Here is a 143143-nt window from a genome sequence, read left to right as displayed (position 1 = left end):
ATACCAGACCATCTTATTTGTCTCTTGAGAAACCTATATGTGGGCCAAGAAGCAACAGTGAGAACTGGACACGGAACCACTGATTGGTTCAAAATTGGGAAAGGAGTCCGGCAAGGCTGTATACTGTCGCCTTGCCTATTTAACTTATATGCAGAGCACATCATGAGAAAGGCAGGGCTAGATGAATCAAAAGTTGGAATTAAGATTGCCAGAAGAAACATCAACAACCTAAGATATGCAGATGATACCACTCTAATGGCAGAAAGTGAAGAGGAACTAAAGAGCCTCTTGTTGCGAGTGAAGAAGGAGAGTGCAAAACTTGGGTTGAAACTAAACATTAAGAAAACCAAGATCATGGCATCTGGCCCTCTCAATTCCTGGCAAATAGATGGGGAAGAAATGGAGGTAGTGACAGATTTTATTTTCCTGGGCTCCAAGATCACTGCAGATGGGGACTGTAGCCAAGAAATTAAAAGACGTTTGCTCCTGGGGAGGAAAGCCATGGCAAATCTAGACAGCACACTAAAAAGCAGAGACATCACCCTGTCAACAAAAGTGCGTATAGTCAAGGCTATGGTCTTCCCAGTTGCAATGTATGGCAGTGAAAGCTGGACCATACGAAAGGCTGAGCGCCAAAGAATTGATGCCTTTGAACTATGGTGCTGGAGAAGACTCCTGCGAGTCCCTTGGACTGCAAGGCGATCAAACCGGTCCGTCCTAGAGGAGATCAACCCTGACTGCTCTTTAGAAGGCCAGATCCTGAAGCTAAAACTCAAATACTTTGGCCACCTAATGAGAAGGAAGGACTCACTGGAGAAGAGCCTAATGCTGGGAAAGATTGAGGGCAATAGAAGAAGGGGACGACAGAGAATGAGGTGGCTGGATGGAGTCACTGAAGCATTAGGCGTGAGCTTAAATGGACTCCAGAAGATGGTAGAGGACAGGAAGGCCTGGAGGAACATTGTCCATAGGGTCGCGATGGGTCGGACACGACTTCGCAACTAACAACAACAACAACAACACCTTTATAAATGGTCCTGAAACTTCAGTTGGTCTAAAGCAATATTCCTTACTGGTATCAGGACCTCTAACCATATTATGCTTACCTTGCTTCCAGTAGATTTGGGGGCTTTTTAAGTTTCAAAAGCAGTACAGGTAAATCCATGACTTATGATGGTAATGGAGCCTGCCCATTACAAATATAAGTTGTGGCAGTCATAAAGCAGGTCGTCACATGACCGGCCCAATTTTACAATAGTTTTTTTGCAGTGGTCACTAAGCAAATCACCACTGTCATTAAGTGAATCCTTGGTCATCACCGTGCTTGTCAAGTGGAGCCTTTGTTATGGAGCATTTTCCCCCCCCAAAAAACTGGACGCAAATGCCTGTTTTCTGCAAAACCATTGGAAATTGTGGTCATGTGACCATGGGAAGCTGCAAACAGCAGTAAATACAGACTAGTTGCTGAGCAAAGTCCGTTCACATGACCACGAGGAATAGGCAGCCATTGGAGCTTTGGAACCCGATCATAAGTACTTTTTGTGTGTCCTTTGTAACTTTGAACTGCCCCTAAGTGAGGGGTTATAAACTCAATAACGGCCTGCAAGTGTTTGTAAGCTAATTATCTTTTCCCATATGTATGTATCTATATATTAAGATCCACTTCAGAATTCCCTCATGGGAGCCCACTTATTAGCTGCCATCTTTGTTTCATATGCAGTCTAGGGCGATTCTCAATCACCCAGGTCATGGTTGTCCCAAAGGCGCTTTTTCAGGAGGCAACTGGACTTTCTTGTTTTTCTTTGAAGACATTTCACTTCTCATCCAAGATGCTTCTTCTTGCAGACAGCTGGTCATCTGCATTAAAGAATACAAATAGATAGTCACGGGGGCCATTTGGAGGTTTACCTGTGTCCTCAGGGTCACCTGGGCAGTGCCAATGTGTGTGGAGACTTCTTGGCTGCAGGATGTTTTCTGCCCTGTGGCCCTTCACTGTTGAAGACAGGCACAGGCTGTCTGCATCTCAAACTGAAGCGCAAATGGTTCCTGTAGTCTGCAATGTTTTCTGGAAATCCATTCATACTCCTGCACCATTCAAAGGATCTTCATCCCAAAGTGCATAGCTAAATGTCTATGGAGATTCTCAGTCATCCAGGTCATGGTTGTCCCAAAGGTGCTTTTTCAGGAGGCAACTGGACTTTCTAGTTTTTCTTCTATGAAAAACAAGAAAGTCCAGTTGCCTCCTGAAAAAGCACCTTTGGGAGTTTCACCTGCAGTATTTTCAAATAACTGTGTAAAACAATAGTCAGTGCTTTAACATACTTAACTTTCAGGGTAATCTCTAGAATAACGCTCTCCGAATTCCTAATGGCCAGCTCTGGTTACTGGGGTCCTGCATTCCCCTAAAGTCCGAGACGGCTTTTGCATGTGGCAAAAGATATACTATTCTGTCTTTGTATTACAAATAGCCCTCAACTTGCAACCTTTTGTTTAGCGACTCTTCAAATTTACCAGGGCCCTGAAAAAAGCGCCAATGTGTGCTAATCCGTTCCACTTATAAATGTTGTAATATCCTTGAGGTTTCATGGTGAAAATCTGGGCTCTTAGCAACTGGCATTGATTTACCACAGTTGCTGCATCCCAGGGTCATGTGATCGCCATTGGCAACCTTCACAGCTGGCTTCCAACAATAGGACAAGTGGTTTGCCTAACAACCGTGTCAAAAAAGATCGTAAAATTGGGGGCAAAATCACTGCCTTGCTTAGCAATGGACATTCTGTGTTTGTAAGTTGAGGTCTACCTGCAAGGTCAATTCAACTAACTTTTCAGCTTGTTTCTATTTGTGGAGTGTGGGGAAACTATATTAATTCTTGCATTCAACAATTAGGCCTCTTAGTCCAAAACTAAAAGTACCTTAAGGTAGAGCTGATATTTTGCAGACAAATTAAATGTTACGTTGGCTACCCTGATAGCTTAACTTTCCTCCAGGAGCTCAAAGTGACATAAAGAGAACCTCGTCTTCCAATTTTTCCTCCAACAATAGACCTGTGGTTGGATTGAAAGATAGTGGGTGGCCCAAATTTGCCCCATGAGCTTCCAGTGGTGAAATTGAACTAAGGACTTTCAAATCTAACACTTTAACCACTATAGCACATTATAGTTGGATGGTCTGAGGGGGTCAGTTATCTGCAAGGGTTGTATAAGGATTTGATCTCTTTGGAATGTGCAGAAGCATGAACAACATGTAAAATGTCATCTTATGTTGCCATGTTATCATGTTAACATCTTAAAGCAGCCTCATCTTTTTCTGAGATTGTATAATTGCAATTTGCAGTTGCTGTAATATCCTAGGAAAAGCTTTATGTGCTTCAGCTTGTGGAATGTAAGTCTTATTTGTATAATCCCAGATATTCTGAATCATATTTTGGAGATTGACTTGGAAATACTGCATGGTCCGGGATTTAGGCTGAGCCTGTTCTGAAGACCTGTGGTCCTTTTGAAAGCAAAGAGGTGTTTGCAACTTGAGACACTTTGAAGCCAATATTTTCCCTAGATGTTTAGCGAGAATGGCAGGTTGGAGTGCCTTTTGACACAATCCTGCATAATTTAACTTACAGAGAACAAAAGGAAAGTAAGGAGGGCATGATAGTGTTGTATACTGTACTGAAGCATATGTGGTGAAGTAATGGAGAAACTCTTAATGATATGAATGTCTACCATTAATCGTGAATCTCAATAGTGCAAAATCCAGCATATGCAAAGGAGCTATTACTTCACAAACAATATTTTCCATGCATTTGCTTCCAGACATTGTAATGAGGGCCTTCAACATGGGTGCAGAGAAAAGAGTATTGGTAATTACTAGCAATACATTCAGTACCAGAGGCGGTTTTCCTTTCAATCTCAGCTATTCTGGAACATTGACCAAGAGGTTGAAATTGTATTCTTGGTCTGTCTATAGCCCTCCCTTACTTATCAGTCTAGTAGTTTTGGAAGAGAAGGCTGGGGCAGGTAAAGGGGGGGGGGAAGAGATAAGATGTTGATCTGATGTAGCTCATGTTGATGGTCTTAGGTATATCCAGAAATTCAAGTAAGAGATTGAATGGGCTAGAGACATTCTGGAGAGCTGGAGGAAAAGAAAATGAATGGATGGTTTCTCACCTACAGTACAACTGCTGTGGCATAAGACTGTTATTTATTTAGTCATTTACTTATTAGATTTTTATTCCGACTTTCTTACTTTATAAGTAAATCCTAATACTTCTTCCTCCTCCTATTTTTCCCACAACAGCAACCCTGTGAGGTAGCTTGGGCTGAGAGAGTGACTAACCCAAAGTCACTCAGCTGGCTTTTATGCCTAAGGTGGAAGTGGAACTCACCATCTCTTGGTTTCTAGCACCTTAACCACTGCACCAAACATTTTATCTATATTGGTTTGCAAGAAACCTTGTTGAAAAGGCTGCCTATCTTTACCTATTCCCTACAATTGTACATGATTCAGAAAGGGATATTCCTTTAAAATGTTGTTTATTCAATTGTATATTATTTGTCCTTTACTGCTGTATAGAGAAAGCCTAACTGGCACTCTGTCTCCGGGCTTATGTTCAATGCTGGCTCTGCATTCAAAGCTGTATCACTGAAATGCTGACAGTTTATTCATATGTACATCTTTATTAAAATTCTAGTATTGAAAGTGGGCTTAAAAAAACGGAATGGTTAAGAGGCCGAAGAAAGAAAAACAAAAGATGGGATGATCTAAGGTGGGGTTTCAGCTATCAGAGGTTCTAAAAGAAGCAAAGATAGTTAGATTCTGAGCAAGGAGAGAAAAACAATAATAAGCAGAAATACCTTTGGGAAGCAGTAAGTGGGAGGAATAGAGAGAGTTAATGTCCCTCCCACTTTTTGATGAGAATCCTAGGTCATACGGAATAAATACAGGCCTGATTTAAGAGGAGGTTTAGAACACTCCAGTAGGTGGAATAATGAGACATTTCCTTTTCCTTGCAAAGATGATTCGCTTCTTATTCACCTCACGATATCTGGGAGAAATAGACAATGCTGTCTTGTTCTCTACACAGATGGTTACTTGTTAGAACACACACACACGCCCGCACACACACACACACACACACACGCCCGCACACACACACAGGTTATACATACGTATGTATAACATGTAATTTTATATAATCTCATAAATGTGACAAATGTATGAAGAGTCTTGCTTGGCTATTTCATTTATATTTTGGATAGCTCTGTAGCCTCTGAAGAAAAAACTGGGTTAATTCAAAGCAATGTCAGATTAAGACACGAGACCTTAACACGTAATGGATAAAGGGTTGCTGAGGGATTTTCTTGGTAAATCTTACAGGTAGCCCCAATGTTTTTTTTCCCCCCTCATAATTTCACAGGCCAATATTTAAGAATCTCTTTTCGAGGCACATTGTCAGTGAAGTATGTGTGAAGAATTGAATGTGAAACTTTATGATGCAATTTATGAGCTGCATTTGAAAGACATGGCCTTTTCTCCTGAAATGCCGAATAAAACCCAGTTGCCTTAAGGTAGCTGTGCACAGCAAGTTGATTTTCTATTCTGAAGCTTCCAGATGCAGGAATATACTGGTATTCTGTCTTCAGAGTTATAGTTTGAAGCTGTTCTTGATGAACAAAGAATGCTAGCTGAAAACAATTACAAATCCTGCCTTTAAAAAAAAAGACTAATATCATCAAATGCTGGTTTCCTGGGTTACTAAGCTACAAAGGATAAAATGGTATTTGTATGATGCCTTTATAAAATTAAAGTAAGTTTAAGCCTAATTATATAATACAGAAGGGATTGCCACATTATTGTATTGTGGCAATCAGTTATAATTTGGTTCTTATTTCTGCATAAATGTGCTTTTTAAAAACCTTTCTGTCCTGGTACATCCCTTTCTTTGCCATTTCTGAACTGACATTTTATATCACAAACTACTCAAAATGCATCCCAGTAATAATTATCAGAAAAGGTCACTCTTCTGCTGTTATCTATAATAGTTTTGTTGACTGTCATCCATTACAGCCAGGTACAAGTCTATTCAATTTCATTCCTAAGAGGGAAGGGAGGAAATATTAGAAAAAGATAGAGTCAATGGGAGTTGGGTGGCATATTGTTGTTGTTGTTGTTGTTGTTGTTGTTGTTATTATTATTATTATTATTATTATTATTATTATTATTATTATTATTATTATTATTATTATTATTATTATTATTATTATTCAGCCAGATATTCAGACTGGATTTGGCATTTTTGTCTATCTATTGAGTCCTTACCATGGACCTGGGATAGGCAGATGTGGATGTTTGATGATATTTCAGATATCGTTGCAGGATGGAAGCAGTTCCTAGTTAGGCTGCCTTTTGCAATTGACTAATGGTGAATTTGTCAATGCCAATGGTGTTCAAGTGGTGCTCCAGTTGTTTTGGGATTGCACCCAAGGCGCCTATTACTATTGGTACTACCCTTGCTTGCCTTTGCCACAGTCTTTCTATTTCTATTTGTAGGTCTTTGTATTTTGTTATCTTCTCCAGTTCTTTCTCGTCTATTCTGCTGTCTCCAGGCACTGCCACATCCACTATCCAGACTTTTTCTGTCTTTCTTATCGACAATTTTTAAGTCCAGGGTGTTATGTTGCAGGTGCTTGTCTGTTTGAATTCTGAAGTCCCAAAGCAGTTTAACTTTATCATTTTCTATGACTTTCTCTATTTTATGATCCCACCAGTTCTTGTTTACAGGGAAATGATATTTCTTGCAGATCTTCCAGTGCACCATTGTTGCTACTTTGTTATGCCGCTGCTTGTAGTCAGTCTGTGTGATCTTCTTGCAGCAGCTTACCAGGTGGTCCACTGTTTCTTCAGCTTCTTTGCATAGGTGGCACTTACTGTCTGTTGCTGTCTTCTCAATATTGACTTTGTATGCATTTGTCCTCAAATAACTCTGCGTGAGAAGTAGGTGTAACTTTTCAATAGTTCTTTATTTAATCCTCCAAGAAAAAGAGCTGGAATAATCAAAAAGAGTCAGCTGACTGGGTTTAGGTGTTTCCACAGGTCTGATTACCTGTGGTTAATTTAACCTGGTGAATGACTGAAATAAATTTACTCTACTGGAATATACAGGCAGTCCTCGACTTACAACAATTCCTTTAGTGACCATTCAAAGTTACTATGCCACTGAAAAGTGACTTATGACTGTTTTTCATATGACCATTGCAGCATTCCCATGGTCACGTGATCAAAATTTGGATGCTTGGCAACCGGTACATATTTATGATGGTTGCAGTGTCCTGAGGTCATGTGATCACCTTTTGTGACCTTCTGACAAGCAAAAATCAATGGTGGAAGCCAGATTCACTTAACAACCGTGTTACTAACTTAACTGGATCAAGTCACTTAACCACTATGGCAAAATTGATTTAGTAATTGTCTCAGGTTGCAACAGAAATTTTGGGGTCAGTCATAGTAATAAATCGAGGACTATCTGTAGTTGACTGGGTCAGTTTAACCTTTTTATTATAGATTGTCCTCATTTAGCAGCTGCCTCAGATAGTAATCATTCACAGTTACGATGGTAATGAAAAAATGACTTTGCAACCAATGCTCACACCTATGACTTTCACAACAACTGTCAGTCATGTATTTCCTATTACAGTTAGCCAGTACACATTGACTTGTTCCAGACTCATTTTCTCTTCTTCCCCCCACCCTCCTCACAGAATGGAGAGAACACTACTTTAAACAAGGTATCTCTTCCTGAGCTACTTTTCTGGTGGCACAGTGGATCCCTTAAAAAGTGCTAACTAAGTTAACAAGCTCAGCTCTGTGACCTTAATTACTTAATTAGCCAGCTCCTGCTGCTGCCTGAGATTGACAAGAGCCTAATCAATTTCACACTGAAGGCCTTTTTGTCTTCTAAGTAAGTGGCTCCTGGCTTGCAGCTGTGAGCACCCTTGGCAAACAGCTGGTGCTAGCATGTTTCTTTGTTGGGTATTTCCCCCCCCCCATGTGTCTGCTTACTTTCTTGTAATCCCCTCCTCTCCAATGAATATAATGCAAACCTTAATTCTGTTCTTGTTAATTATCCTGTGCTGGACTGTGCTTTTGAAGAGGTAGGGGAGTGGAGAAAAGAGCTATAAGATTTGCCTCTTTACCCATCTTCCTTATGAATCAAGTTCCAGAAATCTTTCCTGCTGTTTGGGCTCACCTGGCTGCTGAGGCTCAGGCAACGGGGATGTAAATTAAAGGAAAACTGGAGTAAAATCATAAGGATCATTGTGGTTATGTTATTTTTCATTTAACAATTGTGGAAATTCACTCCCAATTGAGGTTGTTGAAAGAGGACTATCAAAACACATGAATCACCCATTATCTCAGTTCTTAGAACTGATTCACTAAGAGTTTAATTAGCCTGATTGTGTGAATGACTCAACTGGCAGCATTAAGTCTTCTATGTACAAATCAAACATTATATTTGCTATTATTATAATTCTGCCTCTTTATATAAGTGTGTATAGCTCAATATTTATTTTAGTATAGCTCAATATTTATTTCCTATATACAAAAAGATAACCCCCAAACGTGAATTTAATACACATGTTTCTTATCACATAAGATTACAAATAATTCTTGCTTAGGAACTGCCCTGTTTGTAGAGCAACTGTTTGTAGTTACGATGGTGTTGAAAAAAAAATTTTTTTTGCAAATTCTTGCATTTACAATTTTCACAGGTTTGTAAAGCAAAGGAAAGCTGAAGTAAGATCAGCCCAGCTGTGATTTCATTTAACAATCTCTTCCCTTAACAAGTGAGTTCCTGGGTCCCAATTGTGGTTGCTTATAGGAGGACTACCTATATATTTAGGGGGTACCTAGAAGTTACCAAGTATGGATATAGAAGGCTTGCTCCCCTTTCATCTACAAAAGCTACTGCTTTCAGTACATTTTCTAAAACAGAAGGATTTAATTTATGATATAAATCTAACTTGGGAATGAAGCATATTCCATGTTTTTTACAGCTACACTTGTGTTATAATTAACTTGCCAAGATACCTTTATATGCTGACTACCAATGTGGTTAATAAGCTTAACTTTGTGAAGAGGTTAATGAAAACCAGCAATTTTAAATGAGATTCCTTCAATGGCAAGGAAGATTAAATCCCAGCCCAATTATACATAAACAGAGGTATTTCAGTGAATTACTAACTGTTAACATGTTGGCAAAGTCAATGTGAAGAAAGTGATTTATTATAGATAATTTGGTTACTTGCTGAAAAAATGCTTTGGGGGTGAAGAATATGTATTATGGCTATGAAATCAGGCTAGATTCTAAAATAAAGGCTACTTTAAGCTCAGTTTTAAAAACTATTCAATTTGCATTTATGATGTTGAGAAGCAAGGATCTAATAAAAATCTTAAAAAGCATTATTGGGGTCAAAATATGCTAATGAGATGGTCAGAAAATACTGAAAAGATACGAAATATTTAATAAATCCTGTTGTTCCTATTGAGGTATTAACTAGGAATTTTAAAAAATGTTCTTTAAACTGACAGTTCTGTCTACAACACCAGGTGTATTTTGTACTATGCCAAAATTCAGTAGAATTTACTAGGTCATCATTCTCCAAATATTATTCAAGCTATCAAAACACAAGTGCTGGGAAAAAAGCAGCAGTTAAGTTTTAAACTATGTCTTTGAATGCACAAGCTGAGTAATTGAGTGGAGATTTGAACACTGTTTTTCCACATCTTCCCGAAGATATTTTCAATACTGTCTGTTGCTACTACTACCAGTAAGAAAGATTTATAGAAATTTCTTATGATTTGATTACACTAAATGGAAATTGTAAGAGATTGTAGTGTTTTATCCTTAGCCCCCATTCCTAGATCCTGGTACATTAATAATTCTTGAGGATCTCAGAATTATTCTTTCAAATTTCAGAGATTTCATGAACATGTTTACTGGCCTTGCACGAAGAGACTAGTTACAAAACAATCAGACTGAATTTTTGTTAGAACAACTTGAAAAAGTTTCCCATGTGATTAAACTAGCCAACATAATAATTTCTGTGTCCTTATTAATTTATTTCTCTCTCTTTCACACACACATATTCTTTTTCTTTTCTTTATTTTTTTAGGCACAGGAGAAGAATCATACAAATCATGCCACAGCACAAAACTCAAAATATAATGTAGGTGGTTTACCAAAGATAGAAGGCACCATAAAGAGATTAAAAATAACAAATATTTGCAAATTCTACCTCAGTTTAGTGATTTTCCTTTTTTTATTTAGTAACAATTTTATTAAAGCTTAGTGTTTTTTTAAAATTAAAAATAGCTTCTCAAAATCAGTATTTTAATGTTTTGATCTTACTACTTCAGTGTAGTGCATTATAAACGAATGGTGTTGTAGCATCCAAGAGCAATTACAGGTTTGCAATATGATCATTTGAAAAGGTTAACATGCAGATGATATTTAAAACCATAGGTAAACCACGAGCAAGTCACATAACAGAATTATCATCCAAAAGCCCAGCCATGTGATTGTTCCAAATATGTTCTATCTTGGGTTATACATACAACCAAGAGATGTCTTTTTAGTAAAACACAATACTTCACAAAGATGTTGTTGTTGTTGTTATTATTATTATTATTGTTGTTGTTATTATTATTATTATTATTATTATTATTATTATTATTATTATTATTATTATTATTATTTATATACCGCCCCTCTCCCGAAGGACTCGGGGCGGTGTACAGGGCAATTAAAACACAAACAGGGCGGCCAGGTGATTATCTGCAGATGTGATGAGGGCAGCGAAGTAATTAGACTTCGCTGCCTCCATCGCTGCAAGATAAGACCTCGTGAAGGTTCTTAACTGCAATCGATCAGACTCAGACCGGCTGGACCTCCAACAGCTCTCTAGGCTCTGTCTCCGACGCTTCATCTCCCGGAGCTCCACGGAGAACCATGGTGCCCGCCGGGATCTGCGCCGGGTCAGGGGCCGCATGGGAACAACGCGGTCGAGTGCCTCCGTGGCTGCCCTTTGTTATTATGGAACATCTATTCCAAAATGATAAATATATGCCAAGCAAATCAGATCCAGTCAATTTCCCGCTAATTCCTGCACAATAGAAACATGATGACTTCTTACAAGCAACTCCTTTAAGGGAAATGGCACTTTGGAAGTTCAATTACTTCTTTGTTTTGCTTTTAACATATCCAGATTCTGACTTATTTTTTCACAAGGTCCTTTTGTTAATTGTTGGACAATAGGAGTGCTTTATTTTAATAGGTAATTCATAATTGTCCCCATGCTGTTTCTTTTCTGACTGGAGTGTTTGAAGAGCTAAAAAAAAACAGGTGCAGGCAGGAAGGAGCAGAATATGTCCCTAAAACATAAATCAAGTAATCACAACTTTTCCTGCTTATGTACAGAATAGCTGGGCTTGTCACCAACACAACTGGATATGCTATACCACCAATTATGTAGCTGACTGCAGACTTATGATGTTCCTGCACAGCAATCAAGCAGATTGTCAAGGAACCCCGGGTATAAGGTGTATGGGCAAGCATGAGACTTATTTAAACTAATATCTATGGAAGCTTATAGTCCTTCATCAGCCGTTAAATGCTGTTGTGATGTTACATACAATGTAGCTGTAGGAGTGGAATGAAATGGCTTTATGACCAGGCAAATCCAGTCAAGATTAAGCACATTTTAATCCTATTTATTTAAGTATACTAATCTCTCTCTCCTACTACTTTCAATATGTCTTAAAGTATTTAGGTCTGACTGAACATGCACATTATTTGTTATCCTTCTTCTATCTACACAGAGAAGGCAAATGTTTTAATTTCAAAAATTTAATTCCAGGACAAAATTCTGATGTGTGTGTGGCATGTATGTAAAGGATTGGAGGAGAGTTCTGCAATCATCTAAAAAAACAACAACACCCAAGATTCATTGTAAAGGAAGTTAATGTAGTTGTAAATAATGCTATGTAATAATTTATTTGAAAGCAAGTCCCATTTAATAGATTGTAAGGATGCACAAAATTTCAGTGTTGGGTTGCCTCATTTACTGTTTTCAGTTTTCATTTATGAATGAAGATATGATATTTTCAGTGAATTATTTTCTGTTACATTCCTTATTCATTTTCATGCCATGTTCCCTAATCTCTCAGAGCACATTGTGAAGACTTATCAGAATTTAACGTTCTGTTTTTTAGGGTAGTGTCTTGATAAAACCTAGTCTGAAATAAATCCATGATGGCAAAGGTCCTCAAATCTTGCAAAAAATAGTACGTAAAAGGTGTCCTGTTGTTGCATTTTCAGTATAGATTACAATCAGAGCAGGTTATATGCCTGCTGAGTTTATATTATCTACACACCACAATTTATCACTTGTCAGGGAAAACTGGATAAAATAAACAAAAACACTTGGAGTACTTGGCAATACTGTTAAGTTTTGCAGCAAATGATTCTTTTTCCCCCAACCATAATAACTGTAAATTTATCCAGAACAAAACCATGCAATATACTGTATATCACACTTGTTTTTTGTTTTGTTTTTTTTTTAAAAACCTGTGACACATTTTGCTGTATCTCCTACTTAATGGACAATAAAAATCTGAGCAAATAACATTTTTTTTATTGAAAAGTTTTTCAATACATTTTATCTTTAACAAAACAACCCCTCCCCACCCACCCCACCCCCTTCCCAACCCAACCCAACCCTCCCCCCCTCCCCTTCCCCCCTCCCCGACTTCCCAGAGCTAAATACAAGGTATAAAAGTAAAAACCAATCATAAACTACCATATGCTAACAACAATAAACTATTAGGTCTATCGCACTTTAGCTCTTATAAAATGACTACAAGCAATATAAATATCACATCAATACTTATTCAAATGCTAAATGAAATTTTTTAGTCCCATATTTATTCTGGATGTAATCAATCCATTTTTTTCCACTCCACAATATATCGTTGTTGCAAATGGTCTTTCAAATACGCCGAGATCTTTGCCATTTCCGCCAGGTTAGAAACTTTTAAAGTCCATTCTTCTACAGTTGGCAGTTCTTCCTTCTTCCAGTATTGCCCTACTAAAAGTCTTGCTGCAAATAACATTTTTGACATAGTACATGAATACGCTTTAGATTGCTACCAAAGTACATTTCAAAACACCTATCAATGAACATTATCACTTTCCAGAATCTCCATTTTCTGGGAAGCCAGCAGAGTATCTCAGAGAATGCTCTGGATTTTAATTCTAAAACCCACATTCTTCCAGTGAACGTGAGTAAAATCTCCAGTATTCCTTCCTCTTCTATCTTTCCTGAATGTTTTTACTTGAGAAAGGGATGAGGTGTAGGTGATCTTTATAGGCCTCTTACAGAGACTGCATTTTTTTTGGCATAAATGGGCCAACTGCAAAATAATTAAAAGGATTGATAGTCATCCCATGCTATGGTGTTTTTTTGTTAAATAGCAATCAAGGGCAAAGATATCTGCTCAGCTGTGCCTGCTGACACATTTTAAAAAAAGGAATAGTCTTAAGAGCAGGGGTGTCAAACTGCCAGCCCGCGGGCTGGATGTGTCATGGCGAAACCATGCCAACCCCATTGCTGGCAATGGGGGAAAAAGTCGCAATACATCGCGACACGTCACATGACGTTGCGAGTTTGACACTCCTGCCTAAGAGCCTCTTCCTTTGAAACTTATAACTTTGAAAGCTATGTTACAAGCATTGCCAGACATGGCTTCATATGCCAGTGAAGAGGACACAGTTGTATAATGTTGGGTCTTTTTTAAAATGGATTTCTCTGTTAAAATAAAAACAGAAGGATTACTTTACTTCTGTAAAAACTCTGTCTCCCTTAAAGTTGCCTAAAGTTCACCTGAATATCACCAGTCGTTCTCAATCTCTGGGAAGAAACTGATAGAAGCAGAGGGTGAGAATAGCAGGGCACATACATGTCATTTTGTAGGAAACAGAGACTAAGAATTGTATATTTTTTTCTGAACAAACTTTCTCAGAACACTTTTCTAAAGAACAAATTGATGTTACTCAATGCGTTTACCCTCACATCAAGTTGACATTTCCTCTGTGACATTTACCATGCAGTCTTATAATTTAACATCACCTCCGTAGAAAGATGTCTGTAGTTGTTTCTGCAGCTGGGGAACGATACCTATTTAAACTTCTTGTCCTTTCCTTTGGAAGCAGCTCCTATTTGTAAAGTTGCTGGAGACTGAACTACAGACTCTCAATTTCCAGTCCAATCCAATCCAACCCCCAGTCCAGACATAGAGTAATAGTAATACAGTATATACTTTTCCTTCAACCCAGACTTCTCCTTCGAGGCACAAATGACCAGGTTTAAATTATCCTTCTTTTGTCACATTATGCAAAGGCCAAGCTCTCAGGAGAAGGCTGGGAATGCTGGGAAAGGTAGAAGGAAAGAGAAGAAGAGGATGACCAATAACAAGGCTGTTAGGCTTAGGAAGATCTGAAGAACCAGACTAGCGACAGATGAGTATTGAGAAAATCTATGGGGCCACCAAGAATTGCTAATGATTTGATGGCATATAATTAATTAATGTTTTTCCCAGGTTTTTTTGTTCTTGTGAAAATGGAAAACCTGACTTGACTAATGCCATCTGAGGAGATGTGACATGACAAATAGGCCATGTGTTTTTCTATTGCCTTCGGATCTGAGCATTGACTGCATCAGCTGTCCCAATGATGTAGTTGCAGCAACCCTGTTTTCCCACAGTAATCTGACTACAGGGCTGGCTGTTGGATGATGTATGGGAACTACTTTGAACTTTTCATAGGGCAGCATAACTGCCAAATATTATAACATAAAATATGTCCATGGCAATGAGTGACCTGACCTTCACTGGCCAAGAGGTAGCTGCAGAAGGTTATCCCCTGTGAGTAAACTCATATATTCTAAGAATGAAGTGTGTGTGAAGGGCATTTTTTCACCCATAATTTACTCCTTCTAAAAATTGGCATTTTTGCTGTTCATTTTTCAGTTCCAAAACAATAGCTCTAGCCCAATACGTTTCAGCAAAATAATAATAATAATAATAAAATGGATTGTGATATCTGCTTCATCAGGTAAGGATGAAAATCAGGAAGGACTTCTTATGACAGTATTTTCATCCACCGAAATTGACTTTATCAGATATATAAGTTGGTAGGGATGGCTGTTGGATTTATTGCACACATCATAATCCTACATCTTCCATAATGATTATTTCCAGAATTGCAAAAAGAAAAAAAATACATGGGAGTAAATCCCAGTTGAATGGAGGGGGGTGAAACCTTTTCAGTTAAATTATTATTGTGAGGTGACAAAGTAACATAAGCCTGTATCTTAAAAAAACAAGGTTGTCAGAACTAGGTTACAAAATTCTGGAGGATCATTAAGACCTCAAGCATTCTGTATCACTTGTCTGCTACTGTATGTAGTGGTTGTCCTGAATTCTGCAATTCAAATCCAATAGCCCCATTAGAGATACTTCTTGCCTTATGTGCCTGCTCATAATCAGTAAACCTATATTGCTTTTTTCAGCCTTGAAAGTCCCAGAGAAACTCCTTTTACTAGAGACAGAGCTCTGCTTTTCTATTCCCCCTTGTACTAAGCAAGATCACCCTTCCTACAGCCTTCCTTCCCCATGATCTTGCAGAGGTCGGTAATGCTGATATTTGCATGTTTTCAAAGGAAACACACTTTTTGGAGCCAGTTTTTTTGCATCTCAGATATTATGCACCATCCTGTCCAGCTGACACAAGGAGCCAGCTTGGCCATATCAGTACAAAACAGCTGTGGGCAGCAAACACCAGAAAAGGAATAGCGAACATCATTCACAGAATGCTTCTGGGAAAATCTTTATCACTTAAAGTAGCCCTTACCCTAATCAAAATTCATAGCAACCCTTTAATGGCCATTGTAAACCAAATCCATTCACAGCGAGTTATTGTCAGCGCTGAAAGGAGAAGGCAAAAGAGTGGCGCTTGATGAATATTTTTAACCACGCTATAGGAAGAAATCAAAGTACACGGAACTTCTAATCTCCTGAAAGCTTGTGAAGACATGAAAGTCAAAAACCCTGAATGACTGTGAAGGAACAGCTGCCAGAAGCAGGTATTTCTATTTGCAAGAATGCAACAGAGTCTCCTAAGCATAATTTCTGTTCATGGGTTATACCTACCTATGCCTTTGCATAGTGATTACTTCCATATATAAAAATAAATACTGATTCTAAAATGTAAGTGAATTGTATGCAGCCTGTAAAGCACATGTGGCCCTTGGCCTAAAATATGTGGCCTGTGTATTTTCATCTAAAGTTTTGCTAGCTAGTGTGTGCATTTCCTCCATCTAGCCATTAAGTTGAAAATGTTAATGTTAAAAAGGTTAGGTTAAGCAGGCCTGCCTGCCTCCCTCCCTCCCTCTTCCTCCTCTATAAAAATGGAAATATCTGAAACCATGACAAATATGGAGGGTCAAAGAGCTGCAAACAATATCGTTTCCAGATTCTGTGGGAAAGGAACCTCTGTAATTAGAAACTATTTCTTACTGAGGCATTTTGTCTCCCTTTTATTCCTTGTGTTACAGGAAGACTGTTGAGACAGTTATTAAATGGAAGTGAAAAAGCTTTGATATCTACAGAAGTAAAGCTTGATAATAGTATAACCAAACTTAGAATAGTAGACTTGTATGCAATTGCTCCTCTCACCATTTGCTTAGATTGCATTTTGGGGGGGGGGAAAGTATTGAATAAAATAAGGAAAAAGGTCACTACTAAAAGCTGCCACACCTCTGCTTTACAGTTGTGTGTATATTCTAAAACAGATGAAAAACGTGAACCTTTTTTTTTTGAAGAGACATATAGCTGTTAAATGGATGAGACCAAATAACATTTGTAGACAGTTGGGATTCTAAGAGGAATTATGGATTATTTCCTTAGGTTCAGAATAAAAGAAAACAATCATATGGTTGTTTTACATGATCATGGGTTTCCTATCTGTTGATGGCATGAAACCCTGCTGTCAGTTTTCAGTTTTGTCATGTTCAGAGGGACCAAGGGTCACAAACAGGAAGGCTGGTAGCCATGGTTGACCCAATTCTATTTTATAGCATAGGCTGCTTCAATCATGACCTAGGTTCAGTTATATGATATGTAGGAATTTCCTTTAAGGTACATTTCATAACAGTTTTGTTAGGGGAAATTAAAATGGGTCCCGGTGCAAGCTTCTAGGAATATACAATATAATTGTGTTTGCGTGTGGGCTAGGTATTTTGAATGACTGCACTTCTGTTTTCAACTGGTTTTCCTGCTCTACCAATCTTGGAAACTACATACAAGGAGTAGAACATTAATCTGGAGTACTTAAACTTTCTCCTAAATAACCAGGCCGTTGACAAAATGAAAACAATAAGGCATTAATTAAGAATATTTTAAACCAGGTTCCTGTTTTAATGTGAAGGCTTAAACATGTCTGCTTCTCTTTAGATGCAGAAATTCTTCAACTTGATTTAAATCTTTCTTTCATTATCTATGCCAAAGATCAATGTATAGTGATCGACTGTCATGATTCATGACTTTTTTTTGCAACTGATGTATTATTAGTGAAAGAAAATAAATGAGAGGAATAGACATCCAAGTGAATTAAAGACGTATATTTCTCCATTCTCTATTTGAAAACAGATAGTGAAGTAACCATCATTTTTAATGATTAGAATAACTAGAACAAAGGGCAAAAGGAGTGTTTCCCAAGCTGATCTGGGAGTTATGTTTCATAAGAGGTGCAAAGAATAGAAATAGTTGATTTGGAACTTTAGAAATTTAACTTTAGAAATGTAATGCTTTAGTTTAATAAATATAAAACTGAAAGAATCAATAGAACATGATAAAGTTTTAAGTATTTTTTGGCAAACAGATATTCTATGTCATGGTCAATTTTTTAAAATTATATACTCCCCAATATCTTCCCATCCTCATATTTTGTTCATTATTGTTACTGAAGTTGTTATAATTAGCTATTTATTTTTGTACTATTTTAGAATTTTTAAATTATGTAGACTGTATGAGGATTGAGGTGATTAATTAACCATCTAGTAAATGAAAATAACTCAAAATAACCTCTGAAAATCCAGAGTTTGCTTCCGAGAATATGGAACAATAACTATAGAAGTGTAGTTATCAAGCTATAGGATTAGAGTAGTGCTTTCATGGAACACACACGCACGCAAAAGCATAGGTCTTTAATATATTCGATGACATATATCTTCACACATTTAATTGTTTGATTTACATAACCATTTATTCAGGCCAGGACTCAATGTCTACATTTCATCAATTCAAAAATAAATGTTAAAAGCAACAAATAAAACCAGTGGTCCAATTAGAGCTCTATTGCATTTGAATATCAAAGCTAAGAAGAGCTGCAGTACCTAACATGGCCATATGCAGTAGTGGTGCTACAGCATAATAAACAGAGTCGTTCAGAGAAGTAGAATCTGGCTTCCCAGTCCATAATTTCCAAATACTTGTGAGTTTGCAGAAACTTGCTTTAACTTAGGAAATCACCTGGCTCAATCTATTTATCGGTAGCATCAATCTCTGCATCAATAAACACCCACTTGTGAATGCTAATGTTGAAAATTCATTAATACGACAGCATATAGCCTTGGGAAAGTTAGGAGTGGCAGACGAGCATCAGAAGAAAGAAGGACAAGTTTGATTGTTAGACATTCTGGGGTATTCCTATTCATCCTTCCTATTTAAGACTTAACTGGATGTCACTTGCAACTCCCCAGTGAAGCCTTTCTCCTCTGAGCCAGGAGGATATCAATAATGAAACATGGCAGTTCTGCTTTAATTAGACTGTTTGGTAACAGTGTTAAGACCAAGAAATACTCTATGTTGTCACTACTGGTTTCTGTACTTGCCAGCTCCCTTATGTCTCAGTCATCATATCCTGTAGTTGCAGTCTAGCCAGAGGGAAAGTTCGCTGTGGAAATTCAGAAATCATTATTGCACTAACTGCAATAATAGATTATTTTGGAGACAGGACTTAATAAGAAAAAGCTTAAATCCAAGCCACATTATCTTTTCACCACCTGTTTCTACAAGGTTGTTTTCACTTTTTAAATAGTGTCGAGGCTTTGTGAGAAATCAGTGCTGTCTCCCCAGAGCCTTGCTTCATTTTAGGCTTTTCTTTTTAAAAATCAGTCCTGCCATGTTTTTCATGGGACACGGTGGCTCAGTGGGTTAGGATGCTGAGCTTTTCAATCAGAAGGTCGGCAGTTTGGCGGGTCGAATCCTGAGTGCCGCGTAACAGAGTGAGCGCCTGTTACTCGTCCCAGCTTCTGCCAACCTAGCAGTTCGAAAGCACGTAAAAATGCAAGTAGAAAAATAGGGACCACTACGGTGGGAAGGTAACAGCGTTCCGTGCGCCTTTGGCGTCTAGTCATGCCGGCCACATGACCACGGAGACGTCCTTGGACAAGCGCTGCCTCTTCAGCTTTGAAACGGAGATGAGCACCGGCCCCTAGAGTTGGAAACGACTAGCACGCATGTGCGGGGGGACCTTTACCTTTACCTATGTTTTTCATTCTCATGCCTTAGCACTGCTTCCTGGTTCTTGCTATGCTACAATTAAGACCTTTTCATCTCAGGATTCCAAGCTGAATTGTACCTTTGTTATTATACCTTCTGGCTACTAAGTAGCTGAGTAGTATAAGACGGCAAATACCACATTATGTTCAAATATGCCTCCAGTTTCTCCAGGCAGATTTCACAAGGCCACTATATTTATATTATTATTTTTCCCGCCTCAAAAAATTAGTATGTGTGATTTCCTATTGTATTCTTAATTACATGAAATTATACAGTATCTTATACAATAACAGGATTATTTTTTCAAAATGATGCGCTTTTGAGCTTCTTTTTTTCCATTTTTTTTCTTTTGGTTACTTTTTGAGAACATGTATTTATTACGTATGGATTGTTCTCACTGATCATATCATCACACGGCCAAATCATATTTGGCTATGTAATTTTCTGATGGTGCCCCTGTTCTGGTATCACTTGTGCAAATAATTCAGAAAAAAAGCAACAATTGAAATGAAAAAGATTCTAAGGAAGATAAATGTTTTCCTTGACTCTGCACTCCTCTCTTGTGCTGAAACAAAAATGAGTTTATGTTATTTTATTTTAATTCCATTTATATCCCGCCCTTCTCTGAAGACTCAGGGCGGCTTACAAGCTTAGCAGTAGCCTTCATTCTATGTATATGCGTGCTTATTAGGGCTTTCATACACCCCCCAAGCGGCATTATTACAAAGTCAGCTTATTGCCCCCAACAATCTGGGTCCTCATTTTACCTACCTCAGAAGGATGGAAGGCTGAGTCAACCTTGAGCCTGGTGGGATGCGAACCTGCACTGATTGCAGGCAGCTGGTGTTACTTAAGGAGGCATTAGCCCACTGCTCCACCAAGGCTTAATATGTAGTATAGTCCAGCGAAGCATCCTCTCATTTGACATTTGACGTTTCTGCTGTAATTCATTGGCTTTAGATCATTAAGTAGGATCATTAAGTCACCATGAATTTCCATGTAGGAAATTGAGTGTTCAGCAGGAATTCCTGTTCCTTCAGAAGTATATAACTTTCACTGATTTGAAGTCCAATGCTTGTTGAAGGCTGCACTCAAAGGAAGAGGAGGAGGAGGTGGAGGAGGAGGAGGAGGAGGAGGAGGACAGAAATAATTCTAACCCAATGTAGACTTGGTGGTTCAAAGAGTTAATAAGGTTTCTTCAACCTCCCAAACTCCAAAAGAAATTTCTTAAAAGTAAAAGTTTTGCTAATATCCTTTATTACAGCGGCTCCCAACCTTTTCTATATCTCACATTCCTAGAATGCTTCTGATATATTCTCGCACCCCTTACAAAAGTTCAAAAATAATGAATTATGCATATATACTATAATTTTGAAACTTCTAAACCCAAGTTTTTGCACCCCCTGGAATATCGTCACACACCCCCAGGGGGCTTGAGCACCCCTGGTTGGGAACCCCTGCTTTACTAAGAGCCAAAAGAAATCTGGAGGTTTTGTCTGTGTTGACAAATGATAGCAAATGTTTTCATTCCTTGTGTTTGATGTGGCATTTGAAGATCTGACTACTAATGTCCAATACTTTCCATTACTCCTATTTTGACTGTATGCTTTGATATGCCATGGTTCCGATAGATGAGACCAGTAAAAGCAGAACTCTAAGGCTTCAGCCAAGATCATTGCAGTGTTGACATGATCAATATATTAGAAAGTTTAGTCATTAATCACATTCTCCTAAATATATGTGCTCAGATCTCTATTGCTGATGATTTCTTTGCATGGTCTTTTCTGTAGCAAAATAAGACAATGTGATTGGTTCTCATGAGATCCAATTGGTTCTCATGAGATCCCTTTTTTTCCCCTGTGGAAGAGAGATCCTAGTAAGGACCTTTATAAAACAGATAAAGAGAAAAAGTCTAAGACTGTAACAGGAATGGTTACAACTTTCTAAATATTTAATGTTTAATTTTATAATTTTCTAAATGAAAATTAAAGGTAATGTTGAAATAAAAAGTGACTGTGGTATAGAATTCATTTTTTAAAGTGTTTGTCCAGTGTTGAGGCTATGTTACTGAGTTTTAGCAAACCCTGAAGATACAAAACTCCTTTTTTGCATTGAAAGATGCACAGTAAGGTTTGTGCTCTTTTTTACAGTGGGGATTATATATTTTATATTTCCTATAAAGCTGATTTTTTAAAAAATGTATTTTCCACTCCATGTTTACATTATAGCCTTTTTTTTACAGCTGCTAGAGAAAGATGACCTTCCAAGAATTTGGATGCTGTTCTTCTAAAAAATTTAAGATGGAAATGTTACCTATTGAATTACACTATACAATATTTGCAATAATTTTTATAGGACAGCTAATAAATTGTGCACAAATGCTGCTATTTCTTACTCACAAACATTATTAAATACAGTTGTCTTATCTACAGTTCACAAGTATTCCCTGTATTAGCTCTTCCTCAAATTTGGACTTCAGCCCCCATAAATACAAGCAGAATAGAAAAAGGAGGACAGTCAAGACCAAGGTCTTTAAACTTGGCCCTTTTATGACTTGTGGACTTCAACTCCCAGAATTCCTCAGCCAGGCATATTGGCTGAGGAATTCTGGGAGTTGAAGTCCACAAGTCATAAAAGGCCCAAGTTTGAAGACCCCTGGTCAAGACCAAAGTTCAGATTGCAGCTCAGCTGAGTAGGTCTTTTGATTTCTCATCCCTAACCCACTTTGAAGATACAGTACACTTAGTTTATTGTAGGAAAGATAAATGTAACATAAATGCAATGATAAAGAACAAACCATAGACAGCCCTTATATAAGGAAGAAAGAGAAGACTGAATTCAAGTTCCTTTAAAATATTTTAGAATTTTTTTTGGGTGTGGGGGGGAAAGAGATTTTAAATACAATGTTAAACACAATCCTATTTACTGTTAAACAAAGTTCACAATAGTAATTTCTTCTCTGGACTCATATTCAGTCATGTGTGTTCCCGTTTGGACCCATAACAGTAATGTTATATATTTAGCTCCATTTTATTGAATTTCATATTATTCAGGATCATGGATATTCTCCAGGCCATTTCAGTGATGAGGTTGTATTTTCAAATATTCACATACTTATTTTTTAAAAAATCAGACAAGAGATTTTAGCTTGCTCAACTTCACATCTCAGAGGAAAAGTTACCAAGAAAAAAAATTAAATATTTCTTGCAAAGATTTTTAATAACCCTTACAGTAATAAACTAAAGAGAATAATCCTATTTTTTTCCCTAAGAAAGCATTCCCCCCAATAAGGACGTTTAAATTAGTTTTTATTCTGATGCCTGTAAACTGAAAGAAAAATTGCCATGATCTGAAATGATAAATTATCCTGAAATAAATCATGCTTATGAGCTAGTTTGGAAATTCAATATTATTTGTGACTGAGTCTCTGTATGTTTAAACTTTCAAAACTCTGATTTGTTATGGAGAGTAGTATATACAATTTAGATGGGTTTTAAATATATGTTAAATACTTATTTGTGGCAATTATTCTGAGGTTGGACAACTTGTTCTAAATCATGTATTGTGAATGTAGATAGGAAATAATTTATGATAATTGGTTTTGTGGGAATAATATTTATTCATCTATGTATTAATATAAGGCTTTAAAAAGATGGGGCAACCTTAGAAATACTTTAATGTCCTGGATTACAGCTGATGAGATTTTTTTTATAGTTTTGTCTATACATACTTCAGGAACACTTCTGAATTAATATAAAATCTCTTATTGTTTAAATTTGTTTCCTCTAGAGAATTCTGTGCAGGTTTGCACTTACTGGCTTTTCAGATAGCACAAACATGAACTGCCAGTTTCAAGAAACCTGTAATTTTGTTACCAGCCATCAATTTATCTTGTTTCTCCAGATGAATTATAGTTGCAGGGTGATTGGAAGAAGCTAATAAAAGGAAAAAAAAAGATGAAGAAAGACTGTGAGAGTCAACAAAACTGAGTGAGTCACTGCACTACAGCCTAAGAGTTTGGCTGGATATAAATGTGATAAATATATAAACAAGCCAATAAGATGGTGGTTTAATCTTGGCTTAATAAGATAAAGTACCCTTATGTCTAAATATGCAACTTTCCCCTTCCCCTTCTTACTGGGCTGTGGCCTGTTCGAAAGCGGAAGAAATGGGCAAGCATGCGTGCATGAAGCTCCACTTGCACGAACGGAGGGTGCGTGCGCCACTGACACAAATGGAGCTTTACGCACAGTGGTGGGATTCAAATATGTGAACAACTGGTTCTCTGTGTGGATGCTCCTTCTGGAAGTCCATTCTGGGCCTGGGCAACAAAAAATTAGCTACTGGTTTTGCCGAAGTGGTGCGAACCAGCTGAATCCCACCGCTGTGTACATGTGTGTGTGCTCCTGCCACTCACACACCGGCCTTCCAACTGCCCTTCTGGGCCAGGCCACCAAGCTGGAAAGGTTGGGGACTGCTGGTTTAGAACAAACCAAAATCATATGCAAACTTCAAGCTCTGGTTTAAGATCTTGGATTATAAGAACAGTTCTGGTGAATCAGGCTACAATTCATTTTAAATATGCTGTTGTCAGAGTAATTAGTCAGATGGCTTTGGGTGCTGATGCACAGGTAAACAGGACACCTTGTTATTGCTTTGCAATTGGTATTTGGAGTATGATACTTCCAACTTGGAGGTAATGTTAAATCTTCAAGAGTCTTGAACCAAGGACATTTTAAGGTGCTGGTGGCACTTATAAAGACCTTATGTGGCTTGGGCTAAGCTTATCTGAGGGACTATTTTCTCTGTTTAATCTACTTGGGAGGGAATGCTGTAGGTTCCCTTTCACTGAAGTGACAAACCTAGTACACAAATGCATGCCACAGCTGCTGGCAGTTAATGTGCTAGAATGTACATCTGGAGGAGAAGAAGTGGATACTTCTGGCAATACAGAGCTGTCCCTGAGAAAAGCTCAGATTAAGAGCACCAAACTGAATGGGAGAAGCAGGGAGAGGTTCAGGGTAGCATCTGCCATACACCTCCCCCCCACCCACGACTTAACTGTTGATAAGAAAAACAAAAAATCTGAATAAGGGACACTGCAATATTTGGAGGTAGCAGAATAGAAAAGAAGGAGCTGGAGAAAAATCACAAAATACCAACAAAACCACCATCACTGAATTGAAAAAGGAAGCTTTACTTACATCCTGTGACAATACCTTTAATACTATCAGCAACAACATCTGCCTATCCCAAGCTCTTGAATAAAGAATAAAAATGCCAAATCCAGTTGGCTGACTGTGCAACCATCCACAGTAATGTATTAAATTTATAGGATGCCTAACTCCTAATGACTCTGAGTAGTTTATAATTGTTAAAGCATTTAAAAAGCGGAAAAGTCCAAAATGGCACAAAACAGAGATGTAACAATGGCAGAAACACAATTTGAAAATCTCAGCCGAGTATGATGATTGGTGGAGGTCAATATTTATGGTCCCATTTCTTGATAACCATGGCATAGGAAGAATGTATGGCAGCCAGAATTAATTAAATGAAAGATTTTTTTGTTTGTTTCTATGAAACTTAACAGGATTAGTTATAAATAAAAGGATTAAAATAGTGGTTCACCTGTATGAATTATTGCTATCTAGATTAATTGTAAGCACATACTTTATGAAAAGAGGAATTCATAACTTGTGTTTTCCAGTGAACAATTATAATGAAAGGACCAGGTATTGATGTGTGGAAAAATGTGTAATATTCTGAATGAATGCAATTCTATTAATTATTTTAATAAGTAGTCTATATGTGACATGAGTAGATGGGTGGGAACGAGATAAGTGCATATAGAAAAAGTGATAGGGCCATTGGAGACCCAAGAGTGTAAATGCCAGAGCTGATGGTTTTGTAAGCATTTTGTTTAGAAAAAAAGTCTATTTCAAACACATCATTTAAGCATCTCTGATTATGCACACATTTGACAGTCTAATGAATGTAAAAGCATGACTAATTTACTTATCTATAATGAAAGATTAAGGGAATTAGTCAAGGATGCAAAGGTGATCAGAGATTCTGAATGCATGACAGACATACTATGATTTGATAGTGTAAAGCAGAGGTGTCAAACTCGCAATGTCATGTGACGTGTCACGACATATCACAACTTTTTTTCCATTGCCGGCAATGGGGTGGGCATGGTTTCGGCATGATGCATCCAGCCCGTGGACCGCAGTTTGACACCCCTGGTGTAAAGGGTGAATCTTGGGGATAGAAACACAAGGGAAAAAAGGGAAAAGAATACGTAGAGGTTTAGGAAGGAAAAATATACAGTAGGTCAAATAGTAAGATATATTAGAAGAATATCAGATGTTCCAAACTTGGACCTCCCATGCGCCAGTCAGGATCTCAATACTAAAGATTATTAAATGGTTTTATGTATTTTGGAATATATAAATAATTCTAAAATTAATAATGAATAATTGCAATTTCTTACATTACATTTGAGTCTAATACTACACATGACAGTGAAATCATTCAAAGTTGAAAGTTCATGGGAAATTTAGCAGAAAAATATAGAAAGGTAACGAGATGCAAAACAACCAAATAAGAAATCAAATGAGAAATGAAAAGCTGATAGGCTATGTAAAATTGTGTCGGAGGGTTTGAGAAAGACATATCACTATATATCTCCAGTGTTCCAAATTGGATTCCTTTTTCCAATTTAACTTATTGGATATATTTCTTCTTGCACATCATGGCAAAAGAATACATGGGACCCATTTTGATTTCTAAATGTATTTGCTGCAGGTTTGACAACTTTCAGTAAAAAGCAATATAAAGGTAAAGGTTCTCCCGCACATGCGTGCTAGTCGTTTCCAACTCTAGGGGCTGGTGCTCATCTCTGTTTCAAAGCCGAAGAGCCAGCGCTTGTCCGAGGACGTCTCCGTGGTCATGTGGCCGGCATGACTAGATGCCAAAGGCACACGGAACGCTGTTACCTTCCCACCGCAATGGTCCCTATTTTTCTACTTGCATTTTTACGTGCTTTCGAACTGCTAGGTTGGCAGAAGCTGGGGCTAGTAACAGGTGCTCACTCTGTTATGCGGCACTCAGGATTCTACCTGCCAAACTGCCGACCTTCTGATCGATAAGCTCAGCATCCTAACCCACTGAGCCACCGCGTCCCTAAAAAGCAATATACATTACTATAAATTAAAGCTTAAAATTAAAATTTAAAATGTAGAATGATTGTAAAAGTTTTCCCTTATATGTCACTAAATTTCACTATTGATACACAAATTAACATCCCAATATCAATTAAGAAATTATATTTTGTTGTATTAAAATTGCATAGCAAGTTATTTAATTTTATACTTAGCAATAGCACTTAGAATTATATACTGCTTCATAATGTTTTACAGCACTCTCTGAATGCTTTACAGCACTTTCTTTACAGCAGGGGTGTCAAACTCGCAATGTCACATGACGTGTCACGATGTATCACGATTTTTTTGCTATTGCCGGCAATGGGGTGGGAGCTGTTTTGCTATGATGCATCCAGCCTGCAGGCTGGCAGTTTGACATTCCTGGTTTACAGAGAGTCAGCATATTGTCTCCAACAATCTAGGTCCTCATTTTATCAACCATGGAAGAATGGAAGGCTGACTCAACCTTGAGCCCCATCAGGATTGAACTCCAGACTGTGGGCAGAATTAGTCTGTAGTATTGCATTCTGATCACTGTACCACCAAGGCTCCTTGGTCTATACTTGATCTTATGCTATCAATTTTCCACTTAATCTTTCAGAAAACTAAATAAGGATCAAACTATATAAAATATCCACAAATATCTTAACTAACCCCCAACCTCCTCATGTTGGTTTTTGATCATAATAAAGACTTGATTGATATTTTAAATACTATTATCAAAGCTCATATGCTTGCCACATTTATTTGTAATGTAAAAGTGCAGTAACAGAGAAAATTCTCAAGTACAAAAATAGCTAACTATATGCAAGAAAAACACCCCTGCACAAAGCTTATGTGTAATGTGTTCTAACCAAATGTACATAGAATTCAATACAATAATTATTTGTTATAACTAGTAAGGACTTTAATTTTAGGTGAAGGAAAACAAAATTATGTGATACAACATCACTTTTTTAGGTTAGGAAGCATGCAATGTTTATTTCAGAAATGAATTATTCAATCCTTTTTTTTAAAAAAATTGTTAGCCAGTGGTTTTAAATTGCCAAGGTTGGACAGCCATGCTTTAAAATCTCACTTGTTTCTGACTTGTTAAAAATTAAAAAACAAAAATGTTCTTTCCTCACAAAAGATGTTTATTAACTGGCTTTAATCTGTGATAAAATGCTTAAATAATGAAATTCAGAAGTCTCTGTCTCTCTCTGTGTACTAATGTAATAGAAAAGACAATTTGCCATATATATGTGGCAAATTGCCTTTCCTATTGCATTTGTGTGCATTAATAATTTAATATATGCTTGAAGATATCCTAGCTTAGCTGAAGTTATAAATATGGTTTTGGACCCTGCTGACACATAAAACTTCTGGCAGTTTTACTTATTAAAGAAACACAACATATGTCACAGACCAAAAAACAGAAAATTATCGGCAGATGAGATGCAAATCTTTTTCAGGTTATTTTTTCTCAATCCACACACCCACAAACACACAAGCTCACATACTGTTAACTGCAGTAGAAGCTTCAGGCCTATGTGTGTCTCTTGGCTCATAATGAGGAAAAAATGCAGAGGCAAAGAATGTCAGAAGCTTTTGAAGAAACCGTAATCTTGTAAATCACCAAGTCCAGGGGGCACTATTGAAGAACACCATTCAAGTGAGTCTCGAAGAACCAGGTTGTTCTTCTAACTCAGTGGTCTTCAAACTTGGCAACTTTAAGACTTATGGACTTCAACTCCCAGAATTCCTTAGCCAGCCCTGCCAAGTTTGGAGACCCCTGTTCTAACTGGTCCAGATCAGTGCCATGTTTCAATTCTTGGAGTGTATTTTTTTTAATGCAGAATCAGCCTGAAGAACTTTTTTTTGCTAACTCTTGAGCCCAATCTCTCCCATTATTCTTCACTTGAATAGTCACATCAACTGGCAGCCCAGCGAAAGGGCTAATGTTAATTAAAGGTCTCACTAGTAGGAATTATTATTATTATTATTATTTAAACTTATATACCGCCCTTCTCCCGTAGGACCCAGGGCGGTTCACAAGGCAATTAAGACAATATAACAATACAAAAGTTAATAACAAATTAAAATAAAATAAATTATCCTTGATTAAATCTAAAACCCTTAACTCTAATTAAAAACCCCAATTACAATAGGTTAAAAATTAAAAGTTCTCAGTCCTGGCCGGAAAGCTCAAAGAGCCAGGTCTTCAGGTCCCGGGGGAACAAATGAAAATCTGGGGCAGTCCTGAGCTCTACGGGTAATTGGTTCTAATGGGCAGGCGCGCCCACAGAGAAGGCCTTCCCCCTGGGTCTCGCCCTCCGGCAATCCTTGACCGGCGGTACCCTGAGGAGGCCCTCCCTGTGGGAGCGCACAGGACGAAGGGAACTTGATGCCGGCAGCATGTGTTCCCTCAGATATCCCGGACCCAAGCCATTTAGGGCTTTATAGGTCATCACCAGCACCTTGAATCTCACCTAGAGGGCAACCGGAAGCCAATGCAGCTCGCGGAGCAGAGGAGTTATGTGGGAGTATCGGGGAGCCCCCATCACAACTCGCGCGGCTGCATTCTGCACCAGCTGAAGCCTCCGGGTGGTCCCCAAGGGCAGCCCCATGTAGAGAGCGTTGCAGTAGTCCAATCGGGAGGTCACGAGCGCATGAGTGACTGTGCGCAGGGCATCTCGGTCCAGAAAGGGGCGCAACTGGCACACCAGGCGAACCTGGGCAAAGGCAATGCAGTCATGGATTCTTTGGCTGATTCTGGATGTGACATCAAATGAGACCATGATTTCGTCCTCATCTATAGTCACATCCCTGATTGCTTGAAGACACTGTAGTGGACAGTTAATAGAATGTTGGCTCCCTCTTGTGAGATGCCTGAGCTTTTTTGTTAGTGCTTTTGCAATGTTATATGTAGGGATCCCTGGTAGAGATATGTCTGGACAGAGGGGTATGCCAGGTTTGTGTAGAAGCGTGTGAGGATAGATCCACTGCTTCTCATCCATGACTGCATTGATTCAGAATACACCTGACTTAATTGAATACATGATCAAAACACCCAGGATTATGGATCTCATAAACCTCTGCTTAACTACCTACTTTTAATTTGATGGCCTCATTTACCAACAAATTAAAGGAACACCTATGGGATTACCGCTTTCAGAAATTAGAGCAGAGGTCATCATGCAATGTCTATAAACGATAGCACTTCCACAAATAGAACCGAAAATTTGGATCAGATCTGTAGACGACACCTTCACCATAATAAAAAAAGACAAATTAGAGAACATCCGCAGAACTATCAGTAACATTTTTAAAGGAATCCAGTTTCCTAGAGAAGAAGCAAAAAACAACTTGCTACCCTTCGTGGACATCCTGATCAGCAGAGAATGCAATGGCAAACTAAAATTGCAAGTCTACAGAAAAACCACCCATACTAACCAGGTGCTCCACTATCAAAGCGACAACCCAACTGCCACAAGAGAAGCTGTGTAACGACTTTATTTAATTGAGCCCAAATACAATGCAGCAACCCAGAACAGTAGAGAAAGGAAATAGAGCATCTATACAACACATTACGGTCAGAGAATGCCGGCTGGTGGCCCCCAAGGGGAGGGCCTTCTTTGTGGGTGCCCCGGCTTTATGGAATCAACTGCCGGTTGAGCTTCGGATGGCACCGGATCTTCGCTCCTTCCGGCGCGGGTTAAAGACCCATTTATTCGAACAAGCTGGCCTGGCCTGATGGGGGAAATGTTAGGGTTTTAATGTTTTTTTTTATATTTTGATTGTTTTAATTCGGGCAACAATTTAATCCTTTTTAACTTTTGTACTTCTATTTATATGCCCTGTTCACCGCCCTGAGTCCTTCGGGAGAAGGGCGGTATAAAAATTTAATTAAAAAAAAAATGGATACCCACGCAATTTCATCAAAAAGTCCCTGACCATTAAACCAATACAGCAAAACCAACACAAACTCTAAAGAGAATTACAGTGCCATACATCAAGAATATCCCAGAAATTGCTAATGGACTACTACAACCACATGGAATCAGTATAGCACACAAGCCAACTAAAGCCCTTCAGAACATCCTAAGCAAACCAGAAGATCCAGCAACCCCAGAAATAAAAACAGGAGCCATCTACAACATACAATGTAAGAACTGCAACAATCATATGTAGCAGAGCTCCCCAACGTTTCCGGGTTGGCGGTCCAGTGGGAAAGGGAGGAGCAGGGAAATGTGTTTGCGTGTGCATGCACAAATGGGCGTACACATGGTGGCAGCACTAGCACCCACCCACATGCGCAAGTGGGCCATGCACACCTATGGCGGTGCTGGCACCTGCCCTCATGTGTAAGTGGGCCACTAGCGCCTTCCTGTATGTGCAAGTGGGCCACTAGTGCCCACTGGCATGCGCAAATAGGTCGCTATTAACTGTGTGATGCTGGTGGTGGCACTAGCACTCCCACACATGCACAAACAGGGCCACTAGTGCCTGCGAGGTGGTGCTAGTGCAAGTGAGGGGGTGCATGCACATGTGCGCACACTCGCCAGCCATTCCTGTGGCCTGGTAGCCAACAGGCCGCAGCCCGGTACTGGGCTGCGGACCACAGGTTGGATAAGTAGGACAAACAGGCAGAAGACTGGCAGAATGCATCCATGAAGAACAACTGGCGGTCAAAAGGCATGATGAAAATTCTTTAATTTCACAACATATAGACAGATTTAACCATAGTTTCAAATGGGAAAATGTGACAATCCCAAATCCAAAAATGCCAGGGAATTTCTAGAAGCCTGGCACTCTGACAAATCAGCCATCAATAGGTACATACAGTAGATATTTACAACATCTATAGACTATGCAAAAGAGACAATCAAGCAGCCCAAAAGAGAAATAGATTTGCCATCATGTTTGCTATCATGTACATTAAATGATATGTAAAATGATGTTTGATTTATTTATATTCATTATAAAATGTATATGCAGCCTGATTCCTAACAAATTAGACTTAATCCAATTAATATTATTACCAGTATATTCTGCTATATAACTGCAAAATGCTTGGTAGTGACCTTGCATAATTATCAAGTATTATAATATCATTGCATATAAGAACAACTTATATTCAGTATCAAGATTCGTAGACATAATTGTGCTAGATTAGTCTATTTAATACAAACCAGAATAAAGCCATGCATGCACATATACCAATGGTTTTCTTCTTGTATGACCCAAAAGCTTATATACTATAGGTCTAATACTTCAGCATTTAAATTTTAAGCTTTTTCCTTCTAATTTTCTGAGTCAGTGAAGACATGGCCTTTCTCTTGGAGGCTTGGGAAAGGACCTGATCTACTCTGACTTAATGGTTCCCTCTAGTTTGGCCTCATTAGCTTTAATCTTTAGATCTTCACACTGTTCAAGGTTATTTTCTTCCCTCTATATTTCTGTATTTCCAAAAGTGCCATGTTAAATTATTATGAGAGAATAAGGAAGATATATTTTACGGAACATTTTCAGTCAGAATGTAAAGTAATCAGTATTCTCTATTTACTGCCAAGCTTGTATTTCTTAATCATCTACTGAATATGTGTTTCGGCTTACAACTCTAATATCAAATGCTTTTGACTGCATAACTGCAGGAAAGCAAGTCAGAAGATGGTGCCACTTTTGAGCCATTGTGTCATTCAGAAGTGCATTGTTCTTTCAGGATAGTAAAAGGAAAAGAGGAGAAAAATACTTCAATTCTTTCAAGATTTGGTTAATGCAACCTTACAATAAAGATGGATTTAGCAATCATAGTTGTGCTTCTACCTTAAAGGGCGAACAGGAAGTCTGTTACAAGATGTCTACCAGTTATTAAAAACACTTGCAGATTATCTACCATTTACTGCAGAAGGGTGATGTACTATGACTTGTTAAATTAATTTACTGTACTTGGAATTTACTCCCCTCCCAAATCCTGAAAAATGATCCCAGCAACACAATGCTGGAAGGTATAAATGAGGTGAAAACTCATGCTTGCTGTACAGCAGGGGTCTTCAAACTTGGCCCTTTTATGACTTGTGGACTTCAACTCCCAAAATTCCTCAGCCAGCATGCCTGGCTGAGGAATTCTGGTGGTTAAAGTCCACAAGTCATAAAAGGGCCAAGTTTAAAGACCCCTGCTTTATAGGCTGTGGGTTGCCATCAGAGGAATGGTCAAAAGAACTAGAGATTAGAGATCTAAGTGCTGTTTTTAAGGTCTTCATGATGAACATTGCGTACAATTGTTCAGATGTCTTCCAGAAGGCACTTAAATGAATAAGAAATACTGCAGATTTTGGTTGGACACCAGGAAAAAATTCTTAACAGTATGAGTTGTTCAACAGTGAATCAGAGTTCCTTAGATGATAGTGAACTCTCCTTTGCTGGAGACATTTAAACAGATTGGATGAGATTGTATAGTTGTGGATTACTCTACAGGGCAGGGACTAAATCAGGTTTATTAAGGTTGCCCAGGTTAAGAAATGTGGACTTCAGCTCCAAAAATCCTGGAGCACTGGGGAACTACCAGAAGACTAGAAAAGAACTGATGTGGTTCCTCTCTTCAAAAAAACAGACCCAAGAAACTACAGACCAATCAGCCTAACAGCAATACCTGGGAAAATACTGGAAAAGATAATAAAAAAACAGATCAGTGAACATCTAATAACAAGTAAAGTAATAACTAAGAGTCATGCCAAACTAATCTTATTTCATTCTTTGACAAAGTGACTAAATTAGTAGAACAGCGAAATGCTGTGGACATAGTATACTTAGACTTCAGCAAGGTATTTGACAAAGTAGATCACAACCTACTTCTTAAAAGGTAAATGTAAAGGTTCCCCCGCACATGCGTGCTAGTCGTTTCCGACTCTAGGGGCCGGTGCTCATCTCTGTTTCAAAGCTGAAGAGCCAGCGCTTGTCCGAGGACGTCTCCGTGGTCATGTGGCCGGCATGACTAGACGCCAAAGGCGCACGGAACACTGTTACCTTCCCACCGTAGTGGTCCCTATTTTTCTACTTGCATTTTTACGTGCTTTCAAACTGCTAGGTTGGCAGAAGCTGGGACGAGTAACAGGCACTCACTCTGTTACGCGGCACTTGGGATTTGACCTGCCAAATTGCCGACCATCTGATCAACAAGCTCAGCGTCCTAACCCACTGAGCCACTGTGTCCTACTTCTTAGTAAGCTAGAAAAAAGTGGGATAGATAGCATCACCATCAGATGAATTTGTAACTGGCTGACAAACCATAGTCAATGAGTAGTCCTTAATGGTACTATGTCTACATGCAATAAAATACCACAGAGGCCCCAGTACATGCAATAAAATACCACAGAGGCCCCAGTACTCTTCAATATCTTCAATATCTTCATAAATGACTTAGATGAGGAAATAAAGGGGAAACTTATCAAATTTGCAGATGATATTAAGCTGGCAGGAGTAGCCAACATACTAAATGATAGGCTCAAGACCCAGATGGATCTTGACAGACTTGAACACTGGGCCCCATCTAACAAAATGAAATTCAATGTGGAGAAAAGTAAAGTCTTACACTTAGGCAAACCAAACCAAAAGTACATATACAGATTGGGTGAAACCAGGCTTAATAGCAGTAGCTGTAAGAGAGATCTTGGAGTCTTAGTGCACAATCAGTTAAATATGAACTAACAGCATGCCGCAGCAGCCCCAAAAGCCAATGCAATCCTAAATTGCATTAACAGAGGGATTCAATCAAGATCACGTGAGGTACTAATACCACTCTATAAAGCCTGAGGAAGACCACAGTTAGAATACTGAAACCAGTTTTGGTCACCAGACTCTAAAAAAGTGCAGAGAAAAAGAGCAACAAAGATGATTACGGGACTGGAAGATAAAACATACGAAGAATGGTTACAGGAACTGGGCATGGTTAGCCTAGTGAAGAGAAGGACCAGGGAAGACATGATACCAATGTTCCAATATTTGAGGGGCTGTCACAGAGAGGAGGGGAGCAACCTATTTTCCAAAGCACCTGAGGCCAAACAAGGAATAATGGATGAAAACTGATCAAGGAGAGATTCAACATAGAAATAAGGAGAAATTTTCTGACAGTGAGAGCAATCAATCAATGGAACAGATTGCCCTCAGAAGTTGTGGGACCTTCATCACTGGAAGCTTTCAAGAAGAGACTGGACTGCCATCTGTCAGAAATGGTGTAGTGTCTCCTGCTTGGGTAGGGGGTTGTTATTCTGTTATTTAACTCGCAGAATTTCCAGCTGGCTGGAAAATTCTGGGAATTGAAGTCCTCACATCCTAAAATTGGCAAGGTTGAGAAACAATGGACAAAATGATTGCAGGCTTGTCAAACTTGCAACGTCACGTGACATTGTGTGATGTTTTGCGACTTTTTCCCCATTGCCGGCAATGGGGTGGGCACAGTTTCGGCGTGATGCATCTGGCCTGCGGGCCGGCAGTTTGACATGCCTGGATTAAGGTCTCTTCCAACACTTAAATTCTATGATTATCTTATATATCATTCATGACCCATCTTTATTCTGTTTGCTGTATTGATTTTACCCACAAGATATCTTTTCATTCGCTATAAACAATTTTTCCCACTTTAAACATTAGAAACTGAGAAGAAAAGATACAGATTGCCAAGGTTAGCCTTGAAAATGAAGAGGATTCCATCCACCTCTAAATATTCTATTCATTTCTCTGTATATTGATTGTAATTACCTTTCTTAATATGCAGCCACCAAACAGCAGCTTGAAAGAAAATGGCATCATTTTAAGGGAAAATTGGTTTTAAGGAATGGATCCAAGTAAAAATTTGTTATAATTAAACCCAACTGTCATTTTACAATAAAACTTTATTTTCTGATGGATTGTAGAAAGCTTCAGATTAGATATCACTAAAGAAATATGACACAAAGGATATTGATCCAAAAGAGCCTTCAAAATCTCAGTCTATCCTGGAATGTTTAAATTCTATTTCAAGAGAATACATATATGAAACTAAATCATGCCAAAACATATAAAAAAGGGAGGATATTGCAGCTTCCTCTAAATTTTAAAATCCATTCTAGCTCTAAATATTTTGGCAAATTTCTTTTTTTTGCACAGTAGTATTATTGTATTTTGGGGGATCTATAAATATTATGCTTTCTACATCTTTCTTTGCATTACATGTAAGCTTAAAGGAAAATATATACTATAGGGTTAAAATTGTCATTTTTAAGTGTTAACTACAACATTATTTGAAGGCTTAATGAATCCTGCAAAGTTTAATTAAGATTTTGTGAATTTTTTTCATCATGCTTAAAACATAAAACCTTGTTGTTGTTGTTAGCTCCGAAGTCGTGTCCGACCCATCGCGACCCTATGGACAACGTTCCTCCAGGCCTTCCTGTCCTCTACCATCTTCTGGAGACCATTTAAGCTCATGCCTACTGCTTCAGTGACTCCATCCAGCCACCTCATTCTCTGTCGTCCCCTTCTTCTATTGCCCTCAATCTTTCCCAGCATTAGGCTCTTCTCCAGTGAGTCCTTCCTTCTCATTAGGTGGCCAAAGTATTTGAGTTTTAGTTTCAGGATCTGGCCTTCTAAAGAGCAGTCAGGGTTGATCTCCTCTAGGACTGACCGGTTTGATCGCCTGCAGTCCAAGGGACTCGCAGGAGTCTTCTCCAGCACCACAGTTCAAAGGCCTCAATTCTTTGGCGCTCAGCCTTTTTTATGGTCCAGCTTTCAGTGCCATACATTGCAACTGGGAAGACCATAGCCTTGACTATACGCACTTTTGTTGACAGGGTGATGTCTCTGCTTTTTAATGTGCTGTCTAGATTTGCCATGGCTTTCCTCCCCAGGAGCAAGCGTCTTTTAATTTCTTGGCTACAGTCCCCATCTGCAGTGATCTTGGAGCCCAGGAAAATAAAATCTGTCACTACCTCCATTTCCTCCCCATCTATTTGCCAGGAATTGAGAGGGCCGGATGCCATGATCTTGGTTTTCTTAATGTTAAGTTTGAACCCAATTTTTGCACTCTCCTTCTTCATCCGTAACAAGAGGCTCTTTAGTTCTTCTTCACTTTCTGCCATTAGAGTGGTATCATCTGCATATCTTAGGTTGTTGATATTTCTCCCGGCAATCTTAATTCCAACTTTTGATTCATCTAGCCCTGCCTTTCTCATGATGTGCTCTGCATATAAGTTAAATAGACAGGGCGACAGTATACAGCCTTGCCAGACTCCTTTCCCAATTTTGAACCAATCAGTGGTTCCATGTCCAGTTCTCACTGTTGCTTCTTGGCCCACATATAGGTTTCTCAAGAGACAAATAAGATGTTCTGGTACTCCCATCTCTTTAAGAACTTGCCACAGTTTGTTATGATCCACACAATCAAAGGCTTTAGCATAGTCAATGAAGCAGAAGTAGATGTTTTTCTGGAACTCCCTAGCTTTCTCCATGATCCAGCGTATGTTGGCAATTTGATCTCTAGTTCCTCTGCCTCTTCGAAATCCTGCCTGCACTTCTGGTAGTTCTCGATCCACATACTGCTGAAGTCTAGCTTGTAGGATTTTAAGCATGACTTTACTAGCATGAGAAATGAGTGCAAAGGTGCGATAGTTTGAACATTCTTTGGCACTGCCTTTCTTTGGAATTGGAATGTAAACTGATCTTTTCCAATCCTGTGGCCATTGTTGAGTTTTCCAAATTTGCTGGCAAATTGAGTGTAGCACTTTTACTGCATTATCTTTTAAGATTTTGAATAGCTCAGCTGGAATACTGTCACTTCCACTAGCTTTGTTGTTGCTCAGCTTTTCTAAGGCCCACTTCACTTCACATTCTAGGATGTATGGCTCGAGGTCAGTGACCACCTCATTGTGATGATCAGGGACGTTAAGCTCATTCTTGTATAGTTCTTCTGTGTAATTTTGCCACCTCTTCTTAATCTCTTCTGCCTCTGTTAGGTCCCTGCCATTTTGGTCCTTTATCATGCCCATTTTTGCATTAAATGTTCCCTTCATCTCTCCAATTTTCTTGAAAAGATCTCTGGTCCTCCCTATTCTATTGTTTTCTTCTATTTCTTTGCACTGTTCATTTAAAAAGGCATTCTTATCTCTTCTAGCTATTCTCTGGAATTCTGCGTTCAATTGGGCGTATCTTTTTTTTTCTCCCTTGCCTTTCGCTTCCCTCCTTTCCTCAGCTATTTGCAAAGCTTCCTCAGACAGCCATTTTGCTTTCTTGCATTTCTTTTTCTTTGGGATGGTTTTAGTTGCTACCTCTTGTACAATGTTGCGAACCTCTGTCCATAGTTCTTCAGGCACTCTGTCTATCAGATCTAATTCCTTAAATCTATTTGTCACCTCTACTGTATATTCAACAGGGATATAATTTAATTCATACCTGAGTGGCCTAGTGCTTTTCCCTACTTTCTTCAGTTTAAGCCTAAACTTTGCAACGAGAAGCTCATGGTCTGAGCCACAGTCAGCTCCTGGTCTTGTTTTTACTGACTGTATAGAGCTTCTCCATCTTTGGCTGCAGAGCATATAGTCAATCTGATTTCTGTGTTGACCGTCTGGTGATGTCCATGTGTAAAGCCGTCTCTTGGGTTGTTGGAAAAGAGTGTTTGCTATGACCATCGTATTCTCTTGACAAAATTCTATCAGCCTGTGCCCTGCTTCATTTTGTACTCCAAGGCCAAACTTGCCTGTTATTCCGCTTATCTTTTGGCTTCCTACTTTAGCATTCCAATCCCCCATGATGATAAGGACATCATTTTTTGGTGTTAATTCTATAAGGTGCTGTAGGGCTTCATAGAACTGGTGAATTTCATCCTCTTCAGCACTGGTGGTTGGGGCATAGACTTGGACTACTGTGATCATTCTGTCATTTTGAGGATTGTATCCCAGTATTGCTTTTCCTACTCTTTTATTGACTATGAAGGCTACTCCATTTCTTCTGAGGGATTCTTGCCCGCAGTAGTATACCTGATGGTCATCTGAATTAAATTCACCCATTCCTGTCCATTTTAGTTCGCTGATACCTAAGATGTCGATGTTCAGTCTTGTCATCTCTTGTTTGACCACGTCCAGCTTTCCTTGATTCATGGATCTTACATTCCAGGTTCCTATGGAGAGAAAATCTTTACAGCATTGGACTTTCCTTTCACCACCAGATACATCCACAGCTGAGCGTCCTTTCGGCTTTGGCCCAGTCGCTTCATTCTTTCTGGCGCTACTAGTACTAGCCCTCTTTTCTTCCCCAGTAGCATATTGGACGCCTTCCGACCTGAGGGGCTCATCTTCCAGCGTCATATCGTTTTGCCTTTTGGTACTGTCCATAGGGTTTTTATGGCAAAGATACTGGAGTGGGTTGCCATTTCCTTCTCCAGTGGATCACGTTTTGTCAGAACTCTCTGCTATGACCTTTCTGTCTTGGGTGTCCCTGCATGGCATAGCTCATAGCTTCATTGAATTACGCAAGCACCTTCGCCACGACAAGGCAGTAATCCATGAAGGGGATAAAACCTTATGAGTTTGCTATTATGAACAGTGAGAAAAGTTACCTGTGCAATATATAGATATTTATATATTGCAAGTTTTATTTAAGAATAATAAATATTGCAAGCACGTACATCTTTTTAAAGGGAAATATACTGAGATAAGTAAGTACACAACTGCTAAACTCAATATTTATATAGGGAAACTAATTTTTTAAAGGTTGATGTTTGGATTTGTGGAAGGCCAACTGCCCTGAAATAACACAAATAAAGTGTCACTGACGTCTGAGAAAGCCAAACCAACCTGGTATGTACACCTTCTCTAAGAGCCATGGTAGTACAGTGGTTAGAAAGCAGTATTGCAGGCTAATTCTACTGACTGCCAACTGCCAGCAGTTCAGCAGTTCGATTCTCACTGGCTCAAGGTAGACTCAGCCTTCCATCCTTCCGAGGTTGGTAAAATGAGAACCCAGTTTGTTGGGGGAAATATGCTGACTAAACTGCTTAGAGATGGATGTAAAGCACTGTGAAGTGTTATATAAGCCTAAGTGATATTGCTATGTAGTCTAATGAAGATAACCAGCAATCTTACAGCACTTGCATGTAAAACTATTGGTGACCAAGCTAGCTGCTGACCACACAATCTTGCTCATATGTCTTCCATTCCTTTTTCTCCTGACTCACAATCTCAAGGCTGCTAACAAAGGAAAATGGATATTTATGCTAGTGGTCACCATCTGCACTTCCTCTACTTGTACCAAAGCTACCTGGGGAATTCTGGGATATGAAGTCCACACATGTTAAAGTTGCTAAGTTTGAAAAGCACTGTGCTAGAAGTACAGCTCTTCTCCAGCCCTAAATCTCATTCATAACCCATCAGATGTTGCTTCTACTTCTGCACCTTAGAAAATTCTAGCCTTAATTTAAATTTAAAGATCTCTATTTAATATCTGTTTGTGTGGCATAGCTAGCAGCATTGCTATTAGTCTAATAAGCAAATATATAAATATGGAACTGATCCCTGCCCCTGTATGGGCTATGCTGAAAATAATTTGGAAAGAGACACAACACAACACAACACAATAATCCATGTGAAAAAAGGAAAGCAATCAGAACACAGAGAACACTCTTCCCAACACTTCCACAAATCAGCTCTCTGTTATTCCAAGGATGGGATAAACCTGTGTACTCCCTCTCAAGACAGGAAAAAGATGTTTCATGTTTGATATGTTTTTTTATGTCCTTTTTTTGGAGTAAGGGTGGTGAAGAAGTCCAACCTCACTATTCTGTGCCAATTGTGCTTATGTTCACAGCCTAGTAAAGAGAGAGAATAGAATAGAATAGAATAGAATAGAATAGAATAGAATAGAATAGAATAGAATAGAATAGAATAGAATAGAATAGAATAGAATAAGTTGGAAGAGACTTTGGAGGTCTTCTAGTCCAACCCCCTGCTCAGGCAGGAAACCCTATACCATTTCAGGCAAATGGCTGTCCAGTCTCTTCTTAAAAACCTCCAGTGTTGGAGCATTCACAGCTTCTGTAGGCAGGTTGTTTCACGGGTTAATTGTTCTGTCAGGAAGTTTCTCCTTAGTTCTAGGTTGCTTCTCTCCTTGACTAGTTTCCATCCGTTGCTTCTTGCCCTGCCTTCAGGTATTTTGGAGAATAGCTTGACTCCCTCTTCTTTGGGGCAGCCCCTGAGATATTGGAACACTGCTATCATGTCACCCCTAGTCCTTCTTTTTATTAAACTAGACATACCCAATTCCAGCAACCTTATGTTTTAGCATCCAGTTCCCTGATCACCTTTGCTCTTCCCTGCACACTTTCTAGAGTCTCAACATCTTTTTTGGTGGTATTTTTTTAATATTATCCTGCAAATAAAAAGAAACTACTTATTTGTCATGGCATTAAACATAGACACGGAAGAAATGAAGTCTAAAATGAGTGGTTGTAAGCTGTTCACTTCTATGGAGGCACATCTACTTTGAGGCTATTAAAGCCCAAAATATAGTCTGCTGGATATCAGGCTTTTACAATTATTGTTTAAAGGTCTTCTGCAAATGCTTTTGTTTGCCAATATAAATATACTGGCTAGTTTGCACTGATCTATACTATGTCAGAGGAAGAAAATGGAACACTTATTCCTTAATACTACGTCTTACAAGGTTTTTAAAAAATATTCTGGGGAAGAGAAGTTTAGACTCAAACAACGTTTCATATTTGATATGAAGGAAGTATAAGTAAGCTATTATTGGTTATTCTTATATATGTGTTTGTATGCAGGTCACAAATTACAATCCAGAATTGCAGTTTGAGAATGGTTAATTCTCCACTCAGTTAGTTTTAGAATTTCCTTACTGCATGTAGGGAAAAATAAAATTACTTCCATGAAGCAAGTGCAGAATTTCCTTTCCTTTTTCTCTCTCAATCACACATACAGCTACTGTATATCTTCTCATTAAAAAGGTAAAGGTAAAGGTAAAGGTAAAGGTTCCCCCGCACATGCGTGCTAGTCGTTTCCGACTCTAGGGGCCGGTGCTCATCTCCGTTTCAAAGCCGAAGAGCCAGCGCTTGTCCGAAGACGTCTCTGTGGCCATGTGGCCGGCATGACTAGACGCCAAAGGCGCACGGAACGCTGTTACCTTCCCACCGTAGTGGTCCCTATTTTTCTACTTGCATTTTTACATGCTTTCGAACTGCTAGGTTGGCAGAAGCTGGGACGAGTAACAGGCGCTCACTCTGTTACGCAGCACTCGGGATTTGACCCGCCAAACTGCCGACCTTCTGATCGACAAGCTCAGCGTCCTAACCCACTGAGCCACCGCGTCCCTTATCTCATTAAATAAATAGTAAATGTTTTTTTTCCCATTGAAATTTTATCTTCTTTCCTAACTACTACTACAGCAGGGGTGTCAAACTGCCGGTCCACGGGCCGGTTTCATCATACCAAAGCCACACCCACCCCCTTGCTGGCAATGCAAAAAGAGTCATGATACATTGTGACACGTCACGTGACGTGGCGAGTTTGACACCCATGTACGACAGTATTTTAAGGTCATTTTCTTCACCTGAACATGCAAGGGCTTTAATGTTTAAGTTAAAAAGGTGTGAACAGCTCTTACATAATCTTATCCTGTCTGGAGTAATGCTGATGAGAAGTTCAGCCACGAAACTGTAATCAACAAACTTGCATTTTGTATGATTTCAAAGCCAGCACATCCTAGTTTATGATCTTGGTCTCAGTAAAACCATGTGATGCAACCCATTATGTTAATTTAGATGCACCAATCATATTAAAGAATTGCCTTAAGTCTTAAACAAAGTCAGTGTCTGCCGAAAAGAGCCTCATGGAACACTTTTCAGCTTAAATTTTGAGCTAGGATTTTTTTTTTCTTTTCTAGCAGCTTTGCAACATGAATTTAAATGAAACCAATAATTGGGGGGAAGTATTGGGGAATTAATCTCTGGTCTGGTTTTGTTTTCTAAACAATCAATTTTAAGTGTGATCCAGTCTTTTCTGTTACAAAAAAATTACCAGTGACTTCAGTCAATAGCCAGGATGTGCAGTGAATGCAAAATGCTGTGCTATCTGCATATCACTCACCGTTGAACAGCATTAATCCAGTGTGACCAAGATTTAAATGATATGAAGATACGGTGGCACATATTTCTACATAAAATGTTTTGATACCACAAATATTTTGCTCCCCTCTTTGGCCAGGCATCTGATTAAAGAACTGCCAATAAACTCTGCTCATTTTTGCTTTGTTGCTTTTTTTTTTTAAAACGCAGCTGTCATTTTTTGTAAAATTTAGGCAATATTACTGCAAAGGTTGTGAACACAGAATAAATCTATGTTCCCCCAGGAAAAAATTAAACTGAAATATTCTGAATGAAAAACATCAATGCTGGGTGTTAATGGGTACCTCTAATACGATTTAAACCCCACCCCCCAATCTATTAACTACTGAAACATCTGCTCTGAGAAAAGTTTTTTAAAAGACCAAATTCTATGCTTAATTACTAATATACAATAGAAAATAGTGCCTTTTTGACTATGAGCCAACAATGGCATATTTGTTCTTTCCTTATATATTTCCAGAGCTTTCTATTTATAAATCAATTTATCACAGCTATCTTCACTTTTAGTGTTTATTGTTTGGCTTTTTTCCCCAGATCCTAAAGATAACTCACAAAAACAAGAAAAGGCAACAGTAATTACTTTGCTAAATATGGACTATTTGACACAGTTCAGAGGTTTTATTGACATAATACTACATAAGCTTGATCTTTATTGATTTCAGCAAAACTGTGGGGTATAACGTGCTGCTACAGCCTTTATGCATAATGCCAATAGGAGATTAGAGTGAATGGCAGAAAAAAAAGAGTTAAATTATAATTTTCAAGTTACCTCTTGATGTTTCCTTATGTATTTCATAATTTCTACCTGCCAAAGCAAAAATTATGACTTTACCTCTTAGTATTTCCTAACCCCTATAACTTCTGAAGCAATCTTTGTGGTTCTGTTCACTATTCCACAGGACTGAAAATGAATTGGGCTTATTCCTCTCCCACCCTCCTGCCCTCAAACAATGTAAGTAGAGAGAATTTTGTGGATCGGTGAACTTTAAGATGAGTGGGCTTCAACTCCCAGAATTCCTCAGCTGGCATGTTGATTACTGCAATGTGTTCACAATGGAGATGATCTTGAAGATCACTCAGATGCTGCAGCTTTTCCAAAATGCAGCTGTACACATATTAAACAGCATACCACAACATCCCATGTACCAACATTGCTTCAGGAAATGCAATTCTTGCCAGTTAGCTTCTGAATGCAATTTAGGGTGCTACTTACAACCTATACAGTCTTACATGACAGAAAATCTGGCTATCTGATAGAATGCCTGATAATTTCTGCCCATAATCAAGTAGGGTGGGCATGCTCCAAATCTGATAAACAGTCTTATCTGATGGGACCTAGGTCGCTATCAAAACCCTGCCTTCCCAAACAGTATCGTCTTCAGACATTATGTTTAAAAAGTATTTGAAAACCTCCTTTTTTCCAGACCTTTTTTTGTGTGGGTGGCAAGCCTTTTTAAGAATTTTATATTTTATATCCTTTTCTGATCACATATGGTTCTTTTTTATTGTCTTGTTCCTTTTGTTGTTAATGTTGTATGCCAGTCTTTACAGAGTTGGGTGCTGTCTAAATTTGATGAATACATAAATAAAGACCAGAAATTGTGGAAGAATTTGGTTGCAATAACATAAATGACATCACTGTTGTCACATTACTAAGTTTAATATGTCTGAATCAAGGTCATCCTGTCCCATTATGGTTGTAGTGAAAATTGTATTACTTCTGTATCAGGTTAATGCTATTGATAATACAATGTTAGGGGTAAAATCCATTTTACCTTTATGTGTGATAAAAGCATAATAGAATATAATATTTCTGCTATATCATTCTGGCCATTATAACAATCTTTTCACAGGATATGCTAATGAAAATAATTCTTACTTCTCTGCATTTTATTGTTAACAGGTTATAGATTTGATAGTAGATTATACAAACTGATCATTTCCACAACTGCTGGTCTTGGAATAAATACACTTATGGCTATTAGTCTTGCTATATATTTTATTGTTTTATTTGATGAACCTTCATTTTCTTATCTTTTCTTTTCCTGTGAGCAATAATACAGACAAGAAATGACTACTTAGCACTTTTTCCTACCCTCAGTTCTGGACTAAAAGTTGTTATGTTTTTAAACTTAAATTTCATTCAGTCTGATTTGCTAAAAGCTACATTTAATTACATAAATACCATGCACCACTGTACAAAATCTGGTAGTGTATCTTTGTAGAATAGAATTAGACAACTGGTGAACAGTTGTTTATTTCAGAGATATTTTCTTACTGGAGAAACCTTCCTTCCTTCCTTCCTTCCTTCCTTCCTTCCTTCCTTCCTTCCTTCCTTCCTTCCTTCCTTCCACCGTGCACAAGTTCTGCTGGGTTGTGAGTGCAGAGAGGCTAGGGAAGGGAAGACTTACCCAAGCAACTTGCAGTCTTCCCTGGTGGTTTTTCCATTGCCATTTCTCCCTGCAAGCTTCCCATACAAGCAAAGTTTTTGTTTTAGGGAAACTAGCAGGGAATGCCGGAGATCATGATTAAGTTTACACTTGTGGGAAGCTGTCAGAGAACATTAAAAATGACAATCATGTGACCACATCTGACCATGGCAGTGTAGTAGCATTGCAGCATTGAATTGTCCATAAGTATGTCAAATTTAAGTACCATGAGATTCACGGATTTTTGGATGCATTCTCTAAGTTAGCCAATTTGAAGTATGTTAATTTAAAAATTGTTGTCTTATGGTACATTGTTTTGCCCAACTGATGGTTATAAACAGACATGAGCTGTTTAATAGTATATAGATAAATTTATCATGAAGTGATTTCATTCAAAAGGAAGCAAATTGACAATGAATTCTTTCATGGCCTTAGAAGTATTAAACTTCTTTTTCCATCCAAGAAAGAAATATTTGATGGTGACTATAAGTGAGTAACAGCGAAATATTGAAAATGTACTCTTCTCATCAGAAAGGCAATACTTGTAAAGCATCCTGAAGAGTGAAAGGACATCTGTGTGGAAGGTAACAACCCAGGTTAAAGAGGTTGTAGGGAAGATCAAGATGACAAAGTTCAGGACATATCCTTAGCTTTGCACAATAATATGAAAAAAGCTATTTACAGGTTTCTCTCTCTCTCTCTCTCTCTCTGTGTGTGTAGGGGACCTAATGGCTTGTGAGAGAAGAGTTAGTACATCAGTGGTACATCAATGTAACTAAGTTACAACAAAATATCGAACTATTTATTGAAAACATCTTGTTTTGTGTTCGGTCTAGGGTTGGCATTTGTTAGGTTAATAAATAGTAGATAAGTGAAGTAAAGACACAACAATAAATATTGTGATGAAGCGAGGAAGATAAAAGAACAAACTCTGGCCTGCAGTGTTACTGAAAATAACAAGAAAGCCATATGAAAAAAAAAATAGAAAGAGATAAGGCTTCAGCCAGAAATGGAGCCACTTTGTTATGAAAAATAATATAAGTATGTTTGTGCAGCGAGGTAAAGCATCAGGAGAATGACCTTTCTTTTTTGAAGGCTTTTAAGAGAGGCCATAGCTGGTTTAATAAAAGGAAATCTGCTACTAATAGGAAAAGAACCCCACTTCTGAACTTCTGTTTCTTTATAGTAGAAAAAGCAAGATCTGCTTAATGATCAGATTTTCAGCTCAAATAATTTCTGTAAGAGCAAAAAAAGCTCCAGCACAGAGTAATCAATATTACTCTACTAGCCGCCAAAATTTAGTTCTTAAAACTGTGAATATTTCTCCTATGCTTTCTTGAACAATATTGCCCCAAATTTCATATATACATATACATAATTAAATTAAATAATAAATTAAAAAGAAAAAACACACAAATAAACTCAAAGGGCAAGACATGATGCACCACAAGGTCTTTTTCTGCCATCAATTTTCTATGTTTCTAGAAACATTTTCTTTATGCACCCATGTGAACAGGATGGGAAGAGCAGTAAAAAAAATAATTTAGATCTTGATCTATAATTTTTCTAGCTGGGTAATGTAACATTGCAAAGCCTGTATCTTACAACATATATATATATATATCCTGACCACTAAAGGGGCAATATAGAATATATATCTCGTGACTTTTAAGATGCATAGAGATCATTTGCCCAAATTGTAACATGCTATTAATTTTCTTATGCTTTTTTTTGCTTGAGAAGCTATGTGTAGCTAGTATACGTCTACACTTTAATTAGTCTGGATACAGTTTTTAAAAAAATAATGCATTACTGTTCTTGTTTATTCTTTCCAAAATATCTTGACACTTATTATTCAGTAGCTGGAAGCTGTGTTGTGGTGGTAAAACCTAATATAGTAGCAGAACTTAGCACCAAAAATTTGGGTCTGGTGAAATTATGACAACCTGGAATTTCCCCCCCCAAAAAAAGTATAAACATTTATCTTATAAAAACACTGGTGGGAGGCAATATCCAATATGCAGATCTATTGAAAGTTGAATACCCAGAGATGTTGGATTTTTACCGGCCAGTTCAATATGTATTCATCAGTTTTGGAATATACAACAATAATTAAATTATTGATCTGGCTGTGACACATGGAAATTTGCATGTATTCTAAATTACTTCCAAAAAGTAGAATCAAAAACATGAGTCAACCATTGTTCAAAAGTTTGTTCTTTAAAAAAAACCTCTTAAAAGCAGAGTCTGAATCAAGAAGTTATTTACTCAAATTTCAGTATTGCCACAAACTTTTAGATATTTACAAAAACTATAAACATGTCCAATCCATTTGATTGCTGACCGAGACCACCTCTAAATGTTATGCAAAAAGTTGAAGTGTGAGTTTCTAGTATTTTTGCAGAGAATGTAAAGCCAATTAGAACCTGCCCTTCCTGGCCAATAAATGAGCAGAATTTCTCAACCAATCTGGGCTCAGGGATTGATCAGCAACTGAAAGTCTTGTATTGCCCCTTTAAACAATTGCACAAAAAAAGAAGCCCTTTTCCCTCCAAAAACCAAAGCAAACCAACCATTAGTATAAGATAGAAGCTCAAAATTTCTGCACACTGCTCAGTGCAATAGCATAGTCTCTAAGAGGCTATTTCTATATTTGGACTTTTTTTTTCAGGATCCAGTCTGGGTCAGTCACTGGGAGCAGAAGTTTTGTCTTCTGAGCTTTCAGATTCATGCTGGAGCCCATCTTCAGGGAACATCTCTCTAGCAGAGTGTGTGCAGTTCTCTGTGTGATATTTATATGCTGCCTGTGGTATGTGGCTTTGTAGATGTTGATTGGGGTTTGTTGATGGCTGGCTATTAAATTGTTAGCTGTCGTTTGCTTGTGCTGCCCAGCCCTTGCCTTCTAAGTACTTGAGAGGCTGGTGGTAAATCAGCACTCCTGTTGACTCACAAGAGGCTTCAATCATTTCCGTGGCTGTTTTTGTGCCTGCTCGTCCAACAATCTTAGTAGCTGTAAAATTGAATGTATGTCCTTGTTTATTGCAGTGTGAGGCTACCAATGAGCTCAGGTCTCCCTGTGTGACCGCTTGCTTATGTTAGTTTCCTCCCTGTATGTTCTACGACTTACACAGTCATAGGGGAAAACTTAGGCATTGTAAAGATTGCTTGTAAGTGGGAGATACTTCCAATGTAATCTACTGAAGCCCCTGCATAGATTGGTAGTCTCTGGGCAGTGTGTGATGTCCACTTGCAGATCTTGGAAACTGCATTCTATAGCTTCTGAAGTGTTTTTGATGTATGGCAGAGTGTGCTATGTGGTTGGTCTTGTACCTTGTTTCTTCCTTTCTTTCCCTATCATGTTGCGCAGACATCTTGTAACAAGTGATTGTGGGTACCCATTCTGGGTTTTTTTTGTTTTTTTGACATTTGTCATTCTGCCATCTTGCCAGAAGTCTTGAGAGCTGGAAGAAGGGGCATACTAGGTAACTTCTGCACTGGACTGCCATTCTAAAGACAACATGGCTGCTATTTCTGCAGCATCAATAACTGTTTACAAACAAATTTTCATTGTTTCCGCAAAACCTTAAAATTATTGCAGGAGGGTTCCTAGTCCAACTGCAAGGGTGAATGATCACCGATTGCATCAATGAATTGGCACGTTGCTCCATTCATTATGTAGACAGATTGGTAAAAATATCTGGAAGTGTCTTCTGACTGGTTTTAGAAGATGTCTAGGGAGCATGGTTCTTAGACAGTCTGGCCAATGTTTTATTTAGGTCAGAAATATTCTTTTAAAGACCACTTAGCCCAAGGGGATTAATTGTGAAATGATTATAGATAAAAGGGGGCAGAAAGAAAGGAGTCCCTGCAGATTTTACTCCGCTTAGTCATTCCTGACTATAAGGAGCAGTGCTCATCTCCAGAACTGAAAGAAAAATAAGATTTTCAGTTGCTAAAAAAGTTATGGGAAATATATTGACACTTATTATTCAGTAGCTAGAAGCTATGCTGTACTGGCAAAGCTTAAAGTATTATCAGAACTTAGCACCAAAAATTTGGGTCTGGTGAAATTATAATAAAGAAAACTGGAAATTGATTTTTTTTCCTGGAAGTGAAACGAAAAAGGGCGAAAGCAGAGAAAGATGTTGAACACCTACTCTTCTTTTGTGAACTGATTTAAGGAAAACTGATCTGAAGCAAAAGTTATCAGGATCTTAGGAAAAACAATTCATACTCATGATTTTGTTTCACAAAAAACTGTCACCCGTTTTCAGTTCCCTGTATTTGGTGTAGACACAATTTAGGAGATGAAGCTATTGCTACTCATAGTAAACTAAACTAGCCACCAATATCTCTATTGATATATTCTTTCTTTATGTAGTACACATTTAAGAAATAAAGTTCTTTACATGGTAAGCTAGTGAACTGTCTATGTAGTCAGATCACATGCCATATTGCATTTTGTGTCAGGACCCACCCCAAACCACGTCTTAGGAAGACAAAATTCTTGGAGTCAAATCTATTCCAAAAAGAATCTTTACTATGACATGCTTGGTTGTAGGAAACGAGACAGGACTTAATATTATTCCACGAAGTAAACCCTTATAAAGAGTTCCCAGTTTAACCCCCCTTAACCCCATTTGGTCAGTCCCCCATCCTTTATCTCGTATCATCCCTCTCGTAGGAAAAAGGAACTTAGGACCCTTTATGTTTATTGCTCTCTTCCGTGACAAAAGCCAGATGCTAGCCCCCCCTTTTGTTTCCCCAGTTCAAAAGGCTTCTCCTTTCCTTTGAAATGCCTAATGCCGGTTCAATACACATCTATTCTCTTCTCTTTGGGAGATGGCAGAATCCATGGAATAATGTTTGAAACATTCCATTTATGAATATGATATAAATGGATTCTGACATTTTGCCTCATTAAGAGAGAAGAAAGAAATATGGAGCTATGGGCTTTCTTTTAACATGTATTTTAACAGATACTGAGATAGTAATGGGTGCAAGTTGAAAAATGTAGGAACAAAAAGTTACATTAATACTGTTCTTTATTTAAAGGTGTATGGAGTAGTAAGACAACATTAAAGGTTTTGTTTTGTAATCCAGCCTTCAACAGTATGTGGAACAGGAACTGCCAGGTATTGAATGTGGATTCAGAAAAGGGAGATCTCGTTGCCAAAGTGTATTGGAAAATGGAAAAAAGATGTCTGTTTTTGCTTTACTGATTATACAAATGCTTGCACAACCTGTAGCAAATTGAAGACTGTCTTTAAAACACATAACAATCCTCTTCTGGTTATTTAACTGATAAGCAGGAAGCAAAAATTGAAATGGAGTAAGAAACAAATTACTGGTGAGAAATGTTGGACTACAAAAAATAGCAGGTGGAATTAAAATTGCTGGATGAAACAGCATCAGATATGCTGACGATAGCTGGAAGCAAGGAAGACGTAAGTAAGGAATCTCTTATTGATGGTGAAAGAAGAGAGTGCAAAAACCAATCTGTTGCTTAATGTATTTAAAAAGAAGCGTTTATGTCAGCCGGTAATAGCAATCCAGTGCAGATAAGCAGAGAAGAAGCTGAAATACCTTATCTTTCTAGGCTTAGAGTAATAATGACACTAGCCATGAAATAGAGACATCTGCTACTTGGGAGAACAACTGTGACAAATCTAGACATCACATTAACGACAAAGCTATATCTTCTCAAAGCTATAATTTTTGAAATTGTAGCAGACGGCGTAAAAAGCTGAGCCATCAGAAATGCTGAAGAAAAATCAATGCCTTTTGATTGGGTACTGGAGAAAATTGTTGGGAATACTTGAAAAAAATGTTATTAGAAGAAATAAAACTAGACTGCTCCCTGGAAATACTAAATCATGGAGCTAAAGCTTAAAAATGTTGGACATATAAAGGCAAAGCAAGAGTCAATATATATATACAGTGGTGGGATTCAGCCAGTTTGCACCACTTTGGCAAAACTGGTAGCTAATTTTTTGTTGCCCAGACCCAGAGTGGACTTCCGGAAGTGGCATCCACACAGCACACAGAGAACTGGTTGTTCACATATTGGAATCCCACCACTCTCTCTCTCTCTCTCTCTCTCTCTCTCTCTCTCTCTCTCTCTCTCTCTCTCTCTCTCTCTCTCTCTCTCTCTCTCTCTCTCTCTCTCTCTGTGTGTGTGTGTGTGTGTGTATTACATTCATTATTTCATTTTACTTTCATTTTCATTCTACTTTGAGAGATGTAAGCTGCTTAGAATCATGGGGAGTGCCCTCTAAATCTAATAAAATAAATCATACTAACATGAGTTTTCAAGAATTCAGAGGCACTTACTGATGAAATGAAGTCCGCTGGATCAGAAGATCTGGAAACAATACAATGACTGAAACCAGCAACAGCATCAAGCTCTTCAAGAATATGTCATTCCCCCTCTTGAAAGATTTCTCTAAATCTAAAGTAGAATTGATCAACCATTTGATCTTTCTTGTTTAAGGAAAGGTTATAACATTTAAAGGCGTATAAATATTTGCATTTTAAAATCTAAATAAATAATGGTCTAAAAATAGAATCAAATCACAACTTGTAATTATGGCGATTTTTATGCAGACATGTCCTTGATTGCATTTGATACTTGCTCAGATGCTGCATTGTACTGTCTTTATAAAATGGATCTTCTGAATGATGTTGTAGATGCCAAAATTTTCCATCAGGTTCCTAAAGATGAATAGAGTACATGGAACAAAGTGTTGGAATTTCATGGAATTTCAATTGTTCTTCATTGTGTATTTCACTAAAATATTTGGGATAAGAAATGTGAATTTCATCCATATAAATAATATAGGAAGCACATAAATGAGAAGAATAATAGCAATGGGCTATAAAAGCAATCCAAGATCCTTCAAGACATTTAGCAGGAGTTAAGGAGTTCTCCCCAGGCGTCATGGTAACATGGATGAAAGAAACTGGAGCTCCGGTTTCCCAGTCCGATTTCACTTTGTCTGGAAACACAAAGAGGTCAGAAAGTCGCCCTGGAGAGGCAACGAGGAGGAAGAAAAACCTTGGGAGTTTGGGGCCAATGGCGGTTGACCTAAACAGACAGAGGAAACTCTGTCGGGAGAAGGGTTGTCAGCAAGTACACAGACAGCCCAAGCCACAGACAGCCAGGGAAGAAGTGAAGAGCCGAAGCAGCGCTGCTAAACAGCTATCTATCAACATGTTTGACCTGGGTGAGATTCTTCTTTATTTCTCTTCCCTATGGACTTTTAAAATATAATTCCCTGAATTGGATAACTTTTAAAAGTGAAAAAACCCAGGAAAACTTGGGAAGAAGAGAGTTTAAAGTGGCAAGAAATCTGGAATGGGGGAACAAAATTAAGGAATATAAAAATATGCAGAAAAGATTCAAGACTGATTGAAAAGAAAAAAAAATGATAATCTGTTGCTGGCTAATTTTTTTTGATTTGGGAAGATTTTTTTACTTTGTTGTGAAAAAGCATTTTAAATAAAAGTTATACTACTGGATAGAGACAATATAACTAATGAGGACATCTAGTGGTAAAGGAAGATACTACAATAATACAGGAAAAAAAATCAGAAGAGTGATGACCTTGAAATAACACCTGTGCTAAACAAAGAACATCCTGTGTTTCTACAAAAGAAAAACATTTTTTTTAAACTACATCTTTCAACTTTAGAAATAACTATTATAGAAACTATTTAGAGACAGGGTTTCTTTCTTTTCTTTTCTTTTTTCTTTTTTTCTCTTACATTTTTGAATTTATGCAGTTGGTGTTTTTTATTTTGCTGGATTACAGCTTAAAGTAGTTGGCTTTAAAACAAAAAAACTTGGATTAGCCTAAAGCAGTTGGCTTCTTTTTAAATTTGGATTATAGCCTAAAGCAGTTGGCTCCCTTTTAAACTTGGAATATAGCCTAAAGCAGTTGGCTCCCTTTTAAACTTGGATTATAGTCTAAAATAGTTGGCTCCTTTTTGAAGTTGGATTTTAGCCTAAAACAGCTGGCTTTTTTAAAAGTTGGCTTTTTTCCCCTCTTCTCCTTGTGGATTTACAAAATTTGCCTGATTGAACAATCAGTGCACCAAACCTCACTAAAATTACAAAAAACCTGCTTCTGCACCCTCTTCTGGAACATCCAGTCCAGCAAGTCAGGGATCTATTGAAGCAATGTTACAACGAGAGAAGGCAAACAACCTCCAAAAAGAGAAGCATGTGACCTTACAATTAATGCAAGAAATGATGCAGAAGAATCATCAAGAAACAAAAAGCAATCTTGATAAGCTAAATGAACAAATGCTTGACATAAAGACACAATTTGAGATTCATTAACAATATATCCCTAAAAATGAACAAAGAATTCAGAAGGCGTAAGATCAATCAGAAGATACTGGGGAAAAAATTGAAGTGCTAATGACAGAGAATAAAATATTAGAACAAGCAAATCAAAACCTAGAAGGAGCGGTTGCTCCTTCATCTTCCCTCCCTCTCTCCCATTGTCCTTACATTTCTTCTTTCCTTCCTTTCTTCCTTTCCTCCCTCTTTGTCTCTTCCTTCCCTCCCTCCCTCTCTCCCACTGTCCCTACTTTTCTTCTTTCCTTTCTTCCTTCCTTCCCTCTTTGTCCCTTCCCTTCTTCCCTCCCACTGTCCCTACCTTTCTTCTTCCTTCCCTCCCTCTTTGTCCCTTCATTTTGGAAGCAGGAAATCTTGCACAGGAATTGCAGCCAGGGATTTCTCTCTCTGTGACTCTGTCTCTGTCTCTGTCTCTGTCTCTGTCTCTGTCTCTGTCTCTGTCTCTGTCTCTGTCTCTGTCTCTGTCTCTCTCTGTCTCTGTCTCTCTCTCTCTCTGTCTCTCTCTCTCTCTCTCTCTCTCTCTCACACACACACACACACACACACACACACACTTTCCCTGGCTTGCCCCCACATCTGGGGTTTCCTTCCTCGCAGTTAGGGTCCTGTGAGAGGGCAAGCGGGGAAGGCGGCGGCAATGGTTGTGTTGAGCCCTGTGGGGGGTGTTTTCCCCTTTGTAAAATGGGCTTCAATTGAGCTGTGCTCTGACTTTGGGTGCCATTCCTTGGGAATCCTTTCTCCCCACCCCAAAAATCAGGGCTTTTATTCGCTTTTTGCGCTGCAAAAGGGTGAGTCGTGCAAAGTGTGGCAGTGTGAAAAGTGAGTAAAAGCCCTGCTTTTTGGGGTGGGGAGAGAGGATTCCCAAGGAATGGTGCCTAAGTCTCCCCACCCCAAAAATCAGGGCTTTTACTCGCTTTTCGCACTGTGAAAGGGCGAGTTCTGCAAAGCGCGGCAGCATGAAAAGCAAGTAAAAGCCCTGAATTTTGAGTTGGGGAGGAACGGAATCAGCGTTTCTGAGCGTGACTTCTGAGTGCGGCTCAGCTGATTGCGGGCTCCTGCCTGGCTCACTTGTTTGCAGAAAATAGGCTGCTTGCTAAGTGAAGCCCCAGGATCAGCGGGCTACCTGGCTGGGGCTTCACTTAGCAAGCAGATTTGACCCAGATCAAAAACTATAGACTGATATCACTACTGAATGTGAACTATAAAATCTTCATTTCAATAACAGCTGAGAGGTTGAAAAGATTTTTGACTGAATTTATACACCCAGATCAGAATGGATTTTTGCCAAAGAGAAAAATAAAAAAATAATTTGAGGGTAATACTAGATACTTTGGAATATTATGAACTTCATCCAGGAAAACAACTGGCACTAGTATTTTTAGATGCCCAAAAGGCATTTGATAATGTTTCTTGGCAATTTACGATTCAGCAGCTAAATAACAATGGACTTTGGTCAAAACTTTATAAATACAATTCAGACAATATATCAGAAACAATCAGCAAAAGTAATTGTAAATGGGGATTACAAAGAGAATTTTGATATATGAAAAGGCACAAAACAAGGATGTCCATTATCCCCATTGCTATTTATCTTAACTTTGGAAGTTTTAAATAGAAACATTAGGAAAGACCCAGAAATTAAAGGATTGAAAATAAAAGGTGAAACCTACAAACTGCAAGCATTTACAGATGATTTGTTATTCATTCTAGAGTAACTTTTAGAGACGATTCCTAAACTGTTGGAAAATATAGAACAATTTGGAGAGATAGCAGGATTAAAGATAAATAGAGGAAAAAAACACTAAGGTGATAGTTAAAAACTTTACAGATAAACAAAAAAGCAATTATCAGAAAAAATAGAATTGCAAATAGTTAAAAGGTCAATTATTTAAGAATATATTTGAAAGCAAGATGTTCAACAATAAAAGAAGATAATTACATTAAATTGTTAAATCAAATAAAGCTTGATTTTGAAAAATGGAAGAATCTTCAACTGTCGATGTTAGGAAGAATTGCTATGGTGAAAATGAATATATTACCAAAAATGTTATTTTTATTTCAAACGATACCTATAAACAAGAAAAAAATCTTTGAAAATTTAGACTCTCTAATTCAAAAATTTATCTGGCAAGAAAAGAAAGCTAGAATTAAACTGAAAATGTTACAAGAAGCCAAGGGAAATGGAGGCTTTGGCTTGCCAGATTGGGTTTTATATTATCAAGCATGAGTGTTAACATGGATAAAAGAATGGATAACTCTTAAAAATAAAAAGATTCCTGTATCTGGAGGGACATGACCTGCAACTTGGTTGGTATGCTTTTCTATGGTACGGGAAAAATAAAATACATAAATACTTCCAAAACCAATAATACAGAAATGTATTATTATTAACTTTGGAAAAATTAAAATGTGAAATTTATTTGAAAATTCCAGGATGGCTTTCAACAATGGAAGCATTCGTACATCTAAATCTAGTCAGTCTTAATAAAATATGGACATACAAAGATACTCTAAATTCTGAAGGGAACTTAAAATCCAGGCAAGAGATGGAAAATCTGGGCATTGATTTAACATGGTGGTCACATTTACAAATGCAACTCAGATATGATAAAGATATTAGACTATGGATTTTACAAAGACATTATTAACTTCTGATGAAAAGTTAATTTAAAAATGTACAATTTCTTATTACATTTCAAAATGGAAGATGAACAAGTAAAAGAGACAATGATAACATTGGCAAAGAATTTTGGATATAATGTAGACTTAGAAAAGGCAAAGTTTGTGGGAAAGAAACTATAAATTGACAATGTCAGCTTCATACAAAGAAAACTTATATAAAATGTTTTATAGGTGGCATTTGCCACCAATCAGATTAGCAAAAATGTTTAAAAACATGTCAGAGGAATGTTGGAAATGTAAACACAGGTACTTATTATCATATGTGGTGGACATGTGTTAAAGCAAGGAGATATTGGACAATAATCCACTTGGTTAGAAAAAGTGTTAGAGAAACACATGGACTTATAAACCTGAATTTTTTTTAACTAGGTATAATGCCAGAAAAACTTGATAACCAAAGTACATATTTGATTCTACATGTGATAACAGCGGCAAGAATTATATCTGCACAATATTGGAAGAACGAAGAAACACGAACAGAAGAAGAAATAATCAAAAAAATATCAGAATGTGTGGAAATGGACAGACTTACTTTAGGGTTGAAAGAAAAAGGAAGAAACAGAATATTTTCAAACTTGGGACCTATTTTATCAATGGTTAGAGAAAACATTTTGGGATTAGGAATTTAATTTGTATTAGTGAATAAGATACTCAGACAACACTTTTTTTGTTGAATAATTATTATTGAACTCTGTTAAAAAATAATAATAATAAAACTTAAAAAAAGACATCTAGTAGGAGTTAAAATGGTATGGGAATATCTCTTCTGAGAGGAAATTAGAAAATTGTTTTACCTTAACTCTATCACCACAAACTGTACAGGACAGGAGATTATTTTAGATTCTTTTTCCTCAATAAGGACCCATACTGAAGGCCTCAACCATACTAGCTTGGAGATGATGTATCTGGTTCCCATTTTATTCCTTTGGGGGAAGTGCATAATTTAGAGATAGAAAAATCATCAAAGTTTAAATACTTGGCAAATCCACTTTCCTCTGTGGTATGTGAGTCAGCAGCACTTTGGAAGCATTTTTTTGCTTGGCAAATATTCAATATTCTGTCTTCTGCTCAATTCAATACCCTTTAGATGACATGTTGTCATCCACTAGCAATTTATACTTGTTACTATGGTATTTGGCATATGGCTTCCTTTTTCTTTTGAGACCATCTTGGAAAGCAGGCTGAAATATTATTTATCTAGTGATCTTGCTAGAGAGTAGGTGTTGTTGGAACCAAAGAATATGGCTGAACAGGCTATCAAGTATTTCTTGACATTTCAGAATAGAGATGCAAGCCTCTACCCACTTAATTAAGAGCAAATCTCACTGAAATCAGGAAGGCTTACTTCCATGTAGATATTCTTAAAATTTATACTTACAGTAATAATTTCCCCCTATCCTTAAAGGTACCTTTCAGATAGCTGTTTGAAGCTGGACCAACAAAAAGAAATAATATTTGGAGATATTTTAGAAACTTGTTTGCTTTTATGTTTAGTCAACTCTGTGGTGTTTCCTCTTCTGAGAATTAATTGAATAATTTTTCAAAAGTCTAGTGTCTTCACAACAAATCACTAATGCAAAATAGAGAAATAGGTGTGACTTAAGAGAAGAAAAAGGTTTGGTTCCTCACTTTTCAAGTTACCACTCTAACGTCTATTTCACAGAATCATTCATTGTTCTGCAACTAACCTTAGGTGTTATGTTACTAATTAATTAATTAGTTGGCCACCCATCTTACCATAGCTTACAGTCATTAAAATATGTCTATACATATATATTGGGACGCGGTGGCTCAGTGGGTTAGGACGCTGAGCTTGTCGATCAGAAGGTCGGCAGTTTGGCGGGTCGAATCCCGAGTGCCGCATAGCAAAGTGAGCGCCTGTTACTCATCCCAGCTTCTGCCAACCTAGCAGTTCGAAAGCACATTAAAATGCAAGTAGAAAAATAGGGACCACTACGGTGAGAAGGTAACAGCGTTCTGTGCGCCTTTGGCATCTAGTCATGCCGGCCACATGACCACGGAGACATCCTCGGACAAACGCTGGCTCTTCGGCTTTGAAACAGAGATGAGCACCGGCCCCTAGAGTTGGAAACGACTAGCACGCATGTACGGGGGAACCTTTACCTTTACCTTTTATACATATATATATTAAAACATAAATGAATTAAAATTAAACATTAAAATCTAAGGACATGTGGGGATATTACCAGCATGTCATTTTTTTTCCTAAGTTCACTTAAAAATCGAACATGTTCATGTGAGACTATCTCTCATATAATCAACCCCACGTATGCTAGTGGAATGACTTTTCTTGACCTATCCCATATCTCCTTTTTTCTTTGCTTCTGAATCCCTCAAATGTTTAAGACTGATTATCCCATAACTCAGCTTTATTTAACATCCTGCTACCCAAAGTTATATCACACTGCAGCACAATTATCTTTCCTTTCGTCCTAGGGAACATGTGATATTCTTTCCTCAGTAATAATTATTGAAAAATATAGAATATAGGTTTAGTCAGTGAAGCATGTACAGTGCTGATAAAATAAAGTTCATAAATACATTACTGAGATCATACACATAAAGAGCAGCAAAATATAGCCTAACAAAAGTAAACAAAAAATATTCAACAAAAAGATATTTTTTTTCAGTCTGAAAGCTGGAAAGAAGAACTGATTTGCAAGCAAGATCAATAAAAAATGTTTCTTTCCCAGGGGCTGAGACTCAAAATCAGAATTCTTGTAGAGGTGAAATCTGATGACATCTGCTTAGATAATAGTGACGGTATTTTCTTGGAAAAAATAAAGGACAAATCTGAAAAGGGCAAATTTGAAAATGGTTGGTTGATTACACTAAATCATTTTAATTGTTAAATCTAAAGGACAGCTTTCTGAAAAAAAGGGCTGTCCTTTTTAACAAAGAACTTAGAACGAAGAGCCTGTCAGCCAGCGCATGACTGCACGTGGCGTGATGAGACTTACGTGCCTAACAGCTGATATGCACCAAGCAGCTACTAGGTGCAACTTTTAAAAATCAACCAGAGAGCGGCCTTTTCCAACAAAGCCAGAACCACTGTGATTATACACGAGCGAGCTTGTCACAAATAGGCCACACCCACATTCCACAATTTGACCATTATAACTGCCATATAAGTGTATATACTGACTCCCTTATCATTCAGCCCTTGCTCTGATGATGTCAACAGGTTGTTGACGAAAGCTCAGCAATAAAGAAGAATTTTTTTTGCAAAAAAACAAACAAAACACCAGCTCCCTTATTGGCTTTCCTAAGCCTATTGCAGGGCTAGCAATCTTGGCCCTTTTTTATGACTCGTGGACTTCAACTCCCAGAAATCCTGAGCCAGCCATGATGAGGGGAAAGGGAGAGGTTTCCAAGCTGAGCCATGCTGGCTCAGGAATTCTGGGAGTTGAAGTCCTTGAGTCATAAAAGAGCCTGCATTAGAGGAGGACATTAAAATTATTTACAGGATTACTTCTTTAGGAACTAACCTTTCAGAATCTAAAACACTAATTCAAAAAAGCCAACAGGAAAGAACCTCACATTTTTCATCTGCTTCTGTCTTTTGGAAGGTAAAATTAGATAACAAAATAATCTATTTCTTATGCAATGAAATCAAAAGTAACAGGAAAGAAATGAGAAACATTTTTCTCAATGTAATATGTCTAATTTAGCTGATTCTAGAAAAAAATAGTATCTTTTGTACACTCTTGAAAACTATTTTGAATCTAAACAATTCTTAAGAATGAAATATTCTTAATTTGGACTTTACTTTTACTGTTTGGACTGTTGTGTGTTTTGAAAAATAGATTATTTAGAATCTAGTTATGTTGCACTTCAGTCTTTAAATAATTAACCTAGTATATACATAACAATAAGGGACGCGGTGGCTCAGTGGGTTAAGATGCTGAGCTTATCGATCAGAAGGTCGGCAGTTTGGCGGGTCGAATCCCGAGTGCCGCGTAGCAGAGTGAGCGCCTGCTACTCGTCCCAGCTTCTGCCAACCTAGCAGTTCGAAAGCACGTAAAAATACAAGTAGAAAAATAGGGACCACTACGGTGGGAAGGTAACAGCGTTCCGTGCGCCTTTGGCGTCCAGTCATGCCGGCCACATGACCACGGAGACGTCCTCGGACAAGCGCTGGCTCTTCGGCTTTGAAACGGAGATGAGCACCGGCCCCTAGAGTCGGAAACGACTAGCACGCATGTGCGGGGGAACCTTTACCTTTACCTTTATACATAACAATATATGATGTTTTCCCTGGTGAGCTTAACATCAATAACAACATTTATTAAAAAGACTAAAATAATTTCTGGTGGTATTATCTGTATATTAAAATTTTGGACAAGCAGTGATCATGTATGCTAGCAAAAGATGTTACATACTGTATGTGCATAAGTGTAGTCAGTAGCATATGCCTTTCTAAAAATATCAAACATGCAAAGAAACAAAAATAAGTCCAAAATATCTGTATTACATCCAGAAATGCCAACTTTGCAACCAATATTTCTCATCCATAACTATGGCACCCTAAGGATACCTGCATACATGCAAATGCTTCTCTGGGATCAGTAACACAGCAGGGATTGCTTTTTCCTTCCAGTAACATATACCTAAAACCAGTTTATTGCATTTGGCAATTGTACTAAAAAGAATCATTGTCAACCAATATAATTCATTTAATTTGAAATCAAGTGAAAAATTGATTTAAATTATTTTATTAAAACAAATTAATGGCAATTCTTTTATAAGAAGTTGCCTCAAACAAAATGAGTTTGACATGCCTGCTCTAGATAGTTGAATGCTCCAAAATAAATTCTAGACCAGGCCTGTACATGCAGCCTACCAAGCACCCTTGGACAGAGCACAGACTTTTTTTTTTAAAAAAAGTAATAAAATCATCACCACTGCCCTGAAAGTCATGTTGCCTAGTGCCTCCATGGCTTACCATGACCACAAGCTCCAACACTGTAGATGCTCCTCTAGTTGATTGATCATTGATTAGCCCACCAGCATTCCTTTGCAGACCACAAAGATTTTTAATTTATCAGTGTGGGCCTTTCCCTTCTACAAGTTGCACAGATCTCTTCTAAATTTTCCTCTTGCCTTTCCGAGTTAACTCCTTGGTCTGTCATTGAGCAAGAACTGACTTTGTAGAGAAGCATATTATCATTTGATGTATATTTAACATATGTTCTACCTTTATTTACCAATTATATAATATTTGTATGCAATCCACATGGTGAGGTTTGGGGCAATTTACAATAGGAAAAAATATATTTTTAAAATCATAAGATTAAAACATAAAAGCAGGGCTTTTTTTTCTCATAGAACGCTCAGAATGGTGTTCTGGCACCTTTTTTTGCACACACAAAAAAAGCTTTTGCACAAGCTATGCCACTCCCTCTATTGGCTTTCAAAAGCCTATTGGCTTTCAAAAGCCAATACGAATTGCTGCTGAGCGTGCCAAAAGACCTGAATGGCAAATGTTGCACCGGCTATTTGTCTGCAGCGAAAGTGAGTAGGCAGGGACTTTGCATCCCTCCCTGCTGCCCAACTACACCATCTCAACTAGGTAAGTAAGAGAGGACAAGGAGTGGGAGGTGGGTTCTGTGGAGTCCATGTGCACTCCTTCCTTGTGCTCACCCATGTCAGCCAGGCTGGTGGCCTACCTGGTGCTGGACCTGTGCCACTGTTGCCTTGCCCTGCATACCTAAGTGGCCGCCCTGCATTGCCTGGCCTCCGCCGCCCGCCCTGCACAGCCCCGCCATATAGAGCAGGCCCTGCTGCTCCCACAGCACCAGCTGTGCCAGTTCCGGCGCCAGCCCCGGGGGGGAGCCTGCCGCCAACACACCTTGCACCCGTGACTGCAGCAGCGCCGCCCCACCCCACCCACCCCCACCTCCTGCGCCCACCAGGATGAGAGTTCTGGCACCTTTTTTTTTTAGAAAAAAAGCACTGTATGTATGTATGTATGTATGTGTATATATATATATGTATATATATATATATATATATATATATATATATATATATATATATATATATATATATATATATATATATATATATATATATATATATATATATATATATATATATATATATATATATATATATATATATATATATATATATATATATATATATATATATATATATATATATATATATGTTAAATGCTTGTTAACTATTTAGATTACCTTGCTAGGCCCCAAACATGGGACAAATCTTTATTTCCTGTTTCAGCCTAACCGTAGGCCATCAACAGGCAGTAGTCACAACAGTGACAGCTCATATTTGTGTAAATTTTTTTTTAGATTGCTCAGAAAGAATTAAAGGGAGACTGATATGCATTTCAAACTTATTTGTTTTCATCAGTCAGCCATACCCTTCTAAGATTCGAACCTGGGCTGATTGCACATTAGGCAGTTGTTTTTACCTCTAGGCCACAAGCTCTATCTCACTTTGTTAGCTGAGAAGCAAGGGAGATATGTGTTAAATGTTTGTTAACTATTTAGATTACCTTGCTAGGCCCCAAACATGGGACAAATCTTATTTCCTGTTTCAGCCTAACCCAAGGCCATCCACAGGCAGTGGTCACAGTAGTGACAGCTCATATTTGTGTACATTTTTTTGATTGCTAACAAAGAATTAAAGGGAGACTGATATGCATTTCAAACTCATTTGTTCTCATCAGTCAGCCATACCCTTCTGAGATTCAAACCTGGGCTGATTGCACATTAGGCAGTTGTTTTTTAACCTCTAGGCCACAGGTTCTTTCTCACCAGTGACAGCTCATATTTGTGTAAATTTTTGGATTGCTAACAATTGCTATATATATATATATATGTGTGTGTGTGTGTGTGTGTGTGTGTGTGTACACAGACTCATACATATAAAATCATATTTAGAGGTGCTATGTCTAATTGCTCAGGGGTAGAAATGGCAATTGTACTATTATAATCTGTTGTAACTAGGATTTTGTTCGGGATAAATAGATAGTTCAGATAAACAGATAGTTTACTTCACATTTGCTAGCTGGGAAATTCTGGAGTAAAAGTTCACATATCTTAAACTTGTCAAGTTTGAAAAATATTGGTTTAGTGTGTGTGTGTGTTTGTGTGTGTTTGTGTATGTGTGTGCATGCCTGTCTTGTCTGTCTGTCTGTTTGCCTGTCTCTTTACCTCTAATTCTACCTCTACCTCTATTTTTGTCCCCTTTCTCTATCTGAATATCATGGTCTGTCTGGTAGATGTTACATTGCTTAGTTGTCTCATTAATATGATAAAATTACTTTGACAGTTGCCAAGTTTTCTTTCAGTGCATATTGGTTCATCAGACAGTCATCAGCAGAATGATAAATATTGGGGTTTTTTTGAAATAAGCTAATATGATTTATTGCTGATTATTATGTTTATTTATTGCATCTGTTTGCTTGGGTTCTTATATATGAACTGGGCCCAAATGAAATTACCTAAGTTTATTTGTTTTATATACCTCTTGTTTTCATACCAAGATTGGAAATGAAGCAAAGCAATAGATATGGCTACTTCCCATACTTGTGCTTACACAGTACCAGGATATTTGCAAATCTTTGGTTTTAACCAGTGAAATAAGTAAAATAATGCAATCCTTCTTAATAAATACATTAACCTAGTTGCCTTCATGAAAAACATATTTATATAACACATTTTTTTAAAAAAAACCATCCTATGGATTCATCAATGACTTTAAAAATAATGACTTAAAAGTAGCAAACACTGGAAAATTAAATCTAGACCAGAATGAAACCAGCACCACTATATCACAAATGTAAATTGTAGTTTTTAAAATGGAAGTGACAGCTATATATAAAGATGAATGATTGTAGAAAATGTAAAACTAATCCTTTGGGTTAACAATTAAATCACTGATTGTTTGAGCCTTGGATAAGTAGATAATTCCTTATCAATGTACTTCAATTAGAGTGAATCTCTTGCAAGCGAAGCACATCTTTTGATTTGTTACTTGAGTTTTGAAGCAGCCACCATCACTTGAAGGCTTGCCGTGACTACTTCAAACTCCTTTTGAGATGGATGTTCAGATAGCAAAAGAAGCATCTCATCCAATTAATTACAGATGCCCAATTTCTTTCTCTAGAGATCTTAAATAAAATTGTCCCTTTGAACAAAAGTTTATCTATACAAAGGAGGTGTGTTTGCTATCTCATGCTGCATCAAGTGTATTTGTAAAGTGCCAGTGATCAGCTGTATTCAGTGTTGCAAATTATTTGGGTGTGTGTGTGTTGGTTTCTGAATGTCACCAGCATCCACTTTCAACTTGTACTTAAATTACAGCTATAGATAAGAAAACCGTCTCAGATCTCATATGACAAACAGCCTGCAGTGCTACTAAAGTGCAATAGAGTGCAGTGCAAGATAGCTAAAACGATTCCCAAGTTTGCAAGTAGAACATTTGCAGTCACTGTAGACATTTGCATTTTGGACTTATAAACCTTAAATGTCACGGGGCTTCATCAGAACAGGAAGTGGAAGATCCCAGGAAAGTTCTGGAATGATAGAGGATAGAAAAGTGCTTTTGTCAGAGAAGAAGACTTTTTAAGGGACAGAACCTGTTCAGAATCTGCAGAGAATGGTCAAAATGATAAAAGCAGCCTTGGAAGCTCCACCCCTTTTGAAGGGCCTCTTATTTATTTATTAAATTTAGATGCTACCCTTCCCACTGTCCATCTTATTGATGCCATCCATGATCAAAAGGGGCAGAGTTTGAGTCAGATTTGCTTAATCCGAAATTAGGGCACCAAGTTCAACTATAGCCAGGTATGCCGCTTAAAAAGGACCCCCTTTCTCAATATTAAAAGTTTAGTCCATGTGTACATTTTATGTAGATAATCTTGTGCAAATCTGGAAATAACAATTCAAGTATCCATATTTGCAAGTCAATGGAGAGGTTTATCAGCCTCTGTATTTCAAGGCAAGGTGGTTATATTGTAAGAGGAAGCAAAGGAAGTGAGATGCCTCACCTGCATTGTTATCTCAAACAATTCAACACAAGAGGTAGGGATATGCATATTAATACAATACTGGAGCATCCACTGGATTCATGGTTTGTGTTAAAATGACACAAATCATAATTTTATATTCATTGCCCAGAGTCACAATCCTGAGATGAACCGCTGTATACATTTATAGATGTAGGTATAGACACAGAGAGAGAGACACACACACAGACACCCAAACACATTGAGTGAATGAATGAAAAACATTGCTTCCAATATTATTGCCCAGGTTCGCCTGGTGCGCCATTTGCACCCCTATCTGGACCGAGATGCCTTACATACGGTCACTCATGCACTCGTTACCTCCCACGTAGATTACTGCAACGCTCTCTACATGGGGCTGCCCTTGAAGACCACCCGGAGGCTTCAGCTGGTGCAGAATGTGGCCGCGCGGGTTGTGATGGGAGCATCCCGATACTCCCATATTACACCCCTCCTGCATGAGCTGCATTGGTTACCGGTTGCCCTCTGGGTGAGGTTCAAGGTGCTGGTTCTTACCTATAAAGCCCTACATGGCTTAGGCCCGGGATATTTGCAGGACCGTCTGCTGCCAGGAACGACTTCCCCTCGCCCTGTGCGCTCACACAGAGAGGGCCTCCTCAGGGTGCCGTCGCCCAGACAATGTCGGCTAGTGACCCCCAGGGGGAGGGCCTTCTCTGTCAGGGTGCCTGCCCTTTGGAATCAGCTCCCCCGAGAACTTCGGATGGCCCCAGATCTCTGGTCCTTTTGTCGCAACCTAAAGACATACCTTTTCCAACTGGCCGACCTGGACTGATGACGGGGTTTTTAATTATGTTTTAATTTTTATTGGTTTTTAGTGGGGCTTTGTAAAATTTAATCTTTTTTAATATTTGTATTTATTGTTTTTATTGTTTTTATTGTTGTTAGCCGCCCTGAGTCCTTCGGGAGATAGGGTGGCATATAAGTCCCATAATTAAATTAAATTAAATTAAATTATTGCCAATAGATGGCAGTACTAATGCGCCTGAAGCTCTGACACATCTTTTAGCATCTGCTCTTTCACTCCAGTTGGTGGAAAATTGCTATGAGAAAAGGTTGTGTTGTTACTGTTCATGAAATGGAAGCCTTCAGTGATTAGTTGTCAGTGCACTTTAAGCAAAACGTCATTACTGAATTTTTGCCAAAAGAGTCCTGCCAAATACAGGTTTGTTTTCTGTGTTGACATCAACACTGTTTGTTGCAGGGCCAAAAATAACAACAACAATAAAATAAATGACAGTGAACTGGAAAGAGTTGATTTGCATGATCAAGAATGAAGAGGATGACCTGTGATTAAGGACAAATTGCTCAGAGGGAAATTGCTATCAAGTTTGGCATTTTTCAGGAATATTTTGGTCACATTACTAATGTTCTTGAGTGTTGGGAGGTGGCTTCTTTCCTTGCTAATAATAGATATAAAAACTTCTAGAAATGAGATTTGTTAGCAATTGTTGTCATATTATGGGAATGAAAGCGAGGAATTTCTTCACAGCATCATGACAACTGTTGAAACAAGGGCTCATTGTTATCACAACCAGTCTATTGTTATCAGTCTATGGACTATCATCATAAAGCTTCACCTGTAGGAAAGCAAATCTAAAGCCAGGCTTTGACAGGAAAAGTTATGGTTAGAGTTTTCTGTCCCCTTATGGTACACTTTAAGATGTCCTTGGCAACTTTAAGACTTGTGGACTTCATCTCCTAGAATTCCCCAGTCAGCATGGCTGGCTGAGGAGTTCTGGGAGTTGAAGACCACAAGTCTTAAAGTTGCCAAATTTGGAAAGCCCTGCTTTAGAACACTCAACAGCTTAAAACAATGATTAAACAGAGAGTAAGTACAAGAACGCATTTTTATTGCATCATGACAACATTAGGCCTCATATCTCAGGAGCTGCCCAAGAAGCAGTTAAGAAGTTGGATCACTCGGTCTCATTCCATCCTCCGTTTAGCCCAGACTTGGTACTGTGAAACTTCCCTCTTTTCCAAACTTGAAGGAATATCTTGGTGTGCATCCATTTGAGTCAAATGAAGAGTCCTAAAAGGCTACCAGGACCAGATTAAACCAGATTAAAAAGTATTTTTAAACAGCTTTAACAGTATAGTTCCCCACAAATCTCTTTATCAAGACATGATAATGGAAAATTTATTAGAAATGTCAACAAAATGAATATATTTGGGTTTTTTTTAAAACAAAATAAGGCAAATTAATGGAGAAAGAGGACAAAATGACCTTAAGACTGAAAAACAAAAACTGAGTATCACTGAATTGCTAGAAATATGAGTATTTTAATAATTGAAACCTGTTTTAACTAAATTCATGTTTTATAGAACTGAAAATTACCTTGGTAAATTAGTCCCAAGATAAACCTTTTCCAGTCATTAACAGAAGAATATTCTTTTTACTGGCATCCTTCATAACTTTCTATGAGTAATTCTCTACTACAGAAAATAGCTTCTTGTCAATGGACAGAGAGAATTGTCCAGATGTTTTAAATGTGGCTCCTCATAAATATATGAACTCTGACCACTTTATATGTTTACCCAGAAATATTGTGGAATAGCAAAGAGATTTTAAAAAGTGTAATAATATCATTTATGGTTCTCCTCCAACCATCTGGATCAATGGCATCTGGGGAGTGGGTTCAAATTAGGCAAAATATTGGCTGAAGCATTGTGATGGTGCCAACTGTTTTGAACATCATTGCCCCAAAGATGTGGGATTTGCAACACAACGTCTACTATCCATCTGCTATCTTGCCAATTTGGAAACCTGCTGTGGAGAAAACTGGTACTGTGCAATTAAAAATCCTCAGTTTTCTTTATTATGGTTTATTATAGTCTCAGGGATATAATAATACTGCTAAATTGCCTTGCTTCTGCTGTTGTTATTTTATGTTATTTAATCACTCCAGAAATTCCCACTTAACAAATATTGCTGGTTTTCCATTTCCATTTTTATTACATTTAAATTAAATTATATTTCTTGAGATGAAGCATTAATTGATAACTTAATTCATTAGGTAGATAATTAAAACTGTGTTTTAAAATAATTTGTATTTAAACATGTTGCATGGTGAAAAGGAATGCTTTTTGTTCTTATCATCTCTAGAGTGAAGCAAACGTTTGAAATATTCTTTTCCAAATTTTAGTGTTTTTGGTGTTTTTTTTAAAGAAAACTGCTATCAGACTTAAATGTCTCCAAATTATTAATCATTAACTGTGGTATTTTAAATAGCTAAATAGCTGACTGATTGATAGAAGCACAATAATTTATCCTTCTGATTTCTGTTTATATTTGTCAGTAGGGAGGCTAAATGCTACATTCACCTATTGCAGGGGTAGGCCACCTTGGCTCTTTTATGACTCGTGGACTTCAACTCCCAGAATTCCTGAGCCAGAAAAATAGGTCTAATTAAATGTAGAAAACTTAAGTTTTTTTTTAAAATAAGTCTTTCTTAGCCTAATCTTTTTCTGCCTACTCCCCACCCAGTGCAGTGGGGAGTTTATAGTTTGTAGTCAGGATCTGACTATAGCTTTATATAGTTTCATTTATTTTTATCCTGCCTTTGTTATTTTTACAAATAATTCAAGGTACATAATGTTCCTTCCTCCTCATATCTTCCCTACATGAATAACTCTCTGAGGTGGGTTGGGCTGATAGAGAACGGCCCACAGTCACCCAGCCAACTTTCAGGCTTAAGGCGGGATTAGAATTCCTGGTTGCCTTAACCATTAGACCGGGGGTAGGCAACCTCGGCTCTTTTATGACTCATGAACTTCAACTCCCACAATTCCTTCTGGGAGTTGAAGTCCATGAGTCATAAAAGAGCCGAGGTTGCCTACCCCTGCACTAGACTCTACAGTTCTTCAATTGAGTGGGGGTCAAACACGTACTGAGGACTTGGAATAAAGATTAGTCCAGGCTGTATTTTTTTTTAGTACATCAAACTTTTAAATACATCAGCATTTAAACTGTAATCCTATAACTGCATACCTATTAAATTAAGCTTTCAGTAATAAACCCTTAGGGAATTGCAACTGCCCTATTATTTAAACAATCTTACCCTATCTCCTCCAATCTCACTTAGCTTTCTTGCTGTGAGATCAATGGTTTTTGGTCTAGAGGGTCACATTCCAAATAATAATAATAATAATAATAACATGAAGTCCAGGTGATTTCATGTGTTATATATTAGGCTTTAATGGAACACCTAAAGCTTTGTATAAGAGTCACCACCAGGAGGCGTTGAACTGTAACTGTTTTGGCAGGAAGCATTTTCGGCAGGAAACAGAGGTTCAATCCGATTGGTTGGTTGAGTACCTGGCCAGGTACTGGCCAGGTATATAAAGAGTGCAGGTAGCCCCTATTCCCCAGTGCAGTCACTTCCACCAAATAAAGAGCTGTTATGTTGTACTCATTGTCTCGGCGTCCTTCCTGCTCTCCAGAACCCACTACACAACATCGTGAATATTAGTAAGATAAAATAATAATCAGCTTCTGTTCATTTCCAGCATTTACATGGGAAGCAAATTTCCAGAAGGTAAAATAACTTTAAAAGAGAGAGTAGTGGCATTTCTTTGTGAACCTGGTTCCAGTGTTTCTTGTAGCAATCAATATTTGTTATGGTATGTGAACATGATCTTGAGAGAGATAAGAGTCAAGAAATGCTCTTAGGGCACAGTCAGATAAGATGAGGACGTAGCCCACAGCTGCATAATGGGCAAAGAAAGAGGCTCAGAAGGGACCCTCCTTAGCTTCTCAGGCTGTAAAGGAGACGGCAGGAGATTTATAGAGTCAGACTTGCAAGATTCTAATAATATAGCTTTACAATACAACAGAATTAGTTCATCTGGTTATGTTTCTTGTCTGGTCTACTTGGGAAGGTTGATAATATACCATTGCCACCTTGCTACCTTATATTCATAATTTACCATGACTTAGTCAAAACCCCATGCCAGTATTGATATAATGTATTTGTCAGAATCCATTTATATCATATTCATAAATGGAATGTTTCAAACATTATTCCATGGATCCTGCCATCTCCCGAAGAGAAGAGAATGGATGTGTATTGAACCGATATTAGGCATTTCAAAGGAAAGGAAAAGCCTTTTGAACTGGGGAAACAAAAGGGGGGGCTAGCATCTGGCTTGTGTCACGGAAGAGAGCAATAAACATGAAAGGTCCTAAGTTCCTTTTTTCCACGAGAGGGATGATATGAGATAAAGGATGGGGGACTGACCAAATGGGGCTAAGGGGGGTTAAACCGGGAACTCTTTATAAGGGTTTAGTTCATGGAATAATATTAAGTCCTGTCTCGTATTCCTACAACCAAGCATGTCATAGTAAAGATTCTTTTTGGAATAGATTTGACTCCAAGAATTTTGTCTTCCTAAGACGTGGTTTGGGGTGGGTCCTGACAGTATTCCACTCCTTAAATTACAGTCAGGTTAATTAGAGATAAATATTCAAGCAAAGATTAATGTAGGTGTTCTTTTGAAATGTATCAGAGGATATGGAAATAATTTGAAAACTGTATTTCTGTTTTTCGGATGTGAAGATGGATGAGTTGAATATGACACTATGAAATGTACTTGTCCATTTTCTTTTTGAGTGGTTGGAGGTAATATGTGAACATGCAAGGAATAGAAACCAAGTTTGCCTTAATACAGTTTGAATCAAACAAATGACTTCTTCGGTTAGAAGAGTGACCTAACATAGAAATTCGAGACTTACTGCTATGATTCTGATGTGAGATACCCCCAAAAACAGACTTAATAAAGCACTACATATGCAGGAATTATGCAAGGAATTTGGATGAACCTGAAACAAAAAAACAAACAAAAGCAAAAACACGCATGTCCAATCTTCAAAAGCCAACGTGAATCCAGGGTATTATGAGTATTACTATCATATCTGGATTCCAAACTTCCAGGTGAGCACTAAATGGTAACAAAAAGATATTCACTTGGACCTGCATGTTTTTGCTTTTGTTTGTTTCAAATCTTTATGTAGGGGCTTTCCAGTTTTTTTCAGCCCAGCTATGGTAGCCCTAGAAAGCCCCCCCCAAAAAATGCAGGAATCCTGTATATTAAAAGAAATAATTATTAGATAGTAAATAGAAGACCTTAAGGGTTTCACAAAGGTGCTATGGGGAATTAATTTATGACTCAGAGAGGCAAGGGCAACAATTAGATTGCAAGGATAATTGGGTCTTAGCATAGTTAAGTTGTCCAGTCATCCTTTGCGTTTCCATAGAAGATTCCTGCCACCTGCATTTTACATATCAACTAATTCTATAGTATAAATAATTCTATAGTATAAGCATTCTAGATTGCAGTAAGATGGCCTTCTTTACACTTCCCATAGGAAATACCATGTATGTATTCTGTTTTCTATTCTGCAGCAATTTACTCTGTAGGGTCATAGACTCATAAAAAATGCAATAGCTATTATTCCACTGCAAGCTCCAGACTCTAGCTGATCCTTATAGAAATTTAATATGGATGTAATACACAGAATAACCAACATTAATGAAACAGAGGTTAAACACCAAGTTAAACATAAGTTAGCTTCAGACGTATTTATCTCCGTGGGATGTATTCCAACTCTGAACCTAGACTTCACGTCCCGTCTTCCTCATTTCTAATCAGGAAGTAAGCAGAGTTAGGGTAAGTATTTTCTTGTCTGAGCTGAAACAAGACTTGAAAACCGGCAGTGGTTTATTAGAAGCCTAATTGCTTGAGATACATAAAGCAGCTGCATGCTGCCCAGATGAGTTATGATATGCCATGGAGGCATTGCGATCCACTTATTGAAACATAAAGGCAACTTACTTTGCTTCCCTGAAGTATTTTGTCTCATTTCTTCAGAAAGTGAAGCAGTGCAGCTGCTTCTCATTCCTTTTAGGAGTGGCCAGCTGTGGGACATATAATTTGGCAAAATACGAAGCTTCGTCAAGGCTGAAACTTGGTTAAGAGAACTTGGGAAGGAGGCAGTAAAACACTACAACACTACATCACAACCCCCAGGTTTTTTTTAACATGGTTAATGGTTCCATGTGAAATAGAAACAGCAAGAATAGTCTATATTTGCTTCTGTCTGAAAGTTGGTTGTTTGAAAGGATGATCTGAGACCCAATCTATAGTGCTACATAACTGCCAGCTTTGGGCTATGGTGCCAGCCACTGTTCACTGTGTTGTTTCCTCCAATAACATATACTTTTAAAAAAGACTTGATTATTTATTTATTTTTAAATCATGCTGCATGATGCTTTTTCTAGAATCAGCTCCTTAGACCCTTCAATCATTCTCAACTAATTCACTTAAACTGTATTATTCTCATACTGACTCCTCTTAACATTCATGCCCAATTCCAGTTCTAGCATTGAGCTGATAAAGATTCTCTCTTACTAAGCAGGATATCAAGAACAGCAATCTGGCCAATTAACTCAGTTTCTGTGTGATGGGCTCTTTTTCACTCTGGAAAAGGGTATAATTTAGATACAACTTCACCAGACAGACAGCCTTATAATTGTGCTCCTTCCTTCCTTAGTGTGTGAATTGTTAACTTTTATGACACTGTCGGAAGGCATGGAACTTTCATTCAATTTTCCTTTTAAAAATAATTCAATTCAAATCAAATATCTTTATTACAGTCTTGGACTAGCCTTTTACAGTAAAAAAGAGCAATAGTTCAACATAATAAGGAAAGGGGACAAAAATCATAGGGCAATAAAATGATATATATATAATTAAAACTTTATTACACTTGATGAAGATATTTGTCCACCTGATATGTGAGTGTGGGGTTAACATTCCTTAAAAAGTAATAACATAAAATGTATTACAGTGCCCCTGGTATTTGGAAATGATTGGGGTGACCAAAGCACATTAAAATAAATGTTGCATAGGTGTGTTAATATTGGCTGAAAGCACTGCTGTGATTTTTATTCTCTGCTGTTGAAAATCAGCAGCTCAGTGGTTGCAGGCCCAAAACCAAGACAGACACATGATGATTCTTCCAAGCTGAATACTTTATTGTTCACATCTATGGATAAAATCTTGCCAGACTGAGCACTCTGCTATCTGCGTCTATAATATACTTGTGAACTATTAGGGAGGGGCTGTCTTCACCCTCTTTCTCTCAAACATAATATCTGGACTGAATTGTCTCTTACAACTCTGGAATGCAGCCCCTCCTTGCCAGGAATCTCCTATTCACTGTATTCCATCACATTCCATCATTATTTAGTGTTATACACTTTTAGGGATTAAATAACATTCATAGGCTTTAATTGTTTTTCTTTACTAAATATTTATCCTGCTGTAATTGTAAGACTCTGGGCGGTATACAAAAGCATCCATGGTAAAATGCCTGGACTGACAGGCATTTTAATTAATTATATTTAGAATTTTTAATTTATTTTTTAGTCTTTAATTTTAATTTATTGCACAGATGTTTTTAATTTTATTCTTATCTTGATTTCTGTACTTATTATATGTTTTGTTGTTAGCCGCCCTGAGTCCTTCGGGAGATAGGGCGGGATATAAATCCCATCAATAAATAAATAAATAAATAAATAAATAAATAAATAAATAAAAGATCAAATATCCATGGTACATTCTGGTGTAGTGTGGTGTGGGGGTTAAGGTGCTGGTGTACAATCCAGGAGACCGTGAATTCTAGTCCTGTTATAGGCATGAAAGGCAGTTGTGTGACTTTAAGCCAGTTTCTTATTCCCAGCCCAACCCACCTCAGAAAGTTACTATACTGGGGAAAATAGGAGGAGGATGTAGTATTTGATATGTTTTCCACCTTGGGTTATTTATATAAAATAATAAAGGCAGGATTAAAAAAAAATGTCTACCTCCCCCAACCATGAGTCAGAAACAAACAATCCGAAAATGCAACAGTATAAAAGAAAATCATTCACAAGGTAGCATCATCTTAGTTAAGATAGGAAAGAGTTAAACATTTATTTCATTCTCATCTTTTTTCCATTGCAAACTGATGTCTCCTAAAGGTATTTTGCACAGAAGGAAGACTACCTGTTAGGCAGAGACAAAATGAGTTTTTCTACAATAGATGCTTTTGAGATTTCCAAGTTCACCTTTTTTTATCAGCAGATTCAGTTCATGCAAAATTATCTGGCTACAAGGTCAACTGGAAATAATCAGTCTAAATATGTAGGAAAAATGATTTTATTTGCACATAAGAAGCAATCCGTAAAATTACACTTAATGTTAGTGTGTAGTGCGAATAATTAATATTATTCAGTGGAATTTGACCTTAAGGGGGGAAAAAAAACCTAGGTTAGACATGAAGGAACTGATTAGGATCAAGCATCATTATATTGTCATAATCAGATATCTTAATTGTTTTGTTATGCAGAAATTGCAGGGACTAGCAAAATTAATAAGGCAGCTGAACTGAAGCCTTTGAAGATTTATATTACAGTATATATTAAATTTAAAGTAGGTCCTCCTATTTCATTACAATTAAAAAACTATCGCTTAAATCTCAAGATGTAACTGAATGATTCACTTCAAGAATGGTTGGTCAAAGGGCTGGAATGAATATCAGATCTAATAATTCATATGCATTGTACATTTGGAAAATGTCAAAGTGTGGACTATTTTTGAGGGAATCTTCAGTTCATTATGTCACCATCTTTTATTATTTTTTATTTCCTTACTTTCTATTTTTTTATTTTAATTTATCTCTATGTTGTTTTTGACAGTCATTGCTTAGGTCCTATGCTGATTACAGCTGATTTAAATCACACTGTGGATATATTAACTGGTCTTATATTCTACATATTATATGATTGTGGTGGGGTAAAGGTTTTATACATACATAAGTACATACATACAAACATACATGGAAAGCAACTTTGCCTGTCTCAACTTGTGGAATTCATTATTCCTGAAATGATGACTGAGCTCATTCTTATAAATTCCGTTAATTTTATTAATCTGTTTTTGCTTTCTCATTTCTATGAATTGTTAAAAATGATGCATTAAAATTAAATGTGTCGTGTATTTATATATCTATAGTGGTTGGGGGTTTCTTCAAACATACATGTCTGGCTGAGGAATTCTGGGAGTTGAAGTCCACAAGTAATAAAAGGGCCAAGTTTGAAGACCCCTGCACTAACCTGTAAAAACAGGCACACTTAAAGCAGTTGGGTTCTTGGCAGAGATGACTTCACCTTCTCCAGCATTTCCCAGAGAAACATTTCCATATAATATTGCTGCATCACACATGCAGACCAGAAAGCACTGGAAAAATAGATAAACAGCATGTCTCAAGAACCTGTTCCTGTAGCTCCAACACATAAGAGGATGCTAGCTAAATTTGTTTCCAGTTAGCATTCCTTCTGCCAGAGATACTTCTCCGAGTAGTCTTTGAGATAGTCATTATGGCATTTGTTTATATACCCAATGTCTATTCTGTCACTCTTACAAAGTTATCAAATGTAATTTTTAATTCAGATTTTTCATGGCCCTAATTATGGATGTTATTATTGTTTTATGTAGCTTTAACTAAGGTTTAATTGTACTTTAGAGAGTTTTTGTATTTCATTATTTGTAAATGCCATGAGATAGAATAATGTTGGCAGCAATATAACTGAATTATTGTAGTTATTCTTAGGGTTGCACAGTGGTTGAAATTCAAAGGAAGAAATGTGATTTGGAGTTATGTATATAGTATCTGCCTGAAACACCAAAAATTAATATATTTTTGTTAAGGTTATGCAGCAGCAATGGAGGGCATGATGACAGCTGAAGAAAATATTCAATTTCTTTAAGATATTTCTAGCAGATGGTACATGCACAGACTCCTAGCTGTAAATCATAACAGAATAACAGAGTTTGAATGGATCTTGGAGGTCTTCTAGTCCAACCCCCTGCTCAAGCAGCAAATCCTATACAATTTCAGATAAATGACTGTCCAATCTCTTATAAACCTCCAGTGATGGAGCATCCACAACTTCTGAAGGCAAGCCACTGCTCAGGATTAAATGGTTATTATTATCACATAGAATTATTACTACTTAGAAGAAATCTAGCCAATATATGTAACTCTTGGTTTAATTTCAGGAAGCCATCAGCCTAGTTACAAAAATCTTCTAAAAGAGGCTAATTCAGAAATCCAATAAGACATATTTGTCTGTGTTTTGCAGCCTGTTGCTTGAAAGAATCTTTCCCATTTTTGAACTATATAAACAAATAATAACTAATGCTCAAGAAACTATTTCTATTAATTTTAATCATGACTTGAAATGGACCGGACTAAACTATTTACTTACTTCCTTACATTTTTATTATGCCTCTTTGATAACACTTAATGTTCCTCATATTCATTCCTATAGGTACAGTTGTTTTCACTTTTCATATTAAAGCCAATGGGCTGCCATTTGACCCAGGCAGCAGCAGATGGCAGATGATGGAGGGCTGAGGGTCTCAAAGAAAAAGGAAGGAAGGAAGAAAGGAAGAAAGAAAGAAAGAAAGAAAGAAAGAAAGAAAGAAAGAAAAAAAGAAAGAAAGAGAGAGAGAAAAAACTACCAACTATATCTACTTGTTTAGGCTAAGAACCCTACAGTAGCATCACCCCAAGTTGAAATGTGGAACACAGGGAAAAGATGAAGATTTATGTATTGAATTTATTTGTTGCCCATCTCGTAATGAAACGAGGTCTTGTTTCTCAGCACTCCATTTTAGAACAATGAAACTTTCCCAATTTATAATTGCATGCATATGTATAACAACATGCATAACAGTTACGAATCATTCCAATTGTTCAAATAATTCCAGTTAGATGAGGTTCTTTTCTAGGTTTTGAAGACAGAAAGGAACCTCAAGAGTCTGAAGAACAACTCTTGGAGATAAAAGAATAAATCTTAAAGCCAATTACTTGTAATTTACCTCCTCTTTCTCGAAAACAATGATTGCTTCTAGGAACTGGATTGTAAATGTTCATAAGACAAATTATTAAAGATTCACAATATTCACAGTCACAAAATAATCATTTACTTGTGCCGTCCACTTTATTTGGAAGGTCAGATTTTGTTGTTGTTCAATGTATCTCTTGACCTCTAAGATACATTGAACAACAACAAAATCTTTGAATATATTAGGGATGCAGGTATGACCTTCTTGCCTATTGGATCTCTATTATCTTCTCTGCCTTCTTTGATGCTTCGCAGAGCAGCGTATCTCCTGAGATTCAGATAGTTTCCACCCTGATGGCATTTTTTTTGGTATGTGCCTTTAAGTCAATCTGCCTAGAAAAGTCCCTGCAGTTTTCTTGGCAAAGTTTTGGAAGTGGTGTGCTGTTGCTTTCTGCCTAGGGCTGAGACAGTGACTGGCCCAAGGTCACCTAGCTATGTTTTGCCTAAGTCAGGGTGAGAACTCATGACCTCTCAGTTTCTAGTCTGGTACCATAACCACTACATCAAACGGGCTTTACCTGGCATTTGTAAGGCATCCAAAATAGGGATTTCCCTCAGCATTGTGCCAGGAAATTAGGTGAGCCTATTTTTAGAAGTTTAGGGTTATGGATATGAGTGCTGCACCTGGCACAATCTGTTTCAGTTTTTACTGGTATTGCCAGTTGACTTTGGAAAGGAAGGTAGAGCCAATCAGTTCTGGAATATCTTACATAAAGCCTTCCACAATTCAGCATAATGTCTACTATACCTTGTTTAGGACATTACATTTGTATGGTGTAATGTAGGGGTCTTCAAACTTGGCCCTTTTATGACGTGTGGACTTCAACTCCCAGAATTCCTCAGCCAGGCACACTGGCTGGGGAATTCTGGGAGTTGAAGTCCACACGTCATAAAAGGGCCAAGTTTGAAGACCCCTGGTGTAGTGCAATGTGGTGGTTAAGGAATTGGACTAGGCTGGAGAGTTCAGATTTACCTTCATCCCTCAAAACTTCCGTGGTGGATGCTAATCATTCTTAACTTCGTCCATGTCACAAACTGATTGTTGTGAGGATAAAATGAAGGAAGAACTCCATGTAAGACATCCTGAACTCCTGAAGAAGAGAAAATTCATACTTATATGGATCATATAAATAGATAAGCAGTGAACTATCACAGCTAAATGTGCATCTAATGGTTGGACTCTCTTAATGGTTTTAATGCAATTCACTTGAATCTAAAGTTCAGTGCTGAGTTTTGGGGTAATTGTCCTCTGTATGTTAGGCCTCTGCTCTCAGGCATTATACGGTAACTATTATGCTAACAGAAATGTCCAAAACATTGGCTTTCAAAAATCAGTCAAATGCTTATTCTTAAAGTAGTAGTTTTATTCGTGCATTTTAAGTGCAGTAAACCTTGGTATTACACATTGGGGATAATTCATCTTGCACATAAAAAAAGCTGTCCATATCTGAATAGCTGAGATAAACCCATTCAGAACTTTTCCATTTTTAAAAAACTGTACAGATTTTTTTCCACCCTTGAAATAATCCTTAATTAGTTTTGTGGAATAAGTTTATGTGTCCTTTGCAGTAATAAGGTAGACTTATCTGAAGTCTGCGCAGACTTCATCTTGGAAGAAATATACTAATTGAGCCTGATAGAACAGATGAAGATGAATGTACCTTATAAGAAAGCAATGAATATTTTTACATGTAATGCTCTATCAAAAGAGAAGAAATGTAGGGAAATTTCAACCTCTTGATGATGATGATGATGTCTTTTTAGAGATCACTGTGATTTGGTTCAGTGGTAAAATAGAGCACAATGTGTTCTACAGATGTGATAATCTAGCCTATTGCAAACATTCAGTAAACTATTAGCTTTCTTATATTGGTGGAGCCTTACTGTAAGCGTCAGTAATTTTATAACTTAATGATTCCTCTCATTTCCTCTCTCTCTCTCTCTCTTTCTCTCTGTATACCTTCATGTCACTCTTGACTGCCAATCAAATTTCACAAATGTTTGCAATTGTCTACTTCCCACAGGATGGAGGGAGGGAGGGAGGGAGGGAGGGAGGGAGGGAGGAGAGAGAGAGAGAGAGAGAGAGAGAGAGAGAGAGAGAGAGAGAGAGAGAGAGAGAGAGAGAGAGAGAGAGAGAGAGACTGGTCCAAGGTCACATAGCTGGCTTTCTACCTAAAGTGGGATTAGATCTCATGGTCTCCTGGTTTCTAGTCTGATGCCTTAATCACTATACCAAACCGACTTTCATTTTATAATTACGCTTTTGATTTCCAAATATTCTCAGTGAATAACGCCATACTTCTGTATTGGTATCATTTTGACATAATCTCCATAGATATCACTTCAACAATTATTAGAGAAACATGCAAATTGCTATGGATAAGAGAAGCTTGACCTGAGCAAGCCCATCATCACCTGAGGTGACAATAATAGGCTTTATTATTTATTTATTTTTATTTTTCACATTTCTGAACTGCCCATCTCCCTCAAAGAGGGACTCTGGGAGGCGTACGCTAAAACATCAGAATATGAAAACAGCAGATAAAAATTAAAATGTTAAGAGTTAAATTTTAGAATTAAAAATTTAAAATATATTAAAAAAAGCTTTTAGGAAGCAAGAATAATTAAACCCTGTTAAACATTAGTTGAGAAAGGCAAAGGCACTACCAATCTCACAACTATGTGCACAGCCATGCTTTAACCCCTTTTTAGAAGGCCAGGAGAGGGAGTGTTGACTATTCCATAGAGCAGACACAATGGCAGAGAAGGCTCTCTTCCCACAGCACAAAGGTCTTCTGTGATCTGCTTTTCTTGGCCCATTGGCCCTGCCAACAATGGCCTCTGTGAATATTCAGAAGCTGTTGTTAGCCGGCTCTGTTGTTTAGAAACGAGGTGTGATTCTGCAGCATTGTTTTTGAAGGGGTGTTTCACCCAGATATTTCAGGAACCGCTTCAAAGATCTGGGGATTTCTAACCTATGAGATCCTGCATCTGTGATTTGGGTTTCATTTCATGAGGGGAGGGAGACAGAACAAATGAAGCAACTCATCTGTGCAGACATTTCTAGAGGGCGTAGATATTAGACCATAAAATTGGTCTGGCTGGAGGAGGTGCTGGCTTCTCATAGTTCTTAGTCAGATGAAATCAATACTTAAATAAGGATATGAACTTAAGCTTAATTGTGAGTGATGGTGTTTTGTATGTTGACTCAAGAAGAAATATGCAGTTGGAATGCTTTAAACTTATCTTAGTAACCTGAGGGCTGAGAGGTGTTTGTGAGTGTCTTGTCTTTCATTTTACAGTAACTCTAATCTGCAGTCCTGCTGGCTCCCCATCCCTCAATTACATCCAAAAAAACAACACGTTGAGGGATTTTTCATATTAGGAAGCGTGAACAGACCAGGTCAGTGTAAAATTGGGTAATGTAAAAACAACATCAGCACCATCCAACATTTTATCAGGCTAAAAAAGGCTTCAAAATACCATCAAAATAAATTGTAAAGGAATTCAAGAGTACTTTGAAAATAAGGGGCAAAAGCAGGAAAAACAACAATAACCCTATGGTGGGAAGTTGAAAGGAGGGTTTTGATGTGAGCTTAATATTAATCCTATGAAACTCAGATCTGATTTGATTCCAATCTAAGATGTGAAGAAGGCAACATTTGATTCAAATTTCTGGTTTTGAGATCTGAAGGCCAAGTGAATACCAAACATTTTGAGGTTTGACAAAGATTTGTTTGTAGTAGCTCTTTTGGGAGGGTTTTTTTTGTGGGGGAGGGATTGCAGAATGGGATGAAAATAGTAGGGATGGTATACTTTATACCATAATTTATGATAGATTTCAATGATTTTAGCACAATGCATTTTTGAAATATTTTCCTGCTCCCCCTTTAAACCAGATATAGCAATGGAGAAGCATGAGCATCTAAAATTGGCCTACAAGGAGTCTCAGTTGTGCTGGACTGATGCAGACTGTATTAAATTCCAATTTAACAATACTTTTTTTTAAAAAAAGATCTGTATAAAAATGAACTGTTTCAAATTCTTTTCTGAGTTTTCAGGCAATTTCTCCTGCCTTACCCTTAAGAGAAGAGATGTGATCTGATGAATCAGATCACCTGAATTTGTTGAGTTCTAGGTGAGCTGGCACAACAGTGTGGCAATGTTTTGCTCACCCAGGAACAAGTCTCTTATTATTGGGTTGCCTTTGATGGAGTGCCAGGCTAAGGAGGGTGTATTAGCAAAGCTTGGCCTGGAAGCAAAAAAAAAAAAAGAAATAAATAAATAAACTAGAAATATCCCCTTGAAGCTTCGTGAATACCTTAATTTTTTGCCTCCTTCTTTATGACTATATAGGAGAGAGAGCAATGCAGAAGTGAGACATCACTTTCTGTTTAGATGTATATTATATGGTGAACAAGCAAGGATATTCTGCACTTCAGATCCAAAGTCAGAGAGGTTTTTCAGAATAGATATACGTAGGTGTATTCTTAGTGCCTCTTTAAGACAATTATTATTGCAGCTGGTATGTTGCTATGAGACTCAGGGAAAGATGCAGCTTCTTTAAGGAGTGCTGACAAGTACAGCATTTGTATCTTTTTCCAGAGCACCATTCAGGCTTTTGATCTGAAACACAGCACAATCCAATAAATAAGTTAATTATTATACATTGGAAAATATCAACAATAGCTCACCTTCACATCCTGGAAATAAACTGTTTCAACTTCTTCCTTCAACACAACGCATTGCATGCCAAAACAACCAGACATAAAAACCGTTCCCCCCCTCACCCCCAGGCTATCACTCTGTTAAACAACTAATTCCCACAACACTGTCTATGCCCTGAGATTTCAAACCACTTACTAGGGCTGTATAATTTATCCTTTTCATCTGTCCTATTACCTATGTAAAGGGATGCGGTGGCTCAGTGGGTTAGGACGCTGAGCCTGTCGATCAGAAGGTCGGCAGTTTGGCGGGTTGAATCCCGAGTGCCGCGTAACAGAGTGAGCGCCTGTTGCTTGTCCCAGCTTCTGCCAACCTAGCAGTTTGAAAGCACGTAAAAACGCAAGTAGAAAAATAGGGACCACTACGGTGGGAAGGTAACAGTGTTCCATGCGCCTTTGGCGTCTAGTCATGCCGGCCACATGACCACGGAGACGTCCTCGGACAAACGCTGGCTCTTTGGCTTTGAAATGGAGATGAGCACTGGCCCCTAGAGTTGGAAATGACTAGCACACATGTGCGGGGTAACCTTTACCTTTACCTTTATTACCTATGTACTTAGATTCTTATGACTATAATGTGTTGTATCTCATGACTTATGTTGATTATTTTAGTATGCTATGACTATCACTGAGTGTTGTATCTATGATTTATGATGATTGTGTTTTATGATTATGATTATGATTACCCCTTGTTGCTTGTATGTACACTGAGAGCTTATGCATCAGAGACAAATTCCTTGTATGTGTCCAATCACATTTGGCCAATAAAGTATTCTATTCTATTCTATTCTATTCTATTCTATTCTATTCTATTCTATTCTATTCTATTCTATTCTATTCTATTCTATTCTATTCTATTCCTTCCCAAAAATACATTTCCAAAGTGTCACTGAGAAATATTCTAAACAAGCTATAAAACTTCTAAAGAATGAAGAAGGAAGTCAAAGCCTCTTCAATGGGGAAACATTTTGATACAATAAATTTATTACATTTTACAAGATAATATTTCTAACATGATATGTAAAACAAAACATCCTTTGTAAAAACTGTAGTTTATAGCTTTTATCAAACTGGAAAGGTTCTATATATTATATCAAATTCCAGGACATAGTATATTTAACAGTGACTGATATTTTTTTAATATTCAAGTGGACTGTATGTGGCAAATGTTTTTTAAATGAAAGATTGATGTTAATTTAGGATATGGTGAACTATACTAAAATATGAATATACTACAGGTAATCATCGACTTAAGACCACAATTGAACCCAACATTTCCATTGCTAGGTGACACAGTTGTTAATAATAATAATAATAAACCTTTATTGTCAAAGTACAACATGTGTACATTGAGATTAGCTGAGCCTCCCCCCATGCTCTCTCCCCCCAACACGCAGTGACAACAAACCCTCCATCCTACCACACCATGTGAACCAACTACACCACACACCGGCCTCCCAAGTCAATTCTGCATAAGTTCACAGAGATTATATCCCATTTAAAAGCCTAACAGCCCATGGATAAAAGCTATTTTTCAGCCTGTTGGTACGGCTGGCTATATTCCTATATCTCCTACCGGATGGTAGGAGAGTAAAGAGATACTGTCCAGGGTGTGGGTCATCCCTGAGAATCTTCCTCACTCTTCCAAGGCAACGAGCCCTGGCGATGTCATCCAGTGGTGTCAGGGAACAGCCCACAATGTCTTGTGCTGTGCTCACTACCCTCTGTAATACTTTCCTGTCCGCGGCTGTCAGACCAGCATACCAAACCACAATACCATACGAGAGGACGCTCTCTATAGTAGACCGGTAAAAGAGGGTCATTAGCTGTTGTTCTACCCTGTTCTTCCGCAAGACCCTAAGAAAGTGAAGCCTCTGTTGGGCCTTTCTAGCCACCTGAGTTGTGTTAACTTTCCAGGTCAGATCTTCACAGAGGTAGACTCCCAGAAATTTAAAGGAGGAAACTCTCTCTACACAGTCCTCCCCGATGTAAAGTGGGGCAGGTTCCTCCTTTTTTCTCCGGAAGTCTAACACTATCTCTTTCGTCTTGCCGATGTTTAGGTGCAAGTTGTTGTTACTACACCATATGGATAGTTTTTGTACCTCCGCCCTATATGCTGTCTCATCCCCACCTGTAATAAGACCCACCACAGTTGTATCATCTGCGAACTTGATTATCGCAGTGGATGGGTTAGATGATACACAATCATAAGTGTATAAAGTGAGTTTTGTACCATTTTACAGTCTTTTTTGCCACAGTTGTTAAGTGAATCACTGCAATTATTAAGTTAATAAGCCGGTTGTTAAGTGAATCTGGCTTCCCCATTGACTTTGCTTATCAGAAGGTCGTAAAAGGTGATCACATGTTCTCAGGACACTGCAACAGTCATAAATACATGGCAGTTGCCAAGCATCTGAATTTGATCACATGACCACAGGGACGCTGCAATGGTCATAAGTGTGAAAAACGGTCATAAGTCGCTTTTTCCAGTGCCGTTGTAACTTCAGTCACTAAACAAATGGTTGTGAGTTGAAGGAAGAGAAGGGAAGAAACTGCAACATTAATGTATTTGGCTACAATTGTATCTATGCCAAACAGAATGTTTATTCAATGACAGATCAAAATTTTGTTAATTACAAAAACATCATTTTCTAGTCACAAAGCAAATATAGTTGCTTTTGAATTTGAAGTACAATCTTTTATATGCAAGTTAGAAGTAGGTTAACTGAAGTTACTTCCTGATAATTGATTTTAAAAGATTCCCGCCCCCCCCCAATTTATAGCTAGTCTACTTATATGATTTTACAGAGTTAAAATGGTAATGGTTATATTAACTCCATAAGTAGTTGCAACTGATTATGGCTTCACTGGATTTGCTTTGGGCTTTTTTCCTGAAAGGCATCAAAGCCCATCTGCATCTTTTTGAATGAATCAAAAGGTAAAGACTCTAAGGTGACTTCATAAACATGTGAATGTGGTTTCTTTTGGCAAATAGATGAAGCCCTTCATCATTTTTCAGGATAGGCTTTGACTTCCCAGTCTAGCTTACAACCCTACCAGACCTATAAAAAATAATTGCCCATATGCAAGTTAACTGGGATGTTAAAAGGAAGCGATTAATAAGTGAGGATTATTTTAGCACTTCTTAATAAGACGTATTTTCAGATCCACATTTCTCATTTTCTACCAGAACTCTGAGAAAAGACATTAACAGATTTGTGGTAAGTATCAGGTCAGTTTGAATAGTCATCTTATGTGCAGGCCCAATTATTATGAATGAGAAAATAACAGAGAAATTGCTGGTTAGGATAATAACTAAGAGGGGGAAGAGTCATTTTGAATAATGAGATTACTCAAACTAATTACTTAAAAGTCTTGCCAAATAAATAGAATTGCAAACTATTTTAGCAGCCTTTTCTCTGAAGGATTGGAGCTGAAAATTCTGGGCTTCAATCCAAAGACTGAATTTACCCAATGACCACACACACTGACTGAGGAAAAATTACCTAATGAAATAGAAGGATGAGGACTACCTCAAACTCTCATTTACTTGGTTTAACTTCAATAATGTACTAAATGACATGTACTGATATCAAGATACTATAATAAATCATGCAGATAATTGGTGAAATGTATAGAACTCATTAGTCTGGGAAGATAAAAAAAAGCTTGTGGTAGTTTGTTACTAACTACCCAATTAGTTATGTCTCTCATAAGAAATAAATACATAGGCATAATTGGAATACAAGCTGCCAATTCTGACAAGAGGATCTGAATTAACTGCGGGAGGAAAATCTTTAGCAGAAGTGGAGCTAATATAGCCTACTCATAATATTTTCTAGGAATTCAAATGCAATTTTTCCTCCTCATTTGATGTTCAAAAATCTGCTTTTTAATAGAACTGCCTTAGAATCAATGTAGCTTTTCATCCAATATCTTCTGCACATTCAATATCAGAATCAATTAGAATATGAAAGATTTTTGGAGCCATTTTAATTCCAGCTCTAGGTTGATCTAAGGCAGGGGTGTCAAACTCAATTTCATTGAGGGCCGCATCAGCATTGCGGTTGCCCTCAGGGGGCCGGGTGGGTATGGCCAGGGTGGGCGTGGCCTACTGGGTGGGCGTGGCTAGAATGCGTATGGCCTACTGGGTGGGCGTGGCCAGCTCTACATCGTTCGCATCAAGGGTGCCTATGGGGGCCTGGGCAGGAGTGGGACAGATCTGAGGGTCTCTGGCAGAAGGAGGGTCTCTGGGCCAGGGCCAAGGCAGTGGGGTCCGTTCCCTCACTGTTTCTAGGATGGCTTCGCGGGCCACATGAAACCACTTCGCGGGCTGGATCTGGCACCCGGGCCTTGTGTTTGACATGTCTGATCTAAGGACTGCTTCCATTGTCTACATACATGTGTACTGTTGATGAGTTAGGTTTTTTTTTAAAGCCCCCCAGCTTGAAAACAAGAACCAAGAATGAGAGTTGCAGTAAGCAGATCCGTTGATCATTAAGTGATGTACTTGTTGCTGACAGATGACTGGCTGCTCTCTCAGTAATCATAACTACCTCACTGAGCTGCCAATACTGGCTTCAGTCTTGACTGCAAAAAAATATTTGAATGAGTATAATTCAATAATCTGGTGCAGAAATGAGACTGTATTTACTGATCCTTTTTTGACCTTTTTGTGTTTCTCTTGATTTTACATTGGGACTCAATAGCCTGAATGAGTGTACATGATGCTGAAAATGGAGGCAGGAAGCAGATTTGTTTTTTTCAATTTCCAACCAAGGCAATTTGGATAGAGAGGGCTATTGGTTTGAAAGAGGGGTAAAAGAATCCATCTATGTTAGAAATGAGCACTCCTCCCTCAATGGGGGAGGGGGGGAGGGGGGAGGAATAAGACACCACCTATCTCCAATTTACAATGCAGCACTTGCAGCTAGTCCAAGAAAATTCCACAATCAATTGCACTTTGATTCAAATGACCCTGAGGGCAGAGATAAACCCCCAAGTGGCCTCAACAGGTCTCAGAAAGTGCTAATGACTAGATGACTGCAAATAAATACAAATCCTTCCATTCCCCCCCATCCCCCCTCCTATCAGAACCTATCCTTCCATCTCCTACCATCAGAAATGATGAAGCTTCTTGGATGAGAAGTGAAATGTTTTCTTCTTTGTCCTCAAGGGGGAAAAAATAGTCCAGAACTCTTTTGAATAAAAAAAAAGCACCTTGAGACAGCTGTGACCTGTATGACTGAGAATCTCCACAGATATTTAACCCAAGAGAGTGTTGGAACTGAATCTGTAGATCAGCATAGTCATTTTCTAACACTAGGACAAAAATTGGTATGAAGAGAGAAGCTAAGGGGGAAAAAAAGACGGGCTAGTTCTGACCAGGGACTATGAAGAAAAAGAAATTATACAATTTTTTTTCCTATGGGAGAATCAATAGGGGAGACTTCAGAATATTGAGAATTCCTCCATTCTAAGTATCTTCTTTACCCTTCTGGTCACATGGCACAGAACAAAGTATAGCAGTCTTTCCTATGCTACGCACACATACAAACCTAACATAAGAGGACAGAGAGGTACACATACACACACACAATCAACATGTTAGTTCACGAAGCACAAGATTCACTTCCTACATCTACTGCTGATAAAGGGGCTTGAAAAATTTCCAGAAGCTGTGCTTTGCATGCTGTCCCTACAGCTTTTTATGAAGCAAATGGTCTTATGGCAGCTCCCTGCCTTGCCTTCTTGCCCAGTCCTTCCTCAAAACAGCTATTTATATGCATGCATTTGTATTTCTTTCTCTCTGTGTTTACTGACTATAAACTACTACTTTCATTTGAAGTGGAATGTAATTCACAAAGGTTTATGAGCAAATATACTTATTAGTAGGGATGCGGTGGCTCAGTGGGTTAGGATGCTGAGCTTGTCAATCGGCAGGTTGGCGGGTCGAATCCTGAGTGCCGTGTAACAGAGTGAGTGCCTGTTACTTGTCCCAGCTTCTGCCAACCTAGCCGTTCGAAAGCACGTAAAAATGCAAGTAGAAAAATAGGGACCACTATGGTGGGAAGGTAACAGCGTTCCGTGCGCCTTTGGCATCTAGTCATGCCGGCCACATGACCACAGAGACGTCCTCGGACAAGCGCTGGCTCTTCGGCTTTGAAACGGAGATGAGCACCAGCCCCTAGAGTTGGAAACGACTAGCACGCATGTGCGGGGGAACCTTTACCTTTGCTTTTACCTATACTTATTAGTTAGAATATTTGTCTTATTTCCTAGAACAGAGCCTCTCACAGTAGACAGAAACCTTATCTGAGCATATCTTACTAAATATCATTCCTTACATCCTAGTTTACCAAGCTCAAGAAGGTTAGTATTTTTTTTTCCAAGAGTGCATTGCTTCCTTTTAAAAGTTCAGAATTGCTCTATACAGATCGAGCTTGGTTGCATTGAAGTGTTTCATCTTGTGGCACAGTTGTGTATGATTGAAGGTCACCTATGAAGTTAATAGGGATATTCTCCTTGTCATATCTGTTGCACATGAGGAAAAAAAGTTTGTTTTTCCCCCAGTTCAATGTTATATAGCAGTTCATTTAACCTTGCCATTTTAGTTACAGCTAGGATACTATAGAAATAGCCATAAATTATAAGGATCTGCGTTTGAATTGTGTGATAGTTCTCTCCCAAAATCTTTCATGTGCAGTAAAGGGTAGTAGGGAAGCACAAGGTATCATTATTTAATATACTTTTATCCTGCACCCCTGTAACTAGACACAGGCTTTCTAGGAATGTTTTCTTCAGTTTTCTGAAATATATAGTCTGCTTAAACAGGGCTTTTCAACCAGTGGTACGGGTGCCACCTGTGGTACATTGGCACCTGGCAGATGGTATGCGACCATAAGTGGTAGCGGGGGAGGGGAATGAGCTGAACCGGTGGCAGCACTGCACAAGCCTGAGCGAGAGATGGCTGGAGCTGCAGGGCTATCAGGGCTCAGTGGAAGCACCAGGATCAGTGCCAGGCTCCAGTTGGAGCTCAGCGCTGATCCTGGTGCTTCTGCTGAGCCCAGAAGAAGTGCCGATTAGCTGGAATGTTGCAGCATCTCCAGGGCCTTGGGATTTACATTCAGATGCTTGGCAACTGATTCATATTTGTGACGGTCACAATGTCCCAGGGTCATGTGAAGTGACCAAAACCTGCTGCAACCACCCAGCCGATGGGGGGGAATAAAAACCAAACAACCCCCCCCTCTGCCAATCCTCAACAGAAATGCTCACAACAATGAAAACCTCAGACAGGAGGAAGAGCGCCGCCAGGCGGGCAGGCAGGTGTCTTGCTCGGCTGTGGCTTGGGGGGCACTTTTTTCAGTGCCATTGTAACTTCAAACAGTCACTAAGTGAACTGTTGTAAGTTGAGAACTACCTGTACTTCATCACTTTTTTCCTTTTTTTTTTTTGGTCATCAAGTTTTTGACACCTTGCTAGGCGACTGGTGGTACTCGGATGTTGCCATATCCTAAATGGGTGAAAAGGTTGAAAAGCCGTGTGCTTTAAGATAACAGCTACTGCTCTACTGCTGTCTTATTCATAACAGTTTCATGCTCTTCAGATCTTGTTAGTGTAAGCCATACACTGTCATTTTGCATTCCGTGAAATGAAATTGTCTTTTAATTATGAATTTAGTCCATCTCTTGCATTTTCCTCTAGTGATTCGTCTCTTACCTATGGAACAGGAAGAGAAAGTGCTTGCTTTTATTTATATGATTGACATTTTATGGGTCACATTTTGTCTGCTACACAGTTAAAGAAAAACAAAATGGTGCAGCAAATATAATTTGACTGCCATTTTCTCTTTAAATTCATTATGATAACTATGTGGCTAGTTGCTATTGCTAGATGATTGAAAAAAGAGCACACTGGTGTCAATGGGGGAAAAAAGTCAGTATTCTTACCTGCCTATTTATCTGCCAAACACCAGGCAATGATCATTAAACAAAAACTCATATATTTTGGGTATGTGGATGGTGGAAAAAACAATCTCAGCTAGGCAAGACTGAAGGAAATAGAAGAAGGGTAACAGAATGGTTATCATAGATGGATGGTATCCAAGACGTTGTGATGTCCTTGGCAGAGCTACAAGTTGTTATAGAGATTCATGTCCTTGGAGGCACCAAGAGTTGAATTGAGCTTGACTCAATGGCACCTAATTAACTAACTTGTAATATGAGCTTTTCATGGGTAAAAATATCACAGCTGTGTTAGACAAGTGGGCTAAAAGTTACTGGATGAACATTTAGAAAAATAAATGCAAAATTACTTTACTTAGGAAAAAGGTAACAGTAGTTTCAGATGGAAGAGACTTCGCTTGGGTCTATTATGTGCCAAAAGGGTTTTGGAATTATAGTTGATCACAAGATGACTGTGAAGTAGCAGTGTGATATTGCTTCTGAAAGAGATAATCCAAGCTGGGAAAGAGAGAAATTCAGAGACAGAAAGAGACTTTCTTTCTTGCATGACTGGTTTGAACTTTATTGCTACCATTTTCCATCTGGGGTGGCTTTGGAGGTACTGGCGGTGGGGCCTAACGATGTATGGCGGCAGGAGGGCCCGGCCGTGGTTGGCCGGACCTGGAACCTGAAGCCAGAGACTGGACTATATCTACTCGTTATTAGAACCATGATGCCTCCACCGACAAATGGACTATTACTACCTCCCAGTCATTGGACTTTTCTTCTCCCCCTCTGCGACCTGTTTGGAACTGGATGGTGACATTCCCTGATGCCAGAAGATCTTTTGTCACTGTGAGAGGGTGACTTTGCTCAGGAGTCACTATCCAGCCTTGTAATTTTATCATCAATGGCTGCTGTATTGATTTTAGCCGATTCATCCCCTCCTGCTTATAGCTTATTTTATTCCTTCAATCCTATTGATGATCTATTCCGCGGGCACTTTGCTTGCCCTGAGAGATTCCCCCCTTTCCCAGGTGTGGCCCTCTGGTTTGTGCCGCCGATTCCTTAATGATGGATCCTGGGATCCCGAGAGGTGGCACGGCACAAAGAGGAGGCTTAGGGATTTTTTATGTAAATTTTTTAACGGGTTAGGGAGGGGGGAGGGACGTAATTTCCAGCAGAAAGTTGGGGGGACTGTGCTGGATCTTTCCCAATCCAGGTTGGTAAATGGTTGCCGCGGTGGGGGGGAGGGTCCTGGGGCCCGAGGGGATGGGGTGGGGACATTGATCCCCATGGTGATTGGGAATGGTGGCAGACAGATGAACAGAGGGCCATATCGAAACTTGGGATCGCGCCCCCGCTATCTTCGAGCGGTGGCACGCTCCGACCCTCTGACTTCATCCTGCTTTTCCGGGGGTGGGGGAGGACAGGTGCCTGAGCTCAGGCTGGTTTACTTGAATCCCAGGTCTGTGGTGAATAAGGCTCCCCTCATTCGGGACTTGATTGAGGAGGAAGGCGCAGACCTGGCATGCATCACTGAAACCTGGTTGGGCCCGGAGGGAGGGGTCCCTCTTATTGAGTTATGCCCACCAGGTTTCCGTGTGCTTCACTAGCCTCGGGCTCAGGGTAGGGGCGGGGGGGTGGCAGTTGTTATTAAGGAGGCCCTTTGTCCGCGGGAGACCACTGCCCCGCAGATTGGCGGATGTGAGTCCCTTCTCCTGAGGTGGGGTCCTGGGGGTCAGTTGGGTCTGTTGCTCACGTACCTTTCTCCCAGCTGCGTGGCAACAGCCCTGCCCGGGCTACTCGACGCTCTCTCAGGGTTGGCGGTTGAGTTTCCCAGGCTTATGGTTCTGTGAGATTTTAACCTGCCTTCCCTGGGTGGTGCATCGGGGGTGGCCCGAGAGTTCATAGCTTCCATGATAGCCATGGACCTGACCCAGATTATTCAGGGTCCGACTCACGAGGGGGGAAACATGACCGACCTTATTTTCATCTCTGGGCAGTGGCTTAATGGTCTGGGTGGGGTTACTCCAACATCTCAACCCCTTTCATGGACAGACCATTATCTCCTGCGGCTGAGCCTCCGTCATGCCACTCCCCGCTGCTGGGAGGCGGAACCAACCAGGTGGTTCCGCCCCAGGCGCCTGATGGACCCAGATAGGTTCCAGACGGCGCTTGGATTTATTCCTTCCTCCCTTTCCCACAGCCCGGTCGAGACCTTAGTTGATACCTGGCAACGGGTGGCTTCGGAGGCTCTCGACCGCGTTGTGCCTTTGCGGCCTCTGACCCGGCGCAGATCCCGGCTTGCTCCTTGGTTCTCCATGGACCTGCGGGAGATGAAGCGCCGGAGAAGGGGCCTAGAGAGCATTTGGAGGTCCACTCGGTCCGAGTCTGACCGGACACAGTTAAGATCCTTTTCTAGATCTTACCTTGTGGCAATGGAGGTGGCGAAGCGTGCTCACTTCGCCACCCTCATTGCATCCGCAGATAACCACCCGGCCGCCCTGTTTAGGGTGACCCGTTCCCTTTTAAATCAGGGGACGGGAGAGGACCCCTTGCAGGGACGGGCCGAGGAGTTTAGTGAGTATCTGGTGGATAAAATCGCTCAGATTCGGGCTGGCTTGGACTCCGACTGGGCAGTATCTGACGAGGGGGAAACGATGGGTTTGGCCGATAATATCTGGGAGGAGTTTGATCCTGTGACTCCAGATGAAGTGGACAGGATCATGGGGAAATTAAGTGCTGCCACGTGTTTGTTGGACCCGTGTCCCTCCTGGCTGGTTTATGCGGCCCGGGAGGTTACACGAGGCTGGCTCCTGGCAGTTATAAATGCTTCCTTGAGTGAGGGGTGCTTCCCTGCTGCCTTGAAGGAGGCGGTGGTAAGGCCCCTCCTCAAGAAACCTGCCTTGGATCCAGCTATTTTAAACAACTTCCGTCCTGTCTCCAACCTTCGCTTTCTTGCGAAGGTTGTTGAGAGCGTGGTGGCACGGCAGCTCCCTTTGGTCCTGGAGGAAACTGAGTATCTAGATCCATACCAATCGGGTTTCAGGCCTGGGTACAGCACGGAGACGGCATTGGTCGCACTGGTGGATGATCTCTGGCAGGCCCGAGACAGGGGTTATTCCTCTGTCCTGGTCCTTTTAGATCTCTCAGCGGCTTTTGATACCATCGACCATGATATCTTGCTGCGACGTCTTGCGGGGTTGGGAGTGGGAGGCACCGTTTTACGGTGGTTCTCCTACCTCTCGGGCCGCTCGCAGACGATGTTAACAGGAGGGCAGAGGTCAACCCCTAGGCCCCTTAATTGTGGGGTGCCTCAGGGGTCGGTGCTCTCACCCCTCCTGTTCAACATCTATATGAAGCCGCTGGGTGAGATCATCCGTGGTTTTGGGGTGAGGTATCATCAATATGCCGATGATACCCAGCTCTTTATCTCCACCCCGAACCAAGCCAGTGATGCCCTCGACGTGATGTCCCGTTGCCTGGAAGCGGTATGGATTTGGATGGGGAAGAACAGGCTCCAGCTCAACCCGGCCAAGATTGAGTGGCTTTACGTACCGGCATCTCGACTCGTCCAAGAGGTTCCATCTTTGGTTATGGGAGGAGAGGTGTTGCCTCCCGTTGATAGGGCGCGCAATTTAGGCGTCCTCCTGGACTCACGACTCAGTTTTGAAGATCATATTGGAGTCGTGGCCAGGGGGGCATTTGCCCAGGTTCGCCTGGTGCACCAGTTGTGCCCCTATCTGGACCGAGATGCCCTACATACGGTCACTCATGCACTTGTTACCTCTCGGATAGATTACTGCAATGCTCTCTACATGGGGCTGCCCTTGAAGACCACCCGGAGGCTTCAGCTGGTGCAGAATGCAGCCGCGCGGGTAGTGATGGGAGCATCCCGATACTCCCATATTACACCCCTCCTGCGTGAGCTGCATTGGCTACCAGTTGTCTTCCGGACGAGATTTAAGGTGCTGGTACTTACCTTTAAAGCCCTACATGGCTTAGGCCCGGGATACTTGCAGGACCGTCTGCTACCGGGGACGACTTCCCATCGCCCAGTGCGCTCACACAGAGAGGGCCTCCTCAGGGTGCCGTCGGCCAGGCAATGTCGGCTGGCGACCCCCAGGGGGAGGGCCTTCTCTGTGGGAGCACCAGCCCTTTGGAACCAACTTCCCCTTGAGCTTCGGATGGCCCCGGACCTCCGGTCCTTTCGCCGCGACCTCAAAACTTTTCTCTTCCATCAGGCTGACCTGGATTGATGATGGGTTTTTAAATGTTTTAATTTTTAACTGTAGTTAATTTATTTTGGAGCTGTTATTTAATTCATTTTTTAATTTTTGTATTGTTGTTTTTTATTGTTGTAAGCCGCCCTGAGTCCTTTGGGAGATAGGGCGGCATATAAGTCCCAAAAATAAATAAATAAATAAATAATATTGTGGTTAATGACCAGCATATTGCAAGATAAAATAGAGTAAAGCAATAATACCAACATGAACAAAATAGAACACTTTAAAGTCTATGAAACTAATCTAAATAACTAAACCTATAAAATCTATTAACCCATGAAATTAAAATAGAAAAATCTGTTAACTTGGTGCAATGGAACTAACATTTAAATTAAACAGTAACCAATTATACAATGTAAGTTACAATATTGAATACTACAGTAAATAACATCTATAATACCAGTGCACAGATTCTGTGCTCTCACTGCACTAGTACAAGTATAAAAAGCTTGAACAGTCTGAAGTTTAAAGCAGGTATAATAGTAAAATGTGGAAAGTTTCAAGGGACCAAAGAAGCTTCAGGGGAAGCTTACCAAAATAAACATATCAGGGGGAATCACGAGGAATACTGCTCCAAAAGGCAGATGCTGTAATATAAGTCCCATAGAAAGTCCACAGTGTCTGTAATGAACCCCTTTTCTCAAATTCCAGATGTTCAACAGCATTTATCTATAGCTGCACATATCCAGATGACTACTAGATGTCAGCTAAGAAATTTAAAAACCCTGTTTTTTTGCCACCCGATGGGCAAGAGGTCAGTTGACAGTTGACTCAACAGTTTCAAGGGGAAAAAAAATAAACTCACCTGATCAAGAACATAATGGGGTTGGTGGTAACCAATGCCAGGAGTAACCAGGATTGTTGCTTATGCCAGTCAGAAGAGACTTGGCATGTGGTGGATGTTAGGCAGTGTTGAAATTTCAGCTGAGGGAACTACCACTCATGGTCCTTAAAATATTGTGCATTAAAGCTATAGTGATAACAGTGTACACAGACCCTTTCTGGGTTTATAGTGAGGGTCACACTCTCAGGACAGCAAATGTTGGGTGGTAGAATTTTGTGACGGTTCTGGGATTAGAGTTTGTGAAAGGAACTGCTGTGCATTGGGCTTCATTAGGAGATAACTTCACTGATAACCAAAGCAAAGAGAAAACAATCACTGACTATGCCAGGGGTAGGCAACTTCGGCTCTTTTATGACTCATGGACTTCAACTCCCAGAATTCCTGAGTCAGCTGACTCAGGAATTCTGGGAGTTGAAGTCCATGAGTCATAAAAGAGCCGAGGTTGCCTACCCCTGGCCTATGCCATCAATCTTCAGGTTTCTTTTGTTATTTAAGAGAAGATGGCCAGAAGCCACAATTAATTATAACTTTAATCAAATACTAGATGTCAATTTAAAAAAGAGGCTTATATTCTACCTTGTTTAGAGGCTATTAACTGTAGTTCCTGAACAGAAATTAAAGCTTTTACTGGTACGTCAATAACAAATGCATATCTTGGTTTCTTAAGATGAAATGTTGATTGTCTGAATGCAGCCCGTGTCTCCACAAATTATGCAATATCAGAGTATAATCCCAGTCTCACTTATGGGCATGTGCATGAGTTCATTGCAGAACATTCTTTGTTGAGTGTGTAAAGGCCTACATGACATTGGTTCAAATATTACATTTGCAACAATGATTTAGAATCATGAATGAAGTTTTTATTGATACAGTGCCTGAACTAGTATGGAATTTTCAGGTAAGGTTATATAATGTGGTCTTATTTTTTTTAAAAAAAACTAATGAAATGTAATTTAAAGTCTGAAATATTAAAGACATCAGTTACAACATACATAAGCATTAATAATCAGGTATATGAAACAGCATGGCAGATTTGTGAAATAGAAAGTAGGCAAGAATAATTGACCATATTTACCTCCATATTAAAATGCAGGCTTGATTTTTAGATTTATGCCAAGCAGTTCTGAAATTGCAAAGAAAAATCTACAGCAACTTGGTTTTGGCATGCAAACCATATTCCATTTCTTATTTTGCTACTTAGAATTTTTCAAGATATTCTAGGGAATTCAGATGTAGGTTGCAGTTTCTCAAAATGAATAATGTTCATTGCTGATATTATTTTAGAAGGCATACCACTCACTGCATTACAACAGTATTTTTGGTTTTAGAACATTCATGTTACAGTCGCATGCATACATGTCATAGAAACAATTTCTTTTGCCAAAAATAAAATAAAATAAATAGAACAAACATAGTTTTGAACGCATCAGCTACATTATTAGAATTCTTGCAGCATCTCCAAAGAAGGTGGTTTTCAGCTACAAGCCCTGCTTTTTAATTTTTAACAATTTCTTTTAATAATTTGTGAAACTTAGAGCAGAAAGAAAACAAGGATTTCCAAACCTTTGAGGCAGAATAATTCTTCTGGGCATCCTTTCAACCCAGGATTGTAGAGTGAATTGAATTCATAATGATATCTCCAGGGCAATACTAGAATAATTTATATGTGGGAGTGAGAAGGGATAGCAAAGATCTCCCATTGGAGATCAGGAAGGAAAGGTTTTGCTACCCACTTAAACAACAGGAAAAGTATTCAGAAGAATAAAAGAAAAGATTTGATGAGCCATCTAAGTTAAGCAATAGCAAAAGGAATGGTTCCCAATGTTGATATTATAGATCATCTACCCAATAGCTTCTTTGAAAACCTGTTAGAAAAAAAGTCATATATTTTCTTACCATATTACTGCCATAGCACAAAGCATTCTTTGCTAACACTAAGGATAAACCATGTTAGCCTGGATTCATTATGGCCAGTATTCCCCAGCTAAAGCTCAGCTTTACCCCGAACTTGTTCACGCAAGTCAGCATACTTTGTCTTGAACCCGCTAATATATTCAATATATTCAATATATATTCAATATATTCATTCATGCAATGTGCTTGAATGATTGCTTCTTTGTATTAAATGGACTGATTAAGATTGATTTGGTTTTACTAGATTATCTACACATATATTATTTTAATGTTATCATTTGATATTTCATTATGAAATCTGTCATTACAAATTATTCTCCCATTGTTTTGTTTTTATGGTTAAGAAACTTTGAGTAAAAAACCTTTATTTTTTGTTTGTATTACTTAACGTTTTATCATGACTTTTTGATGATAACACTCAGTGTTTTCTGAAAGTGCCTGTCTCCGTAGATGTACGTGGCCACTGTGGTAATAATCTAAGAACTGGGCAGCCCTGTCCAGTTAATAATTGAATGGAGATAATACTTGAATGTATATTATTAAATGTATAAACTATTTACATTCAGTGTGCTTTACACCTTCCAACTTAGTCTTCCTTCCTTCCTTCCTTCCTTCCTTCCTTCCTTCCTTCCTTCCTTCCTTCCTTCCTTCCTTCCTCCCTCCCTCCCTCCCTCCCTCTTAGGAAAACAAGTCATTCTATGTTCTAGTCAACATTTTCATTTGCACAATACTTTCATATAAAGGGATTACTGCATGAAGCTAAATCCAGCTAAACCCTGCATAAAGGTAAAGGTAAAGGTTCCCCTGCACATGCGTGCTAGTCACTTCCAACTCTAGGGGCTGGTGCTCATCTCCATTTCAAAGCCAAAGAGCCAGCGCTTGTCCAAGGATGTCTCTGTGGTCATGTGGCCGGCATAACTAGACGCCAAAGTCGCGTGGAACGCTGTTACCTTCCCACCGTAGTGGTCCTTATTTTTCTACTTGCATTTTTACATGCTTTCGAACTGCTAGGTTGGCAGAAGCTGGGACGAGTAACAGGTGCTCACTCTGTTATGCGGCACTCGGGATTCAACCCGCCAAACTGCCGACCTTCTGATCGACAAGCTCAGCGTCCTAACCCACTGAGCCACTGCGTCCCTGCATAAATCCATATAAACATAGTTGCCTCATGTGGCCATAATATTAATTTGATTAATTCAATGAAACCCAAAGTATATTAATCAAATCAAGTGGGTAGCTTTGAAATTAGTAAAATTTGCACAAGATCACTTGATTTTAATAATACTAATACCAATACTAATAATAATAATGTGTCCAAAAAGTCGTGGGAACATAGGGTGGAAAAAGTTGTCAAAAATGAGAGGGTGAAGATCTTGTGGGACTTCCGAATACAGACAGATTGCCATTGGTGGAGCAGTGGGCAGTGGGCTAACGCCTCCTTAAGTAACACCAGCTGCCTGCAATTAGTGCAGGTTCGAGTCCCACCAGGCTCAAGGTTGACTCAGCCTTCCATCCTTCCGAGGTAGGTAAAATGAGGACCCAGATTGTTGGGGGCAATTAAGCTGACTTTGTAATAATGCCGCTTGGGGGGGGGGCCTAATAAGCCCTAATAAGCAGGCATATACATTGAATGAAGGCTATTGCTAAGCACATTGGATTTGTGCTTCTTAGATTGTAAGCCGCCCTGAGTCTTCGGAGAAGGGCGGGATATAAATGGGATTAAAAAAAAAAAAATTGGAACACAACACGCCAGATATCGTAGTCATAGAGAACCGAAGTGTACAGTTGATTGATATTGCTGTACCAGGAGATGCCAGTCGAAGAAAAAGAACTGGAAAAAAATATGAAATACTGTGACCTGGCCATCAAAACTGCACTATTATGAATGAAACGTGTAACAGTGATTCCCATTGTCATTGGGGCACTGGGAGCTATGTCCAAAAACTTTGCAAAATACATCAAAAAATTGCAGATTCCTGCAATAACTCCAGCAAAACTACAAAAAACTGTGCTACTTGGAACATCTTACATTTTAAGGAGATACCTGGTTGATACCTAGGATGCTGGCAGCAACCCGTGTCAACCATTAGTGTCAGTCAATTTGAGTGTTCAGTTGACTGAGTTTCATGTTTTACGAATAAAAGTTTTATAATAATGTTTGAAGGGATCTTGGAGGTCATATAGTCCAAGCCCCTGCTCAGGCAGGAAACCCTATACAATTTCAGACAAATAGCTGTCCAGTCTCTTCTTAAAAACTTCCAGTGTTGGAGCATTCACCACTTCCGGAGGCAGGTTGTTCCACTGGTTAATTGTCAGGAAGTTTCTCCTTAGTTCTAGGTTGCTTCTCTCCTTGATTAGTTTCCATCCATTGCTTCTTTTTCCTGCGTTCAGGTGCTCTGGAGAATAGCTTTTTCACGACTGAATTTCATTTTGTTAAATAGCGCCCAGTGTTTCAATTTGTTCAGATCCTCCTGTATCTTAAGCCTGTCTTCTGGAGTGTTGGCTATTCCTGCCAGCTTGGTGTCATCTGCAAATTTGCTGAGTTCCCCATCTATCCCCTTGTCCAAATTGTTGATGAAGATGTTGAAGAGCACTGGGCCCAGAACAGAGCCCTGGGGCACCCCACTACACACTTCCTTCCATGTAGATGCAGTTCCATTGAGGACCACACGCTGAGTACAGCCTGTCAGCCAGCTACGAATCCATCTGGTGGTGATGCTGTCTAACCCACATTTTTCTATCTTATCAAGTAATAGGTTGTGATCTACTTTATCAAATGCCTTACTGAAGTCCAAGTAAATTATATCCATAGCATTCCTCTGGTCCACTAATTTTGTCACTTAGTCAAAGAATGCAATAAGATTTATCTGGCATGATCTGTTTTTGACAAACCCATGTTGGCTTTTAGTAATAACTTTGTTTGCCTCTAGGTTTTCACTGATTTTTTGTTTGATTATCTTTTCCAGAATCTTCCCAGGTATTGAGGCTGATAGGTCTGTAGTTTCCTGGATCTTTCCCCCCCCCTTTTTTTTGAAGATGGGAACTACATCAGCTCTCTTCCAGTCCTCTGGTAGTTCCCCAGTGCTCCAGGATCTTTGAAAAATATAGTTCAGTGGTTCTGAGATCACCTCTGCCAGTTCCTTGAGAACCTTGGGTTGTAATCCATCTGGGCCTGGTGATTTGAACTCGTCTAGGCTGGAGAGGTGCTCAGTTACCATTTTCTTGCCTATCTTAACTTGCGTTTCTATTCTTTTTTTATGGCACTGTTTTTGGTAGGTTGGACTGTTTTTCCCCTTTGTGTAAAAACAGATGCAAAAAATGAGTTGAATACTTCTGCTTTCTCCCTTTTGCTTGTCACCTTCTTGCCACTTTCCCCCACTAATGGTCCAATCATTTCCTTAACTTTTTTTCTTGTTTTTTACATGTTGAAAGAAGTTTTTTTTGTTTTGTTATTTTTGACTTTGGTCACAAGCCTTAGTTCATTTTGAGCCTTAGCTTTCCTCACTTCATCTTTGCAGGCTCGGGTTATTTGCTGATATTCTGCTTTAGTTATGTGCCCTTCTTTCTACTTTTTATACTTGTCCTTTTTATCATTCAGTATACCAGAGAGTTCTTTATGCAGCCATGCTGGTTTCTTTTGAGAGCTGTTATTTTTCTTCTTTGTTGGTATTGTGATAAGTAATGTTCTATTTTGTTTTTCTTTTCTTTTTTTGTTTTGTTTTGTAATTGGGTGTAAAGATGGTTTAGAAGGAAAATAATTTCATATACTGTTGAGGGATCCTTGGTTCTCTCTGAGCATGAGATTTTTTTTTTTTTGCAAACTAGCTAAGATCATCAATGCTAGAGGTCATCAGTTTGCACTGATGATACTACCTAGTTTGAGTAATGAAATGTCTGCAAGAAAACAACCAGGCTCAGAGAGCACCAAGGACTGCCCATTTCAAGCCTGAGCTACAAATATTCTCCTCTATCAGTACCACTTACTGTTGAATAAGTTGGATAGATGAAAATGTAGTGATTAGTTCACACAGGGCTTTAAAGGGTCATATGCAGAATAGTGTGTCCATCATGAGGTCATAAAAGAAAGACAGATGTTAGATTCTATATTAAGGGAATTGGCAATGGTCATCCAATACTCCAACAGTTGTTTTTTTGCATAATGTCTTTTCCCACTTGCTAGATTTGTGCTCTCTGGTTTCACCGATAGATTCTCCTTTGTCAAGGACAAACATTTCTCAATTGGGAAAAAATGGCTTTTAGGATGAGTTCTTAAAATATGAAGACTGTAGAAACAAAGTTTTAGTTGCATAACCCTGGAAGATTAAGGATTGCATGTTGCTAATTATGTGCTTAGAAGTCATTGTCATGATTGCTTTAATGTATGAACAATGATTTAAGCTGATTTTCATCAGTATAAACTATTTTAAACACTAAGCAATGAAATAATGTTAAATAAGGAATACAATATTTTAGGTAAATAGGTATAAGATCAGAATGTTCATGTACTTTTAAAATTTTTAAGTATTCAGATACTATTATCCTTCAAAAGTTAATTTTACTGATTATCCTCTCTAGACTGATTTTTAAAAAGAACTTTTAATTTATACAAGTTCCAGTTGATTACAATTAATTTAATTTGATGTCTTGTGGCAAGCACATAGGGGATAAAATTTAAACAAAAAATGAAAACACATCTTGAAGAATGTTGATGTAATGAATATAGTTGGAAATAAAAATACACTTGTTTGTATTACCAGATCTGTTGCTTATTTTTCCAAAAAGGGAAAGCAATTGCCAATATTGAACAAAGGTCTGTGTAAAACTGAAATCTAAAATATTTACAATTAATAAAGGTTTCATAGCTATCAGAGTAACTCATCATATTAATTTCTGATACTACGTACCTTTTTCTTATTATCCTTTTCTAAAAAAGAAAAGTGAGAGGCTTCCTGTATTATTATCCACATATCAACATAAAGCTGTGAGTAATGTTTCTTGTATTGAATAATTTCATAATTATCCAAACAGTTTGTTTTTCTATCTTTCAGTTATATAGGGTTTTGATTAATACTTTTATGCTGAGCTTCATAAATCAAGAAAAGTATGATCTCTACTTCTTCAATATCTCTTTCTTTCATTCCAGCAGCTGTTTTTTGTCAAAATTCTGCAGGGTGGGATATTGCGAATCAGGACAAAAGACACACATGCTGAATAATGGCATTTTTACATGGTGGCTTAGATTTAAAAGGTTTTAAATCCACAGAGCTTATTATGGATTTTTACTAAATAAATGCGCTGCGTTAATCTAGGTCTGTATCAAAGTTTGGACAGCTATGTCCTTGATGGAATACCACTCTGTGATAACAAGAATTATGTAATACCTAGCAGCATTGAGAAATATATTTGCTTGGTGTTCAGTATCAGGCTGGGGGAGATACAAGGAAAATGTACTTGTCTGATTGGTTCAGCAATTGTATTTGGTCCTGTGCTTAGAATAATGATGCAAAATCCTATCATATCAGAACCGTGGATCTGTCTCTGGGTTTGCTGGCCTGCTTCGTAATGTAAGCAATTTAATACTGGCTAGGTCCCTTTTAAAGGTTCAGCAATCTCCTGTTTGTATTGCTGAGAGGAAGTTGTGCTACCAATAAATATGTGACATATGATGTTCACTTGATGCCATATTTGTTTTGCTAGGTTTTTTTTTAAAAGCAGGTTTCAAAACCTTTGTACATCCAGTGGGGGGTACGTCACATTAGGTTTGACAAAACTGGACAAGGATAAAGAAGTTCAATAGATAAGCAGGATTCAGATTTAATAATTTATATTACCAACAGCGGCCTTCATTTCTGTTTCCAGAGCAAGGTATTTGTAATAACGAAGAAAACATTTAATTCATTCACATGCATTGTAATGGATACCTATGCTTCTACGAAATACTGCAGTGTCCTTACTTGTGATTAAGGTTACAGTCCAACAAACACTGATGTAGGAGGGTTACTATCACTAGCAGAATGTTTTATAATAAAATATGGTCTTCAAAGTATATGTGCCAAACAACAGACAGTGCTTCCATACTTCTGTTGTAGGTGATGAAAGATGTTCTTTTTTTTAATGGAGGAAGGTCATATTGTACACCCATTAAATTCATAACAGTGCAATCCTATTTATTTTCAGAGAAGCAAGTGATGTTGATTTCAGTTGGGCTTACTTCAAAGTAGTGGGTATAAGTTTGCAACATAATTATGAGATACATGGGATTTAGGGGGGAGGGGTTGAAAACTAAAATGATGTCAAAGATGTTGTTCTGTAGGATTCTGTATTTTAAAAACATGCTATTTCCTCCAACATTTTGGGGTTACATTTGTTGTAAAGAAATTAAGCTCTGGCCTTGAGAAGGAAGATGGAAAGGTGAATGTTTTTGCAGCCCTGGGAAAGTAGGCAGTGTGAGAGAGCAACCCAGAACAGCTTCAGCTGAATATTGTTGCCCTTAAAAAGAGACAGTGAAGATTTCAAGCAGGTCTTCGTGGTCATGTGGCCGGCATGACTAGACACCTAAGGCACACGGAACACTGTTACCTTCCCACCGTAGTGGTCCCTATTTTTCTACTTGCATTTTTTACGTGCTTTCGAACTGCTAGGTTGGCAGAAGCTGGGACAAGTAACAGGCGCTTACTCTGTTATGCGGCACTTGGGATTCAACCCGCCAAACTGCCGACCTTCTGATCGACAAGCTCAGCATCCTAACCCACTGAGCCACCATGTCCCTAATAAAGGCATAGGACACCTAAAATCCTTGGCGTGACTCTTTCTTGACTTTGCCTACTTGAAGAGCTTATATTTATTCCCATCACTGAAAAATTCATGTCTGGAAAAATGTCTACAGAATAACAAAGTTGGAAGGGACTTTAGAGGTCTTCTAGTCCAAGAGGTCTAGATATGACCTCTTCCTAGCTACTTTATTCTTTGCTGTGAGCAGTTAAACAATACAATCAACTTGCCTGAAGAATACTGTTTAGGAGGCCAGGCAAGAATTTTGTTTCAAATTTGTGCTGGTTTGAGCGTTCTTGCCTTTCAAGTGCTTTTCTGTGGTCTACTAGAGTATCTTATGGGTTGTCACACTGATTAACCCTCACAGGGGCAAAGAAACGGAGGAGCTAATTCTTAACTGATAAAGACAGGTATATATAATGGTATGAGGGAATGACTTTGGGAGAAGAACCACATCCAGGGCAATGGTCAGACAAGTGGCAGCTTATTAGTGTGGCAAACATCTCAGAAGGGGCCTTCCCTACTATCTTGAGTTGTAAAGACAATGGGGGGAAAATATACTTTCAGACTTGCAAAATTCTTTTAATGTAATCTTATAAAGTTAGAACCAATACTTCTGAATGTGCTTTTGGATGGACTAACCCACAAGGCTAACAGTATGTGTGTATCTATATACTATTAAAAATAGGAAATTTTTGGAGGAATGGGCATCCATTTGGTAGTGGCTAGTGATTACATTTGCTGTTAAGTTTACAATTTGGCTATTACCAAGGGTTCCATGTGGCTAGATATATTCAAGTATGCCCAAGGCATTTGCTGGAAATTTTGCAGAGTGGCTTCTACTAAAATCTAGCAGAATCTTATTATCATTGATAGGAAAACTGTTTAGATTTACTCTGGTGGCAAGAAAGATCATTGCATTAACAACAATATAAACTTGTCTGGCTTGTCTGTGTATGTATGTGTGCTTGATACACATACATGCATAGGTATAGACTCATCATTGCTGTATTAGTTGCAGATCTGAAACAGCACTAAATATATTTGACCTAGAAAAAAATAGAGTTTGTTAATTAATCTCCATATAACTTGGTGAAAAACTGGATATCATAACAGGCCATTTTTGCTAGTTAACAAATGTTTGTTCAAATTAGTCATCAAAATTAATGTCAACATGAAAGAGAGAAAGTCTCTACTATATATTATACTAACACACTGGAGGATTATGCCCACATAACTCATGAAAGTATATTTCTGCTTCAGACTAAAACATTAACCATTTTTCCAGTCATTTATAGTGTGCGATTCTCCATAGAAGAGGTATTACATGTGGCCCTAGGACTGAACTATTTCTCATTCCTGAAACTAAAGGCTTGCTAAGAAAGTTGCAAATTTAGAAAACCATCGAAAAAGGTTTTTAGGAAAGCCAACCTTCTCCAACTGATCTTCCCATATCATCAAGGAATTTGGGAGTTACAGTTACAGCACAATTAGATCAATCATTTAGAAAACAAATATGAGGTTTAACATATGTATTATTTTATAAAATTATTGTCAAGTGCCAGGGAAATAAGAAGATCCAGTCAATTCAAATGTTATAAAGATTTATTGCAAGCTTAAACTCTCTTCAAGAATCTGAACTACCAAAGGTCCAAGCAAATTGGTAGTAGATAAGAATAAATGGAATTTAAGGTGGGGCGGACTTAGATCTCTTTGGGGGCGTGTGGTGAAGGGACTCAAGACTGATGAGACATTTCACTGCTCCCTCGGGCTCAGCCTGGTCATCTCCTACATCTATGGGAATTGACTGTTCAACATATGATATGTATATTTTATATTTTTTTCTATTGATCCCTTAGTTTCTTTAAAGCAAATTCTTGTAATTTTTTTCCCAAATGGATCTTCTGCCTTGCTTAAAATGAGAATCTTTTACTAGTTTTAGGACTGAGAATCATCAAGAAATTAGTAGATTTATATAGCAAGTATCTTATTTTTATTTATTTCACTTCTCAATGTATTGCTGATTAATTATAACACTGGATGACTATCTTTGAATTTGTATCTATTTGTAGATATCCTTGAAATATCCTGAAGCAAGTATGCAGTTGTAATAACCCCGAAAGAAAGGTGACGGAGAGGTTTCCAGCCCAAAATCCTAGGGTGAACTTCTTTGGCTGAGGATGGTCTAGAATCTGTGTCTCCCTATTTCTAGTCAAAAACTAGAACAGCTATTTTGCATTTGCCTTCCCCTAAATGCAACTGACTCAATTCTGGCCTTCAACAAACTATCCTCTACACTACTGTGTGTAGTGTAGGTAACATGATGGCATGTTCCATTATCAACCAAGTAATAAACTAGAATTGTTTATTTTGAATTCTAAGAGTATGTTATACACCAAACACAAACTCCATTTACTGAAAGCAAACTCCAACTCACTAGTCTATCTCATTTTATTTGTGTCCTACTAGCCATTGATCAAAAGGGACCCGGTGGCTCAGTGGGTTAGGACACTGAGCTTGTCGATCAGAAGGTCGGCAGTTTGGCGGGTCAAATCCTGAGTGCCGCGTAACAGAGTGAGCTCCTGTTACTCGTCCCAGCTTCTGCCAACCTAGCAGTTCGAAAGCACATAAAAATGCAAGTAGAAAAATAGGGATCACTACGGTGGGAAGGTAACAGCGTTCTGTGTGCCTTTGGTGTCTAGTCATGCCGGCCACATGACCACGGAGACGTCCTCGGACAAGCGCTGGCTCTTCGGCTTTGAAACGGAGATGAGCACCGGCCCCTAGAGTTAGAAACGACTAGCACACATGTGCGGGGGAACGTTTACCTTTTATCTTTAGCCATTGATCACCATCCCAAACAGCACAATGGAACACCCTTATATCTATTCTACATATGACCTCTGCAGGGTATACTTAGAAGTTATGAATCTGGAGCGCGAGCCCTATAATCCATAATGTGTTATAGCTATGTTTTACAGACAGTGAGGAATTCATTTGAACTTTCTATCTGGAAGGGAGTGAAAGTCTCATCCTTTCTGGTTTCTTTTTCTGCCTACTTGTTTTTCAAAGTATGAGTCTCTCCTCATGCTTACTTTAAAAATGGTATTCTTATTCAATCATCCCTCAAGGGAGGAATAATAGCCTGATTAGATATGACATTTTCACTTGTGGCTGGAGAGGAAAGGCTATGATACGGAGTCAGCTTTTCCAATCAAAGATCAGAAGACCGAAGTACACATTACTCCTAAGGCAAAGGCTCTTTCTATTTATCACCCTCCTGTCTTTTCTCTGCATTGTCCCCATCTTTTTTCTTCACAGAGGAAACAGGTTAAGAAAGAAGAGAAAGAACAATGGTGTTTGTGGTAATGCTAGGAGCCATTTGTCAGGAAGAACCCCTAGGACTCTCATTAAGTTACCCAATACGTGGCTCCTCTTTCGAAAGGCATAATTGGAAATAAATAGTTAATTCCACTGCTGTTTCATTTTTGCTATCCTGAAACAATTGTTCATGGAGGAACTGTCCAGTGATATGTCTGGACAAGCATTATCTATCTTTGCACTCTATAACTTCATCCTGATGTTTATTTACAAAGACCAGTCTATACAGCAATATTAATGAATGGTGACTGAGATAATATTTCAAGACTTTAGACTTGTAAGATGGACTGATAAAGCAAGACAGTATGGAGACCAACTGGAATAGGCTACATTTGTCAACCTACATATTTACTTCTTTTTCAGGTTTCACTTTGTGATTTATTGTATTTTGCATTATTATTGCCAGTGCTTTTTTTCTAAAAAAAAAAGGTGCCGGAACTCTCATCTTGGCGGGCGCAGGAGGTGGGGGAGTGGGGGGGCGGTGCTGCTGCAGTCACAGGTGCGAAGGGTGTTGGCGGCGGGCTCCCCTCCCTGGGGCTGGAGCCGGCACGGCTGGTGCTGTGGGAGCAGCAGAGCCCACTCTATATGGCGGGGCTGCACAATGCGGGCAGCGGAGGCAGTATGGGCCAGGCGATGTTTTAATCTGATGATTTTAAAAATATATTTTTTCTATTGTAAGTTTCCCCAAACCTCGCCATGTGGATTGCATACAAATATTGTATAATTGGTAAATAAAGGTAGAACATATGTTAAATATACATCAAATGATAATATGCTTTCCTACAAAGTCAATTCTTGCTCAATGACAGACCAAAGAGTTAACTCGGAAAGGCAAGAGGAAAATCTAGAAGAGGTCTCTGCAGCTCTTCAACATCTTCATCAACGATTTGGATGAGGGGATAGATGGGGAACTCATCAAATTTGTAGACAACACCAAGCTGGCAGGAATAGCTAATACTCCAGAAGATAGGCTTAAGATACAGGAGGATCTGGACAGACTCGAACATTGGGCACTATCTAACAAAATGAAATTCAATTGTGAAAAAGTAAGGTTTTACATATAGACAGGAAAAATCAAATGCACAGGTATAGTATAGGTGGTACCTTGCTCAATAGTAGTAACTGTGAGAGAGATCTCGGAGTCCTAGTGGACAATCACTTAAATATGAGCCAGCAGTGTGCTGCAGCTGCCAAAAAAGCCAACACAGTGCTAGGCTGCATTAACAGAGGGATAGAATCAAGATCATGTGAAGTACTAATACCACTTTACAATGCCTTGGTAAGGCCACACCTGGAATATTGCATCCAGTTTGGTCACCACGATGTAAAAAAGATGTCGAGACTCTAGAAAGAGTACAGAGAAGAGCAACAAAGATGATTGGGGGACTGGAGGCTAAAACATAGGGAACGGTTGCTGGAATTGGGTATGTGTAGTTTAATGAAGAGAAGGGTGAGGGGTGACATGATAGCAGTGTTCCAATATCTCAGGGGCTGCCACAAAGAAGAGGGAGTCAAGCTATTCTCCAAAGCACCTGAAAGCAGGACAAGAAGCAACGGATGGAAACTAGTCAAGGAGAGAAGCAACCTAGAACTAAGGAGAAATTTCCTGACAGTTAGAACAATTAACCAGTGGAACAACCTGCCTCCAGAAGTGGTGAATGCTCCAACACTGGAAGTTTTTAAGAAGAGACTGGCCAGCCATTTGTCTGAAATGGTATAGGGTTTCCTGCCTGAGCAGGGGGTTGGACTAGATGACCTCCAAGGTCCCTTCCAAATTATATTATTATTATTATTATTATTATTATTATTATTATTATTATTATTATTATTATTATTATTATTATTATTATTATTATTATTATTATTATTATTATTATTATTATTATTATCTTGTAGAAAGGAAAGGCCCACACTGATAAATTAAAAATCTTTGTGGTCTGCAAAGGAATGCTGGTGGGCTAATCAATGATTTGGTGACTAGAGGAGCATCTACAGTGTTGGAGCTTGTGGTCATGGTAAGCCATGGAGGCACTAGGCAACATGACTTTCAGGGCAGTGGTGGTGATTTTATTACTTTAAAAAAAAGTCTGTGCTCTGTCCAAGGGTGCTTGGTAGGCTGCATGTACAGGCCTGGTCTAGAATTTATTTTGGAGCATTCAACTATCTAGAGCAGGCATGTCAAACTCATTTTGTTTGAGGCAACTTTTTATAAAAGAATTGCCATTAATTTGTTTTAATAAAATAATTTAAATCAATTTTTCACTTGATTTCAAATTAAATGAATGAGATTTTTTTAGTAAAATTGCCAAATGCAATAAACTGGTTTTAGGTATATGTTACTGGAAGGAAAAAGCAATCCCTGTTGCGTTACTGATCCCAGAGAAACATTTGCATGTATGCAGGTATCCTTAGGGTGCCATAGTTATGGATGAGAAATATTGGTTGCAAAGTTGGCATTTCTGGATGTAATACAGATATTTTGGACTTATTTTTCTTTCTTTGCATGTTTGATATTTTTAAAAAGGGATATGCTACTGACTATGCTTATGCACATATGTAACATGATCACTGCTTGTCCAAAATTTTACTATACAGATAATACCCCCAGAAATTATTTTAGCCTTTTTAATAAATGTTGTTATTGATGTTAAGCTCACCAGGGAAAACATCATATATTGTTATGTATATACTAGGTTAATTATTTAAAGACTGAAGTGCAACATAACTAGATTCTAAATAATCTATTTTTCAAAACACACAACAGTCCAAACAGTAAAAGTAAAGTCCAAATTAAGAATATTTCATTCTTAAGAATTGTTTAGATTCAAAATAGTTTTCAAGAGTGTACAAAAGATACTATTTTTTTTAGAATCAGCTAAATTAGACATATTACATTGAGAAAAATGTTTCTCATTTCTTTCCTGTTACCTTTGATTTCATTGCAGAGATGTTAACATAAGAAATATATTTTGTTATCTAATTTTACCTTCCAAAAGACAGAAGCAGATGAAAAATGTGAGGTTCTTTCCTGTTGGCTTTTCTGAATTAGCTGTTTTAGATTCTAAAAGTTTAGTTCCTAAACAAGTAATCCTGTAAATAACGTCCTCCTCTAGTGCAGGCTAGCAATCTTGGCTCTTTTTTATGACTCAAGGACTTCAACTCCCAGAATTCCTGAGCCAGCATGGCTCAGCTTGGAAACCTCTCCCTTTTCCCTCAGCATGGCTGGCTCAGGATTTCTGGGAGTTGAAGTCCACGAGTCATAAAAAAAGGGCCAAGATTGCTAGCCCTGCAATAGGCTTAGGAAAACCAATAAGGGAGCTGGCTTGTTTGTTTTGTTTTGTTTTTTTGCAAAAAAAACAACACGTGTCGGAACGCAGTTCTGAGCGTTCTATGAGAAAAAAAGCCCTGATTATTGCTACTCCCTTCATTTTTCCATTGTGTTCCTAGGAAAGCATGTGTCTAGAATGTGAAATAAGAAAACATTCTTGAAATATCTGAAAATATGCCACATATATGAAACTCAAGGTCTGTTCTTCATCATTCCAGAGTACAGGACGTGGAATAATGAATTTAAGTTCTAAGAAAGGAAAGTCTGATTTTACCCAGGTATGTGAATGAACTCCAGTGGAAAGCTGATCTAAATCCCTCTGGTTTAAATCTGTGTCTCACAGTTGTTACATGAGTTGTTACATAAGAAAGAAAGAGAGAGACACAGAGAGAAGGGGCATAAAATGCTATGCATAAAGATTTTGATTATCTGACTTAAATCTCCTCTAGTTCAATGATACTGGCCTTCCTTCCTTCCTTCCTTCCTTCCTTCCTTCCTTCCTTCCTTCCTTCCTTCCTTCCTTCCTTCCTTCTTCGTATTCTCAAAGTTATTTTTCCTTGTCTGTTACATTGCTCAAAATAGCAATAGAAATAGCACTTAGACTTATATACCACTTCACAGCGCTTCACAGCCCACTCTAAACGGTTTACAAAGTCAGCCTATTGCCCCCAACAATCTGGGCCCTCATTTTACCAACCTTGTAAAGATGGAAGGCTGAGTCAACCTTGAGCCAGTGAAAATTGAACTTCTGGCAGCTGGGAGTAAGCAGAAGTAGCCTTCAGTACTGCATTCTAACCACTGTGCCACCTTGGCTCTTAAATACTGTTTAAATAAATCAAAACAAAGGGGAATTGTAAAATTTAATTCCAAAGCAGTTTATCATTTCACTAATAAAACACACGTGGCAAAGTGCATAGTTTTGATAAAGCATTTTTAGACATATTTTGCGATATTGTGCTAACAAGGTTTTATTTTGATGTATTAATGAAAGATTCTGTTTTTAACCATATTCAAACAAATGTTGCTTTTTAAAATATTCTCTCTGGTAGATCCCATCATCTATTTTCTTAATTTTCACTTTAATCTTTTTCCTTTGACCAGTATCTTTCTTGATCAATGTGTTTTGCTGAATCAAAAAGTTTTTCCATATATTCATGACTGTTGCTGTAGGTATAAGAAGTAAATCGAATAAAGTGTCTTTATATGAGGCTTTTGCCTTTCCATGTTTCTTGAAAATCTTTTTCTTTTTCTTCTTCTCTGATTCTCTTATCACTTCCTTTCTCTCTGATGTTTTCAACATCTCTACATACCATTTTATCCAATCTTTTTTTTTGTCCTCAGATTTATTTTGTAGTCTTTAAGGGATGAGGTTTGTTTTCCATTTCTTGTGAATTTCCCCCCACTAGGATTAAATCATGTTTTCTTGCTTTGTTAACTTCTATCTTTGACTCTCTATTTTCAATTTTATGTCCACTTATTTGTTTTGTCTGGTCCTTCTCTGTTGTTGTTTCCTGGAAGTTTTTTTGTTGTTGTAGAGTTAACTTAGCAATAGTTTGATTATATTTTCAAATTTATTTTGGATTTCTTTGTGATTTGAACTCATTGTTGTTTGAATTAATTGCAGCATACTATATATCTCCTCCTGAGAGGTATTTATGTTTTCTTGGTGTGTTCTATCTACATGTCTCTGATCTATGATGGCCAAAAGTTGAAGTTTTCCTTCTTTTCTGCAAATAGCTTTAAAGTCCCGGTTAAATAGATATTTGTAATCCAAAGAGTTCAAAAAAGATTTTTTCTAAAGTTTATAATTCTCTCTTTGCAACCCAGATAGTTGTCTTTTTTTTGTCACAGCTCTTCTTTGTTATTAAAGCTTTGAAGGTCACAAACACAGATGAGCTTTTCCAGGTTTTGGCAGGTTCTCTATGGAGATCATAACTGTCATAATCTTCATCCACAACTAGGTGTCAGCATCTATTTAGTTTTCAATATGAACAATGGTCTTTAAAATGAGAGTCTTAACCATTCAACAATTTTAAACTTGTCCAAAATTAAATTTTAGCTTTCAAGTTTATAAATTTATTTCACTACCATATATTTTTATTCTCTGTGGAAATTTTAATTCCCTGCTTCTCTTAGTATAAGGGTGGGGCAGAAGTGCCCCGCCTTCACTTTTGAAAGTATTTTGCTTCTTGGGGATCTTTTCCAGGAAATTAAGTGTAGAATAGAAAAGGGAAAATCAGATTCCTCACCCAGTTTCAAGCACACTGTTTACTGTTGTGCTGGTTAGTTCTTTTGGACTTCGGTTGCAAGTAGCTTGGGCTGATCGGTGAAATACAGCCTTTCTCCTGTCAGGTTAGAAGGCTTTCCCCAAGACGAGCTGAATGACCACCATCATTCCAGAGTTGCCGGGGCACCCTTCTTTCTTTGCTGCCTCTCCGGGGCGGCTTGGACCCATTAGGGTCTTCAGGTAGGACAAAAATTAGCCACGGGGGTGCAGCAGTCCAGAAGCCCACGACCAGTTGCTACCATGCAGGACCGGAAGTCTCATTTCCTTTTTCTCATGTGCTCTATCTGAATATAAGAAAAAAAAAAATCAATGACAGTGGAAATCTGGATTATGTTGTTATGCAATCAGTCAAGCATGACATTCTAAATGCCCACCTATCACCACAGAATGGGATAAAGTTTGCAGCAAGAGTAAACACTATGAAGGTCATCGTACCTCAGGAATAAGCTGTTTTAAATTTTGAACTTTCTTAAAAGAAGAAAATTGCCTATAACCATTTTTGTTTTATTCATCCCAACTTGTCCTTTGCTATGAATAATGACTAGCAGTTGCAACAAATAGTTTCCATGTTTTATGTTCAGTACAGTTGGGTGACTTTATAGATTATTTCTCTGGCATCTAGGTGCTCTTCTCATTTCAGTGCCTGAACTGTTTGCTGGTATCATTCTTGGCAAATTGGAAAATTCAGTTGTGAAATTGGAATTATCAAGCAGCGCTAGCCATCTTCTGCAGTGTGGTGCAATGCAAAGGAAGGAACTAATGAAGGAACACATGAATGAAAGGAGGAGGAGAGAAAGAAGAAATTATAGGAAAGAGACTCAATCCCATTTTGATTTTGTTAATACAAAATTAAATGGAGAAAAATTTAGATAAGCTTTCCAGAATCTGTTACTATACCCTGTTACTACAATAAATGAAATCTCTGAATCTGCTGCTGTTCCAGTTTCTTGACATAGCCTATTTTGAAAATAGGGTACTTATAATGTCTTGATGGAAGCTGCAAGGAAAGTAATGCATAAATCAAGAAATTCATTCACATGAACTCTGATTATGCTTATCATGCCCAAAGCTCCCACTTCTCTGAAGAAAAAGTGATGTTCAGATTGGCAGTAGTATCAAGAATGGTTCTATTTGTTATGGGATGGATTCATAATGTTTGACATAAGGACATGTTGTATTATACAACTGCCCTTCCTCATCCTCCCAAGTTACTGAGGCTGTGGTGGAATGTAATCTTGATTCCCAGGCAGGAGTGGCTGCATTCCAGAGAACCAAGAGACAGCAAAGTTTGGATAGTTTGGTTAGAAGATAGCTCCTCCCTAGATGTTCTCAGAGTATATCTTTATTGATGCAAGTTGTTGGGTTAGTTTGACAAGATTTCTATCTATAGGTGAAAATAATGCTGAAAGCAAACTCATTTTAAACCAATCTCATTTCTTTGAACATAAAGGTTACTAGTTTGGGGAGAAGATATCCCTCTATGTTTTTATATTCTGTTCCAGCCTATTCCTGTCACTCTGAATTAATAGAAAATTTATCTATTTGTTATAAAGCTTTGAAGGCAACTTTTGGGTTTTCCTTCTGCTCTCAACTTTTCATTTTTCTGCTGTCACAACTTTACTTTAGGATTGTCAGGTAAAAAATATTTTCAAATTTCTTGCTGGAAATTAATCAGAAGACAGAGAGGGAAATATTGTAAGAGCCAGTTTGGTCTAATAATTAAGGCGCTGGCCTAGAAACCAGAAGGCTGTGAGTTCTAGTATTGCCTTATGCATGAAAGCCACTAAGAGCTTCTTGGGCCAGTCCTTCTTTCTATGAATATAACCCGCCTCACAGCGTTGTTGTCGTGGGGAAAACAGGAGGAGGAAGGTGTATTAGATATATTTGCTTCCTTGAAGTATTTATAAAAATAACAAATGCAGCCTAAAAATCATGATCAGAGCCCTGGAGTCCTATTTAAAATAAATGGAGGTCAAACAAAACCACACACATGCGCACACACACACACACACACACACACACACTCCTGAGTATATATACACGTACTCATTACCTGAGAATTTGTGGTTGTTTTCTGTTATTTTCTGTGGAACCCAGCAATTACACCTAAAAGATAATCCCCCCATTGAGTACCATGGAAGAAAGAGATACATTGACGGGAATCGATGCCCAGGGTTTCTATTAGCCTGGAGCTGTGATTAAATGAGAGGCCTCTTTAGTTTAACAATCTTTCAAATGTTACAAGGAACAAATACAAAGGAGGAAACCTTCTTGAAGCATGGAGAAAGAATGGAGAAGAAATTATGAGCCTCCAAGCTTGACAACATAGTCATTTGGGAAACTTAAATATGTCTGTGGATTGGCAATAGAGTTCACCTGACAGGCAAAAAGTCTTGCCTGCTTACAAATATACAGCTAGATATGTCTAATTCTTTAGACCCAAGGGCCTATTCAAAAGTTACTATACCAAACTGACATTTTTATTGCAGTGAAAAGGGGGAGTGATTAAATATAAGCCAGTTGTGATCATATTAACTGTATTTTGTTTTAATTTAAATGATATTTAATTGTTCAGTCTTCACTCACCTTTTTGGAAATGCCCCCTCATGTGCCAATCAAAGGCCAATTGTGGGCCTTAGGCTGACCCAAGTTGCTAACTTTCCCCCTAATTGTTTTCTTTTTTACTTCAGAGAAATTAAAATAGCCTAGAGCAGGGCTGGGGAACTATGGCCCTTTTATGACTTGTGGACTTCAACAGCCATGCTGTGTTTCCACCCCTGGCCTAGAGGAAAGTCTGGATTTGCAAAGCTTTGAGTGGGTCAAATTAATGCTTGAAATCCAAACTCAAGATTTGCTTCCTCCTTACATATTATTATATAATGTACTATATTAAGAGCTACATTCCCTGAACTGAAGGCCAGAATTGAGTCAGTTGCATTTAGGGGAAGGCAAGTACAAAATAGCTGTTCTATAATGGTGGCCAACTCTTTCTCAGATGGAATGTAATCCATAGGGATGTATGGATTGATGTTTGATTTTCTATTGTGGATTGATTGGATTGATCAATCCCGGTTTGTGGATTGATTTTCATATGAATTGTTGTTTAGACAGATATGGTTTGGTGTGGATTTGGATTCAAGTTTGATTTTTTTATACCTCTTTCATGTTTTTAGCATAAAGAATTGTAGACCAGAGATTGTATTAAATCCTTTGGGGATGCTGCCTGAAGAGTTACTATCATGAAACGATTTCAGGATAGCAATTCTTGCTTCAATCATCATGAAACAAAATGTGCCTTGCTTGGGTCTGATATGGTGTAATATAGGAAGTGGCTATTTTGTAATTTGTAAATTATGGTTTATGCTTAACATTATTTATTTATTAAATTTATGTGCCATCCATCTCACTATCCAAAATGACTCTGGATGCTTATTTTGGAAAACCCACTCTAGCTTATGTAATGAAACATGACTACCACAAAACATGTAATGGTCTTTGAGTTTTTAAATTTATAAGCAGCTTAAAAAGGAGGTTATGATTTTCATATTATCTTCACACTAATCTTAGTTATTGTATTTATTTATTAAGAGCTCAAGGCGCCTGAGTGGGGTATCTTCCCTCATTTTACAGTTACAACAGTTCTGTGAGGGGAAATTAGACTGAGAGACTGACTGTTTCTAAGTCATTCAGAGAGTTTCCATGGCTGAAGGCAGACTTGAACCTGAGTCTAACATGCCACACATTATAATTATTGCCCTGAGATAATTTCAGGTAAAATAATTGTGTATAATGGCAATCACATTCGGTTGATTTTTTGACTTGAAGTCATCCTTCTGCCCTACCTTTCTAAATAAAAAGATTCCCTGCCAAAATAACACATTGCATTTTAAAGGGAGTTGAAAGTTGGAACACAGACCCCAACTTAAAAATGCACATAATGTCTACTCCTGTTGTGTATTTGCTTATTGTTATTGTATTTACAGATTGAGTTAAATAGAAGTTACAGGGCTGAGGTAAAACCGCGGCAGCTTTTGACAGCTGTCAAAAGCTGCCGGGCGAAACCGCGCAAGCGCCAGCAATTGACAGCTCAACACGCGCTACCGATGACAGCTCCGAGCTGTCAAAACCGGACGGCCCCGATTGGCGGAGACAACGGCGCGGGAACTGACTCACCCCTGATTGGTCAATCCGACGGCAGCTGTCAGTATAAATAGATGTCTTGTTCCCTTGTTTCTTTGCCTGGTTCTAAATAAAAAGTTGAACTGTTAACTTGCTGTCTCGCCTGCTTATTAACCAAAGCACTGGCGACGAGGATGGGATGCCTGCTTGCCTAAGCTGAAGTCACTACCTAAGGGGAGAAGAGATTTTTCCCCTTAGCCGAGCTGGTCACTGGCTGAAGTCACTGGGAAGCCGAACTTCCACTCAACGCAAGCAGCGGCACCCACAAGTACAGACAGCATGACGAACCACGGCCACATCCGAGAATTCGATACCCGCCACCCTGAAGGTTGGGAATCTCATCTGGGCCAGGTTGAAGGATACCTGGTAGTCAAGAAGATTACGGACGACCGGGCCAAGGCAGCCGCCCTCCTTTGGCTCAGCGGCCCCGCCGTTTATGATGCCGCTGTGGGGATCTTCACCCCTGAGCCGGTCGCCACTATCTCCTACGCAGACCTCACCGAGGGGCTGAGCAAATACTTCATGCCCCTCAAGTCAGAACTCTACTGGAGAGTGAACTTTGCTCGGAAACTTCAGCTTCCTGACGAGCCAGCAAATGATTTTATAACCCGGGTCAGGCACGCCGCACGTCGGTGCCGGTTCCCGGACTTAGAAGACCGAATCCGGGACCAGATCGTCATAGGGCTCAAAGACGAACGGCTGAGGAAGAAGCTGATCGCCAAGCCTGAAATGACGATGACCGATGTGGCAAGAGAAGTCATTGCATACGAAGACTGCCATGGAGACAACCGGCGGGCACCTGACAGCGGACCCAGGGGGTCCGTGCACCAGGAGGACGGCAGGTTCAGCGGTTCCGAAGATGACGACGGCCCCGGAGACATAGATGCGATACAACGGCGGTTCAAAAAACTTAGGCTGCAACGCAACTACAGAGGGGGGCCTACCAACAACCAGAGGGGCCCTAACTTCCAGACAAACAGGGCTAAGTGTGCCAGCTGCAGCGGAAGCCACCTGAGAGCAACGTGCCGGTTCCGCAGTGCCAAATGCCATGGGTGCGGAAAGACAGGCCACCTCAAAGCCGTGTGCCGCAGCCGGAGCCGGGAAAACCTGCATGATCTGGAGGTGACAGCCGAAGGTATGACCCCACACACACTCAGAGCCAGGCACAGTCCCAGAACCCTAGTGCTTAATGTAAGGGGGAGGGCGGTGAAACATACGGTCCACAGCACTCTTAAGCCCAAAGTCAAGGTGGACGTTCTGATTCAGGGAATTCCCTGTGAGATGGAAGTGGACTCTGGGTCCTCCGTCTCACTAATGTCATGGCAAACTTACAGGGACATTTGTAACCGAAGTAGGGAAAGGCCCGCCCTTCGACCCACCAAACTCCGCCTAGCTGACTTCCAGAAAATGCCCATTAAACTCCGGGGAAAAGCTTCCGTCCCCGTAGAGTTCAAGAAATTTAAAGGATCCCTCCCTATTCTTGTGACCCAAGAAAACAGAATCAGCCTGCTAGGATTAGACTGGTTTGAGGCACTAGGAATAGCGTTGACAGGTGTCAACGCCATTCAGCTGTCAAAATTGGAATCCGTCTGCCTTCAATTCGCGGACGTCTTTGACAGCTCGCTAGGGAAGTACACGGGACCGCCCGTATCCCTTAAACTAAACCCAAATGTAATGCCTGTCAGAATCAAGGCAAGAAGGGTTCCCTTCGCCTTGAGGGAAAAAATAGAATCGGAGCTTGACAGATTAACAAACTTAGGGGTCCTCGAACCGGTAGAAGGGGCCGAGTGGGAGACACCCATAGTGACCCCAGTTAAGCCAAACGGCCAAATAAGATTATGTGCCGACTATAAGGCGACCCTCAACCTCGCATTAAATGCACATGCCTACCCGGTCCCGGCTGTCAAAGACATCCTCGCGTCCATTAAGTCAGGCGCCATATTTGCCAAGTTAGACTTGGCGCAGGCGTATTTACAGCTGCCTGTCACCCCTGACACCGCTTTGGCTCAAACAATCGTCACCCACAAGGGAGCATTCAAAATTAACCGCCTTCAATTTGGCATCTCTGCAGCCCCGGGAATCTTCCAGGAAATCATGGAAAAAACACTTAAAGGGATCCCCGGGGTCTGCCCATATTTTGACGACGTCCTAATTGCAGGGGAATCAGAAAAAGACCTAGCTGACAAACTAACTAGGGTACTCCTAAGGTTCAGGAAGGCGGGTCTCAAATTAAAAAGAGACAAATGCTCCATCGGGGTGCCCTCAACAGAGTTCTTAGGTTTTAAAATAGACGCTAAGGGAATTCACCCCACTGACACAAAAATTAAAGCTATTAAAACAGCACCAACCCCTAAAAATAAACAAGAACTTCAAGCTTTCCTAGGGTTAGTTAACTTTTATCACACCTTCCTGCCTCATAAAGCCTCCATTGCTGAACCCTTACATAGGCTATTAGACAAAGGCAAAACCTGGATTTGGTCCTCTGAGAATGATAAAAGTTTTAATCTATTAAAAAACTTACTCTCCAGCAACGCAACGGTAGCCCTGTTTAACGAACAGCTGCCCTTATGTCTATTCCAGAACGCTGTCAAAACCTGAGCGTAATTACGCTCAAATCGATAAAGAGGCTTTAGCTATAGTAGCTAGCGTAAAAATTTTTCATGATTACCTGTACGGCTGACCCTTTACCATTTTTACAGATCATAAGCCCCTGTTAGGACTTTTTACAGTAAACAGGCTAACACCACAAATATTATCTCCCCGCATCCTGAGATGGTCTACCTTTCTATCAGCCTATTCATACAAATTAGAATACAGACCAGGGAAAACCATGGGCCACGCTGATGGCCTGAGCAGACTGCCCCAACCAATCATTGATCCAGACCCAGCACCAGCTGGAAGGATACTGGCTATCTCAGACCTGCCAGAATGCCCATTATCTGTTAAAGATATCTCTGCAGCTACCGCTGCAGACAAAATTTTAAGCAGAGTTTTAGGCTATGTCACTACGGGCTGGCAATACTCACCCCGGGACCCAGAATTCCAACCTTATATTTTAAAACAAAAGGAATTATCCACCCATCAGGGATGTCTTTTATGGGGCAGCAGGGTAATCATACCCGACAAACACAGACTCAAAGTGTTAGAGAACCTCCACGAAGGGCACCCGGGTACCGTCAAAATGAAAGCTCTGGCCAGAAGCTATGTCTGGTGGCCAGGATTAGACAAACACATTGAAACACACGTAGCTGGCTGCTATTCCTGCCAACTTGTTAGAGCCGCCCAGCCACAGGCTCCCATACATAGATGGGAAACTACAAAGACACCCTGGTCTCGCATTCATATAGATTATGCAGGTCCATTCCAAGGATAATCATTCCTAATTGTCGTAGACAGCTTTTCAAAATGGCTTGAGGTAGCGCCAGTAGCTAGCACAACTTCGTCAGCCACAATACAAGTTTTAAGGGGATTATTCGCTACACATGGGCTTCCTGATGTTATAGTTTCCGATAACGGCCCCCAATTTACCTCCTACGAATTCCAGAGTTTCACAACGGCGAACTCTATTAGGCACACCACCACAGCTCCCTTTCACCCATCGACGAACGGCTTGGCAGAGGTGATGGTGAAATCAACCAAGGAGGCACTGCGGAAAATCATCTCCGGCAACTGGCACCAAAGACTGGCACAATTTCTTTTGTCCCAACACACCACGCCTTGCACAACTACCGGGAAGTCCCCAGCAGAGCTTCGCTGGGGCAAAAGATTAACGACCAGACTGGACCGTCTGCACCCAGACAGATCCCCTCCAAACCCAGAACCACCCCTCCAACATAGAACTCTCAACACAGGGCAAGCTGTCTGGGCTAGAAGCTACGGGGGGGGGAACAAATGGACACAAGGGGTAGTCATCGAACAAACAGGCCCCTTGTCATACATCATAGACATTGGACAGAATATACATATCCGCAGACACATAGACCAACTTCGGCGACGCAGTCCTCAAAACATAGGGGGAAGGGGCAACGACGAAATGCTGACAGAAGCACCGCCGCAAAGCCTGGCACGACAAAACTCCCCCGATCGGAACATACCATTTCAACACCCCGCCCCAAGCAACGCGGAACCTGCGGAGCCAGACCCCCTGCCCCCGGAGCCAACCCGAGAAACCCCAGGGGAAATGGAACAACCAACCGAGACAACCCCCCGACGCTCCGAAAGAATAAAGAGACCTCCTACCTACCTAAAAGACTTCGAATGGGGAAACCCGAAAAAGAAACAGTTGGAGAAAAATCAACTCAATCAGAGGGAGGGGTAAGGGGTGTTGTGTATTTGCTTATTGTTATTGTATTTACAGATTGAGTTAAATAGAAGTTACAGGGCTGAGGTAAAACCGCGGCAGCTTTTGACAGCTGTCAAAAGCTGCCGGGCGAAACCGCGCAAGCGCCAGCAATTGACAGCTCAACACGCGCTACCGATGACAGCTCCGAGCTGTCAAAACCAGACGGCCCCGATTGGCGGAGACAACGGCGCGGGAACTGACTCACCCCTGATTGGTCAATCCGACGGCAGCTGTCAGTATAAATAGATGTCTTGTTCCCTTGTTTCTTTGCCTGGTTCTAAATAAAAAGTTGAACTGTTAACTTGCTGTCTCGCCTGCTTATTAACCAAAGCACCTCCTAAAACCAAAGGAAGTGGGATCACATTTCCAAAGACTAAAATACCAGCAGCAAAAGAATGCTGAAGAGGGTAGATTATTTGCTGTCAAGGAAGTGGCAGTTTTAACTGATTTTTGCCTTAGGTGCTATATACAAAACCTTTATTTATGAATAATTTGGCCCTGGTAGTGAGATCCTATGTAATACATGAAGTTAAGCCTACAGGCTACTCCTTGGAAATTTTTGAAATGTTTTCTTTTTCAAGGAGAGAGCATGATGAAGAAACAGCCATTAGAGAAGATAATGCCCCCTTTTAAAAAAGACCTCTGTAGGTAATGGATAGAATCAAATAGATAGTTATCAGCTGTGACAAAATTAGTCTCCTGATGACCAATGCAAAGGATTAGCTTTTTACTGTGCGGAAAAAACACATGAAATCTGAGGTTGTGAAAAAATAGTGAGGAGCTTTTTCAGAGAAGAAATTGTGTCCCCAGACAAGCTCTCAGCTTTATCACAGTCTTAGTTTACTATAAGTTGTGAAAAAATGTTCAAAGCAGAACAGATAATATTCTTGAAAAAAAAGTGGCAAGATTAAACTTCCTTCCATTATCTTGCAAGGATTTGGAAATACAGGCCAACTAGTGGGGAAAAATTGCTGGTTGGATTATTAATAAGTGAAAGCAGCCTTTCAAAAATCTTCACCAATTTGTAGAATCAGGAGCTGGATAGAGGCTTTCTAGAAATTTTTCTCGGGGAAGCAGAAATACTTCAATCATTTCTTCTAAGCAAAATTCCTTTTAAAAGATGCAAGTAGCACCTTGCTGGTATAGGAAGAAAAGTCTTCATAATGGTTCCATCCAAGCCAGGGATAAACAACATGGCGACTGTTTTAGGAAGAAGGTTACAGTTTATTGCAGAGGAAAGCCAGACAGAAAGATGGATGCAGCAGAAAAAGGGCTGAACACATGTAGGGAGTAGGTTTTTATATCCTCGAGAGCCCTTTGTTTGGAGTTATTTCCTGTGTCGGGCTTTGTATTTCCTGTGTCACATATTCTGACCTGAGTCTGGGTATGCCTTTCTGGTATTCCTGATGGTGGTGGGTTAATCCTATTAGGTCCCCTGCTTCCCTGGGGCTGTGGCTGATGTTGACTCTAGAGACCTTTCTTCCTAATCCCAGTTTCCTGACAAGATTATCACATCTGCATTCCTGCAGACTTGGTTTCTGCTTGGGACAGAGAGAGTTGGGGGCAAGCTTGGGGGCAGGGTTGGTTTCTGCTTTTAAAATCCTTTAGGGAAATATATTCTGCCATTTTAATATTTCCTTCTCTGGGGGGAGTGACTTCCCACACTGGAAAAGTCCATTAGGAGTTAATTGCTCAGATGTGTTTTCTAATGATTTTACATAAGAATTGGGCAGTCAGTGTGATGTTGTGGACTTCAAATAGAGAATATACAAATTATTTATTTATTTATTTTATTAAACTTATATACCGCCCTTCTCTTGTAGGACTCAGGGCGGTTCACAAGGTTTTTTAAAACAATGCAACAAGTTACAAAAATTAAAAACAATTAAAATAATTACACTGACCTTGAAATAAAAACCAATTACAATTAAAAATACAATTAAAACCCCAGTTAATACTCTCAGTCTAGGCCAGAAAGCTCGAAGAGCCAGGTCTTCAAGTCAGGAATTCTGGGAGTTGAAGTCCACGAGTCATAAAAGAGCCAAGGTTGCCTACCCCTGTTCTAGGCCTTAGAAATCCAGGGGAAGGTTTTTTTTTAATCCAGTTGAAAGAATGTCTTGGCCTAGCCCAGGGGTAGGCAACCTTGACTCTTTTATGACTCATGGACTTTTTCAGAGAAGAAATTGTGTCCCCAGACAAGCTCTCAGCTTTATCACAGTCTTAGTTTACTATAAGTTGTGAAAAAATGTTCAAAGCAGAACAGATAATATTCTTGAAAAAAAGTGGCAAGATTAATCATAGCTATGCTATGCTGACTCAGGAATTCTGGGAGTTGAAGTCCATGAGTCATCAAAGAGCTGAGGTTGCCTACCCCTGGCCTAGCCTAACATAAGAACAGAAAACTGTGCTTAGGATCTATCTACAGACCTTCCTCCACCACTTGTGTTCCATTCACTGCCTTCACAAATTTAGGATTTATGTGGAGGGAATCTTGAGTTTATTAGAATTCTGATGCCCTGATTATGTGCAGGGCTTTGGGCCAATGTCTTCCCCAGTGCTTTTTTTGTAAAAAAAAAAGGTGCCAGAACTCAGAGGTGCTGTCACTGGGAGCGATGCTGGTCTCTTGCTACGGCATCACCTCCTGTCCTTTGCACCCCTGCCCCTGTGGCTCGGAGCCACATGCCGTGGGGATTCACCTCCCCACAGCCACTGTGGGGATTCCCGTACCCGCAGTTGCCACGCTGCAGCCCCTGCTGAGCCCCCACCCGGAGCTGTGTTCCTCTTGGCAGTGGTCTACGGCGCCAAACAGCTGATGGCCTCTGGCACCGGCACTCATTCACTTACTGCCCCGTTGCTTCCAAATGCAGTAAGTGAGTGAGCGAGCAAGTGGCGTTTGAAAGCGTTTGGAAGCTATGGGGCAGTAAGTGAGTGAGTGAATGAGCAAATGGCGTTTGGAAGTGTCGGGGCAGTAAGTGAGTGTGTGAATGAGTGTGCACGTTCAGCAAGTGTGATGTATTTTTGCTGGCATTTCTAGGCCTCTTTCCAACCACATCCAGAAAAAAAATTGTAACAAACACTGGAATTCTCAATGTCATGTTTGGTATTTCCCAGCAATCTGTTACTGGAAGGAAAAAGCAATCCCTGCTGCGTTACTGATCCCAGAGAAGCATTTGCATGTATGCAGGTATCCTTAGGGTGCCATAGTTATGGATGAGAAATATTGGTTGCAAAGTTGGCATTTCTGGATGTAATATTTTGGACTTATTTTTGTTTCTTTGCATGTTTGATATTTTTAAAAAGGCATATGCTACTGACTACGCTTATGCACATATGTAACATCTTTTGCTAGGATACATGACCATTGCTTGTCCAGAATGTGAAAAGTGAAAGATTGTGACTAAACAAAATTTTAATGTACAGATAATACCACCAGAAATTATTTTAGCTTTTTAAATAAATGTTATTGATGTTAAGCTCACCATGGAAAACATATTATATTGTTAGGTATATGCTAGGTTAATTATTTAAAGACTGAAGTGCAACATAACTAGATTCTAAATAATCTATTTTTCAAAACACACAAGAGTCCAAACAGTAAAAGTAAAGTCCAAATTAAGAATATTTCTTTCTTAAGAATTGTTTAATTTAAAGTGGTTTAGTTGTAATAGATGGTTATAGATTCAAAATAGTTTTCAAGAGATACTATTTTTTTTCTAGCATCAGCTAAATTAGACATATTACATTGAGAAAAATGTTTCTCATTTCTTTCCTGTTACCTTTATTGATTTCATTGCAGAGATATTAACATAGGAAATAGATTATTTTGTTATCTAATTTTACCTTCAAAAAGACAGAAGCAGATGAAAAATGTGAGGTTCTTTCCTGTTGGCTTTTTTGAATTAGCTGTTTTAGATTCTAAAAGTTTAGTTCCTAAAGAAGTAACCTTGTAAATAATTTTAATGTTTGCAGGGTAGGCAACCTTGGCTCTTTTATGACTCAAGGACTTCAACTCCCAGAATTCCTGAGCCAGCATGGCACAGCTTGGAAACCTCTCTCTTTCCCCTCAGCGTGGCTGTCTCAGGATTTCTGGGAGTTGAAGTCCACGAGTCATAAAAAAGAGCCAAGATTTATCCCTCCAATAGGCTTTTGAAAGCCAATAGAGGGAACATTCTGAACGTTCTATGAGAAAAAAAGCCCTGGTCTTCCCATATTTTCTCTAATCTCTCATTGTTTTAAATTGTACATGTTATTCATGATCCAGAGCAAATAGATTACCGAGAGTAATAGAAAAAAGCTGGATGAGAGTATCTGGCTAATACAAAGCTTCAGATGGGGAATTCAGCTCAACAAATTCAATCAGATCATCCCACTGAAGCAGATTTGCAAATAAAAGCAGGATTTATTTCAAAGTATTAAACTGACTCTTCTGACTTTCAAGTGCACCAGAGTTTTCCAAATGGGTTTGGATTCACTTAGACGTCTCCAGAGAATCCAATGGTTTCATCAGAATGACAAGATGAGTGTTGTGACATTGTGATGCAAGCTCCTCCCGTTATGCACATAGTGCCCCTCCTCTAGTGCAGGGGTCTCCAACCCCTGGTCCATGGACCGGTACCGGCCCGTGGCATGCCAGTAATCGGTCTGCACAAACAAGCAAAATCCCATCTGCGGGATCCAGGTAGCACACAAAACCACACCCCCTCCGAGCTGTGGAAAAACCTCTCTCCACAGAACCGGTCCCGGGTACCCAAATGGTTGGGGACCTCTGCTCTAATGTATATTGGTGGATTTTCTGATGCTTGAGGTATTCTAACAGATAATGTTCCAAATTTATTTCCATATGGAACATGCTAAAAGTATGCATAGGTTCTCTGATTTTGACATGAATAGCTGGCCAACAAGATTTATCACATTATTAAATCAGATATTTATAAAAATATTTCTGATTCTTACTCCCATTAGAGATGTGTTAGAAGGAAAATCAGGTCTGCTTTCAAGTCAGGATTAAAGAATGCAGAAACATAGGCAATTGCTTGAAGGAGAGAAGTTTATTTCTGAGAGCATAGTACAAGCAAAGTATCAGATCAGCTGTTTGGAGGTGGCTATCAGTCAGGTTTCCTTTTGCAGTTCCTTGTATAGGAAAATTTTGCCTTGGTTCCTTGAAAGTACACAAAAAAGTACTTCTTAGAAAGTGAAATTGGATCCCTTCTTCACAATGTGGATTAGGCCCCCTGCTGAGTTGTGGTTTTCTGCTTTTTTAGCACTGCAGCAGCAGTTACCTGCTCAATTAGCATTACGGAAGGAGGTGGAAGTCTTTTGCAGAAAAGATCTTTTGTTTATTAATGAGGGAATCTTTGGAATTCTGAAGGGAATGTTTACTTGTATGGATGAGCATCTTTTGGCAACTTTATCCTCTGTGTCATGTCTGTTTCAAATGTAATTTCTATCCTCTTGTCCTGGAAATGGCTGCGAGATTGAATGCTGGGGAATGGAAGGAAGAAATCTCACTTGGCTCTTTGAATCTTATATTCTTCTTCTGCTTGCTTTGCTGATTTACATCTATTGGCTTGTCTTTCCACTTGGTCTGTTCGTGAGAACATAGACAGTTTGCAGTGAAATGGATCATTCTGCCTTTCAGCTATTGCTGCGCTAATAATGCTCTGAGAAAACTAGGCTGTAACATGAGAAATTTGTGAGTTAAATACACACTCATGGTTATTGAAATGTTCTATGTAGGCCGATTCTATTCATGTATATTTGGGGAAAAAGTTCTACAGAACTCAATTTAGATTACTCTGAAGTAGCTTCATTTTTTGATCTGTGGATATTGCTATTAACAGAGATGGGATAATTCTGAATAGCAATAGCAATAGCACTTAGACTTATATACCACTTCATAGTTCTTTACAGCCCTCTCTAATTGGTTACAGAGTCATCATATTGCCCTCAACAATGTGGGTCCTCATTTTACCGACCTTGGAAGGATGGAAGGCTGAGTCAAACTTGAGCTGGTCAGAATTGAACTCCTGACAGTTGGTAGAATTAGCCTGCAATACAGTACTGCATTCTAACCACAGCTCTGAAACTGTCTGTGGAGGTGTGTTTAAGAATATCAGATTTCATGGCTCATATGTTTCAAACAATTTAGGCTTAAGAGTTTGTGAATGATCTATTTCATTATGCAGCCTTGCAGACCCCAGCTTGATGAGTTTAGGCCTTAGACATAAAGTTTTGGCCATGCATTATGTTTTAATGGATTCTAGGCATTAGGGAAATATATTTTCAAATAATAATAGGTCTTTATTGATTAGCCCTTGATCCATATTAAAGTGCAAAGTTCCAGCAACAAATTGTTACTAAAATTTGATAAAAGCAATTTAAAATGGAATTTGATAAAATACAATTTAAAATGGAATTAGAATAAAATACGATTTAAAATGAAAAGGGAATAAAATAAAATCTAAAATGAAATTGTAATAGTGTACAATAATTTAAGATATAGATAAAATATGATAAAATTATATTTTGGAGTCGCCCTTGCAATCTACTCCAATCAGTCCCACATATGCAGATCTCAACCGAATCATTTTGTTTAAGTACTATGCTACGTTAAATGTTATTTTCAAGTTCTGGCCGGACATAAGGTAAGTTGTTTTGATATGGGGATCCCAATGGGTCATTCGTTTGGTATATAGACCAAGATACCTGTGTCTCACCCTCTTATACAGGCAACAGTCAAATAGAATGTGAGCCAGGTCTTCTACCTCTGCCGCTCCATAAATGCAGAGAATATATTTTCTATGATAAACATAAAATACTCCTCATGTTCCTAGAGGTGTGGATGATGTATTTTACTACTAGACCTGAATGGCTTCTTGACTAAGTTTGATGATTTGGGGAGAAATAAAAACAAACTCAAGGAGAAGATTATATTGAAGTCTTGCTGAAACCAGATTTAGGCAGTTCTCCATTGCGAAAATTACTGTACCTCAATTTTAAGGCCAAATGTTGAAGAACATGTTGCTGATCTCAGCAGTATTCTACAGTCTTCTGTTCCTAGTTGATGAACACCTGCTGACACTTTTAAGAATGTATAGCTGTCTATACCAAGTAGGAATACATAACTCTGAATGTAGGCACAATTTATACATCTTTTCCACATCTAAATCATAAGAGTTGAAGAAAACAGAAGAGAGAGATTTTTCAGAAAATGTGTCTGTATGTATACATTCCCCTTTACACAGTACTTTGTGCAGACAAAAGAGCTGCACTATATAGGGCCTAACCTTGTCATTAACCTCTAATTTGACTCTTAATGTTGGAGAGGAAAGTATTCTTTTTCAAGCAAAAAAATTGAACTGGGTCAGTTTGGCTATTTTTATATTCATTGTTTGAATGTATGGTGATCATTAAAAATAGTTTCATGAGAGAGGATGTCTGTTAGTACAATAGCTATGTTTGTCTTCTTTGAGAGTTTCTACATGTGAGAAATAGCACACTCAGTGTGACCCCCTGGTTATTCTCTTCTTCATTCTTTTAAGATTTTTGGACAATGTTCAAGGACAAAAAACAGGTGAATCCTTTATCTCAGTCAAAATTGATAGGCTGCATGAGTAAATATTTTTCTACTCTTCTAAATTTGAGGCAAATTAAAACATGAGAAATGTTATTAAGATTCCATTATTGCAATAGAGCGCCTCTCAGAGGTTGTGTTATTACAGCGAAGGCAACACTCTTCGTTTGATCAGAGCAGAACTAAGGCAGTTGAGTCTGAGGCTTTTTCATTAGGTCACTTTCTGTATTAATATCTGAATTATTTTGTTTGGGAATTTCAACTTTTGGACTGATAGTCATGCCAGAAGATATGATCTGTTCCCCCCTTTATGGGGTGGTGGTAATTCTTTATTCTTCTCAAAGCAGAAGAAGTAGCCTGAAAGACTCCCTTTCAATTGGCCAGGGTTTCAGAGACTCTTGAAGGGCCTTAGCAATGTGAAACAATCTGGGAATGATTCCCGAGTTTCAAGTTGGCGCTTAGTTTGGTGCTGTGATGGATATGCATTCTGAGCCTTTACAGTAGAAGACCAGAGTTAAAAAAAAAGTGCCAAATATCTTCTCTAACATGGAAATGAAAGCAAGAAAAGGGATTTTTCCCTCCGTTGTCCCATGTTCTCTATGCCAAATGATATTTTTATTTTTATTTTATTTTAATTCCATTTATATCCCGCCCTTCTCCGAAGACTCAGGGCGGCTTACAAGCTTAGCAGTAGCCTTCATTCTATGTATATGCCTGCTTATTAGGGCTTTCACACACACCCCAAGCGGCATTATTACAAAGTCAGCTTAATTGCCCCCAACAATCTGGGTCCTCATTTTACCTACCTCGGAAGGATGGAAGGCTGAGTCAACCTTGAGCCTGGTGGGATGCGAACCTGCACTAATTGCAGGTAGCTGGTGTTACTTAAGGAGGCATTAGCCCACTGCTCCACCAAGGCAGAGGCCAACAGGAATTCTTCTTGCCATAGAAATCCCCAATCACTCCGGTGTGAAAAAAAATGATTCCGATACAGACTAAACATTTTTTTATTTGCAATTTTGTCTTTGTTTACTTCTCAATCTATTTATCTGTCCTGTGTCTTGTCTGGTTTAAGATCAATGTACTCAGTTATGACTTTTTCTCAGCAACAACAACAACAAAAACAACAACAATAGTAGTAGTAGTAGTAGTAGTAGAGTTGGAAGGCACCTTGGAGGTCTTCTAGTCCAACCCCTTGCTCAGGCAGGAAACCCTATACCATTTCAGACAAACGGTTGTCCAGTCTCTTCGTAAAAATTTCCAGTGTTGGAGCATTCACAAATTCTGGAGGCAGGTTGTTCCATTGATTAATAGTTCTAACTCTCAGGAAATTTCTCCTTAGTTCTAGGTTGTTTCTCTCTGATTAGCTTCCATCCATTGCTTCTTGTCCGGCCTGGAAACTTGGATTCCTACACTTTAGTAATCCTTCAATCTACTAGGTTTGAGACCAACATTGCTCCATATATTCAGAAAAATCCATTGTCTATTTAGGAAAGAGGTAACAGCACTCACATTTGCTGCAATAGTTTTATCACTCCTCTTTGATTCTAAAAGACTTTTGGAGAATGTCATTTATGAGTAATAGTAGTTCAGCAGGTCAAGCATTTGCCTGCTGTGCTGTTGCTAAGTATGATATAAAAATCACACCACAAAGGGGCAAGTTACATTTCCTGGTTAAATAGGTTAGGCACTGCATCTAGTGGTTCAGTTGATTTATTGGACAAATTGAATAAGAAATGTGTGTGAAATACAGATATCAACTATATGGAAAATAATTGATATTCTAAAAATAAAACTAAATCAAGCTCAACTCTCCTTAAAATAATGGCCTTTAGTTTTTTCAGGTGTCAGGATTATTTTTATATGAAATGATTCTGTGTATTCTTCCTCATATGTCCTAATAAATATGATTAGTTTACTTCCTCATATATCCACTTTACATCCTATCCCCATTGATAATGGTTTGCATAGATGCAAAAAAAAACCCCACCCCAAAACCTATTGCCAACATGCTGTAATTTCAACAGGATAAAAAGCTGGAAATCTGTTTTTTCAGGATAGTTCATCAAAGTACACTAGCAAAACATCAAAGTACACTAGCAATAACATAAACCCAGGTTTGATTAACTACAAAGATGAACAGTCTTGCTCTTAGAGCAATAAATTTCCATTATGTACCTTAGGAGATGTGAATTGCTGAAACATAACAGTATTGTTTCCTGCTAACCTGAGGTAGGAAACATATGAACATCATAAGGTAATTTTATGATGGGTATATAAATTAAAATCAAGAATCCACAACTCTTTCCACAAACTAGTGGATGCCCATGATGGTCCTTGTTTCTTGTTTTCCCCAAAATATTGATCGTAGCCTTTGACCATTAAAAGATTGGCGTGATTTATTATGAATATATACCTGATAGCTTTTTAAAGCCTTTTGCAATGAAAGTTCTCTTTAAAAACAAATATAACTAAGAGTATTTCAGTATTTCTTTCTTTCTTTATCACACAATTACTACTTATCATTCACATGTTTATCAGAAGCCATATTTTCCATAAGATCAGGCATTTCTCTTGTAAACCTCTCACCTTTTCACCCATTTCTTCCATTCATTTTGAGAAAAAAATAGACAAAATAATCACAGGTTCCTTTTGAGCATGCCATGTCCTCTCAAGCCAAGCTAAACATAACTGTGAAGCTATGTAAATTGTGTTAGGGTTAGGGTCCATAATCACAATTCCATCATGCCCTCAGAAAGCTGATAATGTTCTTAACTGGCAGAAGAGTGGAGAGGAAGACATGATAGAATTTGGAATGGATATGTAAAGTCCAGTGCCCTATAGGTTATCCTATATATCCTATATATATCCTATATAGCCCTATAGGTTATCCTATATACATGCCTGGAAAATGAGCAATCTCATATTCTGCTCTTGGGCTGCTACAATCATTGCTTAACCATTATAGTCAATGGGAAAAAAGGAAGAGAAGGAGAAGGAAGAAGTAGAAGACATTTTTCTTCACCTATTTAAATGTAGAAATTGACCCCTCAGCTGATCCGTTTGTCTGGTATAAATGTAAAAATATTGTTTCTTAAATATAATTTTTGAAAGGTTAAGAGAATGTAAAATAAAAATGCGGAATGAAGAGAATATTCTTGATGGAATGATTCATTCAAATTTAAGAGGACAATACTTTTACAATCCCTATCAATCAACTTAGGTTTAAACATATTTCAGGCACAAGCATCAAAGAGAAAATGTAATTATAGGTTGCAGATATATCCCTGGTGCACTAAAACACCAGCCCATGTTATATGTATTTACAATCATGTAGGAAGCTGCATAGGCATTTATATGTGTGTTCATATGGATAACATGTAACTTTATCTACCTATACCTGTAGTACCCAAGCAGAAACAGCAAAACAGAAAAACAGTGGATACACCCTCTTTTGTGACTGTATTGATTAACTACATTGATTGGTCAACTGTAATGATTGATTGATTGTCTGAGACAAGTATGATTGGTAAAGAATTTTAGCTTCTTCCCGCCTCCCATTTCCATAGATAGGGACAAGTACAAAATATATTTCCAAATTAAAATGAATGGATGAGTAGAAGGTGACTCTAGAAATGAAAGGATTTAACTAGAGAATTGATTGGTAGGAAACTGGTAAAGTTAACAGTGGTAATAAGAGAACGATAAAAAAAGATGGAGAGATACAAGGAAAAGGCTAAAGGGAGGTTATTATTTTTGTGCATTTTAATGTATTTTATTAATGTTTAGATACTTTTATGCAGATTTTATCTCATTTGTTATGACCGGTGTCATAACAGTCGATTGTAATGATTGATTGACTTATTAATTGATTAAGAGAAGTAGAAAAATGTCTGGAAGAACAAAGGAAACCGTGCAGGCTTGAGAAATGGGATGAAGAAAGGTTCACTGAGGAGGAAGGAGATAAAACAATGTGTAGATGTAATACTAATATAAATACTAATATGGAAAGAATAAAGCTTAAATTTAGCAGATAGCTAATTAATCCTGATGATTTTGCTAGATTTGTGTTTCCTTGATTGAACTGGTTATGATATTTGGCTCAGAAAGATCTCTGCTCCTTCAGTTTGTGGGGTTTTTTTGCTTTCAAATCTCATTTTTCAGTTTCTTGAAAAATGAAAATAAAATCTCCCGATATAGATGCAGCTCACAAAGCATCATTTTGTCAGTAGGACTTATACAAGGAGATATAATCACAACCAGTGGACAGATAGTAGTGCTTGCAATACTTTTAAGGTGATCTAGTAGAGTCAGCAATTCCTACTGACATCAAAAAGGTATTTTATAAACCTCGGTGGATATCACAGCAAGCACAATTATGTTGAGATTTCAGTCAGTTTACAATTTAGAAGAAACTTTGGTTAGAAAAAGAAGAATTGATGAGAACCTGCATTTAGTGGTTCAGGGACTTAATTTTAGATGCTGTATTTAAATAGTATTATAGATATTCTTCCATTCCTGTATTATTATTATGGGGCAGTTCACTTACTCCCACACATGACAGGTCATCTGTTTGCATTTTCATTCTTTCTTGTTGTTTTTTTGCTCTGGATCCTGGCTTCCATCTGCAAACATTACTCTAATGACACCACTGGATACTTTGAATAGTAATAAAAAAAGCCACACACAACCAGTCACCATAGAAATACCACACACAGAATAGCCCAAAGCACACATAATGCTAGAGAGAAGTTCCCTGAGGATGTGCTTCAGCACGAATCCAAAAGCTCTGAAGACTAAACCTCTGGCCCTGATGACCAACCCAGACTGGATCCTGAACACATTTCCCATGATAGCAGTCTTCCAATACTTGAAGGGATGTTACAGATCAGATGCTTTCGATTTATTCTTCATGACATCCAAATGTAAAACAAGAGAGATCAGAATTTGAGATGAGGAATTTCCTGACTCTAAAAATTATTAAGCAGTGAAATAGTCTGCCTCATGAAGTCATGGATCCTCTATCACAGGATTCTCCAACTCCCGGTCTGTGGACCGGTACCAGGCCGCGGCATGCCAGCAACCGGGCTGCACAACAAGCAAAGTCCTATCTGCGAGATGTAGGCAGCATACAAAACTACACACACACACACACACAGTCCATAGAAAAATCTCTCTGCATGGAACTGGTCCCTGGTGCCCAAAAGGTTGGGGACCTCTGCTCTATCCCTGGAGAATTTCAAGAAAAGGTTGGAGAGCCATTTTTCTGGGATAGTACAAGGATTCTTGGGGTTGGACCGGAAGACTTCAAAGATCTCTTTCAATCTTATTATTCCCAAACATTTCACTACTTAAATGAAAACTTAGATTTTTAGACACAGGATCAAGGAGAATTTTCTTCTCAGTCCTTCATTGGTTTGTGTCTCTTCGTATTCTGACCTCTAAGCTGATTACTCCATGTCTAAATCATGATGATTATTGTTTCAATAACCGTGTTCTCTTATAATTTTCTGTATAAAAATATCAGAAGTACATCTATAGGACTAGGATGTGCCTCACTGGTAAAATTATCTCGCTAATGACTGAAGATATTTCTCACTACTTTGGAAGCAGTATTAGCACGGGAAAAGGAAAAGTGTACAAAAGGGAGAGGAGAACAATTATTACAGGTTTTGGAATGACAAGTTAATTGGATTAAGAAAATATATTAGTCTAATGGCTATTAGCAGGTAATTTGTTGAATCTGTAGTAAGTGAACAGTCTCAAATGAATGGATGTGGGTAATGGATTGAAATATTCAATAATATACTTCATAGAATAATGTATAAACTCCTCTGATGAGTTCTGAACTATGTTTTTAAAGTGCCATCTATGCAAGAAATATATATATAATATGTAAAATTAAGAGCATTAGATGATTTTGTATGTAGGTTTCAGAAATGTGAGCCTCAAGTACTCGAATGAAGAGTCCCGTGGAACAAACACCGAATTTGTTCTTTCAACAAATAAACATATAAAAGAATTTCACTGAGATCCAGATTTGGCATTCAAAGAAAACTGTATGTTACCCAACTAGGTACCACATTGCTATTTTTCAGTTTCCTTAAATTATTGTTTATTATTATTCATACCTTCAATAAAGCTATGAATAATAATAAAACATCTCATTGTTCTGGTGCTGTAAACAAAGAAAAGAAGAAAACATCTCCTGTTGGCACTTTAAAAAAACAAACAAACAACCTATTACTTATAAAAGATGCCAGGAAAGAGATACTTCAGTTGGGCTATTCCCCTTTTTCCAAATGCAGCTGGTTTTCCGCTCTTCCTGCCTATAATGATGGAGTTACAGTAGGTCATCCACCAGTTGATGCAAATAGCTGACAAGAGTTAGAAGAATCTTCACCTATCCATTGACCCAAGAAATTTTCACCTTCCTGCACCAACGGTTTACATTTTGGCCTAACAAGAATTGGATTGAGCTGTGAGTGAGCACCCTCCTTCCTCAGATGGGGTGTTGGCATATGGTTACACATTGATGCCTTAGACCAGGGGTAGGCAACCTTGGCTCTTTTATGATTCGTGGACTTCAACTCCCAGAATTCCTGAGCTCACGAATTCTGGGAGTTGAAGTCCACGAGTCATAAAAAGAGCCAAGGTTGCCTGCCCCTGCCTTAGACTCATACCCATGTATTAGAAATGACCACTGTATGAAATCACAATATCAAAGGCCATTCATTTTAGACACTTTTAATGCAACATGTAAGCTAAGGAGAAACAAATCATCCCAAAGGCAGGCGTCCAATTACCAAATCAACAAATCAATGTTACCTTTTGACAAAAAGGCTGCAGTCAATTTTATCCAAGAGTCTATTAATAAAGCAACCTCTCTGTGTGTGCTTTGCTCTCTCTTCCACGTCACACAGATGCTTTGAATGAAGGAAAATAAAAGAGAAAGAGATGAGCAAGGTAGGAAACCAATTTTTTTTATCTCCAGGTGTCCCCAACATAACCACGTTTCTTGTAGATGAGCAACTGCAGAAATCCAGATGATACCTTCAGCAGCCTGAATGCTGTCATCTTTCAAAAACGTAGGTAAGATTATTTGAGAAATGTGTGTTATTTCAGTTAGAGTTGCAAGAAGGACCTTTAAAACTGCTCAAAGGTCAGGATTTTAGTGTGTTCTTCTGCCGAGAGGTTTCAGTTGCATTTTTATGTATTTATGCAGTCCAACCCCACTGCCAGTTGCAATTATGAAGTTTAGTTTAGAATAGCAGTGTTTGTTCCTAAGTTCAGGAATATGTTGCCAGCAATGTCATTTTGCTTTAGTTATCCAAGCTAGCTAGAGGAAGGTTGACAGTGCAAGTACACATTTGCCTGTCCTACTCCTAGAAATGGTAAAAATCTCATTTCAGTCTTTCCCTGTCTGAGAGCAGGAACAGGAGGTGAGTCCTGTATTTCTGGTTCATGAAGAGTGCAGATGAGTTCATCATGGAAATAGACTAGAAGCAGAGTGAAACATTCATTCCAGGTGCTGGAGGCAAGTTGCCTCTCTGAACTCTTGATAGCTGTTTGTGCAAGTTTATGTACATTCTAGAAGAGCTAAAAACACAGTATTTTTTAATGAAAAGAAAATTGAAATGCAATAGATCCCCAAAGTATGTTATTAGGTTCTGAGAAAGCCAGCTGTTTACTGCTGAAGGCTATTGCCAATCATTTGATAGTAAAGTAAGATAAAAAGGGACATGTTTGCTGAAAATGCAATCATACATACTGCAATAGATATACAGGTAATCCTCAACTTATGACTACAACTGAGTGAGTTATGTTCCATTTCATAACTGTTTTTGTCATAGTTTTAAGTGAATCACTGCAGAATCACGCAGTCGTTAAGCAAATCCAGGTTCCGAATTTGCTTAAAATGCTAATTTCTTTAATGAGAAATGGCCTCTCACTTTTTTTTTACTTCTGCCATTTTTAAATCTAGATTAGTGTTTCTCAACCTCTGCAACTTTAAGAAAAGCTGTCTGGGAAATTCTGGGAGTTGAACTTCACATTTCTTAAAGTTGCTGAGACTGAGAAACATTGCAATAAAGAATCAAGTAAATAGTCATTTTATTGCAGTCCAAGAGGAGACTGTAAAAGTTAAAACAGCCAAGTACAATCTGAGCCAAATACAACAAAATCTCATTAATTAAGTAAATTGCACATATATGTTGTCTGGTCTGAGCATAACAAAACTTTATGTCTCAGGCACACAATTTAGGAATCATATAAATTATTTCAGGACACTTATTTTTTAAGAGTGGGTATTAAATTTCTCATTGCATCTTCATATTTCTTCTTCAAACTATCCACTATATTATTTGCATAAATTCATTCATTAAAAAATGTACATCATGGCTGTCAGAATCCATTTATATCACATTCATAAATGTATGTTTAAAACATTATCCCCCCCATGGATTCTGCCATCTCCCGAGGAAGGAGGAGCGCATGTGGATTCAGCCTGCCTTAGGTTATTTCAAAGACCAAGGGAAACCTTTTGAACTGGGGGAACAAAAGGGAGGGTTAGAGAAGAAGGCATCTGGCCTGTGTCTCCATTTGAATCTGTAGAGGAAGAAGGCAATAATCCTAAAGATTCGAAGTTCCCTTTTTTCCCATGAAAGGGATGACATGAAGTAAAATGATGGGGGGGCTGACCAAATGGGGTTGAGGGAAGGGGGGTTGAACCGGGAACTCTTTATAAAGTTTCAATTTGTAAAACAATACCAAGTCCTGTCTTGTATTTCCACAACCAAGCATGTCCTAGTAAAAATTCCTTTTGGACTAGAACTGACTCCAAGAGTTTTTGTTTTCCTAAGACGTGGATTGGGGTGGATCCTGACAATGGCAAAGTGTTTCTTAAGGTACTCAGAAACTTAGTTTGATTGTCCCTTATTTTTGAATCTGAGCCAGGTTTAGCCAAAATGAAGAGAATTTTTTTTTCTTTTTCTCTGAATTCTTGATTTTAGAATAAATCTAGTGCAAAACAGCACTGGTGAGTACTGTATATCCCAATGCATCTCAACTTACAAGAGTTCGTTTAGTGACCATTCGAAGTTACAGTGGCACTAAAAATGTGACTTATGACCTTTGCAGCATCCTCATGGTCACATGATCAAAATTCAGATGCTTGGCAACTGGTTTATATTGCAGAATCCCAGCAAAAGTCAATGAGGAAGTCAGATTCACTTAACTGTTTATCAACTGCAGCGATTCATTTAACAATTGTGGCAAGAAAGGTTGTAAAAGGGGGAGCAAAATTCACTTAACAAATGTTGCAGTGAACAGAAATTTTGGCTACAATTGTGGCTGTAAGTCAAGGACTATTTGCGTTTTAAGCCCTGCTTTTGTTTAGAACTTGTCTGTTTTCATATTAACAAAGTAAATATAAGTTGACAGTGCTAGTATTAAGGAGGAACTGTGGATCAAATTTCTGGGGATGTTGAACTACCTGTTTATTTTGCATTCCAAAGTGACTCAACAGAGCTTTTGGAAAATACCCTAGCTTTTAGTTTATTCCCTCAATTAAAACATGCTTATAAAAATGGCTGATCTGTGCAAATAAATTCTTATGCATATGCTTCATAAAATTTACAAATTGTTGTTTCCAAAGACTCAAAAGAATGATCAATTATTGAAGTCCAGTGTAACTTAGCTTGCCCTGAATAAAATTTGCATTAGATTCTGAAAAGTAGACAGAAGATGAAATAATAACTGGTATACTGTACTTGATAACATTCTTTAAGAATTGCTATTATCACACAGATGATTTAAACTAGAACCCCAGATTCCATAAAACATAAGATAATAACAATTTTGCAAGTATCTATATTCCTTGGAATTAAGTATATTAAGAATTTCCCTGTGTCTGCTTACACCACTCCCTCTTTTCTCCTAACACCTCCAAGCAGGTAGTTAAAACTAATGTAATAAGGATTATTAATATCATGTAAAACATGACTGTTGCAAATGTAAGTACAAATTTTCTACAAATGTATCAAATAATTACTTAATCCTTCTAATCTTAAAGGGAATAACCAGTGAACTGTACTATTGGCATCATGTAACATTGCATTATATCTTAAAGAGCTACAGTACTCTGGGTAGATGGAAGCTAAATAATTATTCCCTTCGTACTTATGATTTGTTTCCATATTGAAATCTAATCATTATATTACATCAGATGTGGCCTTATCTCAGTGCTTTTTCTTTCTAAATGTACCTTTAAAAGCAGAGCAAAAATAGTACAAACCATTTCATGCTTGCACTGATCTCTGAAAAAGGCACATTTTTTAAAAAAAAAGTTTGTATGAAACCCTCATCATATATTGGTTCATTAAGCTGCAACTCAAGCATCACAACTTTCAAGAATCGTAGCATATGATACAACCCCAGAATTGCTTACCAACAGGTTCATTTACTTTCTATTTTCATTCTATTCTATTTATTTTTTAAACCTAACCAAGCAAGTTTAGCTTAACACTCATTTCTATGCTTTCTTGTTGGTGTGTGTGATTTTGTGCGTGCATAAGAAAAAAACTTGTTCTAGTGGTAAAATAAATGTGTGCTTTCTGTAGACTGCTGCTGTCCCAATGTTGGAAGTGGGTGCACAGTTTTAATGGATTTATGAATGAACCTTCAATGTATTCATGCAGTCTGTTCTGATGGGTAAATATTTGCATCTATTTATTTTAAAAAAATATATTGCAGTATTTGGTCTTGGTGAAGCCTTATCAGTAGACAAAGCAGCAGTTAAACAGCAATTAAATAGCATATACAACAGCAATTAAACAGCATGTAAAATTTAAATCCAATTAAAGTAAACAACCTACAGCCAAATAAAATTACAGAACAGGAGAAGTGGGTTTCAATAGAAAGACTTTAATAACATGCTACAATGTTCATATTGTGGAAACCAGTTGGATAGCTTTAAATAGGGAGTTCCTAACCTTTACAACGCTTGTAGACTTGGTGGCCATTCAGTGAGATTCAGAGTAGAGCCTTTGCTGATAATCACCGTCAATCCATCTGATGGTATTCTTTCCAATATTTTGGTCGCAAAATTATTTTGGATGTTAAGTAACTGAAATTGTGTTTGGACTGTGACTCATTGAAGGATGAACTATATTTGCCTTAACAGTTACTGTCTTCTGAATATGTAAAATGTTATTGTTCCACTACTATTTCAGTTCTGTTGTCCCACACTTGAAAATGACTTATAATTGTCAGACTCAGAAATAGTTGAAATGATAAAATTCGCTGCCAAGCCTCCAACTACTACAGTTCCCTTCACAAAACCTTCCACTCTCTTCCCCATAAAATAAGAAAGGAAAAGAAGCCCCCAGGCCATTAATTGACTTGTCTCCAAGGGAAGGGAAGGGAAGGGAAGGGAAGGGAAGGGAAGGGAAGGGAAACAGCACAAGACATTGTGGGCTGTCCCCTGACACCACTGGATGACATCGCCAGGGCTCGTTGCCTTGGAAGAGTGAGGAAGATTCTCAGGGATGACTCACACCCTGGACGGTATCTCTTTACTCTCCTACCATCTGGTAGGAGATATAGGAATATAGCCAGCCGTACCAACAGGCTGAAAAATAGCTTTTATCCATGGGCTGTTAGGCTTTTAAATGGGACATAATCTTATGCAGAATTGATTTGGGAGGCTGGTGTGTGGTGTAGTTGGTTCACATGGTGTGGTAGGATGGAGGGTTTGTTGTCACTGTGTGTTGGTGTTGTGATTCAGGGTCAGCCTGTGGGTTTGGCAGTTGGGTCAGACGATTCAGAGGAGGAGGAGGGGGGTGTTGGAGAGGTTGCTGAGGGGGTTGGAGAGCTTGCTGATGAGAGCCCTCAGCCAGGCCCCTCCCACCTGGTCACGACGCAGACCCAGCTGTGTGAGCCTGACAGCGTGGATGAAGATGACCCACAGCTGGCCCTGTTCAAGGACGCCCGACGCAGGAGGCAGTCAATCAGGAGTAAACAGAGGAAGGCAATGGGGCACCTCAGAAGGAGGCAGAGAGAAGCCACGCCCTGAACTGTAAAAAAGGGGAATGCGTGGGAGGGCTGGTTTGCTGAAGGCAACCGCTTGAATAGCTCCTGTTTCATGGTTCATGTCTTGTTCTGTTTGCTTTTGTGTCCATAAATTTGGCAGGCTTAGTTCCAGCCTCTTGCCTTCTTGTAAAAGGGGTTGTCCCTGCCTTTTCTGCAGGGCCGGTAGCAGGCTGATACAGAACAGTTGGGGAGAGAGAGCACGGGGGGAGGCTCAGCTAATCTCAATGTACACATGTTGTACTTTGACAATAAAGGTTTATTATTATGTTCTGAATACTTGACATAAGACAACAGGTCTTGCACCAGCTTGAACAGGCAATCATACCATCTGTCCTGCTATAGTTTAGGACAGGGGTGTCAAACTGCCAGCCCATGGACCGGATGCGTCACGCCAAAACCGTGCCCACCCTATTGCCAGCGATGGAAAAAAAGTCGTGGTACATCGTGACATGTCATGTGACGTTGTGAGTTTGACACCTCTGGTTTAGGAGATCTTTTGGACATTTTTTTCCAAGAAAAGAAAAAGGGCCATATGTACTGTATCCACTACAAGTTTACTCTGCCAATAATGGTTCCATCTGTTTATTGTGCTCATTGCTAGCATATTCCTAGGCATGTTTCCTCAGATATAATTTCTGCCTTATTTATAAGAATCCCAAATAAGCATGGATATGATCCCAGTAAGTTTCATTTCCATACCTGAGCATTGGAGACTTAATAAACCTAGCAGTTTGAATTGGTCTTTGGGTCATGCTTAAGATAATAAAGGGCTCCTGCCTTCTTGAATTTTGCACTGGGGATTTTCTTTCATCTTATTCCATTGTATGATGGTTTTTAAATTTTATTATTTGCCTCAAAGCTTCCAGGGGAGAATTAAAAAATACATAAAAAGCACATTCCCCAGATTTCTGATTATCAGCTTCCTTCCTTTTCAAAAATACATTTGCACTAGTTTGTTCTCTTGAGGAATGTGAAACAAAGATAAAATGTGATCCATTTTATATGTTTACATTGCATGGTTATCTGGTCTTATTAGCATTATTTGGAAGCCAGTATTTATATTTTGTGAGCAGAAAATGACCAAGAATCTTCTAAATAGTATTCTAACATCTGGAGCAACCTTTTTTTTTCCTTTTGGGTAGCTACTCATAGAACTCTGTTCATTATTATGGTAGCATGGAGCACACCTGTTGAGTTATGTTTCAAAGCAGCAAGGAACATTAAGTTTCACATATTTCAAGAGAACGTAATAAGAAATAGACCTGTATAATATGAGATGAAGTTTAGCTACTGGCAGATGCAATTTTTCATGGAAGTTGGTTTCTTTGCCATTCACTTAGATTTTGACAATAATGCACAGTGCTCCAATGCTTAGCAGCAACTTGCCATCTCATTATTTTACCATAAAGATTGCTGTTCACCAACTGAGTAGCTAGACAATTACTCTAAATACAGATACACCAAAACCCACAAAAAAGCCCTTCCATTTGTAGTTTCCAGCTATGCCTTTGTCTTCCAATAAATAAATAAATTATGCACTTCACACTTCATCACATATTCTGTCTTGTTAGCAGTTTCCAGGTGAGATAGTGTGAAAGTTAGCACCTCACTGAGAAGGTGTAAGTTAATTACAGTGTTTTTGATTATACTAATAGATTGCAGCTATTTTCTCAGTCCTCTTCATCCCCAATCAGGTATGTCTGCTCTTTTGTCCAACTCAAAGGAAGCTTAACTAATGCCTAACTGTAGCTATAGCTGTAATTTTGCTAGCGAGAGTGGCAGTGCTTAGTTTGGACTCTGGTATACATTTCCTGATGTTTGATTAATGAATGATGTGATATCACATAACTCTTCCTTCCAAGTAGGAGCCAACAAATACCCTCTGAGATAGGAAAACCTGAAGCATGATGGCACCTAATGTAGGGCTATCAGAAATGCT

The 143143-nt window shown here is 38.7% G+C and overlaps 1 long non-coding RNA gene across 1 annotated transcript; it reads left to right on the top strand.

Moving 5' to 3' along the window:
* The first annotated feature begins 23615 nt into the window (after window positions 1–23615).
* On the top strand, window positions 23616–77541 carry LOC308668375. Its single transcript, XR_014026504.1, has 3 exons — window positions 23616–23661; window positions 43924–43976; window positions 76958–77541. It is a non-coding gene; the product is annotated as an uncharacterized lncRNA (long non-coding RNA).
* The last annotated feature ends 65602 nt before the right edge of the window (window positions 77542–143143 follow it).

This window comes from Vipera berus (assembly GCF_964194415.1).
Source record: "Vipera berus genome assembly, chromosome: 5".
NCBI lineage: Eukaryota > Metazoa > Chordata > Lepidosauria > Squamata > Viperidae > Vipera > Vipera berus.
This window is presented reverse-complemented; position numbering and strand designations above follow the sequence as displayed.